Source organism: Varroa destructor, unplaced genomic scaffold (assembly GCF_002443255.2).
Source record: "Varroa destructor unplaced genomic scaffold, Vdes_3.0 BEIS01000006.1, whole genome shotgun sequence".
NCBI lineage: Eukaryota > Metazoa > Arthropoda > Arachnida > Mesostigmata > Varroidae > Varroa > Varroa destructor.
The window spans coordinates 30298012-30442190 of record NW_019211459.1 but is presented as its reverse complement, the minus strand read 5'-3'; the positions used below and the strand labels follow the sequence as shown (position 1 = coordinate 30442190).

The 144179-nt window shown below is 37.5% G+C and overlaps 3 protein-coding genes and 3 long non-coding RNA genes across 32 annotated transcripts in view; 3 read left to right on the top strand and 3 right to left on the bottom strand.

Annotated features, from left to right (window-relative positions):
- The window catches only part of LOC111252572 (acetylcholine receptor subunit alpha-like 1), a 71350-nt gene extending 54347 nt beyond the window's left edge, over nt 1-17003 (top strand). For all 6 annotated transcript variants that reach the window (XM_086973800.1, XM_022810722.2, XM_086973802.1 and 3 more), the window contains 3 exons: nt 6328-6578; nt 11148-11469; nt 15288-17003. In XM_086973800.1, the coding sequence (XP_086829926.1) occupies nt 6328-6578; nt 11148-11469; nt 15288-15506 (792 nt within the window). In that variant the 3' untranslated portion in view covers nt 15507-17003. The remainder of the gene's footprint in view (nt 1-6327; nt 6579-11147; nt 11470-15287) is intronic.
- An 18501-nt stretch (nt 17004-35504) lies between these two features.
- LOC111252494 (uncharacterized) lies at nt 35505-84694 on the top strand. Of its 13 annotated transcripts, none has more exons than XR_015329638.1 (11): nt 40086-40126; nt 52827-52923; nt 55198-55475; nt 55624-55956; nt 64596-64714; nt 71359-71463; nt 71834-71908; nt 75154-75218; nt 82103-82147; nt 82732-82878; nt 83434-84694. XR_015329638.1 is itself a non-coding variant. In XM_086992064.1 (10 exons), the coding sequence occupies exons 4-10, from the start codon at nt 55728-55730 to the stop codon at nt 83449-83451; spliced, it is 738 nt and encodes a 245-aa protein (XP_086848190.1). In that variant the 5' UTR covers nt 40086-40126; nt 52827-52923; nt 55198-55475; nt 55624-55727; the 3' UTR covers nt 83452-84694. The 13 variants fall into 13 exon arrangements, 11 of the variants coding, with proteins under 11 accessions (XP_022666239.1, XP_086848196.1, XP_086848190.1 ...); XR_015329637.1 differs by lacking the exon at nt 83434-84694 and adding an exon at nt 83060-83274; XM_086992064.1 differs by lacking the exon at nt 75154-75218.
- Nucleotides 46726-72029, bottom strand: LOC147755107 (uncharacterized). Its single transcript, XR_015329640.1, has 2 exons — nt 71968-72029; nt 46726-47267 (listed from the first exon to the last, which is right to left on the bottom strand). It is a non-coding gene; the product is annotated as an uncharacterized LOC147755107 (long non-coding RNA).
- Nucleotides 84695-85062: 368 nt separating the features above from the next.
- On the bottom strand, nt 85063-132493 carry LOC111253282 (uncharacterized). 9 transcript variants are annotated; one of them, XR_015329634.1, is made up of 9 exons: nt 131948-132493; nt 127689-127805; nt 109911-110052; nt 106909-107130; nt 104270-104454; nt 96728-96834; nt 94342-94578; nt 92641-92833; nt 85398-85536 (listed from the first exon to the last, which is right to left on the bottom strand). XR_015329634.1 is itself a non-coding variant. In XM_022812457.2 (7 exons), the coding sequence occupies exons 1-7, from the start codon at nt 132365-132367 to the stop codon at nt 85344-85346; spliced, it is 1386 nt and encodes a 461-aa protein (XP_022668192.1). In that variant the 5' UTR covers nt 132368-132493; the 3' UTR covers nt 85063-85343. The 9 variants fall into 9 exon arrangements, 4 of the variants coding, with proteins under 4 accessions (XP_022668192.1, XP_086848187.1, XP_086848185.1 ...); XR_002674552.2 differs by lacking the exon at nt 92641-92833; XR_015329635.1 differs by lacking the exon at nt 92641-92833 and having other exon boundaries at nt 94406-94578.
- On the top strand, nt 120894-124921 carry LOC147755106 (uncharacterized). The gene is made up of 2 exons (XR_015329639.1): nt 120894-120992; nt 121306-124921. It is a non-coding gene; the product is annotated as an uncharacterized LOC147755106 (long non-coding RNA).
- Nucleotides 132494-139503: 7010 nt separating the features above from the next.
- The window catches only part of LOC147755105 (uncharacterized), a 17537-nt gene continuing 12861 nt past the window's right edge, over nt 139504-144179 (bottom strand). The window contains exons 4-6 of one of the 2 annotated variants that reach the window (XR_015329598.1): nt 144145-144179; nt 141503-142248; nt 139504-140836 (exon numbers count right to left, since the gene is read on the bottom strand). The exon at nt 144145-144179 is cut by the window's right edge and continues 116 nt beyond it. This is a non-coding gene — a long non-coding RNA (uncharacterized LOC147755105). The remainder of the gene's footprint in view (nt 140837-141502; nt 142249-144144) is intronic. The other variant, XR_015329597.1, reaches the window with a different exon arrangement.

Sequence of the window (144179 nt, the reverse complement as noted above, 5' to 3'; positions counted from 1 at the left end):
CAAAGCGTTCTATTTTAGCCTTGAGTAAAGGCATTTCAACACTCTTAGTACATCTACCACTACTGAAATACAGTTTTCAATTTACATTACGCCGACCAGACTGGACTCGTATTACCTGAGATATGTGACTTTAAAGCCATTTAATTATAAAAATAGTTAATACCTTTTCAGAAATTATACATTGATATATATATATATATATATATATATATATATATATATATAGTAACTTTAGTAAACAAATCAGATATTACATTTTGTATTGTGTCAAGCATGTAATTCTGATTTTCATCAACTCTTTGATATAAGATTTTGGGTCCCTATTTTATCTGAAAGCTCTAAACTGCCATAATAATTGCATGAGACAGCCATCAAGAGAGTTCATTGAATTCTAGTAACCGCAATTATCCTTGATTCATGAATAAATTTTCCAACTAATTTGCGGAACGTTTGTGAGGATACACCTCTGATCAGCCGAAAATGGAATCAATGAAACCTCTTTGGGGTTTGCGGATTTCTATTTCTTTGTTTTGCTATTTTTTTTCCACTCTCTCGACGGTTGGGCAAATAGTCATGAAAATTCGTTGTTTGTGTCTAACTGTACCAGAGCTGGACCTAAGACTAAGTTATTTATAGAAGCTTGGCTAGTAGTAGAATAATTATAGTAATTAAAATGTATTTTTCTTTAAAAAAGGTTATCGGCAATTATCGGATTATTGTATTAATACAAACTGGGGCATAAAACTAACTACTTTGTAGTATCGAAACGTCTGGCACAGCTTTGTATTGCATGTATTGTACTCTGTGTTGTATTACATGCACGACACATCTGCAAGCGTAATTAGGTGTATTTATTAGAATAATAGGTTCCATTCTATATATAATGATAACTATTGTCGTTCTATGTTTTATTGTTGTATCGATAACTTCAAAAGCGTGCTAATGACATCAGTTTTTCCAGATGGCTCGTCCAGATAACTGAAAAATTATGCCTTAGAAAACCAATTTTCACCCACAAAATTTTTAATAAGTATCCTGCAGAGTTGACTTACATACCTTTACAGGTAATGTTACCATGTTGGGCGTCAATTTTCGCGCTACGTGAGGGTATGTTGAACCTAGCCATGAAACGTTAACCATAACAATACAAAAAAGCATTGAGGGACAATCCTAGGGCGGGAGTGATTAGTGAGACTGGGCAACGGGTAGTTGCAAGTAAATGATTGAGGCAGAAAACAGCCAGCGGCTTAGAAAAAACATATTCGTTTGTTAATGAATTCGTTAATACACGTGCCGTATGATGACATTGCTCTAGTATCAGCAGTAGATCGCCACAGGAATTGCTAGTATGACTACCCCTACAAGTTTGGCAATTAATTTTTGTTACAGTGGTGCACGTAAGCATGTTAGCTATTGTTTTATGATTGCTTGAGCAGCGCACGGGAGACTTTTTATGTGAACAGATCATTTATACACAGCTTTTGTGACTACACATTTTGGTAAAATGTTGTTTTCAGAGCTAATATTTATCTCGACTGTGTCGAATATTAGTGTTTTCAAACTTGGGACATGCTTGTTGATACGTTTGAACACGTGCGTGTGAATAACGTCTGTCGAAGATTATTCGTATTTTATTTCTATCCTCACATTTGAAGGCACCATGTTTTGTACATGCATACCCAAGCATCTTAAGCTTTTCTGTGTTTTTTTTTCAAACTTAAATATTATATGGAAGCCGCTTATGTCATGAATGGCTATGTATACATCTTGAATAACCTGATATACAAGGTTGGATACCAAGAAACGGAAGATGCAGTTGGAGCGACGCCTCGCGCAGAGAACTATATCGGTCACTTGTTATGTGTATTTTAAAGTAACTATCGTGGCATTATAGTAAATTAGCATTATAGTAGCCTAAATTATGAATAGTTCTTTCTGTTTGCTGGCTAATAGAGTATGCATATTGATATTTTCGCTCTTAAAGTGTAAAGCGGTACATTTTTAACCCATAGTTACAAATTCAACATATTGGTCCACCCAAGAAAACCTGACTGGAGCACCTTGCAATAGCAAGCTGTCATTGTCTACATTTACTCTTCCATTTATTTCTAATTTTTACAAATACCTATAGAAGTAGTAGAAGGACAAACCATGGTAGCTCTGACTTTATTTAAGCACTAACCAGTTACGGTCGTTGGAAAACTGTAGACCCATTTGACCAATCGATCACTGTTGCCGCAGTCAAAAAGCATTTGGAGAAGCTTAGAATGAATGACTCTTTTAAATGTTGACCTGAAGCCCAAGCGTGCTGCGTCAAAACAGTGAGTGATGAACCTTGCCCATTTGAATCCTGGATCGGTGCTGCAGATCAGTGTTTCGTCTCGATCTGTGGATAAACTGACTACATTTGTGTAATTCTAAGGGCTTGTCTACACAGGTGGACTGCTTTAAGTCAGCCCGAAATCATACCGGCAGAACCTAATTTTACATTTTTTTATTCTTGTTAAATAAATACCTAAAGCCACTTGGGGGCCTGGTACCTGTTCTTTTAATGGATTACCTTTTTCAGGATAGAAGGCCATAATTTTCCAAGGGGCAGCAGCTTTGCGAACTTCACAATTCGTATATGAGGTTCATTTTGGAATGCCTTGACTTCCTTCGATTTTTACGGTTTGGAAAGGCCCTATGGACCCTTATATTGTTTGTTAACCTTTTTCAAACCATTTGCTGCTCCTTGGGATGTAACCATCGACACCTAGAGGAAGCCTCTGCTGTTGAAATGTCTCCGCCCCGCATCAATTAGAGTATATAATGCAATCAAACATTTAATCGGGTCGCTGTACCGAGAATTGCAATGATGTTATGCAGAACCGAGGGTATATTTTGTATGCATGTTGGATTTTCGATCTTTTAAAGAAGTTTTTGAAGTACAGAACCGCACTAAATGGTACGAGCATCTTCTTTGGTGTGCCGTAATTCTCTAGTGCTTTTATGAGGATATATAAGACTTAGTAAATGACGCGGTTTTAATCGTTGTAGCTCTTTTTTTCTAAGTCGAGTGGTTGTGGTAAGCCTAAAGATCTTGGAAAAATTCAGAAAACTAAATCCAGGTTCTCGATATTTTTGTCTTCAACATTTTAAAGTCTATATGTTCTTCCACCCAATTAAACTTAACTCCTTTCAACGTAAGTTCGATGAGTAATCTTTGAAGAGCCGATAACGGGACCGCAACGAATAATCGCAGTACTGGGCGTAAACGCCTAAGCATTTATAGCGACATGCAAAAATAGGTGAATAAAAGTTGTACTCGTTTTACATTCGACGATTTTTTGATGTAAAAATCCTCTCGACAGATTCTTGGTCGATCGCGTATTATCATTGATTGGTGTCTCAAAAATGCGATCTATCTCTGGGATTAATATTTTAAAATTTGCATTGCTAGGACTCATGCAAATACTACCTAAGTATCCTTGATAATCCACTTCATATCTTGAAAAGACATTACTATGAATGCACCCATATGTCCAATGGGAACGCATCGTGCATTTGATCTTTTGCAAGTACAAAGAGTTTTGTACATCAAATGAAGTTACATTGTATACAAATGTTTTACATAGTGGAAAGCCTTTTCTATTGTACGATCAGTTATAATTCTTGAGGAAGATTGAGTGTGGAAAACACTTCGCAGCCTTTTATATTTTTAAGGATTCAATATACGTTTGGTAAAGCCCAACCTAGTTGACATAAACTCGCTAGATTTAGTTGGATTTTAACATAAGGACTGCTAGAGAATTAAGCTTTAGGTTGGACAAGGTTCTGTCTCATACTTTACTCCGCAAGGTTCCTACCATATACCAGCATCATTCGCAGATCATATCGTTTCATAGCAAAGCATGGGTTTTAAATTTGCTCAGATCCAACCGTCAATTCTCGTTTTTGGAAAGTTTTTAGGAAGTATGGTATTGGTGGCTAATGCATATCTGTCACTGCGTTGCCATGGTAGCTATAACTAACAACCATAGCACCGCGTTGGTTCAAACCTTAGCATTACCAAAAATTATTACCAGATATTGATAATTTGGATAAGAGGGAATCAATAAAAATTAGAGTATTAAGGAAAATATGAAACTAAAGAAAGGAAGGTATTATAAAGATTAAAGGTAACGTGTATAGTTACCATACCGTTTCATAAGTCTGTTGGTGAAGTCCTAATTAAATACAGCTACATCAACTTTGGTTAGACTCTTCTTATTCAAATCTATTCAAACACTTATCGCTTCAAGACAAGTTGGTAGGGAACCTATTCTCGCGCAAATTGGCAAGATTGAATTTTCTGTTTTAAAAATCTGAATACAGTTTGAGCCAAGATCACCCATGTTATTCCGATAATCAATATGTAATTTCAAACGAAGTATCGTCAATAGACATTCTCTTATTCCAACATTCTATAAGCATATATACGAAACGGAACCCGCCTCCTAAGTTTTCTGGACATTTGACTTTATCATGCCCGAGCTACAAATTTTCTAGCTTCCACCCATCTTTAAATAGCAAAAACTCAGGAGTATTTGATCCGGACTTATAAATAAAAACTCAACCGGCAAAAAATATGCATATTCCTGAAGTCCAACACCAAATATTAATGATCGACGAGGCTTCTTTAGGCAACCCCATCCGTGCCGAAGTCAGTGTTTTCCAATGTTCTTCGCAGAAAAGTATTTTACAGGACTCGTATATCAATCTCCTTCACTTTCACTTCTAGTTTTTTTAAGGAGCATCCTCTATGTGCATATTCAAAACTTTTACCAAACAAAACGAGTGTACATATAGAGAGAAACCCTGAACTTAAGGGGATTAAAACTATCAGTCAGATAGCCAGATCTACGTTCGTATAAAACGAAGAAGATCGAGTACGTTCATATAAAACCGTGTCTGTGACGTGGTGGGATCTGTACATGGCATATCGTGAAGTTATTATAATATTGAGGTCAAAGCTTGGGACAAGTGAATACGTAGTAGTTTCGCTTTCCAGTTCACTAAATCGATAAGTACCTGTTGTCTTTAGGATGAATTAACGTTAGAGATCTTTAGTGAAACGTGACATATTAACGGTAAGGTAAACTACCCTTTTGAAATGTGTATCATAAACCAACTTAAGTGAGTGCCGTAGGTAGCTGTGGATTCGGTTTTTCGATTAAAATGCAAATAGCTGTGGCAGGTGAATCATTTTAAGGGTCTCCACTCTAGCCGTTTATAATCAAAGTTTTTCGAACCTGTTTATTTGCTTACATTTGCAACAAATTTTAGGTTCAGGTAAAGCTGACAACTCACAAATTTTATTATTGTCTTTTGCAGTTTTATTCCCTTTAATCTAGCATTACCAACATTGGCTCCAAACATCGTTCCCAGCATTTTTATCTCTAGATTCGATTCATAATGAGTCAAAGCTGATAATGCTTGTTGCAGTACAAAACGGCTCATTGGACACGTGAATAAATACTTCCATACGCAAAAATGCCTTGCTTGTAAAGATGTCCTGCTTAAAAATTTTTTGATATGCTGCTCACGCCCACATAAAAAAAAATGGGATTAAGATTATCTGCTCAAACAACCCTAGTTGTTGGGCGGAACTGAAGACTCTCAACTACCCATTGTCCTTCAAGGGACGCAATTCACCGACAAAATTGACATTAAAATATTGGAGGAAATTCAGCTATTTCATTTAATTTCCAGTACACATAATTAAACTAAAAGTAAAAAGCCGTTTTCCTCAGCAAGAATTTGGCCGTCGTCAGCAAAGTACTGGTACTGCAATCACGACTGCTCTCTTCCAGCGCTGTCATACCTCATAGCTACTGTTGCGCGGGCTATCTCTTATGAAAATGCTGCGTTGAAGCTTAATATAATTGCTCACACCAACTGAAGGGGCATATACGAAGGATGACTGGCAAGCGTGCGTACCTGATATCTCCTGTAATAGTTTTCTAAGAGTAACAATACTTGAGTCACTCTTGTCTGGAAGTTGGCGAAGGGTACCACATTTCTACTTAGATATGGGCTATTCCAGCGTCAGTGTTGTCGCTTGGCACAAACTGACTGTGTATTCCTCTCTTCTGACTGAATAGCAAGAAAAGGTCAATTATGTATTTCCATGTAATATGTAAAAATCGAAAGCAATAGGCAAACAAATACTACAATTATAGTAATAATGATTCTTTGGTGTGAAGATTAAAAACTTGAATATACGCTGAATTTCTCTAACCAATACTGACTAAACGAGTTTACCTTGCAAAAAATAACACAATCCATTCACTGAACTATGTGCAGGTGTTTACGATGATCTTAGTGACGGTGAGCGTCCTTGTTGCGATTGCTGTGCTGAACGTGCATTTCCGATCACCATCAACACACAAGATGTCACCATGGGTACGACGTGTATTTATTCGTGTCCTCCCAAGACTACTTCTCATGCGATCTCCACAGTATAAAATTGAGATCGAGGATGAAACTACTCAGCATCCATCGAATGTGCCTGCCAGCGTGTCACAAATTTGTCGTGATAACTTTCATCTGCCCAGGTGCTTACATTTCCTCTCATTATAAGCTGGGCTCTGTCATTATTCCTTTCACACAGTACGTATTAAGTAATAATTATACACTTCAGCAGGGAACAGAACCCAGATCTAAAATCCATAATTGAGGACATGAAAGCAGAATTGAATAGACATAAATAAAGCGATTACATCTTTGAAGTATTAAAGTTTTATATAAAAAAGAGCGATAAACGTAACAGAATGTGAAAACTATACGAGAATAACAAAATAGTATGTTGATTGATCGAAGCAAGAAATACATTGAAAAACGCTGAGAAATGGGTAGGCTGATCTGCAACGCGGGCGCTCGGGTGACGATCCGGTAAAGCGGACGAAACAGTTTTACATAAGCCACAAATGGTTAAGCGTTAAAGATCGGAATTGTGGGCTAATGATAATGTACAGGTTACGAATAAAATAGCCTCAGAGTTAAAGATAACAGTAAAAACGTTTATGCAACAGACAGTGTCAAATTTATTGTAAATATTTTTGTTATACAATATGCACAAATAATACAAATAATATGAAAAAGTCTAAATATCTTGGAGAGTTAGGGTCGCGTAACGCAGTAGATAGTACGCAGGAGCAGTGGCGGTCTTGTAATGTTGTAATGTTTAAACGGTTCTCGATGAACGGTTACGAACGAACTGATGGAGTCTAAAGCCGTTGTTGAATGATCGGTTGTCAAAAAAACTGAGCTTCTTATTTAAAGACAAAGCACACGTAGAAGTCAACAGAGGATATTTACTACATCGTTAATTATTGGCTTCCAGTACTAAAGTTTGATTAGTTTTATACACATTGCTCATCTTACATTAACCTTATACATTGGGATATAGACAAGTTTCATTTCGTGTTGAGGGGCAACCATCTAAAGTTATGCTTAACCAGACGTAAATTTTTAAATATATATATATATATATAAAGAGTATCAGCTTATGTCCGAATCTACTTAACGGTACCGCGGAAGTTACTATTTTCATTCTATGCAGTTGCTTTGTCTCATGCTTCCTTAGTGGGCGACACAAACCGGTCCGTATTTCGTATATAAACATGGTGTTCCTAACCGGGTTTCTTAACCGAGTAATAGTTAAGCAAACTGTCTTTAGAGTAAACCAGACGTGCTTTACCTCTACTGAGCATATTGCGTAAGCAATTATTTTTTTTTCATTGTCTGCATTTTTTTTTACAATTTTATACGACGTGCTTCAAAGAATCCCATTTTAAGCCAAAAGGAAGCGCATTTCCCATGCTATATTTTGCTTAAAGGTTTTGATAATAGCAACTCTTCCGTTTGAAATCCTGGGGTGTAATTGTAATCCTCTGTCGTGAATCTTCAATTTCTGTTCTTAAGAGTTATTTACAGTAACAAATTATTATTTCGCTGAAGGCCTCTTCATCCGTGTTTTCACCAATCTTTGGTCCATTTCATGTGCATTCTCACCTTCGAAGTAAAAACCTGAACCACCAAGTGTTAATTTTCAGCATTAAACAATATCTTTCGCATTAGCTCATTATTTTCGAAAAACTTTGTCAGCTATTGATGGTAAAGGGCCAAGAACTTGGCATAAATATTTACCAAACGTTACCTGCTAATAGTCGGTAGTTTCAATGCTATTCAAAATGTCTGATCTGCTATTAACTCTAAATAAGCTAATATATTCAACGGATTTGTGAAGTTTAAGATAACACTAGACACGGATAAATTATAGGAAATTGTAGGCCTAAAATTTATTAATATTGGAGTACAAATACAGGAGCAAATTGGAACAATTTAAAGTCAATTCCGGCATTTCACTAACCATAAATGTATACTATGTATAGAAATTAGATTATATGCAAAAATAAATTTACATTTATTAATGTGGAGAAGTATCAAGTTTGTGGTAAGACGAACTGCAGTAACCTATTTTTAGAACACGTGTTTTACGCTTTCCGATTTAAGCAACAGATTCATACGACTGAATTATAAAAAATACAAACAAAGCGTGAAGTTCCCCTACGATATGGTGAACATCAAGATATTTCAGGGAAAAATATCAAATTGGAAATCGACGAATAATGTAGTTTATACAAGACGAAGAGACTAAATAGAGACTATTGTTCGTGTTTGTTTCTAGCATTGTACTTGAACGAAAATAGTATCATTCCTAATGGTCATGTTTAGACAATGTAACCGCCATTCAGTACGATTAGAATATTAACTCGGACCCTAAACGGTTTACACATTCGTTTCGAATGTGTGAATATGCGCGTGTTACTTAACATCATCAGCGAAACACTTTATGTTGTCGGATCAAGATCTCGCTGAATAACTGAATAACTGCAGCCATACGTACTTATTCAAAATCATGCTAGCACTCCCTTGCAACTCTACGCCAATCTACTACTATGAGCCAGTACACCATCTGGTTAGAAGACGTAAGGCTTTCTTCTAGACACTTTAGCCGTCAATAATTTTACAGTTTCTTGTAGAACAGGCAAATAAACTCCTCTGATAGTAGGTTAGCCTTCCTGGAAGAAGTATGGTTGAATGAAATCTTCATTAGACACGACACTCCGAACATGCACATTGGCCTTTATTCATAATGGCCGCATCCTCAGGATGCTGAGCACGCAACCGATCATTACTTTGGTTAAAGTTTGCATCCGGAATAGGGGTTCTATCATCAATGAAGAATCGAGGACAACCTGCTACCTCGTTTTTAAAAGTACTAAGGGGCAAACGACACCGCTCTTTGTTTGTTATAAATTTTGGAACCTGCTTCATCTGTAACCGCACGCTCATTTGCAATATCGCACACGATCAATTTGGCACAAACTGAGAAGCTTATAATGTTGGTGGAAGTTTGTTCACGGGTGAGGGTTGGATAATACCCAATCATCCCTCAAATCCGGAAAACGACCCACTGTCTTTTGTTATGGAAGGAAATTTGCTTATATCTTCTTCAGAACGACTTTTTATCTAGTAATACCAATTTCAGATAAACATATCCGCGAAACGGCAAGAAATCACTTGGAAAGACCCGAGTTTAGTAAATTTATGTTCGTCCTAATTGATTCGCGGCGCCTAACTGTTATAGGACAAATTTCTAAGCTGTGACATTAGGGCATAGAACAGATACATACCGAATCGCACCCGTGTCTCGATTAGACAACACAATTTTTTCCCTACCGAAATGTACAAATTAGGTCTTCGCTTAACCATTGGGGAGGCACCAGCGAGGCGTATTAATACGGTGTCATTACCTGCAATGTAGTCTACCAACTAACGCATCGCAACGCGCTTCACCTTCACTTTGTTAGTACAGGATTTTAATTAAGGAGTCAACAACAGTGTACAGGAATGGGATGCTTTTGTTTCAGGAAAGGCAAGACAGGGTGATGTTTCTATATCATTTATATTAAATGTTCTTCATATAGGGTGTACAAAAAACAGTCTTACATCTTTTCTGACGAGGTCCCTAGTCGTTTTCTCATGTTTTCTATCGTGCTGTCTTTCAAGCTCACTATAATTGCGTAGTAGTAAATCGTAGTAACTGTGGTGGCACCGGTAATATAAGAACAAGGCGAATCGTAACCTCATTGTCAATATGTGGTGACCACAGTCACGAGAGTATCAAACTGTTTAAAGATGGTAGATACTGGCAGATATTTAGCACGTTATTCACAATCCTATCGCCATGATGACACAGTGGGTAACGTGCTTGCTAAGCATAAAAACACGAGATGGTCTATGTTTGAATGCAGTCGTAGACATACTTCTTTACGTTCTGAGAGCCAGCCGTTTGAAGTAATGCTTTATTAAGTATTAGGCGTAAAAAAAGGAAAAACTTTTCTTAGATCTCTGCGAATATTATTATATTTAGTGAGAATTTAATAAGTATGATTAGATTATCGCCATATGGGTGAATATTGAAAATCTTATAATAACTTCAAGGTAATTATAAGACGTATTATGAAAAACTGCTAATTTTTATGAAAACAAAAACATAAACCATGCACACACATATAGATAAACTGAGTTATTTGTACAAAAACTTGCTACTAGTTTATCGCGGAACTGGTGTATTAGGACGTTACAAGCCAAATAGCATATAAAAAGATTATTTGTACCAGATTTATGTTAGCATATAAGACTTGCTGTTTGGTGGACACTTTGGTGCTCGATAAGAAATGTTGAAAAATGAACCTTCAGTTATAAAGCTATTTATACATAGGACACTTTGGTGGAGCGTGCCAATAAACAACTATATATAACTGCTATGTAGTGAAACGAACTCTGCATACTTTTAGGAAGCCATTTTTGCTTTTTAAGTGAAATGTACACCAACCAATATACTGTCAGAATAATATAACGCAATAAGTGAGTAGTAGAATTTAACTCGAATTACACAATAAAGGAGAAGCAGTGTACTAGGGTAATAAAAGTAAGACATTCTAAGTCGGGCGAAAAATTGCCTATATTGAGTTTGAATGTGACATGAAAATACACTTGGCATCATCTGGAGAGATATAATGACTTCAAATGTGCGAGACGTAATGCGTTTTCAGGTGTCGCAACAATAACTCAGCGGCTGCGCAATTTGATATGGTGGCTCCTCCTCTACCCGCTCATCTTTACAGTAGCAGTGATAAACGTAGCCAACAGTATGGTGCTGGGGTCCCAGAGGGGATAGCGGGCTCTCCACCTCTATCGCCACTGAGAACGGTGGGCGAGCCAATCGGCATGCCATTGGCTGAAGAGCTTTTACTCGCAGAACTGGATACTTCGCCAAATCTCGACCGACAGCATTTTCCGCGAGAGCTCGAAAAAGCAATTCATTATGCTATGTTTATCGCTCAGCACATCGACAACAATGATGACTTTGAAAGCGTAAGACAGAATTTTTAACTTACTTCAGACAATGATTGTAGTTGATTTCAACTAGATGTGGGTAACTATAGAGTCTTATCACTTTTCAACCTTGATTTTTGCTTTGCAACGGCCTCTTTTTTAAATGTGTACGTTATTATAATTCCAATTTTTAAAGTAAACTAGAAATTCAAAGAAGCCCTGGTACTTTTTTGGCCTTTTTCTCTGTAGCCTGAGCGCATACAAAAATAAGATCTAAACATAATATTTTTGACCTTATGCTTGTTGAATATATTGGTGTGAATTAAGATTCTAAATTTAAAAGTTAATGTAGTGAAAGAGGTGATGTAGAGAGATAATTTTTACTATATCTGTTTCATTGTCTGAGCCACCAAGATTGATCTGAATTCGACATAGGCCCGATTGTAGGCTCAAGTTGTTTATTACACACTATTGCGAAAGTGGTCAAACTCTACTACCATTTGAATATTCCGATAAACGTCCAATTTACGAACAACTATGAAACAAAGGCTGACTAACAAATTTAATTTGATGACCAATAAACAGTTCAGTGATGAGTGGAGCCGAGAGAGCTCCTGCCTTTCTATTCTTTCCATCCTGTTTACCAGTCCTCTATCTTTCATTCGAAATATTTTACCAGACACCAGTCGACTACATGGTATAGTTAAAGACTTGCTTATAAAATGCTTCCTGAAGAGCTTTGTTTCTCACTGGCTGATTAAGGGCTGGCCTCTGCTGATACTGCCCTCAACTCGGTCCTTTCACCTACACGGTGCACACTCTAAAAAACTGTTTCACATTTTACTTCCTGTACTGCTGTTAAGCATTGTATTAAACGGCTGGTTCCTAGCACAAAACGAAGTGTGCCTACGCCGTGTTTCAAATACAGACCGCAACGAAGCTTAGTTCGCAAATGTGTTACGCATGACCCATCATGAGCAATGCCCAGTCTGGCCTATGCTTGATTAGTACAGTTTCATCGTTAAATGAGCGGCTTAGATATATTTTATCTGCAATATGTAACCAGTAAATAATTGTTTGCATGGGGTTAGAAATTGCACTTTATGATTTCGGCATGAGTAGCTGTAATAGATAGCTATATAAAGAATAACCGTTAACGTATAAACTTGAGACACATGTATGTGATGGGGTTGTTAGATTTGTCAAATCACATGCATAGTTTCAACACGAGCATTTATCGTGGGGACTTACAGAGTTGATTCATTCGTACTCATTTATCAGGCAGAGTTTTGCAGTTATGCGAACGGCTCATTATTTAAAAACAGCTGTTGTATAATACAGAGCGATTTCATAAAAATAATGAAAGTCTGTAATGGGTTGATTCTTATCGATTTTCTCTATCCAAATGCAATTGTTATGTTTCAGCATTCAGAAGATATTAAATGGAAGGAGAGTAGAAGTCAACAATTAATTAAAGGGGTTAAAAAACTAGTTATATACAGAGATAAAACGTATTAAAGTAGGTTGCATATAATCAAGGTTTCGCAACAAATATTTACCGGGAAACATAGTTAATTACCGGTAAAACATGGAGGCGAGGTTGATCGCCAGTACCTAGTTGGCATAAATCTGTATTTATATTGAAATCCGAAGGTGTAGTAAAACTCAAAACGCTTAGTAGATACTCTGTGGGTATCATTTATACTCATAGAACTAAGACGTACTACGCAAGTTGGCAATCAAATAAAATATGCTTCTCATCGAATCCAGGGGCAAGACAGCGTCGCCTTGCAAGAGAACACAAACTAGTTTAATGAAGATTGTTCATGTAATGATAGTTATTAAAAATCAATGTGATGAAACATCTTTAGCTACAAATAAGGAACGAAGAGGTGTTGTTAGTTACTGTTTATCGTAATCATATCTCTGGGAAGACTAAAGTTTATTCCAGTTATATGGTTCCGTTAATTGTACAAAGACTGGTTGTAAGGTAATTTGTTCACAGTATTAAATATCTTCCTGAACTTTCCGACTAAAGAAGACATAATTCAATTATTTTAAAATCTATGAATGTGTGCTTCGCATTTTGTAAGCGCTTTAGAGTAAGTGATATTCGGCCGTTGGATTTTTATATATATGCTGAACGCTTTTGGTGACTAGGCTGTAAGTCAGTGTCGAGTTAATGAGTAACACCAGTGATTTCGAGACAAACGAAAAAGCTTTGTGACGATTCTGCTCTACAGAATTTTCTCGCACGATAACAACGTGAAAAAAAGTAAGGAGATTGTACTAAATCATGGCGCAGTAACCCTCAGAAAACCCGTGGGTTTTTTAACACGAGAATACATAGGCTCAAACGGGTTTGAAATCGGTTTTTTTTTACTAATTACCGCAAGGAAGTGGAGCATATTCAAAACGAGTAAACAGCAACACATGCTGCGTATTAGCCTCTTTGTTTAGTTACACAAGTTTCCAGGTAAACGTCGATGGTGCGTACAGTATCTGAAAACGTTGTCTGACGATTATGACAGGGTAAGAGCTTGAAATGCGACGGCCATTCCCGAATCATAACTGCTTGTGTCCCAGATTTCGAAAAAAAACATTAGTTACTAAATTAAAGTAGATGTTCAGGTCATATGCTCTTATCAGTAGTACGTTTTTAAGATATTGGCAGTGTTGAATTTTTTCTGTCTTTGGATGCTTCTTCCACTGATGTATCTTCGCCGAAGGTATCTCCCTGGAGTTGTGGTAGTTCTTTCCATACGGCTTGGTACGGTGGGACCCCGTCGGGTGACAATGGCTGCATTGCTAACAAAATATGTCACTATTATTCGTAAAAAAACTTTTAATTGTCGGTAAGTCCTAGTATCCCTCGACCGTCTCGTTAGCTTAACCTCTGTTCGCGACTTAAATAATAGCCAAAATTGCTAAGATACACATACAATACAGAGTTTCGTTTCGTGAGAGCCTGCGTGGATAGGATTATTTGTCTTTCAAATTTGGAGGTTGCGATTGAATTTGCCTATTATGGTGGTAGTACTGTATTGATCAATTGAACAGGCATAAAGAGAAAACCACTCAGACGCACTTCTTGGAATACCAAAAGGTTAACCTCTATGCTTATTATCCTAAAATATCCAATGTTATGTTTATAGAAAAAGACACTGCAACCTAGTCGCCCACTGATAGCTTGTTGTTGTAAGTAAATGAGCGCCATGGAATCGAGGCAGTTCTAATATTCAAGTTCTCACGCCTTTGTTAACATCAGCAAGTTAAGTTCCAGTGTTCACATCAACATCAGTAGGCCAACTGAGCTAAGCATAAGAGAACGGGCGGTCCCAGTGCAGAAATTTTAGAAAAAAAATGAAGGAATTGAAGAAAGTGAGACACCGTAGGTAACAGACTAGTTGTGTAGGTCACTGAAGGCATGTTTTAAAGTATACATAGTTTTCGCTACGTAACTGGAAATATCGTGGCGCCCACCGGGCTCACCTTAAATGATATGATTCGCTGAGATCAAGCAATTTCTTTTAAAGGATCATCAAATATACTGTACATGGTTTTGGACTCGACTTTGAGCGGTAGGCGGCGCTTTCTCCTAAAATATTTTGTACTAGTAACGTCGTAATAGAAGTCGACTTGCAAAATAAATAACATTTTTATACAATAACTAGCTCTCATCTTCGCTGGTTTAATTCGTTACTTTAAAATTTATATGTGCATGCAGTCTCCAAAACTTTGACATTTGTAATATTTATGCCTTCCTAAAAACTTCGCGAACGTGTCAAACTGGTAATTAGCTTCAATACGCTAAAAATATCCCGCTGTTTCTAATCGTTCGTGGATTGGTTTCACAGATTCGTGAAGATTGGAAGTATGTTGCAATGGTCCTTGATAGATTATTCCTATGGATATTCACGATCGCGTGTATCGTCGGGACTGCAGGCATCTTCCTCCAGGCGCCATCGTTGTACGACCAGACGGTACCGATCGATGTTAAGCACTCCCGTGTTGCTCGTCGCATGCTGCATGCAGCTCAACTCATCGACGACGACGAGTTAGACGTTGACCTGTAGACAGATATCTCAAGGCTTGTATTCTGGAATCGCCTAACGCGTAGCAAACTATTTTTGTTAAAACCAAAAAACCTCAGGCTGCTGTTTTTTAGCTTGTCAAAACATATTCTAGGGATCTCCAAAGGGCCCATATGAGCGGCCACATATGGATTTATGCACTTGTTAGCTTATTTTACGGCTAAATCTAGGCCCGCAGTAACAAAACACAAACATGTCGTCAGGCTTTTTTAGCCACAGAGATAATAAAGCTCAGTAATACCACTCATCCGAGTACGGCAGATGGTGTAAATTTGCTTCATAACCCCAAGAGTAACTAGATTTCTGTATTCGTGTGATGAAAACGTTGTTTTTGAGGAACTGTCTGTCGATTTATTAGGGCAAGAACAAAGCAGATTCTGGAAGTATTATGTACAAGGTGAATGAAGAGTTGCTGCGCAATGCGAAAATGGTAGTTTGACAATTATAACGTTCCTGACCAGCACCGTAGTAGGGTGAGTAAGTGTGGGGAATACAAGTATGACGTCACGAATTTAATCCTTTTAACAGAAGCTCAATTATTTTTTCAAGTTAAGTGCACTTTTATAGCTGCCTCTTCCTAACATTATGTATTCAAAATTGATCTTTATCGCTTGCTATATGAATATTGTTGGGATATTGATACTGAGAGACCTCGACCCTTATAACACAAATTTTGCCATATTTAACTGTTAAGGTGCTCTTTCACGACTGCACAGCGATTTTTAATAAACCTGTACATAGTAAATTCGGGATGCTATACATTATTCCTCATTTTTGGCCGAGTCATAATAGTGACGTGCCAAACCTTTCAATCTTCACATGCTTGATGGGGACGCCGATAGCTACGCGTACATTTGATAAAGACAAGACCAAACTATAATTTAAGAAATGCCTATCAACGCATCACATCATAATGCAAGCGCTTCACCTAATGTAATAGGAGTTGATGCTGAAAACTGTCTGTTAGTCTCACGAATACTGTACCGCAAGATGTAGCATAAAATTGTGTAATACGAAACACTCAACAATAGTTGAACTAGAAAGCTATTCAAGTGTGTCTCAGCCGAAATGAAGTGGTAAAAACAACTTTTTAAATATTTGCTGAAATTGTTTTTCTAATGCAGCTATTCCAAGATCAAAAATGTTCATTCACAAATACCAATCGATACACACCCCTTCAAAATGCTTGTAACTTTTTGCCAAAGATATCAACTAAATCATCCTGATATATTGACTTTTCTTGTCTAGAGGATACCGTTGACTTTATTTAAACGGTTAATGTGCAGCACGCAGAAACACGGTGTTATATGTTACCAAATATACTTGCATTTTCAGCTAGTTCTTCGAGCATAGTGAATAGGCAGCTTCTAGATGCAGTAAAATAAATGCATTTGAAAAAAAACAGCGGTTATGATAGTAGTATGGTTACTGAATAAAATGACAAAGTATCGTTTATCGTAAGATTATCTATGACTTAAACTTGTCTTCTTCTTGTTTAATATATACTGATATTTATCAGAATAAACATGCTCAGTTAGTCAATGTTTTTGTATAACAAAGGAAGCTATGGCAAAACATTGGCACGTCTACGTGCAATAAAATTGCATTATCTAATATATATTATTATTATTATATATTAATATTCCAATACAAATCCGGTCAACTACTAACGTATAGAGAAATGGCCGCAATCTACGTAAATATTAATAAACACATAAAAAACTTTATTCATGGGTGCTATTAGTGGTACTATTGCTTACTATTTTTACTAAATATATGTATTTGCATGTCCTAATGCGGAGAATTCGCTCTAACAGATAGCCATAAAAAAGGGGCTGCGACCGATTATAGCAATATTGCACGATGTACTCCTAGGCCACCGTTTACATTTGACCCACATTTATCTTTTTGTGACTCACATTTAAGATAGATCTTGCGCCTGATGTTGTTATATCTAGGAACTACCACTGTATTTAGCTCCTAGGAGCGGGTCTTCTACAGCAAAACTATTTATTATTAAAACAAAATATAATGCATAGGATTGAACCAGCAATCATGTTAGCACGCACGCCTAGTTGATAATTTTTATACTAATCTGTTCATGTGAAATACTTTTGGTAGGACATGTAAATTAGCACAACAGCTACTAACAAACTAGGACTAGTTAAGCAACGTTAGCCAACATTTTTAAAGGTATTAAAATCCACCGACTATAGCGTAAATTTCCAAGTGAAGTAAATCGTATAAGTTTTTCCATTAACCTTTATTTATTCTATTACAGTTCGATTACAGTAGGTACCGTTGATGTGTTAAGGAGATCTTAGACGTTATGCGCGGGCTTAGCTAGTGGGCAGATTTGACTTAGCGCAGGTGGGAAACAACTCAAAAATTTGTCAGCTTTTCAGCCTTGTGTCACAAGTTTCCGGACTTTCTCGAAACGACTCTCACGTTTTAATAACGTCAATCAGTTGGTTATATCTTTTTATACAAAGCGCTGTTGTTACATCACGTACAAATTACCGTTCAATTAAATCTCTCTTTTCCACCGTTGCTGCTACGCTGATCTATGCTTGTGTGCGTCTGTAGATCCGAGCTGGCCTTTGGACTAAACTAACTAGCGTCCTGCATGACCGTGCACATCAAGGTGACCTTTCTCCTATCGGATAAATAAATATCAATTCTTGAGAATTTTGAGCCAAAATTTAGGGCAGGGAAAGCAAAATTTTAAAGTTGAAGTCAAAATAATTTGTTTTACAAACAATAGCACTGATCGATTCTACGTACTCGATTCAAAAGATATTCATGCTAAAACAAGATTGTAGAAAAAGTATTAATACTCGTTTTTAGTACAAGTATTTCCTTGATAGACTATAAGCTCTACCGCCTTTTTCCTGCAGTAACAGAGTAATATTTTGAAGTTAGTAACATGTATTTGTATGGCATTGTATCAATAGTTTGATTAAACATGTATAATTCACTTCAGGTATTAAGAATTGAAAAGCGTTGTTCCTAGTTTCGCTAAGTACATAAAAAACTGTACTCCAGCACCATGAGTTTAAAGGAAGTATACTCTACTGGAAAAGTCCTATAGTAATTTGTAAAATTAAGAAATTATATACTGCAGTCCCATGCTTATATAGTTATTCTAAATTATTAAGTGATCGAGTAAATTCAAGTAGTGGCATACTGAATTTGAAAAAGGATCTACGTTCTTCTCATGTGTGAGTTCTTCTTTGAAAGACAAAATTTGAAATAGCAATGTATTCTTTAATTATTCCTCTATATAATGTAAATAAACATTCAGTGCTAGCAGAGAGAAGCATAAAAATTATTTGATACAACATTATCTCGGCTGGAGTGGCCGACTTTAGTTACACCGTACGGTTTACAGAAGACAATGTCTACAAATCTTTAAGTAGACATACCATTTTATTCCAATTCCTTATATTTCATTGAGTTGCTACACTGGAGGCTCCTTATGGCGTACATTTTTCGCTTCGTCGCAGACAGTCAAAGCTTCCGTAGTAGCTTCATTTCAATATATGAAATCCTGTTCCCGTAATTACTAAAGCCTTCCAACTTATCTGAAACATGCCATTTCCCATAAACCACCAGACCTGCGAAAGCCAGCTGCATCTATCTGTAAAAGCTGGACTTACGTTTGACATTGGTAAAATGGAGGTGTCTTTTAGGCCAGTACTTAAAAAACAACGCTCCTCTAAACGAGATACGTCCGCTTCCTCAATATATAGCAATTGGGTTGAGATTCTGAGAAATTACCATATTGTAGCTTCCATCCGGCCTCTTTTATGTTGTCCAAAAACCTTAAGAAGTCGCCACGGCTAGCTATACAATCATGTTTCCGTTGAAAAAATTCTAACGGAGATGGATTTAAACCGTCCAATAGGACGCCGTTCTAGCGATAATTATAGCCATTTTCACTTGCTGGGTGTGCTGTGGGGCCCTAAATCTTCTTTACTCCCTGCAGTTCTTCAAGGAACTAACTCAGTTTAACAACTATTTTCAAAATATCTGTGTGGAGGATCTTCTCACGTACCACTCTTATGTGTGGGTTCTAATGTATGCATTTTCCAGGTACTTTACCTTAATCAGAGAGGCTATGTACTACTTACAAGTATTTTCTTTATTTGTGTTTCTAGATCTAGGATATGTTTACGTAAAGTTTTTCTCTCAGTGATTATCTTGCGGTACCGACTACGGAACACTGTCGCCTGTTCTGCTTTACTTTCCACTTCTTTTCCTGTTGACTCTGCGTTTGCGTATTATTTCATCAGGGTACCGACCATCTTTATAATGTTTTCTACTGTTCCCTTCATATCCTTCATTGGGTGTTTGGGACCTATTTCGTAGCGTGGTAGGTGTGAACCGTCACGACTACTTTGCAGAGGTTTTCTCAGATCATGATCAACTTTGCAGAGTCTTTTACATTCTTTCTGTTCTTTAAAGAAATGATTCAAAGGTATTTCTTTTATGTTTAGTGTCCCAGACCAGCGATGTGTGGTAAATATCGATATATGTGAGCAACTCTTTTTACTATCGCCAGGCATCTAGGACTAACCTGGCGTAGCAGAACTTCTATATTTTTCCCAAATCACAGACCAGTGAGAAATAATCTCACACTTCTACTAATCCCGACTTTTTTGAAGGATCTATTAAGGACTAAGGGCTTCGAAACCTTGCAAAGATAGCTTTGTAAACTAAAGACCTAATGATCTATGGAGGCAGTCGTGAGTTGCCTTGCATATAGTTGCAATAGATCTAAATTTAATGATGTTTCTGACGAAGACGGTGGCGACGAAGTATAGGAAAGAAGGACGCGCTGCTCCTTAAAACGTGCTTTCTATCAAAGGACCGCTCTTAAATATAAATAATATAATATTTTTTATAACAATAAATTTCTTCTTTTTCGGGCTTCTTTTGTGCAACAATAGAATTTTTTGTCGCACGTCACGAAAAAGCTCAGAAAAGCAATGGGACCGATGTCTATTACTAGGAATCCCCGTTTCCTCTCGCCATCTCCCTATGCTTAAATAGCCCCAGTGACTGCCCACGACATTTAGACTATATAGGAACATTTCCTCCTTGCAAACTTGTTTCTATTGCATTGCCTTAAAACTTCAATCCGTTCTCGGATTCCACCGCATGACACAAAATCGACTATTTTACTTCTTCGCTGGAACACCTCTGTTCATCGAGGACTCGTAATTAATGTCTAGTATAGATTTAATACATTAAATATTTTAGTAGATTTTTTCAATCTTAGAGGGGTAAATTTGCAGAAATAAACCCAGGGTTCCACGAAAATGGAGTTATGTAAAATGCATGAATGGCACTTAACCGCTTAAATCGCCATGCTATAACTAGGTATGTGGTGCATGATTTTAATCGTAAGCTATGGGAAAGTCGCTTGATACGAAAGCTAGAACTAAAATAGCCTCGCAGTTATTGCTACCTTCTTCACATGGTGGCTCCAGTCATAACACTTGACTCTATGAGTTACTAATATAATCATCAAAAAACTGGTTTGATAACTATAATGGCTATGCGTCTGAGTCATTTTCATCATTAATATCTGCTAAGGATAGTATGCTAATAACAGAATTAATAATGCTACATCAGAAGAAACATGTTTACATTTCATAAAGGAATCAATAATTTTTGAGTGGTATAAGAAGTGCCTGTCCCGGAAAGTACGCAAAACCTTACGGTGTGAAAAAAGAAGCCCGAAGGGAGAATCTTAAATCAATTACAGTATCGAAATGGAACAATAGATGGAATGGAGACGATTAAGACAGTTGTAACCAAACCAAGAGCATAAGGCGAAACCAAAAACACAGCCCACCTAAGAGAAAAGATTAAAAGGAAATAAACAAGCTAGCTGAGAAGCCGAGAACAAATAACAAGGAAGCATTTGAAGGGGACAGGAACATATAAAAGCAAATGCTGGGTCACTCCGGCAACTTATCGGCTTGCTCGAAACAGTTCGGAATTCGTTAAGTATTCGCCGAAAATACGGGTAAGGATTCAATGCAGGGAGTCCTAAGGTACCAAAGTGAACAAAAGTTGTAAGCTCCAAGGAATTTTAGCAGTTGGTCCTAGTGGAGGTGTGGGTAACTAACACAAGGATATTCTTTTTGAAAATCCTGAACCATTTCAACCACACGCTTCTATCAGGAACCTGATCACATGTGTGGTGCACTAACTGACCAGGTGATTTTACGATCAACTGAAACGGTTTAGATTAGTTTACATTTAACGTACACGTAAACCGAATTAATTTATTTAGCCGCACGTTTAAATTTTTTTCTTTTTATTGCTATCAATGCGATTGCTTAAATTTGCGTTCAGCGCGCTTTGCAGTTGGGAAAAGCTGAATTTGTCACTACTTAATACAATATATTCAATGCGAAAAGTAATAATAAGTGATGTTATGTAAATAACACACTACCGTAACCTAGATATTTAATTATATAATTAACGTAATATAATAATTAAATAATATAATAATTTGTGTAACTTGTTAATCCATAGGAAAGTAATTGAGTATTTCTGGTTAAAAATTTACCTTAAGACGGAAAACATAAGGAATTCCACTTCTGCCAGTTGCATCTGAAATCGAGTATTGAAGCGATTAGCTTCTTTTACTTACAAGAAGCCTTTTGATTTTACAATCTGACAAGACAAACATATCTTGTATACTATAAAGCATTACTTAGGAGGTACATCAGTGAAACTTTTACGTAAGTAATCGCCCTTAGTAACTTGAGAAGTAATCAGAAAAATAGGTTGAAGGTATGCCCTTATGTGTCTGGAGTGCCACGTAAGACAATTCAACAATTAATTCTCTTCCGCTTGTTCTTTAATGCCTTAGCCGATGCTGCTAAAAAAATACTTTTAGGCGACGCTGCTCGAATTGAATATCCTTTTGTTAGATTACATTGGTTCTTCTAGTCACAAGTCTAATGTCAGAATCTTTAGGAAAAGAAAGCCTATTGAACTGAATGTTGGACTGAAGTAATACCAATCCTCTGCGTGAAAAAACGATTAGATTTTCGAAATTTTATATATATCCTGCCGAATCTTAGCTGATATACTGGCTCCAATAAGAGTTAACTAATGGCGGAATCTGTGTTAGCTCTTACTACCAAAATTTCAGAATTGTATATAGAAACATATATAGTCAAAGCCCTTGTTCTGAATATTTACTTAGAACGTAGTTTTGGGTAAAAGAGATTAGCAATAGAAGCGTGTTAGTACCGAGGGAGTTTACAGGGTAATCGACAATCAGTTTTTCAAAAGTAACACATACACACACAACTTTTTCAAAACAGAGAGAACGACAGCTAAACGAAAACGATCAGGCACCTAGTCTCATTACTGGTACGATTATATTTAAACATTTGTGTCCTTCAAGGCCTATACAATTAAAAAATATCAATGTTTCAAAAACTATGGAAGTACTATTAGTTATACTAAATTCCGTTTTAGCTTGTATAAAGTTCGAGTATGTTTTCGATCTCATGCTTGATCTGCGCGGATGTTGAATTATGTTGTAATTTATTATGTTATGATGTGAATGTGATGTTGTGATTATGTGACTGATATTATTATTATTATGGTTACTAGGAACATATACAAAGAACAAAAGTTACGATGAATATTTTCTTTGCATGAGTTGAATGAATTACTTCACCGTTAACTTTTAAAGGTCCATTTAATTCTTTCCAAGCCTGTCATTAGTGTACCGGTAAAAACCCTTTGCATCTAGGGCATGGTTCTAATTATACAAGCTTGTTCATGGCATACATATAAAGCTGCGTATCCTCCAATCCTTTAGGCCAGTTTTATCAATTACTTTTCTATTCGTTTGGATAGGTAATGCAAATATAATAGCACGTGTCATAGAAATTGTCAAAAAGCAAGCGTGAGATCATCCTTGGCTTAGATATCGAGTGTTGGTAACAAAATAGTACTACGGAGGATTTTGAAAACAAAGGTTGTGATACGAAGAACAACATGTGCTCCTCATATAGTCATCATGCCTGAATTGATTTGTAAATATGATGCAGATAAAGCCAAAAAGACCCACCCCGGTTGGAGGCCTAGCAGGAACATTTCCTTAATGCTCTCCCTTGATGTTATATTGAAAAGGCGATTCCGAAGGCTTATCTATACAGGGAGAATAGCTGAAAATGAAATTATGCTATTAAATAGTTAATAGACAGGTATTTCAGCTCACCTCAATGACGTTACTGCTGGCGGAAAAAACATTGAAAAACTATAGAGAAACATAATCAGAGAACCAAGAAACAGCTAACTAAAATAGAAATTAGTAATACGAAAGCCCGTTTTTCTGCACACTAAGGCGAGGTAACCAGGCTCACTAGTTAGAGTATGAAGGAAATAATTGGACTTAAAAAGATCGAAGCCATTATTCATAAATTTGTGCTAATGTCACAGAACTTCAGAGTTTACCGGAAATGCTATATTACAATATAGTTTACGTACTCATAATGTGAATTTTAAAGCCCTTTGGATGAACTCTTGAGAAAAACTTGGACTTTTTACAGAAGAGGTTAGATTATATGAATAGAATTATTCTATTCCCATTTTTACTCTCATTACGGTACTCGATTGTGCACAAGTGGCCAAATGGTGTCAAGAAAGTTTCTCCTTTACTTTTGCAAAAAAAAACTACTCTTAGATTGAAAAGGAGTGTTATTAGTTACTGGCCATACGTCTCTATTAAGTACCTTTAAAGGTAAAAAAAAAAAAGGCATATGAGCTCGCTTGGTAAATGCAGCAAAAAAACCTGTGAAGAAACTTTTACAAGTTTGGTCGACCTCCATTTCTCGATAGGGTATGTGTCGATTTTTCTGGACCGTTTATAAACATCAATAACATAAACATAAGAATAATCACGATAACCATATGTGTTGTTCATCCGATTCAGTACCTGCAATGATAAACGACGATGGACTCCCGTTGACAGCTAGTGCGTATTTTGAGGGGATGCTTTCATCATTTGGTGACTGGGTAGGTAGCTAGATTGACAGCATAACTGAATGACTTTGTTTGGTGATGCGACAGCTTATTTATTTTGGGTTCCTTCAGTTTAACTAACACAGTGACCATTTGCGTGCCATTATTGTGTTCATTGATTCGAGAACTACAGATCGCGTTAATCTCAGCAAAGATTCTCTAGCTTATGCATGAAACGCACATCACAACTCTTTCTGCTTGTTATCAGGTGCCGAAACATATGTTGTAGAGTTAAACTGTGCTTAGTCCAATATGAAGTTGTTGTAAGTACGAATCAGGCATAAACTAGGATTATTGTGACTGTTCGATTCAATAGTCCGCTCTCGAACGGAAGCCATCGTAGCAACACAAATATTATGATTTACTGTTTTGAAGAGAAATCTTTCAATAATCACTCCCGGTATACCTCGAACGGATGTAGCAATTGTATACGGCATTGGGGGACGTTATAATTGGTAAATCGTATGTTGTAAGTCCGAACTACTCCACTTCAGCCAGACCTTGTTCCGAAAAACCTTATCTTTTTTAACCTTATCTTCTTGAATACGGTTGAAATTGTCCCTTTTTGTTTAAATTGGCAGGAAGTAGTTGTAAAATATACTCTGTGTACCAGCTCGACGATAACGTCTTGAAATAGCTTGTTTTTCCTGTAACTTTTGATTAATGGAACATTTCCTTGAATGTCTTTATTTGGGTTGAGCTTGTTTATAAAAAAGAACAAACAGAATGACAATATCAGTAGATCACGACGCAGAAATTGGGTTCGCTCAGTTGATTTTCGACGTATGACAGTAGTTACTCATTGATGACGGCAACAAGCTCACATGTGAATATTCGTAGCTTCTCGAAGCTAAATGAACTTCAATTCAAGGTTTTCGTGAGCCTTATCTTCGTAGTGCTTATCCACTCAATTAATTCAGTACTCTAAGCCATGCGAGGGCCAGTAAATGTCCGCCTAACGTAACGTTTAGCGAGCAGCTCGTGGGTAACTAAATCCCCTACAACACTAAAGGCTCGCCTAAAATCTGTAGCGGCCTTAATGAAGGAACGGCCGTTATTAGTCGATTTGGGTACCAGCTGGGTATACATCGGACAAATGCCGGAGGGCAAAAGTGAGTCTGTAGTGTGTGACATGCTGGGAATTAGTTTAATGAACCGCTTTCGCGCTTGCGTAATCGAATCATGCTATATAGGTTTTAGAATCTCGTTTGCGGGTACGAAAAATACTGGCCAACCACTGCAAAAGGGGTGACTCCATTTATTGGAAGAGGTGCCTACAGCTGGCCTGCTGCGGAGCCATGGAACTTGCAGCACGCCATAGACTAGCGAAGCGGAGTTTTGATGGATTGCAACCCACGCGCAATTCATAAATGCATAAACTACTTTGATATGGCGATAATTAAAAATAAGCAGGATTGCCAGATGAGACTTACTGGGAACGACTGTTTCGTTTTTCTTATCACAACTAAAATGCGGCCTTTGCGTGAGTCTTAATACATAGAAGACTCTCGTTATCAATGAACAATGAAAATGAGGCTTTTTGAATCCTTAAGATAATAGATTACAAACCGTAATCACCATAATTTTTCGACCAGGCATGTTGATTGCATAAACTTTATGATACGCGTCTTAGCAGCCCATAGGAGATCAGCATCGGCAGTTATTGGCAAACGTCTGCAATAATATAATATAAACTGCAAATATTTGCTATGGAACACACGGTTGTTTCCCAGATAATATTGTGATGCGAATCGAGCAAAGCACCTATTGAAACAATAGAGGTAACACGAAGATTGTTATTCACTAAGTCTTGGAATGACGTGGCTTACTTGCGGGACGATTCTCTTTGCGCAAAGCCAGTCACGAAAGGCCTGACCACCATTGCATATGTGTGTCGAGTTAAACGAATGATGCGCCGCGTGTGGCCAAATCCGCAATGTTGAGTGGATTCGTAGGCCCGCAAATTGCTGCTTGGTTTCTTTTACGCCGTTACAGATAAACATCTTCGGTCGCGATAGCTGACAGTACGCAACAGTTCGGTCTACATACAGCGTCACGCGCTTGAGCTTGACTTTTTCTTTTTAATTGTTTTTCAATTTCTTTTCAATTGTGAAGTCTGATGACGAGAAAGACTGTCAAGAGCTTCAGGCAGGGCACAGAGAGAATGCTACGGATAGCTAGTAGTGACTATCCTATTGACAAAGCAGCATCGAGTGCTACCCCTGTGGTTGCATTGAGCCGCACCATAAGCCTACCAAAAAGTGTCGTTAAAAATATGCAATTGACACGTAAAAATCGTTTTTTAGCAGACTCGTGTTTTTAAATGAGTAAAACGTCAAATTCTTTCGCCTCTGTTATCCACTTATGGAAACCCTCCAACAGTCTGGGATCCGATTGTCCCACCGCAGTGTTTGGCACCAAAGTTGTTGAGTAAGTGATTCTTCATACAATATAAAACGAAATTAATTATTCGATAATATTAAAAAGTGAAGCTACAGTACTCAGCACGACTGTCTTGTAGACACGTCCGCAGTTACTCATATTGTTAACAAATAGGGCCAGTTGAAAGCAAAAACAATCTTGGGTCAGTGACTATAATAGGCCGACTATTTTGAGAATGTTGCTATCAAAAAAACAGACTGGCGCTTTTTTGGCCCCCCTTTGATCCAAATGGGCTGCCGCAGCCGACAAATTTGTTTTCCACTTAGCTAGGCTCATTCTCGCAGCTCCAAGTCAAGCGATGATGAATTAGTTGGTAAATCGGATGGCTTCATCTTCCAACTTCAGACTATGCAAAAAAGCATCCTGCTAAAGAGGTTCGCCTACACGGCAAAGCCGATTCGGCGTTAATGCGCTTCACGATATCTCGAGAGATCGTTGCTAGCAAAAAGCCATCGGGCACAGTTCTCCAAGTTACCTTCTTCGTTTAACAGTAACAGACTTCAGTATCTTTGAGCCTTTGCTAAAAGAAGGGACGATCATTCTCGGCCCGATTCAACCGCATACAATGTAGAGCAATTTTTACACGATAATGTGATACGCGCTTAAACATGCCAGTTGTAAGTCTTGCCTATCTTCGTGATAACTTGATGATATGGCATGTACTACGAGAGGTCTGCAACGTCTGGCAGAATAAGGAACGGAACAACCACCTGCTTCACATGCCTTTTTTAATAAAAGCTATAATCTCCTTTTGATATCGGGCGTATTTCTGAGGGTCATGTAGTAAATTCCAATGCTTAAATATCAACCAATTATATGCTACTTTCCGGCTATTAACCAGAAAGGCAATGGGTGTTTATGTAGACGTCAAAACTGTATATGCTTTTTGTCGTAGCGGAAGGTCTCTCAAAACTAATTTAACGCGTTTTTTTTTTCATCCATAGCGAGTGATAATGCTTTTGGTTAATGAACATCCAAAGCCTCAAGCGTACATTCCTTGCCGGACTTTCGCACATCTTTTGTTAACATGGGAAAACCTATCATCCAGTTCAGCGTCGTTTCCTTAGTAGTCAGTCCATGGACCACAATATTTATTTGAGACCGAAAAATGTAGTGTAATCTTGTAGTGTCGATCGAAGCCAGTGAGCATTGCTGGAGCGGAATCTAGAAAAGCCTTATTGAGAACGATTAGCAAGCGAATAACGTACGCCTAATTGTCTCAGAGAGTTGAAGATTCGTTGAAAACAGTCAATAGCCGGGTTGACAGAAATATCACATACGTATGTCACAATATCTACCTTTGTCAGCACGTTAACAATGCTAGGCTTAACACTGAAATCTACTTTATAAAGCTGTCGAATGCCAACTAGCTAAGCGATAATTTACGGAGAGTAAAACGCAAGCACGCTACCGTAATCGGAAAAGATGTGGATAGGTAGTGACGGTTTTCCCTGCACGAGATATACGAATGCCGTAAGCAACAAAGTTTTCTTTGAAACGACCCAACTTACTGCCTTATTAGTAGCGGCCACGGCTGGCGAATCATAACTCGATTATACTTTCGGCGGGTGCATTGCGTGTAAGAATCGTGCGCCTTACATTGCCAAAAGCAACATTCGGTCCTGGACATACCTCTCTACCTTCTCCTATGAAAGCAGAGCCGATATCTATCTATATCTATATTTTGTGTATATCAGTCGATTGCCTGCATTTGATATGATAGACTTCTCGAGTAATGCCAAGACAAATGTTATGAACATTCCCAGAATAAACACGGGCGAAGTTTGTTCTGATATGTTTGTTTATTGCTGGTGGTTTCTGATGGCTTGTGGTAAGGTGCCAATTTGTACCGATTTTCGTTGCGCTGCTGCTGTCGCTGTGATCGTTGTTCCTACAGTGGCCAGTGAACTCGGTTAAATGAAGCCCTGTATGTTCATTTATTCGTTAGCCACCTTTTTTCCCGCCATGTCACCGCTTACTTTTTGACAGGTGCTGTCTATGGTTCCTGAAAAATATTACTACAGGAAGTTCGGTCACATGCTGGTTTTCAGCATGGTCAAATAACATTTGTTTTTTTATAATTAAATAAATAAAATTTTAGTGGAGTAGCAACACAGACGGTAGCTTCGTATGTTAAAACGTACTGTTTAAGTGATGTACCGAGGGCATTCATGTAGAGAACAAGGCTTTTCACGTGATTGGTAAATTAGCGTAGTCCCGACATACTATTCGATAACCGCATCTTAGGCTGCACGTTTCACATTTGTCTGTTCGGGTTTCTCGTTTAAAAAGCTCACAGGAGCTTCGTAGTTGTCGTTATTAATTGCTAGCTTTTCGATTATTGTCTTAAGTAGACCACGAGGCAGCTTGAGCGACGCCGCTAGCCGATATATGCCTGTCGCAGTAGTCTGACTGTCAATCCAGTTTTTGGATATATGTTGGACATTTTATACAGCACCGGGATTTACAACTAAATGCTGATTATCTGAACCGTACCAAACTCTGAAGTGTACCCAGTACTACTTTTGCTGCTTGATTGTACATTTGACTGAACTGCCGTCGGAGCCACCTGTGTCTTTTTGTATACACAATGCACCATAACGAATACTGATATTGATTTTTATTCTCTTTCAACTCCGTATCAAAATTGCACCTTTACATATTGCCAGGGTTAGGAATTTACTTATCGAGCACTTGAATAACCGCCATTCATTGTTGAAAGCTGTTCCAATTCTTTATAGCTGTCCTAGTGGAAGCGTGCAAACATACCTATAGCCTTAATAATTACAATTAGTAATTAATAATTATTATTAATAATTATTATAACAATATAGAACGCATTCGAAAATTCTGAGCAACCCTTGGGTACGACGCCACAACATATATTGTAGTAGGTCAAATAGGATTGCGTCGTATGCTTTAATGGTGTACCTTAGTCGCTCGTGATTATGTAGGCGGCTAGACGGACAACACAACCGGATAACCTTGTTTGGTAAGTGTCACACTTCGACTGTTCATTTGCTTTTCCGTCAATTCAGTTACACCGACATAGTAATTATCCACATGCTAGCCTACTGATTCAATAACTAACAACCAGATTAACACCAGCAGACATTCTCCCCACGGATGCAACGCACATCAGCTATGAAGACCATCACTAGTCACATCACAAAGTTCACGGCGATTGTTAGTAGGCACCAAAACGTATGTTTTAGAATCAGGCTGGCTTAGTCCAGTATGAAGCTAATATTGAAATCATTATAAGTACGGATAAAGCGTAATTAGGATTATGATTCCAACCGTATTGATTGCCAGATTATTGTGGCGTAGATACTTGAACTAGTTGTGGGGTAGAGTGAACCCCAACAATTTTCCATAATTTTAAACCGATTTGATGCGAAGCGATTTGTCCAGTACCATGACTCGTGCCGTTCACCTAAAGGCGTTGAAAATGCGTTTGGAAACCACCTAATGGACTGCACGAAACTTGAACAGAGCAAAACATATGTCACTAAATATATGCGAAAATTTCAAGAGAAAAATGTGTAGAAATATTGCATAGCAGATAATTTCATAAATGATATTTCAAGAGTGACCTTGTTCAAAACATAGTGAAGTTCTTTTTAGGCCACTACAATTTAAGACCATAAATATCTCCGTAATCATTTATTACTCAAAACGCAGTACAAGTTCTGGGTTCCACTGTAGATCGAACATATAGAGATACACAGCTTACACGAAATGGTTTAGATTTATAGAAAAAATAAAACATGTAGTTTGCATATCGTATCGAGTAGTATATAACTATGTAGTTTGGTGTTACGAGGTAGTGTAAGCGATTTGAGAAAATAGGAAAATCTTTGGAGATGTGGCCCTTAAACAAAGCCATGCTTAAGACAAAAGATCAATACTTGCGGTAGAAAAATAACAGTCAGCAGATAGAGATATGTTGGAAGTTCGAAAAGTACAGCAAAACAATTATCGCTCTGAAATTTCTTGAGTATACCTGATACCCAACCTTATATAAGTACAGTATGACACTAAGAACAGTGACGTAATGTAAACACCGACACACGCTTTCAGATGCTCTGTCAGACTAAAACAAACAGCTAGTCATCCGATCTAATTGACTAACATAAATTGCGAGTATCATTAGGTGGTAGCTTGCCTCGCGGGCTACATAAGGACATACATGTCAATTATTAATTATTATTGAGTACATAGAACAAAAGTTATCAATGTCTTATGCTTTTGGCATCACAAACGTCATCAAGTATAAAAAAGGTTCTTTGAACAAATTTTTTCCCGATCTTGCACCAAATCTTGCAACGAGTATAAAGGGTAGTCTGCGCTCGAGTGGGAAGGCCTGAGAAGTAAGATACTAAATTACCCTTGAAGTCTTGCTTTTTGACTAACAACCAGCTCAACGGAGCAAAGGGCTTATTTTCAGCGAAGCCTGAACTCGAACGTCTCAATGCTGGCCGTTCAGTCCAGGATTACATACGAGAGTTATCGTGGAAATCTATTTTTAAGTTTGAGCGGAATTCCACACTTCTAGAACTACTCTACCCATAGCAACAACTGATCCGCTATACATAAATGACCAATCCGCAAGGACGAAAAATGATTCGGATAGAGAAAGGCCGGCACCCCTACCTATTAATACAGCAGCCAGAAGCAGCATTCAGCCAACCCGATGCATCCGAGGACACCGACGAGGCATGTACCTAGTCAGATAACGACCGTCAACCAACACAGTACTTCAGTAGGAACCACAGCGACAGTAAGGCAACAGAGAGCGATCAAGGTAAGGCCAAGGACAACACGACTCCAAGTACTATTACCATCTTTGAGGATACAGACGCCAACAAAGACATTATCGCAGCTATTGTCTGTGGCATAATGGGCGCTTCGTGAATCAATTCTACAGCAGATCAACGAATTGAGTCTACAACAATTGAGTAAAACGAAACTCCTTCTCCTCCCCGATACAGCCAGCGGTGCTTACAAACGCCAACTGAAATTGCTATTTGAACCGGCCTTAAAGCTAAAGGCTTTAATTGCAGCTGTAAGAAACATAAAAAAAGACATTAAGGCTAACGTCGTTTCACTCAGAAAATCAATAAAATAGCTTATCGAGAGACCGGCATATATGGACTTCCATTTAAGAATAACCAGGCACGGGTCAACCCAATACGATGAACACGGCGAGTAGAAGGCGTACAGAGAGTATATGTTACGTTCTCAAGGACTCAAACCTTACAGAAGAATAGTACTTCTCGCTGCTGGGATGGCCAGTTCGTACCTTTAGGCAAATGAAGCAGTTCGATACGAGCATCTTATCAAATCAGTTAGCACACGTGGTTAGCTCTCGGTAACAAACAAAAAAGGCAGCCGGTGTTTTCAACACCTCATTATATTCACTGTACTGGAAAATCCACAAACCCAATTCGACCACTAAGAAACTGTGGTTGCCTAAACCAAGGTGCGCTTGAAGACATAAAGAAACTCAGACAGACATTTTCAGTGCACTGTCCTCTAGCGGCGTGACGGTCACTGACATCGGGACTAACCTATGTAAGCAAACGCGCTGTAGAAATAGCTTCTGCATCGTCAAGCTACCTACTAAAACAATGCAACCGTTTATCGGATAAGGATACATTAAGGTAGGATGGACCGTGTGCAGAGTAGACGAAAAAAGCTGCCACAAACGTCTGCATAAAACCACGTCTTGAGAAACTGATAGGATAAGGGTGCGATAAGAGAGGCCACTCGAGCACAGAATAAACGAAGTCTGCTTGCTGAAAACAAGCGGAGACTATGTAACATTAACAAAATGTTCCACCTTCCATGCTTATATGAAGACCCTGCAACAGGAAGCATACCGCAAACATATGCAGTTAAGTTCTTCAAATAAACCTAAATCGCTCCCTGCCAGGCCTACCTAATGAACGTATTATTATAAACTGCATTAGCCACCTCTTAATTTTAGAACGGCCTGCGGCCCGAGGAAAAACATCTTCATCTGCAGCCTAAATATGACCAATTATGAAAAATAGGTCTACATAAACTCTTTAACGAGTTATCCTCCATTTCAGTAGCAGGACTGAATTACTTGTACACCTAAGATATAAGCCATGGATGACAAAACAATAAGACGTGTCAATAAAGGAATACCATAACATTGAAATAGGGTAACAACACGCGAACATTGCGCCTTTTGTGTATGCTGTAAGGCTACACAAGTTTGGGAAAAATACTACGTAGGTTTTCAAAGAAATATGCAGGCAGAACAGGATTCAAAGTAAAAGGCAAAGTAACCATGTTACTGCTCCTTTTTGCAGTTGAAGAAAGTAATGCTTATTAGATAAGCATTACTTTCTTCAACAGATGTACGCCAAACAGCCAAGAAAATTAAGCTTTTGATCGGCGTATCTGCATCGATTACTGCAAGTAATCGATTACTAGAACCTAACAAACAAATACAAAAGGTCGTGGTATGCGTTTGTTTATAAACAACTGATACGAAGTAACTCTTGAATCTTCATATCTATTTTGAGTCATCTATTTTGAGAACTTGAAAGTGAGTAGGCTATTTATTCCTATATCATGTTTATTGTCTATTTGCCTCCGATAAAAATTTCCCATACCACACGCTTTCGCAGAAAAATATTTTTACGCATGTAAATATTTTTTATCAAAGAACGTATTTCCGTAACTAGGAGTTGTAATGTGGAGAGTAAGACTAATGCCGGAGGAAAATGCACTTAGGGTTGCGTGGCTATGAGGCCAAACGCGCGCATTTCACGACTTCCATGGTAGTCTTCGAAGAGACGCCAGACCCGAAAGTTTTAAAGCAGCACGTGTTAGGTCAACATCTTCTATCCGTTTCAAAAAAGTGTTGAAAATACCTTGAAATAGCTATCAGCCCCCTTCTGTATCAATTAAAGTAAAAGGTTTTATGCTGTCTTCGTTCAACTAACGGCAGTAATAAATAGACATCGATGTACGTAATATTAGCTGGCTTGAAGGGTAACGGCAGTTTTTAGTTTAACCGAAACTTTTTACGACCTGTTTCCATTTTCCAACAGATATTTGTATTCTGTTTCGCCGCAAATTTTTAGGTTCCATGCTAAGAAATTTGTTCAACTAATTTTTGAAACTTTCTAGTTGATCAGCAGACTAGTGACCCGAAAAAGCTATGGTACGTCGGCGCGATGGCCGGAGTATATATTAACTGCACTTAAGCTCTTACTAACTTTCCCATGTGTAGTTTGGCATTGTCATGGATTTTTGCCTTGTTTATAGGATCTTTTATAATCGTTTACTTGATGCAACTGAACTATATACAGATGTTTGTCGGCTTTTTTTTAGAGGTATTTGTTATTGCATTGCGCATTGTTTGATGGTGGGCTATGTTGGGTAGTGTTGAGAAACAATAAGAAACTTATTTCCTTGTGGGTTCTATGGGCTGTTTAGACTATGCAGTTATTATAGGATTCTATAGACTTAAGATACTTGGCAGTAGTCGAGCATTTACAGTTTGCCTTGACGGCTTATTTGTAAGTTGTTTGCTATCCAAGATTTTTATCGACCTTGGACAGCTGACCTTGATAAAGTGTGTACTCCATATGTCAAATCTCATCTTAGATTCTTGCAAAAAAAATTTTACAAAAAAAAAAAGTTTTTCAATTTAAAATGACGACACACAATGAGATTAAAACGGGCCATTACAAAAGAAGGAAGAAAGCACTTTTTAATGGTATTTTAAAGGAGAGAAACGACAGTGAGCTAAAGGGAAAGTAAACATTTAAAATATCTTACTGTTAGAAACGCACTTAAGTGCTGACGTAATGTTGCGGTACACAACATCAGATCGTCATGATATCCTGGCTAGTACCCTGGCAAACTAGGCAACTGATGTCGGTCCTTACTTTTTGGCATTCTCAAATCGCTTTACATTATGACACGAGCTTTGCATAAGTTTTACGGTACGATAGAAATATATCTTTAAGATTCAGTTCGCTGATCGACCACGACGTACCATCCGTGCATAGGTCGAGTTGTAGGATAACATGAATAAGCTTAAAAACTCAGATTACTAATGCTAATCAGATAAAATTTCTAAGGAATGTTCTTCACGATATTCAAGTTGTTTAAATGGTCAGATATTACATTCGCGGAACTCCTGGCTTTATTGTTAAAATCCTATTATTAATGTGTACAAACGTATTTTTATTTTATAAAAATTCGCATGTATAAATAACTGAATTCTATGGTCAATCTGAGCATACAAGGACATTGCCGCGGATCTTCATTGAGCTTTTCGTGCTTTCTTTTTTGTGTGAATTCTGTGGCTTTGTCAAAGCCGTATTATACTGCGAAAGGGTCCTAAAATTGGCGCGATACTGGGGTTTGCATTTACGTGGACCAGAGGGCGCCTCAAATACTCGCTGTTGTCACCCTTCGCCTCACCCTCACAAGTGAGCTGGTACTCACAGACTACAGAGGTAGTGTTATTGCTGAAAATAGTCCTAATTTTCGTTGTTATAAATAGTCGGTAATTGATGAGACACTTTGTGCGACAGTGTAGGAGGAGTGTCTAGTTGATTCAAAACATCAAACCACGCCAAGGAGGGGCTGTTCCGGAGAATTCCAGTCAGAAAGTACATTCGGAGGGTGGACATTGGTTGCACCATAAGCCCTGATTTTCGTCAAGTTGCATTAAGTGCCCTCTTTTGGGGTGGTACGTTGCATCGGTCGACGTTGTGGTATCGAGATCCTAGTCTGAGTATAACGCTCTTGATATAGAAGTGTCGCATCTTATACCCTGCTTCTGGTGGATAATACTATGAGTAATAACGAAAGTGGAAAACAACGTCCGGTAAAACTGGGTAAGGTGTCGATAAATTTTATTTACTTATATATTTAAATTAAAATTTGCATTCTTACATAATCTTTTTTCTTCACGTTATTTACGTCTAGAAATTTTACTGAATATCATAAAGTGCTTATAGTGGAAACCGTTTGCGTAAGTGGTTTAACGTGAATTCACGTAACATTTATATTAAAAGAACTGTGACTGAAGAGAGGCTGATCATTTTCTGGCCGTTTTACTCACGGGGATCCTTTTTTGTATGCGATGAGGGTAATACTCCAACGAAGATAGTAGCTTAAAAGAGCTTAGTCATGCACTAAGTTTTTACAAATCGCTGTTCTACTAGAAAAACAGTGATGCGTCGTAAGCGAAGTTTAACCGCTGCTAGGTGGCGGCACCGGATAATTGCGATGCCAGTCGTAGCTCCAGTTCCAGCCCAGTGAATGCAGTGCCGGAAGCTGTGCTATATTTAAAATTTAACTTGCTTGAATATAGCTTACCCACGAAACAGCATTTCGTTTATGTGGCAATTTCGAAAAATTCAATTTCAGTTAAATGCTCCAAGATCCATTAACTAATGTCTCTATAATGATACCTGGTTGATACCACGATTCGACCAGTTTTGAATTTGAGGCATGAGATGAACTATAAACGATTCTATTTACGCTCGAGGGTGTTTTAGGTTCATTAAAGGACTTTAATTTGCATTGAATATTCCATTTTGAGCAACTATTTTATAGAAATAATAAACTAATAATAATCAGTGTTCGAAGAAGAATTATTCACTATATATCGATTTAGCACTCCATACTGTTCTGGCTCAAAGTTCAGAAATGCTGTACCACGTGATATCTTGCCTTCTATATTTCTCCTTAAGCTTGTTGGCTTTTTAGTGCATAGTTTTTCTAAACATACTAATGACTGGAATTAATCCCCGTATGGCTCAAGAATTGCAACTATTATTATAAAGCTATTACTAGCGGAGCTATTTGTGATCCGCAAGCTTTCAACAGCACATTTCTCATATGCAAGCGCCCTGTTTTACGAATCTTTACTCGTTTTCTTCTCGAGCCTTTGTTCGATTCTCCATAACAAAATGCAACACGATGACACCTTAAATAATATCCAACGGGTTTATATCTTTTACAGTAGATGTAATAGGCATCATAAAAACAGTCGGCTAGTGTGCTTGGTTGACCGATGTTGAACATGGATTTATCGCTACGCTGGTCGTGTTTTTCTAAATTCAGATCGAAATAAGCATCATTAAGATCACTCAGAGCTATGAATACGCATACTTCTCTGGTTTCATTTATGTATGCATAATTTTTCCTTCCATCATACTTCATTTTTTACTACACATAGCTTTAGATTTTCAGGTTGGTATTCTTCTTAATTTACTAAGTTTTTTTTTCTCTAATTTTGCATCTTAGTATTACAATGACGTAGTTACTATTCGTCTGTGGGTATTCTCCGAGCCGGTTACTTTTGTTTATAAAATGCTGTATTCTCTTCGAACTGCCGTACTGAATAACAAGCTTTAGTGAGTTAGCTTAATTCAGCTTAACTGGTATCTTTCTAGCCTTCAATATTGTCTTCAACTTTCGACAAAACATCGCCGTCGTTTTTGCTATCGCCAGCGGATACAAAGAAAACAGCAAGTTAGCTCGGAAAAATAAGCCAACGCCACCTTCGTAAGGTCAGCAACTATGCCTTGTACAATGCTACCTACAAGGCTTACAACGTGCCTTCAATTACGACGTGCAATCAAATAACTGCACCAAAGTCCTGTTTAACGGCCTATTAAAATGTGTGCACTTTCTGGGTTTTCTACTTCGGGTGGCTGCATACGGTGACAGCAGTTTTTATCATCCGTAGGATGATCCAAACTATAACGGATCTCTTTATAATAGACATCGCATGCTCTATAGTTCAGTGAGCCGTTTGCCATGATAACCACGTCCGAATTTTAACCGTCTTCAAAAGCTCCGACTTCTTTTCGTGCTCATGCATTTCTTTGTTATATACAGGAGGAGAAGATTTTCATAAAGCTCATATTTTAAACATATTAAAACATGACACCACTTCGTTCAAGAACTGCTCTATCTCTTCACTTGGGTAATTTGAATCGATACCTCTCTACTGGTGTTCCGGGGTGCAGCCCGTAACAACAGCTAAGCAATTAAACTAATACTTTAGGAATATCCCTTTTCTACGCAATCTAATTGTAGATTATGGGAGGCAAGACAATGAACGCGGACTCTAGTCAGAGTGTCACGTATCACCACATCGTTGTGGGAGGTCAGATCACTGACAGGAATACACCGTCGTAGGCCAGATCCGTTCATAGAAGTTGGCCCGGGTCCAACCATTAGTATCGTTCCCAATTTGTGACAGTGGCCGATATTGCGGAAAAGAGAGTTTGGCCGCGAAAAACCACTTCCTGCAGAGGAATATTTAACAAAAAAGGGGAGCAAGACGAATGCCACATAGGTGAGCTACAGAGGAAAAGACCATTAAAAAATTTCTTCCTATTCGAAAACGGGAGTGCTGAATAATATGCGAGCAAGCAATATAAAATATTTAAGGGGTGTTCTTGGCTTAAGGGTAGAAAAAGCTGCAGATGCCATGGAGAAATTGCTCAGGACCGCAAAAAACCTTTAGAAAATATATCCAGTGTAGTACAAAAGCAGTCAATAAGTTTTTTTTATAATTATTTGGTTGCATAACGGGTCAAAAAATAAAAGAGACAAACAGGTTTCACTATATCATCATGGGGACGACCTTATCTCGTCTTCGACCGCTCTAAATTTGTCGAGTACTGGTCTAACCTCTCTCAGCTCAATATGTGACCTAAGCACTGTGACTCGATCGCTATAAAGTTGCATTTGTTTAGTTTCAATCTTATATAATGCTGACACATTCGGCGTAGGACCTCTTAGGGTTGACTAAGATGATCTTAGAAGTCGCTCGAACTTGCGCGGAATATGTCACCACTGCTACTAGATTAGTCTCATATCAATGCTACGCGGAAGGCATGCTGCAGTTTAATTTACACAGTTCAGATATATTAAAACAGACCTTTGTGCTGCAGTTGTTATTAAGTACCTTAACCCTGGATGCAGTTCAAATTAGTTGTGCGCTCGCTTTTGAGGTCTAATTTCAGAAAAACCTCTGCAATCGTATATTCTAATCAGAGAATAACCCTTTGTTCAGGATGAATAAGTCATTATATTCTCGCGCTACTGGAACACTGCATGTAAGCAAAAAGAGCAGGCCTTCTACACCCAAGTGAAATTTCATAAGAATCTAGCGAAATCTTGAGTTTTTCAGTAAAATTGAGTAAGTCTAGGTGTTGGGCATTTTGCGATTTTTCCAAAAATCCATTGCACAGACACTCTGCGGATGTTTCAGAATATGCTCGGAAACTAGATAGTCAGTAAAGCGTAAGTAAACAGGTTCAAGCGTTTCGAAGATAGAAGCCCATTGAGAACGATTCTCATCCTGGAGCGCTTTTGGCAGCGATCACGGACAAAAACATGGGAAATCGTGTCACCATAGGGAAGCAAGCAGAAGAAACAGACATCCCAACTGGCTGATGTCAGACCAGTTTGAGTGACCGTTTAAATGCCAAAATGTTTGTGCCGGAAAAGTTTGTGCCGCAACAGCTGAATGACTAGCAAGTAAATGCTTGGCAACGAATTGCATTTAATGCTAATATTTTCCTCACGATTTCCTTCGGTTTTCGTGCTACTGTTTATTATGAGTCTATACCTCCCAACTTCACGGTCAACAAAGAATACTAGTAAAAGAAGAAAAGAAGAAAGTTAAGAAAATCGCGAGATTCTGCCCAACACAAGAGAGCAATAAGTTTTACATCACAATAACGAACTGCCACACTTTTCACTACTCGAGTGGCGTAAAAAAATGTTGCAAAAAGAGTCAATGTTGTGTTATCCCATGCCCCGTATTCACCGAACTTAGTCTTCTGTGACTTTTACTTATTCCCAAACCTGAAGAAAAATCTAGAAGCGAAGCGTTTCAACACGAATAGAATAAAAATAATAATTATCTCAACTGTGTAGATTACCAATGTTGAAAAAGAAAGCATCGTGGGCTTTACTAAAGCTTTTATTTTGTTGGCCGGTAGCTATTGTTAACGCCGGATTCCTTTTCAGGCACACTACAAAAACCTGAAAACCATGTACTGCAAACAAAGGTATGTTGGAACTTTTAATTAACTGTTTCTGCATAACTTAAGTTTCCTTTTCTATACCAATGCCGATGATGACCGGTATAAGTAAATGGAGCTAAATACCAGCGCATTAGGTTTTAAATCACAAAAATATTCGATACCTTAAAGGGATCGGCTTATTATAATTAGCCTCTGGAAGCATCTAAAACAAACTTATTAAGTTTCAAAGTCACTTTTGAAACTGAGATAAATCGAGAAGGGTCTCGTCTGAGCTTTGTGATTGAACTATAATAGAAGGTTTTTGGTTATAGTGTTTGAAGATCCCATAGCCTTAAAATATAAATTTGGCAGCGGCCCCACTGTAGTTATACCCATTGTGTTAAGAAACTTATTCAGTGATAAGAGCATTTATGCCAAACGTAGTACTGCACTTACGAGACTACAACCAAATATAAGAGGCGTATATAGAGTTTCCAGATCCGGCTTCAGGATCGATGATAAAGAGCGGGTAGAGGTGTGGTAGAGTTTATTGTAAGTTTCACTTATATTATTGTTTATTAATGCTGTTGGTCCTTATTTCGCTCATCTGGCTAAATGATTAAATACATGAGTAGATTTTAATAGATCCACCTTACAGTTCGATAAGACAGCATCATTATACTGCGGGAGGAGCTAGCAGAACACCATTGCGGCCAGAATCCTTAGCGTGTCTACTGAGAAGCATAGATACCTGGTGTTGCTGTAGTAACCAACGATAAGTGTCATAGCCACAGAGGATGATGACATATTTGCTATATATTTATAATATCTGTTTTATGGGCTAATACAGGTGTTATCCATCATAGTTTCATAAAAGCTGGTTCATCAATTAAAGCTGAAGTACCTTGTTATTATATTAGATGATGAAAAAACTTCCCATCATGAACAGGAATCAACCACTCCCGTTGTACGACAAGGCTTGATCATATACTACAAGAATCACGGTGGCAAACATGTCTCTGTACATGATGTAGGAACTGCCTTTCGAGACTTAATAAATTTTTTTGATACATTAGACCTCTCTATATATAACTCTGAAAACTATATTCGCGACGATTATGGGTTCGTTTTCTGCTTATCCCTCTCATTCATCCTAAGAACAGTGAAATTTGTCAGGCCGAAATATGGGAATATAATTTCTCGATAAACTCAAGGTGACTATACTGGTTTAATAAAGTTATTTCAACTGCTCCTATTTTTGCTAAAGACACGCAGTTATTTTATGCTGTTCATTTATTAAATGCAGCTTATTTGATAAACTTCTTGATTAAAAGCAAAAAAATACATTTTATTCTCTATCCCTGTGATAGTGCCTTGGGTAATGTGAATGCCAGATAAAGTTATGGAATCGTGGTGATTCAGGTTTAAGTCCGGTTGATGAAACGCCTCGTTTCGTGCTGAAAGCCAGTCGTCTGAAGTAACGTGTAAGGGCTTAAATACAGGACGTAAAACATGAGAAATTCTGATTTTTCTCAACTTGACATTTGTTTATTAATTGAAATTTTTGAGTGTAATTGGCAAGCGTTATACCTTACTTATCTTAAAACGTACTGTTTGTGTAATTTCCACGGTGGCTGCCCGTGATAGCTCCTCCTATGTTTTGGCTGGATGACTTAACGAAATGATCTTACATCTATGATATTGCATATTCCAAGCGTATGTATGTGATCATAATGTGTCTTACATGTATCACACAGGCGGTTTGCCTTATTACAGGGTATTATTTACAAGTCGTTGTTTATATCTTTATCGATGGTTTGTAATTAGCATTCTTTAAAAACCGTTTACATTAATTTTCCGTATGTAAAAACTTTTGCCACATTTAGTTGCTGTCACTCTTGAGCCATATATTATTTTAGTAGTCTCCCACTTACTTGTATGCTTATTTTACCGAGTATCTAGTTTTGTAAATAAATGACTATGCCGTTCTTGATTCTAACCGTTGTGCTTCAGCTGTTGTTTGAGCAGTATACAGTTGTCCCTGTTTGTGTCATGCCCAAAAATCATTTGTGAAATAGACCGAGTTATCCCTACTAGCATATTTCCATGGGCCACACTCTGCGAACGTTTCAAGAGCCGTGATGTTCTGGTCCCTCTTCCTCGCGATTCCAGGCAACGCCGTCCTTACCGCGAGGAGTAACATCCATCGTAGGTGGATCAGAGACTTGCAACTACTCACCGCCATTTACTTTGACGCTTTCACTGTAGCTGAATTTTACCTCTTGTCTAGCACAACTCGGATAACAGAATGCTTGCGTCTAAGTAGTCGGTCAAGAAACCTCATTACCAAAACAGTTTACAGACTCCGGCTGCCACTATACAGCATCGATTAAGGACGAAGTTAGTGCACGTTATTTTGATATAAACAAATTTATTTATTGACCATTGTTTGTAGTAGCAAAAAAAAATTCATATATTACAGATCGACGACACAATATCCCAATGCTGAATTTTGAATCATTTAAAGAATTCAAGACACTCCGCATCATATGGGTTAAACGAGTCTTGTTGAGTTTATAAAACTACTTTAAAAAATTCGCTAAGCATTCTAGGGATAGAACCAGGCGGCAATAAACGGCATAAGATCCATCAAAATTTACAAACTTATCGAAATGTGGTTTTTTGCAGAATCTATGCTGAAATCTATACGCAGCGAAGCAAGTAACATTTCCGTCTATCCGGTTCGTCTGCTTCCATTTGTTGTTCGATATTCGAAGCAAATAAATCATCATGAATTTTCGCTTCCAGTATCTAAGTTGGTCTTGAAGACTTGCTTCGTAGAGCGGTCACGTAGGTTTTCAAACAGCAGTAGCGAGTCAACTAAAATGTGCGAGGCGATTTGGGGTCACTATTTGTAATCCCAGTGCTCTTTCAAGAAAACAGGCTTCAACACAATTATCCGAAGCTCTCCGTTATAAGCTCTTCCTAAATGACGCGTATCCCACACGTTGTAATCAAACCTATCTTGATCTTGATCTGTGAGAGCGATTGCGAGGAATGTGATGAAACAATGTGATCGGCTATGCGACCAAAGCTGCCTTCCCGCATTTTCAGTGATCTGAGTAGTGAAACTTTGTCGTTTGCACAGAAGAGCAACCCAAGGTACCAAAGCCATTATACGTGGGTAAAAAGCGACTCGGCATGGTAGGCGTCAGTATCCGCCATCTAAAGTTTATCGCATTCGATCAAGTTTACCATCGGTCCCAATCTGACTGCCGCAAAGAGCCAGGTTGAAGCTTGCTTGACCCACGTTCACTAAATTATCTGCCTACAGGGTGATTTCGACTGATATGCCTGGCCCTCTTATTTACCAGTTGGAAACTAAAGGACGGCTTAGGTTGTCCTTCTGAGTCAGGCCAGTTGTCTGTATGAAATGCAGAAGTGCGCGCGCTTCGTCGTTGATACTTATTCTGTAGAATCGCAACGAGAAGTTTGAGCACATATACAGGGACAATCACCTTGCCCGGCATGAGCTTAACCTTGTTTTTACGTGTCGAGTCGAAGGTTGCCTCAAAGTTTACAGCCACCGCGTATAGCGGACTGCACGGCGCGAATGGGTTTGCCTTTTCTTTTCGGGACCTTTAGCAGGGAAGCACCTTTTTACTGAGTTAGGAGTATACCAGTATGTAAACGTATCTCAAAAACTGTCGTTCAGCACGGTGCCAGAACTAGTGTGTATATAAAATGTTTAATGCAGGCCCTATTAGGACCAGCGGCTTTCTCTTTTTGCGTAGGCTCTCTGGACTTTGTTTTAGTTACTGCACTGTGAATGCAGTTACCCTTGTTAAATGACATCTCTTTGTATTGAGACCTATTTTTTTCCCAAGCTGCGATTAAAAAGCACCGCGCTTTTTAGGACGCAAACATTTCATAGAGGGCCAAGAAGCTAATCGGGAAAACCGCCGAGCTGCTGTGGTATATTAGATTTTCTGCATCGGTGACCAAGCAATGCTTAACCGTTCAAGGTATTGTTACCATTGGGACGCACACGTCGTTTAGCAGATCATCTCAAACACAAAGACTAAAATATAAAGTTCGGGCCGTACCTCAGCAGAACCTGAAAATAATTTAGGGGTTCCGGGTAAGGCTGTAAGTATAGTTGAACGACGACCTATGCATTCGGGGGAATAGAGAGGCTGCAGACTGGAGAATTTCAATAAAATGTCGCGTATAAGTTTCAGTATTCGCCACGTAAGTTACAAAACTTCGTGAGTGCGTCCTAGGAGCTTATGTGCATCTAGGCGTTACGGGGAAGTTTGTTGTTGATAACCAACGCGAATGCAACTTGGACAGTGAGGTTTATTGCCATTTGTATGTGAGAATGGAGAAATGCTTATACTCACTAAGAGAAAATGATTCTTATCCTAAAGATTTATCTTTGGTTACATTCGTCACAAATATATCGAAAAGCAAACTCCCTGCATACTCAGCAATCAAGTCTGCAAGCGTGTTTTGCAGCGTTTTTATAATGTGGCTTGAGTTCAGTTGGTCGCAAAGAACGTCGAAGTGGCCGGTAATGACTAAAGAAAACGCAAATTAAGAGAATAGCGTTTTTAGTCCACTGACGAATTTCTCTCTTAGTACGTCATTGATTCTGAATGAGCCGGCCGAACATGGGGTGTGATGAGGTTCAGTCGCTAGTCGCTCAAAGTAATGGCGTTGTTTTCCACTAGACGCGGCGTAGAGTCGCCTATATTATAATTGAAGGGAACGGGGATGCCTCTACTAAGGCGGCTGGGTCCAATGCGTTTCATTGCAGGACAACGCACAGAATGGAAACGCGGTAAGTTAAAAAGGGTAGTTGTGCCAGTCTCCGTTATCACGAAGATGTCTATACTGCCTAGGGCTTTCAGGGAGAGGGACGCCAAAGTTGCCGCCCCTTACAGTTTTACCGTCTAATTATTAACTTCTCTTCGAGGTCCGACCCTCCTGCAAACTCCTATCCTTACCGAGCAGCTACGGTAATTCAAAGTACTGGAGCTGGCCAATCCAGTCGTCAATACTACTACAGCCTAGTTTACGAACTTCTCGACTGTTAGGGCGGGTGAAGTCCGTTGGCCGTAGCCCAGCTGTTCAGCTTGAAGCTGAAGATTGAAAGGCTTCATCCTCCTGGCCACGTTGTAGGCAATGTTCCCGGCCGCTTCATTTTTATAAATGCATCGTCGGCTTTCGACGATTGGGCGCTGTGATATATGGAGCGGAAGAGCCGAGAGTTTTGCATCTTCTTGACCGGTTTTCTTCGCAGTAATATAATTTGCCGCTTTGGAATTTTGCCCGAAGAAAAGAACAGAGAGTACATGCCCTTCTGATCTGGGTCGCGAGGTAATTAACGTCTTCCACCTTACTGATATGAATGACCTTTTGTAATTCCGCGCATTTGCGATAACCAACCTGTAAAAACTCTAATACGTAGTCGACTTTAGAGCAAATCCACCAAGGCGTTTGTTATAGTCGAATGGTTTCATAGAGCAGTATGTCCCTACATAGTAGACAACTATGAGGTCATACCTGTTCTTAACGTAGGCTTAGTTGTGAGATCGAAAACGCTGTCATATGTACAAAGTTGTTTATACGCAAATATATCATATGTTAGAATGCGTCCAGTGCATTTAGTTGTAACCTGAGAAGTGTTCTTTCAAGGATTTCGCGTGCGTATAAAGTGTTTCGGTGGTACGGTGCGACATTAAGTCTGTCGCAAGCAAGTTCAAGAATGGGCCACTCTGAATAAAATTCCGCTCATTCGAGAATTCATTACAATACGATATGAATCCTTTCTTATTCACAGAACTGTGACTTTGTCAATACTTAAATTCAAACAGGAATAGTAATAAAAAGTGATACATTGCACGAGACGTTTTACATCATAACAATTATGTATACCGCGTGCATTATGTTCCTACGGGTACATCCAAACGGAAACTCTAACCGTTGATTGTCGTATTACTATAACATTGTCACAATCAGTAGTTACAGCAAACATTTTTACGTAATTATAAGTTCACCTTTTATAAATATTGTCCAATTTGCATCCTATATACATGTTCTAAAATTTCTCTCATATAATCTTTTACTGAGCTGAGTGATTGAATCTCGCAAGGGAGGAAATCCCAGGTTGACAGTAAATAGCGAGCAAAACCATGTTTACTAAATAAATTAAGAATAAAAAATTGTACGCGGCAAGACGATGGTGGGAACTACTTAAAAGGACGGTAAGCGGCAAAGAGATCTACGACAGAATCACACTCTTGGCGTTCTGAGAGCAAATAGAGCAGGGAATGTGCAGTATATTTTATCCACATAGAGTAGTCCGTTCGACATAAGGAAGTCGTCTGTAGCGGTTCCTGCCAAACATTGGTTTCAGAGCATCATTTTGGATCATCTGAGCCGTATGATATATATTCGAATAGCCAGCTTCCTCTATTTGAAGTGCAAACACAGCATTGGCATCAACAGCGCCTTATAGAAAAATTGAGACTTTCGTTCAGTGTCTAGCAGCTGTCAAGCACGACTGTCATTTCATCGTTCTCTAAAAATACACTTGCAACTATTTAGTAGTATGTGACAATAGAAAATGAGCCCATCAATGGAACAGTACGACCCCCATTTTATTAGCATTAACTGCAATACTAAGCGTTTACCAAATTTCGGCAGCCTTTTCGACATGCATAAGAGCCATAGATGACTAAGAATTTTACTAGGCTTAATTTAGAAAAGCAGGAAGTGTCAGTTCTTTGAGTGATGGTCTTACGCATGCTCTCCATATCACCAGACACCAACAAGAAATATGTCATTTTAAGAAATATGGCTTTAATCAATAGTATGCGCCTTAAATAGTCAATGACTTAGATCACTAGTATGCCTCAGATATTCTAGCATTTGATAGCAACCGTGTAATATCCAGAAACAAACTAATTTAAACGTGTTCATATTCAATTGCATTTATGGCCTGTTTAAACGTGTTATTTATTTTTTGTGGTAGCGTTACCCCTCTGATTCGTAACAGCGAGCTCAGCTGTTCGCTGAGCAGGTCATCTGGTCGAGCAGCACTAACCGGATTGCAGCTCTTCTTCCACAAGCTGCTGCTGCTGCGTGAAGAAACACGACACTGTTGACTTGTATTCATTCCCTAATAACACAACAGTATCAAGGTTATCTCTGCTCACGTCTGATTCACATATTTTATATATCTCACCTTAATACCGTAAGGGCTGATTCAATTGAACTACTTAGAACTCTTCCTTTGCATTTGAAATCCATTTCTTCGCACTAGCGAAAGACGTTTTATTGATATTGCTAATGCACGTTCTATTCTAATTTTTTAGTCAAACAGTTGCGTATTTCACCATTTCTATTTTTTTCAGCTCTAAGCTGACATAATCTTCAAAGAGTCTCAGGTTCATCTACCAGATGCGTAGCTATTTAGCGTTGTATTTATTATAACAATAAGGATACAGTTATTCATGGCTGTGAATCGAAGTCTATCTAGTTTTTCTGTCAATACCTTTCGCTTATCCATGTCTTTCTATGCTGAGTGTTTAAGATGTCCATTATCAATAGTCTGAGTAACCTCAAGTCGTTTGAGCGCTTATTTACATCCACGTCTTTGCTTGGCGATACACACAGAGGTACAATACATTAGTAACTCCCGTCGCACAGGTACTTCTTTTTTAAAGTGAGCTGCGCTTGTTAAGTGATGCAGAATGTTACGGCCTTTGCAAATCCCTTCAATTAATGGCGAATTTTTCCTTTCTAGGCCTGGCCGTAAATCCAGTGCATTTTAAGGCTAGACATGTTAGCTAGGTTTAAACGAAATCGCTTTAAATTATTCAGCTCGGTAACGTTTTCGAGACAATCAATGAGCCAGCCAACCTCATGGTTCGCTTCCGATCAAGGCCTGATAAAAAATTTGAGACCTTTCTATAGAGTTGCCGAATTTCCTTCAGATACATTTAACTAAACGGTGGTTTGCCTACTAACATTGTTTTATTTTACGTTCTTCTGTTATTTCTGTTTTTTTCAAAACATTCTTCAGTGGAGTTAAAGTGAGAGCTCTTCACACGTTGTCTGCTTCTGTCCGTTTGGAAACCTAAAGCAGCTGTGGTCTAATAAGCCTCCCATAGTGGTCGGTCCTGAATTGGCCACCATTTTAGTATGGGGCATCTCTATGATTTGTACGACCTTAGAGTATTACTTTGAGCTCACTCAAACGTGTTTTATTCGCTGTGAATTTGATAATATTTGAGAAATCGAGCAGGTTTGACCGCTGGCTAGGTGAAACTGATGGCAGTTTGCGGTAGGCATTGGTGCATTTAACAATCAAGTGACCCTGAACGCTTGCGAGACATGCATCCTTGGTTGCCACGCTATACAGCATAACTCCCTGACTAGCTAATGCCAGCGACTTCATCTCAAGTAAATTATAGGTACACCTCGAAATTCTCTTTCAGAGCCGAAAACCCGTTTCGCAGCCGCTTGATTTCGTTGGTATATTAGCTAAGATACATATTTCTTACCTAATAGAATTTCGTTACTGAGTTCACCCAAAACTTAGTGAGTTCCTTGCTATTTTGAAGTGCATTCGTTATCTTCATATAGATTGGCAAAAAGAACATTGATTTGAAACGCTAGATAATTCGGATTTTGGGTATTAACGTTTAGCTCAACGCTGTGCCTTTCTCATAATTTTGTTGACTGTTACACAAACTGTGCTTTAGACAATCGCTGTGATTGGTTCATCATTTGCTTTCCTTTGCTTCAAATAATTCCTGTTTAGTTGACATATGGCTTGTTTAATTACCCTAGCTATCAACATTATGCGTATCGTGTATATTATTGAGACGGCAGTTGAATTGTTATCCAATATTAAATACTTTTGTGGCTGAGCAGTCCTTGGTGGGGGCACTTGAGAGCTAGGTGCCATATCAGTCCCGTGTGACTGGGGGTTTACTCACTCAGTTTTACATCTAGAGGGTAGGATTTCAGAGAGGGCTTTTCATACAATGATTCTCTATCTCTTCTAATCTTAAAATTACTTTCTGCCTCTGAGTCTTGTTTCAAGGGACTAACTGTTAGCTGCAATTAATAAGCTAGTGTAATCATACTCGTCGCTAGGAGATAAGGCAACCATAATAGCAATGCAAATTGACTTATTTCCTTGTTTCGTTATGCTTATTGACTTTAATGTCAATAAATTTTGAAGTAATTAAAAATGTCAATTTTAGAAAAAGTGTTAGGCTATTGAAATTTCGAAATCTCTTAAATGGATGTGTGAGCAAAAAATTAGCGCTAAGGGTTTGAAAATACTAACGGCTGAAACTAATCATGTTCTGTACCGTAAATGTACTCTAAACGTTGCTCATAAAACAAATAAGAAAAATCACGTAAGTATACAAAATAACAATTTACGCATAACATCGCCCAGTTCCGATCCGTAGCTTTATCTCACTTTTATCTTTGCTTCAACTCATCTTCAAATACATACTTTGTCTCCACTTTTATTTGCACGAACGTTATTATATAATTATTTTTTTTATATTATATAATTATAATTTATGGTATTTAGTGATCCAGTAAATTTTTTGCAACCTGCCTTAATAGTAAGATTTGAAACTTTAAAACAGAGCTGCGATTCTTTAAGAACTCGGAGACATTTGGCTGGCTTTGTAATCCATTGTCTAGATTCGGTTGTGGGTCTTCTTGTATGGAGTCATTCAACTTTCTGATACACATAAAATTCTTATGACTTTGCTTGACAATTGATTAGTAATACTATTGCCGTGGTACAAAGACGGGATTTTTTAAAAAGCTCCTGGCAAAATACGCTAAATCCAAAATCTAAAGGGCAAATTTCAGGGAGCTGCTAGCGCTCCCGATGTAAAGACCGAATAAGCGTAACTAAACAAGCATGAATGTAGCCAGTGCTGGCTAAAGAACAACAGAACAGTAGATCAGTCACGAAACGGACCACTATTCAATCCGACGTAAGTAAACAAACTATTGTAGGGTTGTTGACTAGTGAGACAAGTTCTATATATACCAGCGCTGAAGATACCGCGTTGAGGGTAACATGGGAAAATGTCAGCCTAAAAACGTAAGTTCTCAAATTTCCCTAAAACAGTTAGTTTTTTTGTCATGTTGGTGATTAAGCAAAATTTCAAATCACAGATAGCAGAGCCAGACGGCTCTCGTTTTAGGTAGACGATAAAGGGGTCGAACTTCCTCATATATAGGTCGTATAGAATGAGATTTTAGTCAAAACGGTTGTTTGCAATTAAAAACAAACAAAGAGTAATTCTAGGGCCAAATCAAGTCAAAGCAATTTTCGGACTGGTCGGCTTCATAAGGATTACCAAAAAAGGTGGCCGCTTCCGTATCACTGAGGTCACTTGAAGACGGAGGAAGAATCTCAGTGATAAACATGATCGGTGAGCTCACTGACACTTGAAAGAAGGAACACGAACTACGGAAGCAGTTAAATGAACCACTGCAATAAATCCGAAAAGCTACGGCTAATGGCAAACGAGGGGACAGCCAGCAAGATCTTAAGGGGTTCAAAAAAGAAAAAAGTGCGAAAAGTTTCGGCAAGATTTTCAAGGTATGATAGGCATTGAGGAAGTGAAGACACTAATGAAAAATAATTAGCCATGTAAAACTGTTAAAGAAACATGGGCCGTGAAAACTTGTGTCATACAAAATAGGGAGGTCAGAACAGTGCTGACACAGGACAAAAACGTCGAAGACTGCGACCTTATCAGCTCCTTCACCAAAGTCTTCTCACCAGTTACAAAATTAGAAAAAATTCAGATTGCGTCGATTTGCTAGAGGTCTCAGAAAATCTGGATATGGGTTATACATAGACAGTCAGATCCCAACACAGATTAGTAAAACCTCACTTGTGAGAGAAATAGGAAAAATGGAGGTATAGCATCAATTATCGGTGTGCTAAAAATAATAGCAAATAATATTGTATAAAAAAAATCCGGATCTAAAAAGACAAAGAGCGGCAAAGCAAAGCGGGAGTTCATTAACACAGAAGCGTAAGCCACGGCGGAAAGAAAAAACCCCCGGCAAATGGGAGAAAGAGAAACGAGTTTGATAGGCCCGCGCACACCAACCCTTTCAGAACCCATTGACAGCAGGTACACAAAAGATTGACACGCGTTTGAGCTGTACAAAAAATCGTGAGCGCGAGAGAGGCTAACGAAACAAGGTATAAAAGAGTATTCACCTCAGCGATACCTAGGGCATCGGAATTCATCTGATTCAAATTAACTAAAACTCTTCGTCCAAAGTCCCCAATGCACTAAAAGTTAGAACAAAAAAGAGGGTATATATATATATATATCTCAGTTATGTTCAAGAATGTGTAAGTCGCTTGAGTTTTAGCGTTGTCGGATGATGCTTGTAATTCACGTTTGTCTAGGATAAAATACCAGTATATCTGCTACACACAAGTGAAATTTTATAATAATCTGATGCTATCTCGAGTTACGGCAAGGTTGAGTAAGTCTATGTATCATTTTCACTAAATAACGCAACGGTTTTCCCTTAGATATTCCTACGCAAAAAATAAAAGCAATCGCACAAACACTGCGTGGATCTATCGGGAGTCGCAGAATAACTACGGAAACCAAACACTGATTGATACTCAAGTAAATAGGTGGCTAAATTGTTTTAAAGACACAGACGAGTCCACTGAAGATGACTCTCACATTAGAAAACTTCTGACAGCAGTCACAAAAGTGAACGCGGTGCCCCTCTTTGTTCTCTTTGGCCATCAAAGGATAGTTTTTTATGAGTTTACGCCGTCTGGCCTCTCAACCACCAAGAAACTATCAAGACGTTTTAAGATGATTATGCTAATCTTAATCTGTTCGACACCATAAATCAAAAGTATGGCACAACAAGTCCTGAGTTCTTTATCACGGCAACGCATCGGCTTAGCCCTTTTGAAACTTGTTCCTGTTCCCAAAACCGAAAAAGAATCTGAAAGAACGTTTCGACACAATATAAAAGATGACAGAAAAACTGCTTATTGTGCTGAAGGCTATCCCGAAAACTGGGTCTGAATAGTGTTTTGAGAATTAGAAAAAATAACGGAATAAGTATGTATCGTCCACTGAAGATTACTTAGACGGGGACCACTGATATTAATTAAAGGAATACTATAAATAATAAATTTCATATATATATATATATAGATATATATATATATATATAGATAAAATTAACGATTTATACATTTTTAAACAAAGGGTGATGTTCATGGATATATGCTTTTTTATAGACACATCTGACACTTACTCATTAGGCATAGTAATTATCTGTTCTGGCTTGTATTCTTCGAAAGGTAGACACCGCAATTTAAAATAAACAGGCGAACAGGTATTGGCCGCGATTGTCGCCATGTCGCCATTATGTTCAAGAACCATTGCATTTCAGACATAAATCGGCATCGCTAATTATATACAAAAAAAATAGGTTGCGTTGTTTGCTTATCCGGGAACTGTGTATGTTATATGTTTTACTTTTAGATTTATTAGACATGCAGGTACCTAAATGTATTAATATTTGTTCTAACTTTAATTCGCTTGGAGTCAGAACTCAAACGTTGTTCATTTAGCTCCAATTAAAATTTTCTCTTATTCACACAGTTCCAGTGATATTCATTTTCTTTCAATTACAGTCATCGAGAAGCGCATCGCTATCACCAAAGCGTGTTGTCAATGGGGTTGGCTTTACTCTTGCATCTAAGCCGAAAATGCGATCCGCTTCACAAGTCCGTGAGTACATATTATATATACAAATAGTTTAATCGTTTACACAATATAAAAAATATTTTTGACTCCTAAATACTTTTCATTACTTATATAGTGTAAATATGCCATAAGGTCTACCAAAGTGTTAGTCTTATAAGAGAAAATTAGCTCGGTTTAGTTTAAAATAGGAATTTCATATTATCACACACAAACCCTAAAATTCTTTGATAAAAATGAAACGAATAGAATATACATATCTTTGAAAATCTATAGTTTTTAAGGACGTAGGCTAAAGAGGCCAGAAAAGTGAGCCTATAGAGGCTGTTTGAGAATCCCTTTACATCAAAATGTTCTAATTCCCATAAATTCTAACTTTCATAAAATCTGTTTTTTGTCATTATACAGAACATGATATTATAATTGAAGAAGCTTTCAAACATCTGATATCTCCGTTAGATAATTATATTAAACTTCAGTCATGTTGTCTTACACCTCATGGATATGAATATCCTTCATGCCTTGCTCCATCGATTGGTAAATTATTCATTGCGCTAGTGGAGCCTGTAAAGTTGTGGAGTGTAATTTCTTTTCTACTATCTAGTTTATGTTGTATACATATATATCGTCTGCTTTTACTCATCGTTAATTCAATATGAAAAAGTACATCCATGGCAAATAACTGTTACCCTTAACTTATTCCGAATTACAATACAAACTTCAGTATCTCTCTTCGTATTTGTGTATGGAAACCAGTAATTTTGGTATCAAAATATAGCTAGGTTAATTCGAAAAGAATAAATACACTTGGAATACTTCAACAAAGGCATTACTCGAATCGTACAAAGCAGATAGTCAGAAAAAAGTATTAAGCAGTCCAAAGGAAATATTTGAATGAGAAGGGTAAGAGTAAATACAAAGAAAGCTATCGTATCCTGACCATGAGAAAAGAAGTTCGTCATACAAATTTTTGTAAAATTAAAACTTTAACGAGCTAAGCCTGAGATATGCTGAAGTGAGAATTTGTCCTGGTTCCGGTGAGCCCTTTTTCGGTTTATTTATTAGGCTGCCTGCACATTGATTCACATTACACTGGTAGTTGCAATATTTATTCCATGCGTAGTATCAACCGGAGGGATGGTGGATGTTGAACCAAGCAATAAAGAAGTGAAGATAGATAATGATGTCAGTGTGTTTGGTGATAACGAGAGAAGTGGAAATATTTATTATATAAAGTTGAATGGATAAATACGAAGAAACCCATGTTCAGTCACCTTTGTGTACGATTAATGTGTCTTTAAAACTGCATAAATTTATAAATAAATAAGTTGGTATACTATGTTTCTCGCGTTAACCAGCTGTGCTGTATCTCAAGTTATTCAGGCACAAAATCGTGCGGGCAACTAAAAGTATCCGAATAAATTCTACAAGCGAATTCTGATCTGATGTACTAGAGTTTTCACATGATGCCATGTTCTTTAGAGTTGCTAAGATTTTGTGAAGATCTTGATACAGATAACTTGGTCCTTGTACAATGGTTAGCCGCTTTAATATGTATAACTAAAGTATCAGTAATTAAAGAAATTAGTATAGGAATAGTTGATATGAGGAATAGTTGTTAGAATTTTACTGCTAATTTCTTGTAGAGGATGAGAAAAGAGAAAGCGTCTATTACCTGGAGACTTCACTAGACTTCCATGCGCGGGAACAGCATCTTATCTCAAATAGGCCGCATCACAGACCAGCTCAATGTGCAAAAATGTTGTGAAATAATAGCCATTGTCAGTCAAACTCAACTTTATATCTAAACTTGTGGCAGACACTATGATTTATTGATGATTACACTCCTGTGTGTAATCACCAATAAATCGATGAAGTCAGCACCTGGATGACGTACGTGTCAATTCCGAACATGTCTAACAGAAATTTTTATGAAGTTAACCATAACATTTTTTGGCAACTCATTATTTCTATTAGCGTTCAGTAAAAGTAGAAAATGGCTTCATATGAGCGCCAGGTTTTACCTCCAGCATGGTGCGTTATGCGTACAATTGTTTCAAAAATAAGATATATGAGTTTTGCACTGCATAGGTAGCAAATTAGCAATTATGGTTTATCGAAAGGGATATAAACCTCACGGTCCAAATAGTGGGGTCTTCGAAGGCCGATTCGAAGGTTTAAACATTTGCTACGATAAGATTGGTTGAGGAGCGAAACTTTGAGATGTTTGATGTTGAGAATATGGATATAATTAATTGTCGCAAATATACTGTGATATTGATATTGTGTGTGTATGGATAGAAGCTTACAAGAGGCTTTACGAAAGTAGAGCTTACAGCAGCCATGGACAACAACAAGCCCTTGCTGGAGGCGTTAAAAGACACTCCTCAGCGACGGAGTGATCGCGAAAGGCCAGAGCGAGATGACGACAAAGCCAGACCACGAAGCAGTGACAGGGTCAGTCGCACGGTAAAGGGAATCGCGGCAACGGAAAAGATATACCCGAAGCCGTTCAAGCTGAATTATCATGATTGTCCCGGATGAGTGATGAAAGGGGACTGAAGTTAATATAAGACAAGGTAAACAATCTGGTGGTTATGTTACAAATAATTTTTTTTTATAAAACTCATATAAAACTCCAGTACACTCTGCTATGGGTTACGCCTGATAAATTACATGTCAAGTCTACTGCTACAATTCGATCTAAATCAGAGCTCTTTTTCCTAGCCTTGTCAGTTAATACAGAAATCGCCAAAATATTTGTTCATCGTTCCCGACAACTATCTCGTTTGCGGGAGCGAGATAGCTATTTTGGACTGGCAACAAAGTCAATGCCCGTGGAGAGATACGCCATGCGCGCTGGACGCTTAAACCCTAAAGTGCACAGCAGTCCGTTGCATACCTGTAGATCGTTGACGGCGGCACAGTCAACAGCAATAAAAGCCACAGGGCCGATAATGAAGACAACAGTGCCGGTTGCGGTAACATCGGGGCAGCTGCAATGGAACAATGGAAACGACCGGAATAATGATAACATCCGAGCGTCGATGAGTATTTGCGGTAAGGGTGTTCATCTACTTCAGGAATGCACGGGTGCTAGGTCTATCAGTGATAACAACAGATAGTTAGGCGAAGCATTTGTGCGGCAAATGATTGGGGGAGGTTGTGTATGTAACTGATTGCACATGAAGATTGCCAGCCGACTCATCATAAAACTGTATGTGTCACAACTAATATGTTAAGTAGTGATAATCGATGCTGACAGTAAAGAACCGTTGCCAATGAAACATGCAGGATTGTGTAATTATAGAGATGCTAAAACTCAAGTTTGTATCCTTTTGGCCAGTGGCAAAAAAAACTGTTCCCACTAGATTACCCAGTGTTTTAAATTTACAGGTCCTACGCCATAAATGTTTCTATGTGCGTATTTTCGGCGGAAAAAAGGTTCGTGTTGCCACAGCTGGCAGCCAGCAGAGTTCAGCTACTTACTAAATATCGTTACTTTTTGACGCTGGTTGTAGATACCATCGCGAGCACATTACAGTTTTATCCATTCCGTGAACACGTACAGCCTACAGGAACCGATCTAACAGAGAGGTGCTAAACGCCGCTGATAAGTTTCATGGGATTATCTATGAGCTTTAGTAGGTCGGTTACATTACTTGCAAAACTCCGGTTTGATCAGCTGATCATTAGCGAAAGCGATCCACAGCAGAAAATAGTGCTACAAACTACAAATCTTAAGCATTCACATGGTTATTTCTCGATGTCCACAAGCGGCGAATTTCTTACCATTTTGTAAGTAGGTTGAAGCTTGTTATCGCACGGCTGCCTGAGGGACAAAAAATAAGCCTAACATAAAATATCAACAGGTAGAACCGAAGACAGCGACTGCGACGAGATAGCTCCGGGCTCTGGCTAGACGCCTCTCTGGCGATGTGAACTTAATAGAAACAAGGTGAAAAGGATCGAAGCTTCCTCAATTGAAGTTTCGCCGACCGAATATCAGTTGAAAAAGGGTCAAGGCTGTGATGCCATCTTTTCCTCTTTTCTAGCCTAGTAAGGGATTTTATCACATGTGGCCAATACTCAAGGCACTGCTAACAACCAAGGGCAATGTGTCGTTAAACGATTGCATAACTGATATTACCAACCCATTTCCGTGTATATTATGGGTACTCTCAAACTGCTATAGGAATGACACGGTATGGACAAATGGTATTGGGTAAAGTTAATTTATGGTAAGTGTACATTTCTGCCAGTAAAACCATATGAGTTTTCTGTGGTTCGTGGACAAAATCGGCTTGGCGGGTAAGGCTGTGCACCGTTCAGCGTTGAAGTGAAGAAGAGCTAGCACAGTACAGTAATTCAGGAGAACGCCGTCTTTTGAATTGACTTTTCCCGACGTCAGTAGCAATTCATGTACCGGATTTTTTAAGTTAAGTTATGTACTTATATGGACCAGGTTTCGAAAAAAGAGCTGTGCTAAATGGGTTACACGGTTGATATTAGATCGCCCTGACTAAGTCTACGTTTCTTAAGTGCAGTAAATGTCGACTTGATGTAGTTCAAACCGCCAGCGCTCATGTGGAAGCACTACTGGCAGTGGACTAAATCGAAATGCCGTTTCAGTTTTTGAAGATGACCAGTTTGGAGTATCTGAGTCTGCTGAAGATGCAGGCAGAGCGCGGTGCGAAGAGGGTACGAGTCGCATTGTTTACTATGTCGTGTCGGTACAGTGCCTCTGAAAATTATCGAAAACTTAACAGCTGAAAGCCGTTCGCTTTATCATGCTGCATGGCATATTTCATGAGTTGATGTCAGACAATGTATCGAGAGCTACAGAAACCAGCAAGTGTTTAGCTAAACTGAAGAATAATTGAAGAGCAGGGAAACTTATAATTATTTGGGACTATCGAGCATTGCCTGGTCGTTGTATGCAAAGCGCTTTCTTAGCGGTGAAGTGGTCATTTCAATCAATTCATCGAAGTTACCTAAGCCTATTTGCGTCAGGTAATATGGAAGTTTTGCTGATAAGTGTGCTCAACGACTGACCGGTGTTGTTGTGTACACGTGGACTCTTGCATTTGTATACATTTACGACAATCCAACAGTGCTCCTAGACGTGCTGGGTGCCATTTGAGTCGTCTTCATCTCATGCACCGAAAATATCCGGTGCTTGCTGGGGGTTATAAGAGGCCTTTTCTCCCTTTTCAGATATGCTAGTTAAGCCTGCGAGAGCGCTTACGCCCTTTTACCTTGAGCCCCCTCAATTAAATAGAATCCACTTATTAGCATGCACTTGGACAATGTTGGGTACGCCTTATACGACGGTAAAGCGGGAACTCATTGGCCCAGGTGCAAAATTAACAGAACCGACAACAAACGCAAGCCAGCTATGCAAGTGTTCTATTGAACTCAGAAATAACAACAGTAACAAGCGATGTATAGTCTACGCCCTTTGGGCTATCACAAACGTTCAAAAGCGGCCGCATTTCCTATCACAATCATCGAGTCCGAAGGAATCGCAATTAGGTAGTGTGAATATTTATACAAGTTGTAACGGGTGTACGCAAGACAATGTTCATATATGTTGTTTGAGGTGTAGTAGAACAATACAATTGCCTATCTAACCAGCAAGCCCTGACAATCGACACACCACACAAATGGCGTTGCAGGATATCCACAGTTTCAGCATCGGAGTAGTTAATAAAACAGTTTATGAAATGTTTGAACGTGTGCACGCCGAAGAATGAATCAACGTTCCTATTTCATCAAGTGCTGGAACTGAAAGGGTAAGCGTTTCACTTATTAGGCGCACATAGCACTGGTGACGGTGGCTCAAAAGGAAATGCTTAAGATCTTTGGGCGACTCTCGGATGCTTCCTCCGCTACGAAAAACAATAATCATGAACGATAGCATCATGTAGCTCCTCGGTCCCGCACTGAGAGAGACCAATGGCTGTCTGTAGGACGTCGGAAATATGTATCGACCATGTCGTGTGTGGCCCTTAGAGGTATGTCGACAGAACCAACAAATCACTTCTGGTGCTTCTACAAACCGGTTAATCACCGACACATAAAATTCGAACGGAAAAATACATCAGCAAAGTAAGAAGTTTTTCCAAGAAGTTAATTACTTCACAAAGCAACAAATGATACTCTCAAAAAAAAGCGAAATTCTCGGTTCTTCCGTTTTGCATATCAGAGCGCCCAGTCATCAAAAGTGAGCAATATTTACTAACAAGGTTAGATAACTGCGAGTATTGGCAAAAGTATAAAACCTCAGGTATAAAAATTATGACAACCGGACTGGCAGGGGTCAGGAGGTGTTAAGCCAAAAACTGAAGATGATAGCAGTACCAAAGGGTTTAAACAGCAAACCCAGTCAGCTCAATTGAACTCCCAGCTTCATAAGAACGAACCACCGCCAAGCAAAGCTATCGCCAAAGTACAGCTGATCTGATAGGTAGCATTACGCCGAGCAGAACACTACAGCCGACAGGCCCCACCGGCTCCCACGGTCATAGATTTCGTGATCTTGGCAGCATTGATGGCAGAAGAAGCGGCCCTAGCAGGCGACATCTGCAAGCACCGCAACCGTTCGCGAAGGGTATTAAACGAGCATGTAGCGAAAGCGGATATCAAGGAGACATTATAAATTGCATGCTTCGAACTACGAAAGCGCAGCATGTCTGGGCGCTTTTCATTGCAGAAGACCTAGATAGTATAGAGATTTTCTAATGAAAACTTGTACAATTAGCCCAGTTAACCCACCGCGTTTCTTCTCTGTGCATTGCCTCGCATTAAAGAGCAATAGATCAGACCACTCCAGTGGAAGTATCTCTGTGGCCTTCAAATATAAGATAGGCGATCTTACGCAACATGTTATAGAAAATAATGTCATCTCTTAATAGGCTCGTAACTAAGCTTGTAGCAGCTTAGATTCGGCTGGCTGACTCAGAATTAGCATAATTACCGATGGAGAAACTCGTCAGTGAGCTGAAAGCAGTTTCCTTCATTCTATTTCCTCTTCAGTCACTGCTGGTAACTTCCAAGAGAGGCTCCATCAGCTGAACTCAAGCTGCAATACGGCCTTTTAAGAATGGCTTGCGGACTACAATTACCGACGTCGGAATCGACTTTCTTGAGATACCCAGAATGGTTCATATCGATATATTTACAACAAATATAACCACAGATAAAGTAAAGTTGCAGTGTGAGGATCATTCATTTTCAAAAGGCACAGGTATTCAAGCTCACATTATTATGGCAGTAGATTTCACTACGTTATTCCTTCACAGACTGTCAAATGTGAAGCTTTGCAAATAAGTTCTTCAAATGCGCCCTCGAAGTTCTCAAAGTATCCGACGTGGTGAGTACCCAAACTTATGCACAATATCTAGTCTTAATTCTTTAATCTACTGTATAGCCACTCTGTCCCCGCGGAGAAACAAGTTGTGCTTTAAGAAATACCTGCGACCTTGCTCGGAGGGCTGAGATGACCTTTAAATTTGTGATTGAGATACAGTCTGAGTTTTACATTTTAGCTCCTATTTATAAGGCGATCTATCAAAAAACATAGGCATTGTAACGGTAAATGTACCCTAAACAGCTAAAGGCTCGTCTATACTTCGACATAGAAAATCAATTACGCAAATTGATAACGCAACACGCAGTTTAACCGCTGGCCAGTTAAACTCCATATTGCGCGCTCCTCAGTTCTTCACACGTGTCTTTCGGATACCTTTGCGTCTTAGCATACGATACGTTACGCGGTTCTTTTCGCCGCGGTGTAAGGAGGAACGATGTCAATCCAACGCGATATATAAACTTAGCAAGAGTTTGCAACGCAATACGTTGCATCAAAGCGTTGGTTGTTCACATAATAAGAAAGTCGCTGGTCCATGCAAGGTTTGCAATGGGAAAAAAGAATTATAATAAGCTGATTTCAGCTTGCTTTACCTACTCTTGCTGACTGCCAAGAGGCTAAACATTTACTTGAAAATCATACACGCCATCCCAGCGGAGCAATATGGATTCCGGAGAGAACACTTCATAGAAACGTCATGCAAGATACTCATGGTTGATGTCGCGTCGTGACACTGGTCACGCTATATACGCACTATACGCGGTGTTCGTCAACTTCAAGGTAATTTTCGATTCGGAGAAAAGGGACAAGGTTATGTCGATGCTAGCCGAGGTGAAAGTCTCTACAAATATGCTCAACTTACTAACTGCGATTTCGTAAGATAATAGGATATCCAGCTAGAATGGAGTAGCCGAGATTTTGCCTTTCCCACGGACAGGTAGTCTGGCTAAGGGGTATAACTTAAGTCTGTTCTTACTCTCCATTTTGCGGAAGGGTCTTTTTAATAAGATATTAGGGCCAAGAAATCAGCTGTAGTCATTCCATGCATAGACGGATTAGTGAAACACGATTTAGTGAACGGGAGGCAGGATAGCAACCACTGACACCTTCTACCGTGCCGGGTTACCTGTTGCTGATGTTAACTAGTCCCCGTACTTGAGGTTGCGCGCTTCCGTCAGCACACATTTTCGAAAGATACAGAAACACAGCTTTCTGTCGTGTGGTGATTCCATCGCCTCATCGTTTGTCACCAACAACGGTTTTCATTATATTGGACTTTGAGATAGCTAAGATTACAATGTTACATTTGGGACATGCGCCTGATCTGAGATGAGCTCACAGCAGAGAAACCTACACAATTGAATCGCATCAAAACTTCCTTAGTCGAGAGAACACTGTAATTACACATAACAACTCGGAATTGCCTCGCGTATCTCCTGACTGACTCGCCTGAGGATCTGTGTTGTTGCTTTGAGCTCCCGGCAACTAAAGCTTTTACTAACCTATAATTCTATATACAATTCAAAACTAACCTTAGGAACTAAGAGCAAGAATTAACGAAGATCGACACAGACTTCCTCGATTCGGGTATGACAAAAAGCAGTTATTGAAAAGCGAGGAATCGGCTAGCACGGCATGTTGTGACTCGCTTTGCCGTACATGGGTTCCACCATAAACCCTGTAAAGAACATGAATTCCGCAAGTCTGACAGGTCATCTAAATGAAGAGAAAATTATAATCAATATCACGACAATTGTTGTAATCTAGTACAAACTCTAACAAAGGACAATATACTTGTACAAAGACAAAGCTTTTTAAACTTTTCAATTTCAAAAATAAAAATTAGAACTAAAATACTTTTAGTTTTTAAATTTACTAGATTCGTATAATCCATGTTACACAAAATGTTTTAATAATCATATTTCCATTTTGATCCTCTGATATTGTGCTGATAACTGTAAGTAAGATAAAGTGTCTAACTATTATTAGCAAAAGTGAATTAATAAAATCCGATTGGTAATTTTGCTACATGAAGTTTCAGCCATCATTACTCAAGGTCCACTCGCAAGAAAACTCCGCAGCGCCCACTAACCGAGAGCGCTCTCAACAGACGTTTCTCGCACTGATAGTTGTTAGTGCGTTTGCAAGCGCAGAGAGGCACTGCTAAACTTTAACCTCAAAGAGAGCAGATCTTGACCGTTTTCCGGAAACGTTAGTATAGCGAGTACTTTCGCATTTGATGGAGCGCTCTCTCACAAGGGCATTGGCATTTGGCGACACAGTGTTGATAGAGATAAATAGGGCTCCGCGCTCCCTTTAACGACCTCGAATGTCAACTTTTGTCTAGATAATGTGTTCAATGCTTGTTATAATTATCCCGTTTACTCTCAGCTAACGATGTGTTCAAGTAAGTGGTTATTGGAGTACGATTATATTGTGACTATATATTCTATGCTGCGAGTGGTTATAGTTGACTAAGCTTTTCAGGTTTTGTATGGGCAATGATTAATTGACGTTTGCGCATACAGAACTTTTAGGAGGATAGAACGAGTGGGTCTAATCAAGTGCATTGGATTGTTTTAGTTTAGATTCGCTGCGTTAGGGTAAATGATGTCGTCTGTCTTGAAAGGTCTGGTGACCGATAAAAGTTGGGAGAAGATCATCGACAACCCGATCGCCATACAGGTGGCGGGCTCTAGTGATGACTGGGGTATATATATATATATATTCAGCTTTGCATAGGTCGCGTGTTCATGTCTCTTTTACAGAATTTACAAGACATTTTTACAGAGATCTTTTTGAAAAATAAGATCTTCTACAGTAAAAAATACATCTGCAATTCGTACATCTGTTGACATGTGGCCCATTGGAAGTAGGAAAAGGGCGAAAAAATATGACAGCGGAACAGTAATCTAAAGCTTAATAAATGATTGATAACCCTTACGTGCTGTAACTCTTGTAGCTTTTGCTTAAGTAAGCCTGCATTCGTACGTGGCGTCGGTAAGCCTACTTTCCAGACATAAACATTGTTTTATCATTCCCGCAGAGAATGTTTTTCCGCCAAAATAATTCCTCCATTGCAGGAAGAAGTTCTTTGCACTAAATCTTAACCAGAAACAAAGAATAATAATAACTTTTAGCACAGAAAAATGTGATTAAACACGGAAAAACCATGTTTCCTTAAGGTAACATATACTCTTTAGCAAAATCTAAAAAGGATGTTTTCCGTAAATTTCTGAAAGGCAAAAAACTGATAAACGCATACTGTTGCTTGACTTGATTGGTCGAACAAATCCAAAAAATTTGCGATATAAAGGAATAAGAAAGATAAGATATAGCATAAGATTTTGGTGCATAATAAAGTTTAACTCGATGTGACCTTGTCGACCTGAAACGTCTCACATACTTTACATAGAAATTTACTTTAGTCCAGATCGTGGCTCAAATTCTGCCGTTTTATATTGCAATCGTTCCTATCCATAAAGTATGTTTTGAAGAACAAGCCATTCAAAATAAGAGGCAGAAGGCCGAAGGTAGGTCTATCAATATGTCTCGCCATTTGTTAAGGGCGTTGTCGGTTTTTTTGAAAGACATAAAAAAGCCATGGAAAGCCGAAATAAATTACTCTGTATCGTAAAGTACCTCAGTCGTCAACATATTTCTTTAAAATTTTGTACTCAAAAGAATTGATTCATGGACAAAATATACACACGCATTGAATCCATATTATTCAGTGGATGAGAATGCGAGAGGCTAACTTGTAATAAATACACATCGAAGGCATAACAGTTAACTGTAACGGAAAAACTGCAAGCAAAAAACAAAATAGTTCAGTATGTGTTAAAAACAAGATCGACAATTTTAATTATATATAAGAAACTAAAGGAATGCGCCGGGTGTTGACATCTCAAGCTTATCTCAAGTAATTTGATTGTTTATGGATGAGCAATTTAATCTCACAAATTTTCGCTTTTCTAATACCCGGTATTAAATCCACTCCTCTTGAGTGGCAAATAGCCATGTTTTCTACGTCGACTCCAAGGGATTGATAAAGTTGTACGTGAAGATCTTGATATTAGGAAGATATTTATGAAAGACCTGATTATTAGACGCTACGTTTTTCTCAATAAATGGAGATGTACTAAATACGCGTACGAAAGCTACTAAACATAAAGACTGTAGATTTTTCAGCTTCATAAGGATCGTATAACCTTTTCAGTTCTATGACAAATTTTTGGTTTCGAACTAAGTCCACTACGAGGCATATCCATTGTTCTACATAATGTGTTTAGATAAAGAAAGTTTTTACATGTTCTCTATATTGCAGGCGTCCCGCCTAAAAAGGTCGAAATTGGCATTGCTCCGCCTCCCAACATCGCCGAGGTTAAGTCACGCATTGGATCCATGGACAATGTCAAACATAAACCCCAAGGAGGCAACGTTAAGGTTTGTATAAATATAGATGTATATATATATATATATATATATATATATGCACCACGTACAGACTGCCAGTTAATATATAAGATACCTAATATAATACTGAAGTTATATTACTAATAGAAAGCAATTATTTTACTGAAAATTTGTTTCGGAAGGTGAAAAGCAGCTGTTCTTGTCAGTAACAAGCGACCATCTTTACTTGTATTATTATGGTGTAAAACTGAGCCGATCATTGGTAAGAAGATGCCATATGACAGACTAGATTTTGTAACGATGTAATTATCGATTATGTAGCTTTCGAAACACTTAATATTATAGCATGTTGCGGTGCCTTCTAGATCGACCTGCAGTACTATTGGAAGCGCCTATTAAGCTAAATGACTCATTTTAAAAAAGACCTCAATAAATAAATACTATACAACGTTTGGGTGTGCTCCTTAATACTTTCCTTGAAAGTTTTCGCCTAGGTTAGACCTCATAGGTGTTCCGACTTTTCTTTTATTTTGTACAATTATTTGGGAGTAGCTTCCAAGTATGGCGTGTAATTGACGTCATATACGTGTCAGGTTTGGCTGACATGGAAGAAGTCTTTTTTCACATGAGTCAAGATGCATCTTTTTCTGTTAGGTTAGCTGAACGTCATTTATATTTAGCATTCTGTTCTATCAATGACTGTTGCAAATTATTTAAAAAAATAGTTTTGTATTGAAAAAGCTCAAGGACTTAGTCAATATAGAAAGCATGGCGAATATTTGGCATTGACCCAATGTACAAACATCGTATTATCGCCTATTTCGAGAGTTTTTTATACATTTAGATTTATTTCTTCATTTAGATTTATTCAGTCTTTATCTAATATTGAAAGTTAAACATGTCAAGCAGTCAAAAATTTTTCTAGCTGTATATTCAAGAATATAGTGTCCCTGTTTTATGGGATATTTGCGGAAAGTGAATGTTTTGTCCGATATATGTTTCGGGCAAAACATTCACTTTCCAACAGCGAAGTATTAAATGAAATTATTTTATAAATCCTTAAGAGTCGTGATTTATATGTTCATCCTACTCAGGCCCCGAAACCTAGTTGATTAAGGGTCTTATTTTTCCGTATATCGTACGAAATCTGATGTCTTATGCTATCCTTGAAATCACATCAGAATGCAAAGATGAAGAGATTTCATAGAAAAAGAGAAAAAAACCTTTTGATTTTATGCTAGTATCTGTCATTGAGAGGGTTACCTTTCCTTAGAAGTGCTTCAAACTAGGTTCTACTTTGCATAACGTTCCTTTGCAAAGATTTGCTGAATGTAATTCTAGAGGTGCTTCATGCGTTCCGCACAGCAAAAGTACTCGAGACATACACAATGAAAGTGAAGTAATCCGCATTGACCAGAAATACTCATATTACGATGGCTGCAGAATTGTAAGATGTTTTTGCGTGGTACAAATGTCAGTATGGAACTTCGGGCCTGTTTTCAGAATTTTAGACGTAGATTCTGAATCTTGTTCTATTCCATCTTATTTTATTGCATCTTTTATGTTTTCCGACACTGGGCTTGCAGCCAGTTTGTGAGTTTGGCATACTGACCGTTTGCTACAGTTGACGTTTAGCAGTTCTGTTAGATAATGTCTACATTGAGATTGGTTTAACTTTGGAATTGCATTAGCGTCCGACTCGTTCCTAGATTATTTGAAATCATGTGTTCTTTGGTCCATGAACCTTCCAGTGGACTCCCTTTGTAGTTTACGACCTAACACAGAGCCCTAATTCTTACGTTTAAGTTTGAACGTACGTTTGGAATATTTTTAGACTCAAACCAGCTATAACAGAGCTCTGAGCACGTTACAGGTCAACAGTGCAAGAACCTAGGTGGGATAGCACGCCGAACTAGTAAAATGACCATACTCTCGTTTCTAAAAGACCTACTAAGTGCTGTAATTGAAGAAATTGATGAAATAAATGATACTCCCTAGATCGACTATTGAGAAATTCGTAGTGTTTAGTTTAGAAAAGGCATTCAGATTTTTCCACGATACATGTATAGCTTTATGAGAAAATTATGCCGTCATAGAATTAGTGTAAGCACTTAGAGCATCAAAACGTTAAGAGTAGAGCCACCTTACACCTTCGCCCCGTCCTGTTGTTTATACTACAAGCTTTACATTCAACCAGGTCTTTTGACGATGATGTTTGATTTAAGTCTTCAAGCTTGGACATACGAGATAACAACTGAAAGAACAAAGGATATCAATCAAAAACAAGAAGCAAGTTTTTGAGGTATTTAACAAAAATCGGTGCAAGGTACGCTAGCGGTGAAATCAACGTACCCGAGTCACCCGCAAAGCAAAAGCAAGGAATTAGTTCTTGCGTAAAATACCGCAAGCAGTAGGTTTCAAAGAAATTATTGCCCACTCCAAGATAATCAAGGTTAGCGGTACACCGGGCTTTAGATCCATACGAATCGAACCGGGAAAATCGTCTGAAAAGGCTACCATGGTGCGGTAGAGAAATAACGTTGGGCTCAACGGCCAGAACTTGCCGCGTGAACCAAACCGGTAGCAATACTTGTGGCAAAAAATTATAAATGGGCTCTTAACGGTGTGTTAAGGCACCTGGACGTGTCATCGAGGAAAGTACACAACTCGCTGGAAACCATCGTTCAACTAAGAAAATACAAAAGTCGCCTAACTAGCCTAGTATCTCCTTCAAGTTATATATACACTACTTCAATTGGTTCGCCGCATCGTTAAAAATTAAACAATTTTATGGTTTAGGTTGACTAAGTCGTCAAAAATACCGTTGCTAATACCCTCTTAGCGCAGCCTCGGATATTGGTACTAATTTTACGATCTCATAGATCCAAATAGTTCCCTTAAGCTTGGCGATGTTTCACACACTTTTACAACAGAATGTCTTTGGAATAGCGTGACTAACCTATCATTAACGTGAGCTATCTATTTTAATATTATACTTACGAAAATATGGCATACATGGTACAAAATTGCCATATGAACTTTTCGAAGGAATTTTCGCTCTATTTTTCAAGTTAATCTAAGTCCCCGAAGGTAAACGGATCCTGAATTACTGATACATAAAGAAGTAGGCATACGACATAGTTTTATATGAACGGATTGAAATTCCAAATGTCTTAAAAACCCGACAATATACATAAAGGGACATACTCGCACGATAAATCTACTCATCAATATATGAGCGGCTAAAAACCGGATGTTTAGGCGGGTAGCAACTTCAATCAGAACCAACTGGGTTCACGTTAGTATCAAATTGAAATTTAATTATTAAAATTTGTACTGCCAAGATGAAACACACCGCATTTGTTCGCTGATCACACGAATCAAAGCAGGCCACTTGTTAGGTTAGAAGGAATTTTGCAGGATGACATGGTGCCCTGGCTTTTTTAAAAATATTATTATTTTGATATCATACACAAAACGCATTTTGGTAGACAGGTTTTTCCATTTACTTCAAAAACAAGCGAGTAGTCCTTAGCGCCCCTTCTCGTTCTGTCGTCTTATGGCGATATGCGCTCCGTCGCTTGATGTTGGAGATACTAGTCTTGTGAATCATTCTTTTTAGAGTTTAGACCATAGGTAAAATAATTCACTTAATAAGTGGACCAATACACTTTCCTTACATGAGGCGAGTCAATATCTATCATAAAAACACTTCTTCTATATATATATATATATGTATAGAGAGAGAGAGAGGGGGGGAGAGGGAGAAGAATATAGCTTAAAAGTTTAGTAAGGCCAGCCTTAGCCACATTAAATGAATAGTGCTAGCACCTGTTTAGAATTTAAAATTTTCTATTTCTGTACGTATTGTCGAAATGATCGCATAGCAGCTTGGCTTTTTATGGTCGATTAAAATCCACGAAGTCACTTTTAATAATCGTAAACGCAAACAAGCGTGAACGATCTCCGAAATGTACCTTGCTTTTCTCGGATATGCTGTTGTCGCAGCCAAGCTTTTTCAAGTTTTCTATACAACTTTACAGGATCATCCTAGCGACCAGGCGAACAGTTTGTGACCATCCTATGAATCCGGCAAACTTGTTCATGTATTGCCTTCGTCCTCTTCAGCAGCTGCAGTAGATAATGAAATGGGCAGAACTGAATCGCGAATAATTATGTATGACGGTAGACCTGCTCTATGCAAACAATTGCCTTCCCTTAAGAGCCATGACCATGCTATCATAATCTACATACCTCCAGTCAGTTTCGGGCATTTTCCTTTGCCGTACGTCATTACAGAGGAGATGTACAGTACTGAGATGCTGGTTGATCTAATAATTGCGTGCACACACGAGCTTTTTTTAGCATCAAATAGACTTGGATGTCTTACCTTTACTTTCGTATCTACATGACCAGAACTTGATAACAAATCAGGACAACAAACAGATATAGTGGTACTTCTGACTCTTTATGATGCAGTTTCGATCCCCTATTCGCCTTTAAAAAATTCGACAATGGGTGCTGTGTAAATTGACGCTTGCTATTTCATTGATTCGAAGATGCTTTCAAGAACTTGGTTAATTATTTGGAATCAATTTTGGTAGCCTTGTATTTATTAGCGATAAGAATTCCGAGCGCCATGGTCATGATAATGGAATGGCAGTGGTAACGTGTTGGCCAACCACTAAACTTGAAACATTTGAGGTAACGTAATCGAAGTTCAAAAACGGGCTTAGATATACTTTATTTTGTGCTGAGAATGACTAGCCGCCTAAAGCGTTTAGCACGCAAAGCTTCAAGTATTTTAGCTATAGGGAAACTCAAATTCGGCGCATCCAGCAAGATGGAAGATGATCGAATAGTTCATTTTACTATAAATGTACTCTTTAATTTGAATATATTCGTACATAACAATAATTTTTTAACCAAATAAGTGAACAAAAAATATTCGTGCTTGTTTTATTTGCCCTGCGGATCCAGCATTACAGAAGCTTTTTACTGGCTGCTTATTCGCACCCTACTTTACCACTCTAATTTGTCACTCATTGTTTTTTTTTAAGAAACTGACATTAACATGGTGCACATCGCCTATTGTCCTCTACGATGCAAACACTTTAAATTATATACGCTTGAGCTTGAGGAACAGAAAATTATTCCGTCTCCTATCGTGACTCTTAATCTTGATCTTAACTCTTTGATAAGATTTTCACTTGTCATAAAAAAATGCGCACTATCCTACTTTACAACACCCATCCACGAGTTTCCTCAGGCTAATATCTCGTAATAATATAATAATTGTCGCTTTGGTACAGGTGGAATTTTTAATACGTCTTTTTTAATAATTTTAATAATAATGAATTTAAAATCTGTTCTATTTTCAAACATATTTGGCCCTGAGATGTCTGATTGACATTTTATATACCACAGTTCGGGAAGATCGTTTTTAAAGGATGGATCCTTTACCTGCACCAAAAACAGCATGGTGTATTCACTTACTGCCGACGTGTCTATTTATTTCACCATCTGTAGAAGAAGTCCGCTAATGAAGTGGCTTAGATTAAAAAATGATTCGAAAAATCGATTAGATATTATAGTTATGTTATTGAAAATAAAGTTAAAAATAGTTCGCTCATAAAAGCCCAGTGTTTGCAATAAGTATCCAGACTGAGACAGAAAACGAATACATATCTAAAGTATATCCTTGTCTACCGCATTAATTTTAAAGGCTGAACGATGGGCTGTCATTCTGCTAGTACTAACTATTACAGACTTGTGATTCAATTCTGCATGATTGTGTAGAAAGTAGAAGACTTCATCTGTACGTTTCACCTAGCATTTAGCCGAGTTCGACTTATTGAAATAAACGTAGTTCTTCTTCGCCTGTACCTATATGAATTTATGGCACGCCCATATCTTTTTGAAAATTATACTATGCAGCAGGCGTGTGTTTATTTTCGAGGCATGCCGAATTCTCATACAAACGAAGCCCACCACAAACGGTGGTTAGAATACACAGTTCATCACTACTTTCCATGCCATCCATTATGGCACATTACTTGTAAATGCTTACCGTAAGAAAAAGACAATTCTAAAGGTGTTTAAAAAAGAGAACATCGTACATGGTTTGGCCTAAGATCACTAAAATTATATCCGATTAGTTTACTGAGTTCCCTAAAATGGTGATAGATTTTTTTACGAATTATTACTTAAAAATAGAATTTCCATGTCCAGGCCGTTCTCCGCCAAGTTCTGATAGTCAAGATCTAGCTAATTATAACGGTCCAAAATAAACGGTCCAGGATTCTACGAAAAAAAAATCAAGTTGGTCTTCCATTTTATGATCCCGAAAGCAGCTTGCCGAGAAAATACCTGTGCATATCAAGATGGTAGAGAAATTCATAGCAAAGGCGTCTGACCATTTAGTCTCATTCGTAAAAGATCCTGATTTTGAAATTTCAAGTGTTTTTGTGTAGACTCTGTTAGTAATCAACAAGACGACCTAAATAAAAAAAAAACTCAAACGCCGCGAAAAAAATTTGCCGTATTCCGTTTTGAAGCTTAAACAATATACAACTAATCATGTTCACTTTCAGTTTTATCGATCAATGTGACCAACACTAAATACCTTTCAAAAAAAAAAAAACTTTGTTTCTCACTTAACCGGCCTTTTGTAGGTGGAGACTCAAAAATTGGACTGGTCTGCCAATTCGCGTGTAGGTTCAATGCAAAACGCAAACTATCGGCCTGGAGGCGGGGAAAAGAAAATAATGACACAGAAGGTATGATACTGCATACACACTTTAATAGTCTATAAGTAACCCGTTCTTTGAAATTGCTTTTTGATTTAAACAAAAGAGATGCAACACAGAAAACAGTCGCTTTAAAGTTGAAATATCAATACCCAGCACTTCACATCTATAGAAACTCAAGTGCCGGCTAAAGGAATTGTGTATGGCACTACTGTAAGTAAAATAAGGTGATCAATTATTCGTTCTATATATATATATATATATATATATATAATAGTTTCATTGTGCATGCACCGCGATTTTTCTGCAGAATCAATAAGCGGACGGTATTCAAAAAAAAAAATTGCTTCCAAAGATAACTTCTGTCTCTCCTCATACTAAATATATAATTTTTATACAGGTCCTTATAAGCGCTCAAAGCAAGATTGGATCTTTGGACAATGCGACGCATAAGCCCGGTGGTGGCAACGTCAAAGTAAGAAAAACGGAGAATTTTTATCTGCTTAGCCGTATGATATAAAAAAGCGCACTTACAGTTTGGTTAAGGTCACTACCTCGTCAGGTTCCACAAAGGTTTGGTCAAAATTAAGCTGAACTTATGGTCGCGTTAACTATGAAGCGTCTGAAAGTATGACTAAAGCAATATGACATAGAAGAGTTACATAACGGAACGTTGATCTTCTTAATAGATTATCTGACAAAACATGTATATAGTTCTTTAATGAATTCATCGTAAACTTGTTTATTTTATTTCTCACAAATATTTTTCGAGACAAAGCTCATTGGTTGGTTCGCATTCAACTTAAGGTTTCAGTTATGTTTACAAGAAAAGTTAATATTAGAATGAGAAGTTTTGACATATAATGTTTTTTATTTCCGGATTTAAGTGAAGGAAAACATCGACAAGATATGTGTTCCAAACGTAGTTAGCAAACGCATTATTCGAGGGTGGCATTTATCTTTTAAAGACCAATCAGAGGCAGACGAGTCGCGAATGTAAATAGTTCTACCTAACAGTGCCCGCAAACAGAAACCTTTAGAAAATAAATTCACTGTAAATGTAAAATCTATGCTTTGTATGACCGTCGTAACAAAGAAGTTGACGATTTAGAAGAGTAAAGTTTCCAAACAAAAATATTTTCATGTAGAAATTATTGTAACCTGGCGAGTTAAATATATGTCAACAAAAATCCCTAAATTTTGGTGAGGTATTCTGACCTAATTTCAACCTTGTAATAAGTATGTCTTACTTTCTGCCAACCTTACTCAATGAAAAAATATCGGGTCGTTTAGATACTACACACGTGCGGATAAGCCAATATATCGTGTGGTTTTCCTTTGAGTAAAGGTGACAGAAGATAATAAACAGAACATCAATCGATAAACGGGTCCTGTGAAAAACTTTAACATCCAAGATAGAAATAATAACTTTCTAGGCATTTCGAGCAGTGTCAAAATTTAAGGGCGCAGTTGCTCTAAAATAGAGAGAAGACTTATATATATATATACGGGATCATCTCAAACATTTGAGTTACATTTAAGCCGTGGGCCCACCGTGAACTCTATCAGAAGGCTGAAGTCATGAAGTTTTTTAATAGGAATTTTATAAGTCAATGGCCGTGTTGTGCCATGTACGGGAGACAAACTTCGCTTTGTAGGATATTTTTACGCAGTATTGTGTTAGGGCCTCCGCACAGAAGAAGCTTTTAATGCAGTGGCTGAGGACAAGCTAAAGAATGCAAGTATTTCAGTCCTTCGTCGATCGAAACGGTTGTCCTTGTTGCACAGTAGTGTCTGGTGTTATGTTACACGGAAGTCTCGCTGTTCGGTCCTATAAGGGTTAGTTAGCCTAAAAGCTCGAACCCACAGACTATACGAAGCATCGTATGTATATTGCATGGGACGAAGTGTAGCTGCAACGCGATCTTAATATTGTATTGAAAATGATCTTTTCAGTTGATTTGCGTTTCTATTTGGCTAAACCGGTTAACAAACAAAATTTCTGCATATGGATGTACTAGAACTCTTACGCCATTTACTAACAACCGTTTCATGGAATAAAAAAACGTATGATGTTGACTCGGGGGTGTAATCGGAGCATTTTCTTAACTTGTTAACGTCTTAACGTATTCATAGTTCTCGTTACAGATTTACATTAAGATTTTCTGTAGCTGAATTTAAATGAGTTTGACCTGGAAAAATTGCGGTTACAACAAGACGGAGCCACCTGTCATTGTGCACGCCAGACGTCGAAAAGAAAACTTTAATGAACGCACAGGGAGCTCGTGCCACCTCGTTAATATGGCCTATCGCCGCTGGACTGTTCCTATGGGATTTTTTGAAAAGCAAATTTATATACTAAGCTTTCCACATTTGAAAGCAGAAAAATTTGCCCGATGTGAAATTTTCACAGCCACACCCTTTAGAGTATTTATGCAGAATATTTTTGCCGTTTTTGATATAATCTAGACATCGCTTATGGTTGACACTGATGTCATTCCTCATAGTTCAAAACTAATAAGTTACGTATTCCTTCTTTTTGTAATTAACAATACAATCGCTAGTTCTTGCTAGCACCATAGAATTCTTATATATCGATATAATTTAAGCAGTCTATTTCCCGAATCTGCCATGACATTTGGCCTTTTTGTCCTTGGCCAACATGCGATATACACTGTTTAATCCTTGAACGCCGCGCCACCCGTTTAGGGACACCCGGCAATTCCTAAGTACGAAATTGCATAGAAATCCGCATACTTGCTGCGTAGTTTTTTGCATGCTTAAATAATCAGCAGTTCTTGTGGCATGACACGTCGCTACGGCAGCTTCGATTTAAAATATTCTAACACGGAGTAGAGCTTTGTTTCCTATAATACCGTCTAAGAAAAGGGAACCTAGAACGTCAGTTTGAAACGGTTGAACTACGCCATTATCATGTTGAGATCTGCTACCCCAAGGCTACTCCATTTTTAGAACTAGCATCAGAGTGTTCCACCACAAGCACAAACCTACGCAAGCTGCGATTTCCAGCTGGTTCCATCCTGTACATGAGGTTTCCGGATTCATCCGTTTATGGTTGGCTAGACTCACCTCTTCGACTAATCACTTGCTGCCGCAAATGAAAAAAAACAATTACTATATGCAAGACTGGATCGCATCCGTATATCGATCGAAGTGTATGTTGCATAACATTTCAGCCAATCCTCGTCCTACAGTCAAGCTTGCTTTTTTGCGCCATTTCACGATTGGTTGTGATTGTTGGTGATTCGTTATTGACGTGAATTTTTGGCGTCATGGTCTGGCCTCTTGCATTCACGCTGTTGACGAGGCACAGAGTGTATAGGCCTGTGATTCCGTAAGATAGTTTTACTCACATTATTGGCAGGCCACGGCATCTAGTACTACGCTATTTTATTGCGAACATCGCTTTCAAACAACAACAAAAGCTCTCACAAAAGCTCAAATTGCTGTGTCAGGAAATTCCATCTCATGCATTGACTCACGGTCTTCGCATTTTAATGTTTTTTCTGGCATGTGTAGAATACTAGTTTTCAGCTTACCGCAGGTAAACTTGCCAGTCGGAGTTCCTTTAAGACGCCATCAGTATTCTCCCTTGACTTATGCTCTATTGAAACAGTGGTTACGGATTTTAGATTCATTACAGGTGTCCCTAAGAAACAAGTTCCTCAGTTGTTTTACTTCTGTTTTTAATCTCCGCAGAGTCGCTCCGATAAACCGGCCCTGTCCAATGCAAATCGAATGAAGAGTTTCACCTCGAAAATTTCGTAAGTGAAATCTCTTACAATTCTAGTCTGTTATAATAGCAATTGACAGACTTCTCAAGGCAAATTTCATAGTCTATGCCTTCATTGGCATAAACCAGCTAACGCATAACACTTTCACATGTCCGACGCCGATGGCGGGACCTTGTCTCTGCATATCAGAAATACTTCAAACTAAGCCTTTCGCTTTTGACATGAGATGCTACAGCTTTTGCCAAGTATGTTTACTTGGTTTGTTGTTAAGCTTGACGTCATCGGCAAATAGGAACAACACGCCTTCCACGGCCACTCGCTGCCAGAAGTGCGAAATATTATTCAGAACTTTTAGGAGGTCTTAGTTACCGAATAATGGCTAAGTGCTCTCTGAAAATGAAAACTTGATCTTTAAGCAAACATTTATAGAGACTGGCCTAAATGATGAAAGGTATTTATTGGAGATCGAAGGTCAGATGCGTAGGTAATTTCTCGTCATAAACAAACATTCCTACAAGAAGCCCAGCATATCTCTAAACTTTCTATTATATATCCGAAAATCGGAATCCACGGTCATCTCGATAATCGTTGATTACATTGACAGCGAAGTTAGCATGCTATACGCTCCAGTTCCTGATGGCATCCAAGTTTCTTGCACAGATTGGGCAAAGAACCTTTATCTACATGCATATACTGTAGCAGCGGTGTTGGAAACGATGCCAAACATACGTTGGTAAGTTGCTTTGTACCGAAAGTGGCAGGAATTTGACCGTTGAACGGAATTTCACAGAAACAAAGGGCGCCTCCCTCCGTGGTTTCGCTTGATTCATTTACAAAACGGTTTAATAACAGCACCGAAGACAACAATTGGCCAGAAATGTATTACTTGGGAAAGAAGCGTTTGAGAGAAGAAGAGTGTTATATGCATGTGGTTTTGTAGAACTTGAAGTTAAGTATGAATCGACGACTCGGCTTTAAGCATTCCGCTTCATTTTGCAACCCCCGTAAAGATAAAAAATATGCCTCTGTCCCTCAGTAGATATCATTTACATGGATTATAAAGAAAACCTTCGAAACAATGCCACACAACCAAACATTTTTAGTTCTTCCAAGTGTACCTGAAAATCGCTGCATTGTAGTCAAGGCAAATAGTCGATTTTAAAGGACAGACTACTCTTAAGAAACAGTCTTTGGTAATTTCCATTGCATGTTTTTTGAAAACTTGGTAAAATATTCAAGCTACCCTGTAGCTATACTTCCACATCTGCCTGCAATACAAAAGTGATAATGAACGCGGGTAATGAGCAATAGCTCTATCTCCTATAACAAGCAGTTGGCGATTTTTACACATGGTCAGTTAATACGGGACTTATTTCTCTGCTAACAAGTGTACTGTTGCTTATCTTTACTGTCCACTGTCCTACATGCCTCCATACTATATGCATCATAACTGAAGTTTTTCTTGAGAGATTGGATATCGTATAAATTCTCGGCGTGAGATTCTTTGTTAAACAGGCCGGATATGTTGCTAATAAATGGTCATTTATCTATAGGTCTCTTTCAAGCTTTGTTGTTTAAAATATCATAGGGAGTAGAGAGTGCAAGGCATACTCCGAAAGTTATCTCACTGAATTATTTTATGATTTAATACACGATTCTATCACTAATCTATATATCTATCTATTATATATTTATCTATACTAATTTCATCTATACTTAAAGTCTAAGTTTGCGAGTTTGGCTGGCCCAAAACGGCGCTTTGAAGTTAGTTTGTTACAGTCTGTGTAATTCCACCCTAGGAAGAGCAGTGCGGAAGGTAGTGCTGACTGGATAACCACTTTTTGGCGTTATTGATTTTTTCTTATGGAACGTGAGGCTTACTCAGTCCGTGGTGAACCAACCACAGCAGTTTTTTTGTTTTCCACGTGTGAAAGCGGCACCGCAATACCATTTAGAAACACTGCGGCGGCCATTAGCGTCACCTGCGCCAATACATGACCAAATACATAACTTCACCACCATTCACCTCATAATTTTGTTCCTAAAAGGAAAAGTCGTTTTTTCATCTATACATAGGGTGACATTCATCCGTTGGATAAGGCGCCCGTCGATCGTAGCCTAACGTATGTAGAATACAAAATTGTGTCAAAACACACGGACAAGAAAAACGTGCTGTGTTTGAACGCCGTAAACACTTTGCTTGTGCCCAGTAAATCGCCCGCGCCGTTTCAGTTGATACCGGAAGATCACTGTCGCGAATGGCTGCCTATAAGTCGCAATACTTGAAAAGCCTGCATCGCAATACGGAGGCATCACAGATCGAACCGTAGGGACGGAAAGGCGAAACAAGCACAAAAGCCGCCTAGCAAAAATCCGAGCTTTCCCCATGGCCTGTCTAGGCTTTTTCTGAGATAAGGGCTTACTACAACCACCTGGTGGTGAAGGGCTAGATCACCACGACCAATATGTCGTTACCTCCAACTCCAACCTACAATGAAAGTCGGACACCTTTTCGAGCCGTACCGAGTGAGACGGCCTTCATAATTTACGAGATACGCAGCCTCCTGACACGCGTCCCGATAATCGCCGACCACAATCTAACCACAATGACAAAATTACAGAGTGTTTACAGAGAAGTGCTCTGAGGCAGTCAATCGCCCATTAACTCATTAAGATGCACAGACAACGCTCACCCAGCGGTAACTGATGTACTCCCGATTGGTACTCAACAGTCTTCCCAGCAAAGCGGGAACCAAAACAACCTTCTACGGGGAAACGTAGGCTCAATGAACAAGGTGTGCCATCACGGTAAAATCCCATTTTTAAAGGTAACAAAACAAGTCTTTGCTGCATGAAAGGTTAAGTAAGATGAAACCCCACAGGGCTCGATGCGCTATATAAGGACAACAAGCCTGTCATTAGAGCCTTTCGTGTAACCTGCAGATAATACAATAAATTTTTTCAGGTGATATCGCTCGGCATGAGCGGCCAGGTGCATCTGGTTGGGTGTACGCAAGATTTTGCTTCAATTATACAAGGTGTTTTTATTACCAAATAGCTCACAAACGTCAGCATGCAATGAGCCACGTCAATTTATTTAATTCTATTTCCTAGATTTTTAAGCTACCATTGAACGTTAGCTGCACATTATGTATCGTCTCGAATTCCGCGATATATTTGAAATGTATAAAGTTGTATACCGGCAAACAAATGCCTATAGTAGAGAGCATTCGTGACGAAAGCAAAGCTCACATCATTACTTATTCACTAAGTTCGCACGGCCACATGTTAGATGCGCAAATAGCCGATGAGGTAATAATTTTTGTTTAGGACAGCCGCCGCCCCTCCATAACACCCAAGCACTTCTTCACTACCAAGACAATCTCAGCGACCAGCCTGTGCCCAATTCACGTACTTAAAATAATTTTGGAATCACACTGATCCTCCAACAGTTTTAAATAGGTTTTTTTGTTCTCGCTTGATGACCATGGCTGGCGCCTTCAGCTACAGACAACTCACAACAGAAGCCTAACCGCACCCCACTGTTACGCGTACCGCGTGAATCGGGCTAGCGTATTTAATCATCTACACTGAACCTATATTAACAATACCCCCTTGACATGAAGGTGAAGATCGAATCAATATGTTCAATGACAGCTTCGCCGAGAAACGGCATATAGACACCTCATTAATGCAATCCATAATGATGAAGACCTATCTCTCTTGGGAAAGCGATGCATCCTTTCATAACATCTTAGAACGGTTACATGGCAAAGCCAAGGCCAAAAGCTATGATGTTCATTCGCTCTGTCGACAATACTTCGCTGTGTCTAACCACGACGTGCAACGCGCAATCCCCAGACCTTGTTCGCAACCTCCGAGTGCCAACTCTCTGAGGATCAACTACATTTAATTAAACAATATTCCAGTTAAAACATCTGTACGCTGATATATGCAGCATAGACGACCCATTCGGTAGAATCTCAACAATGTGCTGCAATGACTTTTGCTGCTATCTGACGTCAAACGCAGTACCAACACCGAGATTCAAGATACATACATCCAATACTATTATCCGTGGATGCATTTTACGATATGCAAGTTGACCGCCGATATGCACCTCACTGCCGCTGACGCCCAGTACTCTCAGTTCTTGTTAGACGTTGCGGACTCATACATCTGTTTCATTCAAAACTGCAATGGACACTTCCTTAACAACATGCATAATAATATTTAGTAGTGGAGTGACCCTAGGTATTAATCATTCCTGCATTGATTTCTCCCCTGGCGATGCCACGATGTACCACGCGTTCAATCAGATGATGTCGACCGAACTCATTCTGCAACCGAATTCCGTTAAGGTATCTGGACTCCTGCCACATAATCTGCTACTTCACAAAGGTGCCTCGATTGTTCTCATGAGGAAGCTTGATTTTCCAAAACAATGTCACAAGGATGGTCATGTATGATTTATCCACATTTTACTGCAACCAAAAATTACCAAGGACCAAGTCAAAGACGAGATCATGCACCTCCATGAGTTACTCTCACCCTTTCCCAAGACTCTGACATACAACTTAGTCGTGGCCAATAGTGGATACAGCTTTGCTTTGCAATCATACCATAAAACAGAAGGTCAAATCACGTTTTTTGGAGAACCTGTTTTCAATTACGACCCATTCTATATTACTCCAGTGATTGCACTGAAACGCCTCACGCGTATTGTTTGACGGCCGTCTTTGCAATACTCTCGACAACGTACAGCTGCAACTATCTCCTCGAAATGCAAATTACGAAAACTACTCCGGCAGTCGGCAATGCAAGCGTCAACTACTTACTTATGTCTATGTATTATTAAAATACCGTTGCAAATTTCTGATCATATTTTTGGGTTTCATTTTCCATTTCTTAAAACTGACTTGCGGGAGATTTGCCGCACATTACTGTACTTTTTTTTACTTTAGTATTCTGGTTACTAGATACCAGCAGGTGACCACTCCCGGAAAAACGATCAAAGATTCACTGCACCAAGAGGAACGGTACGGGGCGAAGTTCGTCAGGCCTTCAGCAGACGGCTTCAAGTGTATTGCATAAAAAACTAAATACGCTAGATTCTGAAAACATCTCTTAAGCTAGGTGTCGACCAATATTGTAATCTTAATAACAAGCTGCTACCTGCTCAACATTGCCTCTGACGTATGTATGATTAGCCTTTTACTCCGGTAAAAATGTGCTCAATGTGTTGAAAGCCAGCGCAAGAAAGAGCTCGCGGGGCTTTTTCTAGTTTACTAACTACTAGAAAGCTCTGGCTGTCTATCCGATCCGAATCGAATTCTTAAAGTTAACTAATTTTAGTAGAATTAGTAAAGCTTCATGCTAGAAAGAGCTGCATCTAAAATGGAGCCCATCAAACGAGTACCTTCTTCTTTGGAGGGTGAACTTCGTTTTCTCCATGAAGTATGCTTCTAATATAGCCAAACTGACCATGTTTGGCAATTTGCTTGGTAACTGTTGAAAATTTTTTAAAGATTTATATTAGAAACGTTGAGTTTGAGGAATTTTTTTATTTCCGAAATTTTGAAACGTTTTAATGATTTTTTACGATTTTTAACAAGGTAACTTCTTCTTAAATAGATAGTTGTTGATAAAATATAAATCACATTAATCTGATAATTAATTGACCGTGTTAGTACGTTTGGGGGGAAGGGGGTAGCTTCCTTCCCTTACAGGAAGCGCAATAATTTGTCTAATTTACAAAACGGTTAATGAAATATGAGCCATGTGGGCATATGGTTTATATTTTTTTATTAGAAAGGTACCTGTTTTGAAGCAACGCGTTTGTTTTCTTACAGCGTGCGTGATGTTACCAGGCTGACTTTTTTACGGTTTGCTCGACAACCGTTTAGAAGTTGTGAAATATTTTTATTAAAAGGCTGATTGTTTTTTAGACTTAACAAAATGTGTACAACATCGTTTTTTTTAATTTTTCTAATTTCTACTACTGAAGTGCAAACTTGTAATTTTTGGTAAACTGGTTCATAATTCTGAAACGTAAACCATTATTTTGTCGTGTAAATCATAGTCCTTGACGTGGAAGTTTCTTACTCTTAAAAGTGGGCGAAATAGATAATGAAATATGAACCCTTAGTTATATATATAAGTAATATTTGTGCAGGTTTTGTAAAAACAAGCCCAGTTATTGCTTTAAACAACACGATGTATACACGATGAAGAAGTGCCATAAAGTAATGAGGTCAACAGGGTAATACTATAACTGGACCAGGGTAACTAGATCACTGACACATCGACTAACGAAGGGAATACGATCACCGTAACCGGATAAATACAATAGGATAGCAGAATTAGGACAGCAGCCGGGCCCGTATAAAGGCGCAAGTCTGCGCTCAAATATGTTGTGTGAAACCAAATATTAGAACGGGCTAATGGCAACGGATTAATGGCAAGAAAAACGAGAAGAAATAATAAATTTCACCAACAGAGGCGTAATTAATGTTAGATGGGACCTATTATTCGAATAGGATAACAAAATAACTGCACTGAGATTGTGAGGTTATCGAAGCAAGGTAACGGATTGACGGTCTGCTTCTTAGAAATGGCGCCACAGAATACTTAAGATAATTACGATGGTTTAACTTAAAGGCGTATGCCTGCAACCGAATTATAATCTATGTTTGGATAGGTGTAACGCAAATCAGATCCATTTATAAGATAAAATAACTTCAAAACAATATCAAAGACCCAAACTAAATGAATCAATAGTTAAACAGGCGCGAAGCGAATCTCGCCGATTCGTGTGCTATATTCTTAAAATTTATGTAATATAGTATAGCAGTCGAACGTATATTATGTAGATTTGAGGGATCTACGGAACTAATCTGTGTATAATTTGTTAGGTCGAAAGCCGAAAACTGGATTTTAAGGAAAAAGCACGGTCTAAGGTAAGTGTACGTAAAAGCAGGTAATGTGTTCATCATGCTATTTTCAAAATAGTTTAGACTACAGAGTGGTCAAAGGTTCGTATATTTCATGAGCCTTATACATAATCTGTGTATACTTTCGCTACATACAATTGGTAAAAAGTTACTATTCACGTATAACGTAACAAAAATATTGGAGAAATTTAAGCGGTACGAAATAGTTCCGGAATTAAATAGATTTTACCGAGATATTATTATAAAAGCAATATAATGACGAAATGATTGCAGTTGGCCCCAGTGATGAATTGAGAATTGTCTGTATAAGCATAACTAGTAAATTTAAATCAGTTTCTATAGGAAATCATACATCGATAAAACACTCCGTCCCGTACAAATGACCAGTGGTTTATTTCGTTCTCGTATGCCATTTTATTTTATGGATTTAATAATTTTATAGATTTCAATTGTAGTATTCTGATCGGTGTGAGAAGTTCTCACTTGGTAACACCACTCTGGCATAATCTGCATTATATCAAACCCAGCTGTGCCATGCTGTCGGTTTTATTAGAGTCTTGTTGTATGTTTTGTGCATATTATATCCATAGGTCGGCTCCATGGACAATGTAAAACACGTGCCTGGTGGAGGCAATATACAAATTTTCGATCAGAAGTACGCTACTTCCTGTACCAAAACTAAACGAATCTCTTCTCCATGCTCGGATACGTCAAACGAGAAACGTTCACTACCACAGGTTGGTATGTTAACTGATTGTTGTACATTAATCTAAAAGTCTCCTTGCCACCAATTTCGAGGTTGTGCATAGGTTCGAAGTTACACGAATTCACACTAAATTTGTCAGGCTGTGCCCAGGATTGCACCTGTATTGCTAGACTATATAATTATCTAAAACACTTTGCTTCTGTTAATTTCAGACTCCGACAACACAAACAGAGCAATAAGATGCACCATTATGTGTACCATATATCCTTACATCACCTACGGCTTATTTCAACGTATATACATGGTCAATAGTACACACCTAAATTTAAGTTTAGCCACAGGGTCAGCCAACTTCTACGATCTTTGTGGCTACTGATTTTTGGCGTCACGCCTAGTAGAATAAAACGTCTCACGTTACTGTCGCGAATCGTGTTTCTTTTTTATATAGATAATCCGACTGATGAATGTTCTTTGACTACAATAGACTTTAAACTAACCGAGAATCGAGTTAGTTTTTTCTCGATACTGTTAGGGTTATACATAACAACGGCAGTTTTTTTTATTGCGTTCTTTTTTTGGTTTTCAGCTATCTACCGGCTGTTAGAAACCCCTTTCTGCTTGGCACGCTTGCGATAATTATTTCGTCCATGACTCAAAATTTTACATCTTGCTTGGACTTTAAGATAGATGTACATTGTTTTAAAATCTCACAATTTTAATATTCGATTATCTCATACATAAAGAGACAAAGTAAAAGAATAAGATAATATAAAAAAAAACAATCAAAACCTCTTTAAAAGTTAAATAAGACCGAAAATAGACGACCCTTTTGTAACGTGATTTCGCTGGTGTCCTTAAAATCATTTTGTAGTTCGGTTTTTAGCTTTATAGTTTTTCAGCTGGTTTCGATTTGTTGTCGTATCTGCATCTATTAGCTCAAATATACTCTCTATTCTTGTCAGCGAAAAGTGCTATCACTTTCTAGCCTAATAGCGTCGGTTAGTCACGCATACGTATTCAAACAAATTCTAAAATGACATCGATAATGATATTCTTCTTTAACTTTATTTCTAAAGTCACGGTAAGTTTCTATATTTCACTATTTCTAATAAGTACGTACATTTTGTCCCATATGTTAAAAGCAATGTTGTCTAGCTATAGAGACAATTTGCTAGTAATTCATTCAATCCATTTAAGAACTCAGTGTTTACATAACCAGATTATGCATATTCGTCAATATGAACTTCGTTTTTCTTTAAAAAAAAGCACTCAAATTCAAACAAGTTTCAGTCTCCTCGTGGCTTGATGCGTGCAGTATCCTAGTTCGAATTAATGATATATTGTTAATGGCGGAATGGTCCATTATTACAAAGTACTAAGATGAAAGGTTTAAATAATAACAAGATGTCAAACACTCAAAAAATGTAGACGCAAGGAACCAGATTTTGTACTACCGAATTTGCCGACCAAAATATACGTGACGTATGTATATAATATACGTGCTCTCTTTGATTGACATTTCATGCTGATAACTTGCGTAACATTATTTATTATTATATTATACTTAGTCTGAGTTAAGAGAATTGAACAACCGGAAAACCCATTTGCGTCCCTACTTTATGAATAGAGCACAATCAATTTATTACGTTTCTACCTAGAAACAAAGCGTATTTAAAGAAAGATGGAGCTCCTGTTTCGTCTAAGACAGCATTACAAGGTACAAATAATATTTTTTACTGTGTTAATGCTCATCTTGGAAACAAATATGATCGCTCTACTTCACATTTGAGGAAAGTATGTTATAGTTTTGACTGAAAACGTATTTTAATAAATTTATTATACTTGGCACATATTAATTTTCTAATTTAGAGAAGCTTATTTACTATACATACACATAATTAGCTCACATTCGATGGTTGTCCATTTCTGATATTCAATGATAATCTGGCATACAGCAGTTAAAGACCTCTATCAAAGGAATACAATTGAATAAGCTGTAATTGTTATCCTTTAATGGTATAAGTTTAACATATCATACGATCATATCATATAATAATTAATATAAGAGCCATAGTCAATTTCGTTTTAATGTCTTTGTTTGATGCATATCATACAACCTAGAATTTAAAAAATCTTTGGATATGTGTCCCACTCACAGGATTTGTAGTAAGTTCAGAAAGAATAAGTATCTATCTTAAAAAAGTGCGAAAGAAAGTTGAGTACTAGATTGTTTTTTATTACTAAATTCAGCTGGCCATGCTCCCGAAAAGTTTCATTTCGGTACAGTGCGTTTCTTGTAAACTTTTATCATACGTCTATAAACACGCGGGTTAGGCCTTTAGAGCGGCTTTTAAAGTAAAAGCACAGACACTTATGAGCTAGGGCGTATAGGTGCAGGTAGGTCGCAACCGTCGCAAAAGGTATACTTATCAACTCAAATATCGTTATAAGATTACTTCAAAAAAGTATGTACCGAAGTATGTAACTTCGTGCGAACTATAAAACGGAGTTTGCATCAATGCTATTCTTACTGTTCATTTTAAAGTTGACGTTACTATTTTGATTGACTACGGATAGAGTAGCAAACGACTCATTATTATTGGTGCAGTTGAGTTTTTTGCACTTTCCAGTTACTACGGCCTTCACAAGCGGGTTAAGTCCCAACGGCTTTGCCCAGGAGGAGTCATAACTGAAAATTTGAAAATTCCGGTATTAGTTTGTATCGGTTTGCTCTGCAGTTAATTTTATAAATCCAAGCTCAAATAACTAGGAGTTGCTTTTGATATATGCCAATGGATTGTTAAATGAAAAAGAAACCACCAGTACTGTACGCAAATGCCCACCAAGGACCATGAAACAAAAAAACATTTTTAAAAAACTTCTCTGGCGTGTTTCTCAAACAATCAATGCCACCAAAGGTCTTTGTAGGCTTATTTTGATATAACTTGATATAACAAAGCAAAATAACTAACAATAATAATAATGTGTAATGATTCCGTTACTTCATTTATTCATTTATAATGGTAAATATACAGTAACACAATTTGACGATTTTACTTACATATATGTTACGATTAAAAATATGACAATCAAGTATAACATATTACAGGATCGTTAATGAGCTGCTACTGTGTTTCCTGAAGATCTCACAATAAGCATCAACATTTTGTAGTTTTAAGTGCGAGCTCGCAAAGCTAAACAGCTAGCTAGGATTTCTAGGAAGGATACTATGAGATTGCTGGATACAAGGTATTTATCGTAATTCTCCTACATCGGCTGTGAAAACATTCCTCGCTAGCCTCATAAGAGTGTGCATCTATACACGATTTGTGGTCGATAAACCGTAAATTGCAAAACAAGTAACAACGACCCTGTTTATTCGGTTCAGTGTTGAAAAGGCGTGCGCTTGTGGGAACCTAAAACAGAATTTCTAATCTCCAATGGCCCACAGGGAATTAGCAAGGAGTGACATTACTCGATTTCTTGCTTTGCGATGAGAGCCTAGTGTAAGCTTCAGAAAGGTGACCTTTACTCGATTGAGACACCCAAGATTCGCTACAATAAAGCCTTTCCGGATTACTTTGTTCTGTGAGACGCAACCGGTAACGTTTTCGTCATAAGTTGATTCCTGTATGACGTTATCAGGGCTTTGTAATGTTCCGCTGTAATATGCGAAGTAAAACTGTAACTGTAAAGAAGGTGAGTAGCCTGCAATATGGGAATTTGTTGATGTATTGAAGGCATGATCGGTCTAGGAACAGTGCATCAACAACAGAGGTTTTGTCTCTTACTCCAAATTTTCCAGCCTCCATATTAACCAGGTGGATTATTAGTCTTCGTTCAGTTATTACCATATAGAGGCTAACGAAGGTCTGCTGCATTTGAGATAAATTGGATTTATATATGACCAAGTCGTCCACGTAGTTTTTATTCGTATCCTTTCGCCGTGTGTTCTATTGGCAATGCAGAGAACTGAAAGAGATCCAGGACTTTAAGATTTTTACCTTGGGCCTGGCTCATTGTTTGGGAAAATAGGGAGCAGCTCTGTCAGATTGTCACAGATATTGTTTCCGTCAAAAACTTCCTTTGACAGTGCCGTTCCTTCAGGATACCTTCCCTGTGCTCTAAGATGCGAAAAACTCTTTAGTCTACAGACCGGCTAACTACCGGCTGTACGCGCTTTTCTTAGCTTTGCCGTGCCATCACAAGGATTAAATCCGCCACATTTCCCTTTGGGAATCAGCGATAGAACTGCATTTTTCTGTTAAAGACACAAAGTTCCAGTGCATAGATAATAAATAAAAAGTGCAGCCTAGAAAGAAGTCAGAACGAGGTGTAAAATGAGTGCTAATTGCGGATCCTGTCGGAGTTGTTTTATTGTTCTACAGGTTTTCTTAGTAGAATCTCTTCCATGGTGAGCTTTCACTTTAAGCGGTTGCACTCTTTCGAAAACTTTTGTCACAGACTGCAACAAACAATAGCACCATATGGCGTATCGTATCACCTGTCATGATCATATTAGGAAAATGTTTAGTCAAAGAACTAAAGCTGATTGTGTACGCAGTCGAGCCACAGTATTAATTATTTGTGCGGCTGCCACCCCGCCTTCGATATTAGCTGACTCCCCGACATCGTCAAATACATATATCTTTTTAACTGGCGTACTTTCTTCAGCAAAATTGTCTTAAACTCTGCAGCCAAAAAATACGTTGCGAGCATATCTTTAGTAACAGTCTGAAGGTTTATTCCGCTTTTTTGCGAGGCAATAGAGATTCATCGCAGCAGGGCCTGTGGTTCTTGGTAGGATGGATGACTGGTAAATTTGGATGAATTGTCGTGCATAGTCCTTCATCTTGAGTATATTGGCTACTGGGATGACTGCGTAAGCGTACTCCAGAAGATTCTTCACATTTGGGCGTTAGTGGTTGGTTTTTAGCAGTTCTGGAAGGTACCATTTTCACCATGAGAGCTGTGGCAATTGAGATATGTGTCAGCCTTTTTTCGTCGATTAATTTTTTCTAAGAAAACGAACTTTATTTTGAGCTACGTTGACCTCGAAACGTCAATAATCCCACTGAGCTTTCGGCATGTCCTTGGACTGGTACCGAACTCGAGTTAGTGATACAGAAACTGAAATCCGCATGAGCCTTTCGAAATGCGGACATACTGTGACAAACCTACCACCCAGTATTGCTAGACTGTGCTATCTAATAAATAATAGCACTTTCTGATACACTTTTGCATTGATTAGCTCTGGTCATTACAATGAGGTTAATGGTTGCTAATCTGAGATCTATACCTGCGATAGGATCTGTCTCATTGATATCAGATTGCTACATATGCCACGCTCATCTTTTTTGTCGTATTTTGCCACATAGTCGAAATAATCGGAATGTCGTTCTTATTCAACATACTTTTACATGTAAACAATAAGCGTTAATTTTCCTTTAGATTAAATTTATATCTATTTAGAACTATAGTTATCGGGTAGCCTCACGCACGCAATTCATATGTGAATTGCGTGCGGTATCTCTCTCTCGATATATATATATATATAATCTCGGTATATATATATATATATATATAATCTCGGTGGATATATGTATCTATCGAAATTCCGGTAACATGTTTTAATTAGTCTGTTAAATGTGCGATTTAAGTCGCGTCGGTTTAAACTACCGTTAGGACCACCAGCTGCGACTGGACAATGGGATCAATGTTGGGTGAAGGGCAGTATCTGCAGATTGTTAATATGCTTCTTTATCCATACGTATGTCATGGGAAAATAGCGGAAATAGGCACAATAATGTTATTTTCAGCTAAACAGGGAAAGGGCACATGCTTTATGATTATAACGCACGGACAGAACTCTAGTGGGATGCCCTGGATCACATCTGTTCCGAAGCGGGTAGTTCATAACGTGCAGATCGGAGAGATTGAGTGAGCTAGTCGCCCAGGTTTCTATTAGCACCAGGATCTCGACGCCTTTCTAAACTATCGGTCCGGAAAGTATTAGAGTTGATGTGCCCTCACAATTTCTTCGGGCCACTCCTCTGGTTTGGCGGCGTCGAGTACCCCGCGAACGACCTTGGATATGATTACAATGGCGTTCACGTTAGACCCTACGTCCTGTAGAAGTCATCTGCGCGAAGTGATGTATAATATATCTGCTCTTCTATGGGTAGCTTCGTTTACTGGGACGTTTGGTTAATATGCATTAAAGTTAAGGCGATGCATGTGTGTATATATGTGTATATGCAACGTTTAGAATACATCTATACATACAGAGCAGCGCGCCTGAACTGAGAATTTTTTATGCTCTATTAATAAAACTGTAGCTAAACAGAACTAGGCAGTTTAGATGTTCTGCGTGCGCGAAAAGTGCATTTCTGACGGTTATGATCACGATCGCAAATTCAATTCCAAACGAGACCCAAGCCTGTTATTTCCAAGATATTCGTTTATTAATGGGCAAATAATGCTTTAATAGTAACTTTGTGTCAAGTTATATTGATATGTGTAAACTCGTGTGCAGCGTAAATGCGTTACATAAACAAATTCCAATGAAATAAAATTTTGGGCTGATAGCAGAATATAAATCTCAAAAATGGAGCAGCTTAAAACGAAGGAAACGGCGAAAATTTCAGAAGGCGCAAACAAAATCTTACTAACCGTTAAAACTCGGACGATCCAAGTTTAGAACAGATATTCTCTCCGCTAAGACGGCCGTTAAAAAAATGCCTTTTAATGGATTCTTAAATCGTTTAAATCTGAATTCAATTGATGATCTTAGTTTGCCTTCTGGAATCTTTTTTTTTAGGTTCTCAGAAACTACATAAACGTTGGCAACAATATAGTCCGTTTATTTCAGACTAAGATCAACATTTTTAATTTTGGTGGCGATTGGTCCAATACGTAAAGCTTCAATATTAACTGATCTTCGCCCAAAAAAAAAGACGCACGAGCTTGTTATTTTGTTTTAAAAAAATGCTTTCTGTCTTGTACTAGGAGCAGTCGGTGAATGCACATTTGTTACTAGAAGGAGCCCGTCCAAGTTTTTTCCTATATGAAAGCATCATTTTGTCAAAGCTTTATCGTTGGGTGGCAAGAATGAACGCTTTAGAGCTATTCGCTTTGCGATTATATAGCCGTGGTCGTATATTTATACATATATTTAAACCACAATAATGTATTCATTACAACTCGCCCATGGTTACCGGAAGAATGTTCTCACCCCAGTCTTTTAGCGCCCAGTGGGTCCAACGTCATGCTGCATTATCCAAACCTTCTCGAAATATCCTTTTGCGCGTGTTGGACATAATTCCAGAGTTTTTACGACCGACTATCAGATGGCATAGCTTCCGGTTTTGGGCGCAATCGAGAATGTCTTGTACGTGCTTGCGACACCAGATTTACCCAAGGAGACTCTCATAATTTTAACACAGATCCTGTTTTCGCGATAGGAAACTCATTTCATATCAGTAATTTCGGCTATTCTCTTTGCAACATAAAGTTCATGCTTACCTATATCCAGAAATATCCGTTGATAGGCTAGAAAGGAACGTACTTCCAATCGCAAGCCGGCACGTGTCGCAGCTGGGTACGTACGCACGTAGCCTAGCCCAAATTCTTCAGTCCGAAAAATAGCATGCCACTAAGCCTCAAACAGTTTTCTATGCGTTTGGGTCGTACCTGACGACACTTGAAGCGACACTAGTTTTTTCAGAAGTACGTACTACATAATTTAAGTCAAAGCGATACGCAATGTTTTGCCTGATTAAAAAACGCTTTATTTTCCTACCTTCTCGTAATGCAACAGTCAGTGCTGCCCATTGATGGCTCGCTGGTTGCTGTGCCACGAGGTTGGCATCGTTGTAGAGGTTCGAGGTGATCGAACTGGTGGGTTGACCCGTGGTCCGAGCCGCACTCTCGTTAACGGAACAAATAGTGCTCATAAAACGCAGAATGAACACAGTTCGCTGCGGTCGATCCTATTACCAAATGCCAGATTCCTCTCACATACAGTCTTGCATGACCAGAACTAACATAGCATAAAACGCTACCTTAGCCGCAGTGAGAAAATCAATGAAAGACGCTCTATCGCCGTCCTTCAAATGCTACTCCAGAACATACTAAACTCGACTTTTACACCCAGTTTATCTTGCTGAATCCACTTGGCATTCGCGAATTCGCTGAACGTTTCGCTTGTTCCCTGCAACGACGAAGGAGCTCTTTCAGCGAACCGGCTTTCTTTGAGAGAAACCGCCCATCGAGCCTTTTTTAAAGATTTTCCATGCGCCTTTTGCACCAATCCTCAAATCGTGGATCTAAGCATGGACCATTCACCTTAGCCTGTATATAACGAATTTTTTCGCAAGGAACGATTCCCGGAGGAATAGTCCTGATTCTGAAACCGGAGGGAACAGGCACAATAATATACAGACCCACTGCCTCCTCAGTACGGTTTCCAGGATTATGGAGTTCATTATGATAGGTAGGTTTGAGCACGAAATAAAGGCTAAGCAAGTTTTGTTAGACTCACAATACGGTTTTGGTTGGATCAAGTCAACCTTCATTGCTATTTAGAAAATAGTAGACAGGGCGTATGAGTGAACTGGATAAAGAAGCAGTTCCTTCAAGTGGCGCCGGGGAAAAGCGATGTAATCTATTTGATGAAAGTAAAAGAATTGCATTTCGTTGGCTTTCAGAAACCAGCACCTCAAAGAGTGCTTATTCGATAAGTATTTGTATGTGCTTCTAGCAAATCAAATAATAGCTAAAAATCCTATATGGGCAAGTAGTTATATGAGAACCACCAACTCAAAAAAGCTTTACGAAATATGTATACATGCATGTTGAACAAATTTTTGGCGGGCTGCTGGTTGTAGCAGATGCGCACCTACTCGCTATTCTTGCTACTAGTGGAAACTCACTTTTTTCTAGTAACTAGAATACTTTGTATATTGCGTATTCGAGCGACACTTTAGCGATTTCACACTTAACAATCTCGCTTGACGTGGCCTTACTACAAAAAAGTCACTTACGCATTAAAGAAGGAGTAATTTAACAATTCCTAATAAGTAGTTTATGTACTGAGTAAAAAATGTAGTCGCGGTAAATAATACTCTGTAGTATAGACATAACTGTCAGAAGTGATACTTCTAGCACATGTCCCAATTTAAATACCCCATTCTGTATATGTATTTCCAAGGTGTTAAGATACCCCTTTTCCAACTAGTGGGCTTAGAACAGTGTTCTAGTATAGACTGTAAAACGCTTCCGGTATTCATGAAAATGAGCAGGTACAACTTAGACTGGTAGGCAAAACCCAGTCGAAGATGCCCCTGCAGTAATTCAGCGAACTGCTGTTAAAAGCAAAAGTTCTCAGGATATTTGTAAGTCACATTTTTCGGCGAAAAATTGCAGCCATGCTTCTTTGATACACGCTATGGCCTTTGCCAGGGTGCCCAAGAGGCAATTACGTTAGTAGCGGCCTACCCTTCGAAATAAAGACAACGTTTTCTATTGCCATTCTGTTAGAGAAAAGAACATGCTACTTACCCTCTTCTTCCTAAAAAAATCATTGCTAGGATAATATTTTTAATACAAATATATATTATTTTATTAGAAGATCATTATATAGAGGTAGTTTGAACTTTATTACTCGCTTTATTACTAATATTGATTTTTGTCGCTATTCTTAGGTTATGTTATTATTATATTTGACGCCTTAATACTTTGACATTACTCTTGCATTAACGAAGGTAGTACAACAATCAGTGGAAACAATTACCCTAAGAAAGTTTCGTAAACAATGGTTTAATGGCAGTAGAAGAAATTCCATTCAAAGTGTCAATGAAACTCTTTGATGGCCCGCGTTTTTTGCTTCACGATAATATCAGAGCCGCTCCGAAACGATAAAACTGCCTATCTTGCGGGCCTATGCTATCGCGTAAATCATTCACTCTAGGGTTATCAGAGTATCACTGAAATAGAATGCAATAAGAAAAAAGAAACAACATACTGCAATCGTTTGAATTAACTCAAGATTAAAAATTTTTTTAGAATTCTGTAAGTAATGATCGCTTACGAGCCTCACTGACAATCTTGTCGTTTTGCGTATACTACGGAGTAAATACTTTTGAACTTCTTTCCATTAAAATAGTTTTATATATTAGAAAAATCAGCGAAATATATTCTTAGGTGCTTTAACTTAGGATATTCCACACGATTTAACGTTTGCTGCAAACTATTATTATACCATTACTTCCGTTCTATATTGAATTTTTTGTATTATATGAAGATGTTCCGCACATATTTTTGGCAATCGTACTTTCATGATTTAAAAAATGCGCACTGCTCGTGGGCTATACTAAGAGAGGCAGATTACATAAAAAGTCGTTTTTCAAGCTGACATCAACGTCAATCTTAGTGAAAAAGGTAGCACAGATTCCGTTTTTTTGACAGACTAAAGTCTGTCAAGTTTAAAACCTCCCATTGCCTATTTGCCCATAAGTCTACGGACCTATTTTCAATTCAATAAATATAGCGACATAATAATGTTTGCGTCAAACATCAGCTCAAACTAGACACTCAAGTAATTTAAAAAAGTCATTGAGTTACAACTTCGGCTCCAACCTGGAGTTTCATCTATTAGCTTATTTACTCCAGCGGCACCACAGAAAAATTAGAAACTCGTTATCTAAAATCAACGGATTATTGCACAGCTCTTGTTTCAAAAAAGCCAGCTGGTCCCTGGGAGTTATTGATAACTGGTAAAGACTGCACCATCCTTTTTGCTGTCAGTGCTTTGAATAAGAAAAGGTTGATACTCGGAAGCGTTGAAAAATGTAATTTAATCTATATGTTATAAATATCCTGGTGTACTGCTTAACACATTAGGGTACTTATCGCAAAAACTTGAGTTCAAAATTTACCCGACTCTGCAAGTCATTCACAACTGATTAACAAAGACTGGACTTTCATTGGCACCTGAAAAAGCATAGCCATTTTGTTTTATAACAAAAGGTTAGTTTGGTTTGTTGAATTGAACTTCACTGGCGGCCAAATCAAAATGGTTGAAATTCCAGATACGTTGGAGTACACCCAAATAGGGGACTCCAAGAGACGCGGCACAGATACGTAACAACCACTAGAGTTAAAAGGCAGCAAATGACATACCGAAGATATTTTCCGAACATTACAACCCGAGGCGTACTGAGCGATACAGACTTACTATGTATGTCGTACAGTCAATAGCTTTCTTCAGCGATCCAGTGTGGTTCAACCTCTCTACATACACTAAGACAAAGACCGTCTTTGAGGAAGACCCAAAGATTCCCGACGCTGCGAACCGTTTAAACTAATGAAACGGCTGCCGCGCCATTCACTTTCGTTTTGACAGGTACACTCTTCTGGGACTCGAAAGCTGAGGGGAGGCGCAGGATTAGAAAAAAAGCTTAGATAGGTTAAAGGAAGCCGAACAAGAGGTTACCAAAAGGATTGACATGCTTAGGTCAGGCGCCCGCATTTGTTCGATTCCGAAGACCACGCCATACACTTTCTATTGGTCTGGCAAAGTCTGATAGGGGCCAGACCAGAGGCGCTGGAAAAGTGCTGAAAAGTTGTAGATACTGTAGCGGCCAACTGGAAGGAATGTCCTTGCACTACTTAGAAGCGTAATGGAGGAGTTCGTCGACTTCCTCTGCAGCACAGCGAGCGGATGATAGATCTGTGGAAGTACATAGAAAGAAGAAACACGTCGGCCGGCTTAAAAGAGTGGGGGGTTTCAACCTTAAAAAACGTGGGGAGATGCTGGTCTGAACGCGGATAGGGAACAGGCACATCTGGAGAATGACTCTGGGCATAAGAGTCATTAGGCACTGGCCACATCTGCTATTGTTAAGACCCGAACCTATTTCCGCTTAAGTCTCGGAAGTTTGAATTATCATGATTATGTCTATATTAAAAAAAGCGTACAGAACATATCAAATTAACTATTCATTACATAAAGAATTTGAAACGTAAGTGTTTTCGAGAGATTAGATAATAAACAGAAATGAAACTCAGTATGGTGTAATAGTTTTTGGAATGGGATCAAAATTGAATTGCGCGTACTTCCGCAAGGCGTGTGGGAAAGCTACTTCCAGAGTACAGTTTAACCGAATGAATCGTTTAGATACTCGAGGCGAGCGAGATTTAGCGTCAGAACTGTGGCAATTTCTTTAGCCTAATGAATTTGATATTTATTATATGCGTTACTGGTTTCTTGACAATTTAACAGAGCAAAGTTTGAACCTTAAGGCCCTAGACTAAGTCCAGCTTTACAACAAGAACGGTACTCTTATCTATTGGCTTAGGTTGTATAGCTTATCATCGTGTGTTATCCTTTCGGCAAGAATATGGTTGGTGTTTATGGCTCTTTATGCATTCTTCATCGACGGAATCAGAAGTAGAAATCTCAAAAAAAGGCTAATCAAAATCATCATTGCTAAATAATGGTCACCTAGGGCGGCGGTCAACGACGTTCACGCAGCAACCTTTACTAAGCCTCATCGTAAGACATGCCAGTTAGTGGCCTTGATTGTGCGACAAGTGTAGACAAGACACAACAGACCTGCATTTCCGTTTCGTATAAATGTTAGTGCAAAATAATGTTGTGATTTACTATAAGTATATAATACGAAGCCTTAGTATATGGAGTAATTGAAAACTTGGCGAGATAAACGTCTTCAATTTGATACAAACACTATTTAATAAGTGATTTACAATTATGGTTGGTTATTGCTTTTCGCGAAGTTTAGTTTATTAGTTCAGTTTCGTATTTTTTTCATTTTGTGAGTTCGACGCGTCATCGAAACTAATCGTAGCGTTGTTAAGCGACATATACAACTTAAGATATCGGTGGTACATAAAATGCTTAAAACATATTATAAGGAATAAATATGAGAAGGCAGAAGCGTTGGAACCCAATAACCAAATTCGATATGCAATATGAGAGATCCACATCGGGCGATAAATTGAATGATTTCATATCGATATATTGTTGAGACATCGGAACCTTAGAGGCACTGACACCTAATTACAACACTATCAGTTACATGAACCCCCTTGATGCTGGAGCGTCTACGGCTTGAAAACTCAGCTTATTTATAGAGTTACAAAGAAATAGCAATTAGAGTCCGACAACTCGAAACCGAAACCTTTAATAAAAGTTTCAAAGTAAAGAGCTTAAAACTGGGAAATGTGCTAATCAATCTATTAGATAAGTTAACATGCATCATACTTTAATTTTCATTGTTACCTATTTCAAATTTAATAACAACTGCCAAAAGCGAAAACTTGAATATAATATTAGCATGTAGACACCGAATAGAGAATACGCAGTGTATATTATCCAAGGTAACGCCTCATCAATCGATCATCCTCACACTTTTTACAAAAAGGCATCTTAGCTTAAAAGTCTCTGCAAAGTGCAAAAACATTATTGCTAGACGAGATCAACTAAATGCTTGCTTCCATTGTGTAAGAAGAACCACTGTAGTAGCCATCAAACGAAGCGATGGTAAGCATTATTTAGTAATATACGCAAAACCAGTAAAGAACGCAAACAATATGGACCATGTAGCTTTATGTAGTCAACCTTATTGTCGTAATTATTAATAATAATATGAGTAACTTTACACTTATTGAGGTAATAAGGTTTATATGCACATCTCGTCCATCCTTTGCTATGAAAGGCAACTGTTTTATCTACGATAAACTGCCACAAGTCGCGTAATGGCGTATCTCTAATGAAAAACCCCTATTGCGAAGACCAATTTACTAAAAAAAAGGCTCTGGTTTGGTTTTTTATAGCATATTAATTAATTTGTAATTACCTTTTTGCAAAAGTTTGCATCCAGGGTTGGGTCAACAGAATTTCGCAGGTGAGGCGTTGGATACAGGAGGGACTATTGAGACCGTGTAGCCTGTATTCTTGAAGAACCTATATACATGTCAAAATAATCAGTATCGCGGTAGGTTAATAACAGTATGTGATGTTCACTCATCTGTTTGTTGTGGTTTTTTAAGTAAGCGTTATACATTTGTCAGATAATTATTAAGTACCAAGCGGCACGAATGTGGACCTCAATGCTCCAGTACAAAGGGAACCAAGAAGGTGTTAGATCTAAACATGTCTAGAAACAATAAATCGATGTAATTAACTTATTCTTCATATGAACAGGGTTTTACTACTACCACAATGAAGATACATGTATATTGACTGCAGTGATATCATTGTCGTTATAGCTAGTTATAATTTATTCCGATGAGATTAAAGTGTTTCAGTCCAGTGGGGACGAAATATCCGCAGATTTAACATGACGCTATCGCATAAGGTTGTTTTGTTTAAACTCTTTCCTTGCCTTTCAGCTCGTTATCATCCTTTTGTATATATCTCAAAACATTAAATTAAGTAATTAGGATTAAATTAAGGATCTGAAGTAGAGTTTTTTTCACATGCTTCAAAATGTGACTATTTTGAAGTTCCGTTAAATATAAACAATATTTTAAGCTGAAAAACATAATAGCATCATATCGAGTCCGATAAGAAGGTAATAAAGGTTAAGCCACAGACTCTAGATGACTTAAATGTAACGTTAAAGGATTTAAATTTCTCGTGTTCATCGTCGAGTTATCTTTTGCATTTCTCATTTAATTTTGGTGGTGTTCTTACTATTGAGTCCTAGTCCGTTTTCGTAGCTTCTAAAGTCTTGAAAGACTTACTTTTGCAGAATGTTATAGACGCCAGTTGGCCAAGTTGACTTGTTTAATTTAAGAGAAATACCGTTTAAATATCAATAAATATTTTAAGCGCGATAATATTGCCTTTGACTACACAAAGGAGATAAAAAAATTAAGAAATAAACATTCAGTTGCCAAAGTATCGAAATACATATCCTGCTAGTGCTGGCGAAGTAACTTTTGTCTATTAGGCTACTACTCCAATTTAGAAACTCAACTGATGTCAAAAGAAAATCTCGATAGTTTTAACGATATATAACACGTATGAGATTCTGCTAGGTCTTCTGAGATTTAAAGACATGCATACAATAGCTCGTAGATGGAAACTATGTGTTCACATTTTTTGTCCTAAATAGATCGCAACCTTGTTTTAGCACCTCCGTTGAAACAAGCGTAAGGGAATACAACACATATAACTTTTTCTAAGACAAGCTGGATCCGGAAAGAAAAGGTTTTACGGCGAACAAAAAATTACGATTTTGCAGACCTCTTAGCATCTAATCTGGAGGGAGCCAACACATTTGGTTATAGAAATATACAAGCAACTGCTTTTTCAGCATACATGACAATAATATTATACGGTGTAGTAAACTTATAGTATAGCATTATAGGAACTACAGAAATGGCATTAGGTTTCTCCTCTTACCAGTGGGCTGCGCAGTTAATCGTCTCTTTACTGGAATGGTTTACTATCTCCGGTCTTTATTAACAGATGATAAAAAAGATTCTCTAACTGTAATCAATTTCTTTTAAAATTGTCGAGATAAATAAAAAATTAATTTTATGTTGTTAACCTCTAGATGAGGCCAACCTTATTACCTAAAGTAATTAATTTCAGTTTTTCCTGTTTGAACAACAGAACGACGGAACACAACAGAATAGTGAAGACGATACTTTCGGATTCTCGTTTTGTTTCATAATCGCTTATCTTTCATATGGTGTTGTTTGGAACAAATGGAATAATTGTCAGTCGAAAGTAAAATAATGACCGCCCAAGGCTTATTAGAATTTTTTTCTCAAAACTTCATAAGGTCAAATATTGCCTTACTTTGCACGGTCATTTGTTTTTCTAACACCTTTACATTTACCATGTTTTGACTCAGTCCGACAAACTGAATTAATTATCGTCATTATACTCATCATTTTAATGTGTTCCCAACGCTTATGAGTTGAAAATCCCATTTCGGATTCCGCCACATTCTGTGAGCTCTCCTTGCTAAGGCTCGTACGGCTTAATCTTTCTTAAGCCAAAGGGAGTTGGACGTTGAATAGAAATAATAGCACTTTAGCTAAGCTTATGTGCGACCCGCCTTTCCACTGTACTTGCAGACAATTCATGACAATTGTGCAACTAATTTCTATCTTCCCGGAGATCTATTGGGGTGACTAGACACCTGCAAGACCTCGTCATCCACTTCTTGGGTGCGTTTCCTTTGGGGAAGTTTCTTTTGGTTCATTCCTCTTATTGTCATTTTTTGGCGCACGTTTTAATTATCGATTTCTGCTAACCGTTTTCGTTACATTGTCGTGTACTCCTTGGGGTTATAGTAAGCCTTAATTTATTATTTCGTTATTTATTATTAAACTTTCAGATTTTACCACATAGTAGAGTTTTAACTTCATGCATTCAAATAGGTACGGTATCGAATTGGCTACCCACGGTATTTCTTCAATGGGTTTTTTAATGCGTGCTTATGTTGAGTGTGGTGCTGGCAGCATATAAATAAAAAAAAAAAAAGCTGTTGATTTTAATAAAGTTGTCTTGACCGTTATGCTATTTCTTTCAAAATTTCAGTCTTCAAAACTGAAAAAATGCAAGATACGTGTTGAAACTTCTCAATAATCTCCTTTGAGTATTGTAGGCCATATCGGTTTAATCAGTGAAAGCGACTATTGTAGGATGGTAGTTTGGTGTGATTATTTCAACTAAACCTCTTGGTAAGTTGAGACTGTATACATTTATATTACTATCTACACATCAGCCATTTAAACCAACTATCGTATTTACTACTGGGTTAAATCTGTGGTAGCCAACATGAAAACAAAGTTAGTGGTCCCAAGTTTTAAACTCTCTACTTCTGTAATGTTAACTAGGTTAATAATATTCGACGTTAACTAATAATCAAGTATTTTGCGGGGATTCATGTAAGTATGAAAATAGTCTACTGTACTGTGCTTGAGCATAGGATAAATATTAAGTTAGATAAAATTAAGAAATAAACTTCGCTTCTTAGTAGCTTAATAACAATTTTTAGTGCCGAGCAAAAACGTTACACATTTTCAGAAACCGAAGGAGCAATATATACTAGTGAAGTACATATATATATATACAGTATACTGTATTTTGCATTAGATACCTCACAAAATGTTCTATGACGTGTTAGGAACTGTTTTTTTTTGGATTTTCTCCCGTATATGAACGCTTATAAAAGTTTAAGCACCTCAATAGAAATACAAACCACTAAAGAATATGTAACATTTGGTTGTCAAGTTTATGCGAATATGTTCTCTACGCTTTCTTTATCAATGGGACCTTTAATCGTGAATCGTAATTCAAATTTGGTTACCCCGAGAGCAGTCCATCTGGATAGAAGTTTTTAAGCGCAATACCTAATTTCTAAAGAAAAAGGACCGTTTCCATTTCAGCTAAATGTCACACAGGTAATGTAATATCTGGCCTTATGTTCTATAGAACCCGATAGGTCATTGTAAAAAATAACTTTACACCAAAAGGCGTTTCAAAATTTCATCGAATGAAAGGTAAATGAGAAACATTTTGGGACATCGACTTATCTTCTAAACGTTACATAATTTTCGGTTTTTTAAGTGTTTATGAACCGTCGTTTTTAAAATCTTTATAAGCATACAAAATAACACGGAGTCAATTTAGGGGAACCACAGTCATATTTCATTTAAAAATCTAGATTTTCAACAAAGTTGAGTCCTGCTAGAAATGGCAAATTAAGTAACTTGAAAACAAGATGTGAGTTGATATTTGCATCATTGCGCCCCAAAAGCTAGTTAACTAAAGGCGTTTCTCCGGCATCTGGGGCCGACTGAATTTAATCGCGCAGTTTATTTTGTATTTCAAAATATTAGGAAATAGTATATTATATATGTGTAGGTTCCAAGAATTCTGGTAATACATGTTTTGCACCAACTTGAAACCTTACAACATCAATACAATACTTCAATTAAAAGCCGATTGCCTACGGTGCGATGACTGTCATTTCTGATACAACAATTAAAAACTCGACAAAATGTCTATGACTCGGACTCGAAATTTACATAAAACCGTATGTGTAAAACCGAATTGAAGTATATATATAAAACCGAACTTATAAATAACAAGTTCGGTTCACTACCAACTCAGCCATCACATCAATGAACTTCAATAGTGGGATTATGTATATTATGTTCTTTTTAAAACTACCACCTTTTAAAGCAGATTGAGCATTTTTTTTATGTTTAGAGGCCTTTTGAAGGACCAGTTACGTTATTCCTTTCGCATAATATTGCCCCAGTAAAATATCTTGCCACACAGCGTAATGTGGCTAATTCTTTAAATTTTCATGTTGCTTTCTATATCCCAGTAATCTTCGATTTAAATTCAATGTCTCCGTGTTGGCTATTACAAAAAGTGCGATTAAATTTGAAGTATTCACTGAGAAATTAAAATGACAAAGATAGCCTGAATTTTGCTCGGTTATAGCGTAGTAATCGCTGGTGGCAAGCAGCGGCGCTTCCTACCATTGTAAAAAAATAAAGATACCAAAATATGGTTTGCAGAGTTTCGAGATAGTATAATAGTATATAAAAATAGTACGGCAGCAAAACAAAGACCGTAAATCAAGGGCACAAATATCATATGCCGATTTTTAGATAGTTGTCTAATTAATTCGAAGGTGGAACTCGTACTTATCATTTTATGGTAAAGTGGACCTTTTAATGCCTAAAGTCATAGAATATTTGAATATGAACATCAAAACATGGCTACAAATGTTTCGACGTTCAAATAAATAATCTTTGATATTAGATCGGCCAATAACATATTTAAAAAAATTTGCATCAAGGACTAAGTCAGATTTTATATTAAACTTTTTCAATGTTATAAATTCCATTTGTTTTCCACTGTTAAGTGATCTGTTCGATTTTTTGTTGCTCTGTTATTATAGAAGTAGACTCTTATGTGGCAATATATATTAAAATAATAGTCTAATTGTGTTCAAATAGGCACGATGTTTGCGAAAAAAATTACGTACCTCACTTAAAACTAGATATCAATGGTGATTTTTTATGCAATTATTTCTCGTCATTTTGTATATACATAGTAATGAAACAGAACAGCAGCCACTTACACCTTGTACCTTGCCAGGCCACCTTTTGACTATATCAACCGGTTGCCGAACCTGTGGTTATTCTTCTCCGCGAACGAAAAAAGTTTTACTGAGCATGTCACCGAAAGATACAAAAATGCAGTATTAATTGCATGGGCTATCACATTGCTTTATTATTTGCCCCTCGCTACTGCCAAACAGTGAGTCGCGTTAAAGCTTTCTTTCTCAAAAGTGCATTGGAACCACACAAAGTTACCGGAAATTGCCTCACGTAGCTTCCAACCGTGAAGATGCCAATTTTAGGAACTGGGAACAGAAATTATCGGAGGTTGATGGGCATATGCTTGCTCAATAATCAGGTGCAATAAGGAGCAAGGGCGTTGAAAGGCATGAACGGCTAAACAGAAATGTCGTTATTCGCTTTGCGATGCATGATTTCCACCATAGACTTTTTCGGAAACCAGGTTTCCACGAGCCTGACAATATATGAAAATGCTCTGGATGCAAGCATGCTTAAGGCATCTGGCAAATCTCTTAAGTTAGTACTATGAACTCACTAAAGTTCGTGTTACCTATATGACGCAAAATGTTTTAATTTGTTCTGTATACTCTTTCTGATATTGAAATGCTGTGTTGTTGCCCTTTATATGCAAATTTTTTTATTACTAGCAGCAAAAATTTGAAAATAAACAGGCTCCTATATAATTGTCATAAAAACAAAACAGAGGTGGGTGTCGAGAGTACTATTTTTTAGTTGGTCTTTTATACAGTTGTGGAATTTCGCAAAAACTCTGTACATTTTGCTCCGTAATAAGACTTCCCCATCTGGAAAACTCATTAATGCTTTCAATATAATTGAGTAAATATTTAATTAATATTAATTAACTAATTAATAAGTTTAGGGTCACAAAAGAAATCATTTTGGTTACGTTCAAGTAGTAACTTCGTGACACCGCGGATTCTATAATGCTCTACTGGCTTTAAGAAAGCTACCATAACGTCGGCAATGTTTTCAAATGCATAAGCAGCGTCGTGGGAGTTCAAATTATCGGTAAAAATTAGCCGTTTACTCCATCAGTTTCGTCATTAACCTTTCCAATAATTGAAAATATCGCGTAGGTCACTAATGGTAGTTGGTAGTGGCGTATATAAATAACAATGAGAAAAACAACCGCAGTAGTTGTACAAGAATGAGTGTAATTGCTGAAATCGTGATTACTCTAAAAAATTTTGCAGTAGGTAAGCAGTAGACGTGGCGGGTATTATAAGAGATATAAAGGTTGTATTATTAAGGGACTCGTCTAATCTGCAAGCTGCGGTGATAAACAGAAATTGAATAAATAGCTGAATTGGCCAGAAAATGTTGAATGATGAATATTTATAATAATAATTATTTCAATCGTGCTTGTTAGTTATGTACTTACTGAACTGTATCATCGCTAATGCGATGTCACTATCCAGTGACAGTTCAATTAATACTTTTCCCATAAAAAAGACCTTAAAGTCAAGCTGCACAGTAATCTTACCAAAATGCTTTTTGGGGTGTTTTTTTAAATTTGAAAGCGTTAATACTCGAAATGACAGATGATTTCAACCCTAGAAATGACGAATAAGCGTAAATACAGGATCGCAGATGTGTAAAAATGACTTGTACAGTCCAAAAGCAGAATTAATACGCAAAGCACGAATTATAAGTTAACGAATAAATAAAACTCGGTTTTTGTACATACACTTAGGGTATTAGTATTTAGGATAGTTAAGGGATTCTTTGTCTAAAAATCAAGATGACAGCAGGTCATGGAGATATTTTGCACTACGTAAGAATGAGTAGCGCAGCATGCTGTATTGGCGAAATCGATGCGTGCTTAAAACACAGTATAAAGAATATTTCTTTATTATGGAGTTCTGGGAAATTTACGAGATACTGGGCAATGCGTACCAGGAGAGTTGGAAAGGCATTGAGATAATATACGTGCATTCTTTAAGGTAGTACTAATGTAGAAATTATTATCTGTCTTCTGTCTATAGGTCAAAGAGCATTTGTATTATATTCTATGATATTGTCGAATAATAACGTGAAATCGATGTGAAATCGTGAAACCATATTTTTATTTAAAAATTAATATAGAAAACTGGTTGCATGAATTTTGTATTAGGATAGTTTTCTCGTGTTTACTTATCTTTAATATCTTTTTAGGTTAAAAACGCAATCGTGTTCGACATACATGGATAATAGGCCTCTGCGAGAATCGCGAAATTGAGCTGCACAGACTGCAACAAACTGATCTAAGTAATTACCTTAATGACGGGGTTAGATTCAATCACTGAAGTAAGCGTGGTCTGGAGCGAGGACATTGCCGTTAACGAGCGTGGTTTTACATCGTTATTTTTGGGTGCGTCGTCCACGTGGATGTCACGGCGACGGCGCCCGGCCACTGGAGGGGCAGCAATATTTTGCACTGCGATGCCAGCTGGTGGAATTGCTACAAGGCAATGAAAAGTTTGAAACAAGTCATCGCAGTCTATAAATATGATAACCGTTAAGAGTTGAGCGGCGCGTTAGGGTCAGAAGCGATATCTTGGTTCTATCAGTTAAGACATTTCTAGTGATGCTATTAGTTAGGAAGTTTATTTTTATCATGATTATATGACAGATACGGTAAAGTATTTAGCACCTAATTCATCAGTGTCAGTTTCTGGGCGGTATCCACCGCAAATTGCAAAAGTAACCCGCAAGGTAGAGAGTTTTGCACTGGCTTTTCTTAATCGAGCATAAAGCTAAGTATATCTAATCATTCATCAATGTATACTGGGTTCTGTCCCTGCTATTCGTCTATCCCCATGCAACAACAAAACTTTCTTTCCGGAAAGTAAAGTCACGCAAGCAGCATATATTATATATGTACTGTATATATGCGTACAAGCTGCTGTTTAGCTTACAAGTCGGTAAGGCAATAGCTATATCACAGTATCTCACCTACATATCCAAACGTCTATTAGCTGCTCAAGATATCTATCTTCCTACTACTTCCTTCTATAGTTCCTACTAAATAATTGTGCGTGTATTTCTTCGATTGTCTCCTTCAGCCTGGCGTAAGCCTTTTTCTAATCATTTCATGCCTTCCTTCATATAACGCAATTATAAGGTGGAACAAAAAGTTACTTGCTGTATGTAGAAAGCAAGTGTCTGCAGGTGGCTTCACGTTTTAAGCCGGCCGGGCATATATAAGCAATTTTTATAAATTAAAGATTTTTGTTTAACTTAGAAAGTTAAATAGTATCAGTTAAGTAGGGTAGTCGTTAGTAATATTTCCCTTGTGTATCTTAAATCCATAGTCATTACCATCAACCACTAAAACTATAGAGGTTGAAATAAATAAGGTAAAAAATAGACACACTAATATATATGCTTGCACGAGGCACATAAGAGTACAATAAAACAAAATATATTGTTTCAACTTTAATATCGGTCTTCCAATGTCAGATTAAAAAACCCAGTTGTTACTGATTTAATCCCCAACGAAAATGTATTACATGACATAGACAATCGCAGTAAACAGGATGTATTTCTATTACGACAAAAGCACAATTTTGTTGATCTATTTCGGTTAGCCGGTTTGGAAGCCATCAAAGGAATAAACTTCTCACCAACGGTCACATAATATTTAAGATGCTTTAGGCTGTTTCATTTGGAGTCAAACAGGTTTAATTGCCGTTTTTTTGAAAATACGCTCAGCTAGCAAATTAAATTCAGAGAGGAGGTAGTTTGAGCAGTTGGCTTTTAACATAACTTTTAATTTAGCTAAATCGCTAACATCAGTTTCACAAGAACATTCCATAATTATCGTTTAAAATTTATGCATTATTGTGAAACTTTTATCTCCTTAAAGCTAGAGTTTTACTAAAATTTCTTATGAATTGGTAATACTATTAAGCTTTTTTCTTAGCTTATTTGGCTCAACTACACGCACGGTAAAACTTCTATGCCACGAAGTTAAGTAGACAGATTATTGACTTTACAAACCCCATGAAGGGGACTTTACATTGAACCCTACAATTGACGAACCAATCTGCAAAAGCTTCTACTTAAAGTAAAATGTAGATCCCCGGCTAATCGGCCGTTAAAGCTGGCATTTGTGTTGTTTACTAAAAACTACGTACAAAGAATTTTAACCAGAATAGCACGTCTTCCTTCTAGACCTAATTTGAGGGCAGCGCGTGTAATCATTTTTATATACAATAAGCAGAAGTATAGTTGATAAACAAGTCTAACAAATTCCATTAGTAATAACGGTTACTCTGTGTAGACTTCTGGGGAAGGACATGACTAAGAAGGAGTCTCTACAAAACGATATTTTTTGTGTTACGTTATTGCTACGCAAGGTCGGATCTAAGGTAAATATTATTATTACATATCGAAGTTAACTCTATTGGAAGATGTTAGTCGATAAAAAAATTATGTTTCTGTATTTAAATTTGCTGAAGGCACCCATGGAAAATGCGATATAAATGGTGCAGCAACCAACAGGACTATGTTATTGCTTTATGAAAATTGCGAAACCATATCGAGTTGTGATAATTCGTTCCTGAACAGGGCGTCTAGATATTAAACGATGAATTCCATTCTCGTACTCCATTTACTTAAATCCATACAATTTGAACTGTTTTTCTGTACTAATAAGACCAATTGCTGGTGTATGCAAACGTTTATTTGAACCAAAGTGATGAAACTAAATATGGTAGTTTAAATTATATGTATATATCTATTGAAGGGCTTTTAGAGCACTAGGTTCAATCTGCAAATAACAATGGGGAAGAAAACATTGTTTGCATTCACTAAATTCAGTAGTCATAAAAGCCGCGTAACTTTGAATGAAACGCCGCATTTTTGTTACGTGTTAAGTCTATATTAAAATAAAACTAAGGGTGATACCAACCGGCAAAGGGAACATTGTAGAAGGATGGCATCAGACTGGCGAAAAGAAGACCCAGAGGTAGCAAACCTAGTAAAAGAGCGAGCGGCCCTTTCGAACTCCGGTGATGAGACGGTCGGTAAGGTACTTGGTGGTAGCTACCTCCGCCGTAAGCATGGTGGAAATCATCGTAGCCGCCGCCGTAACCATTTCCATAGCCTCCGTAGTATTCAGATGCTGAAGCCTCTAGAAGAAACGATTCAACAGATCGATCATTTTATTCAATTAAAATCTAATTTGCAATCAAGTATTTTTTCTTTCGCATCTATGGCACGTCCCGAATTTGCAACTCTAAAGACATTATAGATGGAAAAAAATGTTGTTACCATGCAAAGTTGATACCATGTAGACTGTCAGGTAGAGCATGTGTATCTTTTTTAAACAAAAACCTTTATTTCAATATCATCAGATCAATAGATAAATCGTATCTCTCATGATAATACACTAGCACTTTGGTGCTTGTGTATTATCATGAGCGTGTTTTTATTTTGGAGCGTGTGTGTGGCTGCTTATTTGTTTATAAGTGAAAAGCACAGGACGATTTTATCTCCTGTGTGGTATGTAGGATATTTGCATTACAATAAACATCAGGCGGTACGTAAAGTATCTATGCGTAGTGTTTTTTGTTATTATTTGAAATCTTTGCATGTATTGTGATATGGTTTTTCCTGTATTTGCTATCATGTTGTGTAAGTAATTTGATTTTGTTAGAGTTGTATTGCGTTTCATAAGTATTTAGTTTTCAGCTGCTTACTGGAGCTATGCTACTCTGAATGTTTGAATTGTTTTTTTGCGAGCTTCAGTAGCCTCATTGTTCCCTACATTGCTATGCAGAGAATTGTACGCCTGTAAACACACAAGTTTGTGCTCCCTCTGTCCTCTCTCGGAACATCCTCTGAGAGATCTAATTTGATGGGCTGTACTTTACTAGTTGTGTAGGTGTATTGTAGATTTTGGTATTCCCGTAACAATTTACTTTCTCAAGCACTAAAATTCTTGCGTAACTTTTACAGATTGTCTTTAAACACTAGTATTTCTGTTCTGCTGAGGTGCTCCTGTATGTCGTGGGTTTAACAGTGTAATTTTTTTTTTATTTTGTATTCGTTTCCAGTGGGTCTAAAATGCTCGGTAAAATGGTTCTGTAGAGCACTAAACATTATGTTAAACGTCATTAAAATATGGCTCTGTATATAGTAGTCGAAAAAGTCAGCTTTTGCATTCTTTACCAAATATGTAATTGTTGTTTGCAACTTTTTTTAACGCGTTCACATAGCCTGCCAGGCTAATTTCTTAACTAGTATTTTATGCCACTGTTAAGTATTTTAAGAAGACTAATGACTGTGAAGCATTCGTGTGTATTTATTGACTAGGTACTGTCACGTGAACTCCAAATACTTTTCGAAACTTGTGAATTTCGTAACCGAAAGTAGTACATGAAGATTTTTTAGATGTAGCGTTTAGCTTGCAGGTCCGTCATTAAGCATTTAGGAGAGAATTTTTTATAAACTCTTTGTTGCTTAACTGCATAATGCATGTGTCCTCGGCATATCCTATGTGGCTTTTGTATATGTAATAAGTCATAAACCGGTTTCTTATGCATGCCGTGAATTGAATGTTTAAAGACCTTCAGTTCTGTCCCTCAAATCCCAGTTCTTTTGAGCTTGTTTCGAAACCATTTTTCTGCAAATGCACATAAAAAAAAATTAAGAACTGATACTTGAACTTCACTTTTCTATAGAGCTTCCTGAATTTGTGATTGTGGGCAAATAATGCTTTCCGTATGCAAAACTGTTTTTTTGGTAAAATTCCATTTGTTTCAAAATCATGTGCTATCTGTTATACTGTCATATACTCGATAACTTATTGATAACACATAGAATTTACATAGGTCTGTACTGTGAGAAATTCTCAAGGTTGCCCATTTGTGCATTAGAATTACTACGTTTGTTTTTAGTGAATTTTTAATAGTTCTAAGTATATGCCGGTAATGATAATGAGTTTTCCCAGGTGCTGTATGGAATGCGACGATTATGGATAGCTAGTAATCTTGTCCAGGCGCTTTTTCGTTTTATAAATGTTTGATAGTTTATTCAACCTTTTCTATGTTTAAAATAGCAAATTATGTTTTAGCAGTCTTTGGCCGATAACTTGATACTCTACCTTTTCCTGCAATTTCATCTTTTCCTTTGCCAGTTTTTCCGGACATTGAGAAAGAGCCATTAGCTTTGTCCATATCGCTTTGGTTGTGACTTTCAGTGTTGAAATATTATGGCAGAGTTTGTCTTTCTTTGCTTGTCTTTTAACGATGCCTTTATCACATGCCGTACTTCTTTTGAAGAATATGTTTTATTTATTTTAATCTTATATATGAACCTGTTGCCTTATGTATAGTTTTTTTAATCTTAGAAACTTTTCTTAACTTAGGTGTAGGATGTTAAGTGTATCATGAATATTGGCCTGCTCTTAAATTAAGCATGCTATTTTCAACACCGAACGGTCAATCGAACACGGATTAACACAGATAATTACACGGATATTAGTAATATCGGATAATGGTCATACTGTTTATTGTAATTTTAACAGAGAAAATGGGACTTATTATTAAGCGGTGCGAAAGATGTATTATGCTTTCAAGTCGTATTGCGCTTTATATGGATGATAAGCGGGACGAAGAATGCCTTAACCAGCTGCTATCACAAAGTCACAAAGAAAATGCAGGGCTATTTTCGATGAAAACTAGATAACAACGATAATAAAAAATGAGCCCTACGATACTAAATATGTAAAAAGAAATTCCTATGTAGGGTACAAATTTAGAGTTTACTTGGCATCTAAAAAAGCAAGGATATGACAGGGTATTGAAGTTCCTGTCCTTACAGAATGTATATGTAACTGTACAAATTTATTTCATAATCATGGAATGATGTCTCTAGTTTCTAAGGGTTTAAAACAATAAATGAACTCACTAATTTGATCGATTTCGTGGGCTGAATTGACGATTTTTCCCCTGTGACCTGCATGTGAGGGCCGTACCTTAGACGAAGGTCCGGACCCCGCTCCTTCTGGAGGCTGTTCCGCAGTTTGCTGTTGTATGCCGCTAGCTTCTGCCTGTTTAGATTTAGATATATATATTTTTTTTCAATTAGCTGATAACTTGGTAAACCTAAAGTTATTTCGCTTGTATGGAGCACAAAGGAGTAAGACATTTTCTGTAGTTTAGCGTATAAGGGACAAGGGAATTAATGTGTCTTTAAGCACAATCGAACGGAGTTTGATAAAAGTACTACAGTGTCCACGAGACAGTAGTTCACGTAAGAAATATAAATTGTGTATCGTGTTATTGAGAAAACATAAAAGCGTAACTTAAGGCGTCAGAATGAAATGGAGCTAAAAAGAGAGTAAAATTCAAATGTTGACAAGCTTGAAATTATCATAGAGAAACACTAATGGATTATTATAGGTATATTTCTGTATGTACGAAATAGTTTATTAAACTGTATGTAACTGTTTGTATACATTTTTTTAATTGTAGCCCAAAGGTAAATATGGCGGGTTCAAGGTTTTCACTGTAGCTTTTTATTAGGTTCTTGTTTCAAGCGCTCTCGAGCAGACTAACATTCCGTTACTAAGTTTTATTGCCTTACTTAAGTGTCGTATCGAGTCCACTTCTGGTGGCTATGAAAATTGAACAAAGAAATTGCACTATGACTGGATTCGCAGTCGCAAAAAGCAAGCTATTAAACGCACACTCTTTAGCTTATTAGAAAAATAATGGGTAAATCACGTTCCAACTCTTTATTGCTGGTGAAATAGTATGGAAAATCGAACCTTTTGCCCGTCGCAAGATCGCGAATACCACCTGTACCTTTAGCATGAAAAAATTTGGCGGCGTTGGTGAATGCTATAAAATGTAAAGAAAAGCACAATATAAAATGCCCGAACTGTCTATTCGTTAGGCGGAATCTCTGCGCCTTGCAATGCTTTAGTTATTTTTAGAAACGTAATTAAGATCACTAACCCTGAAATGCTTGTAAAATATAAAGCATACGTTTTACTTATTTATCGGCAGCAAGTAAGCAGGCGAGTGTGGTGCAAGAAGTCTGATCATATGCAGCAAGGACTTGGTGTTCCATTGATATTTTTTAGAGTCAATAATACACTTGTCCCATTTAACTCAAAGGATATTTTACCGCAGAGTTGGAAAGCCAGCTCTTAACTGGAACTCAGCGTTAACAGAAGGATCTTCCTTACTTTCTTCTTTGCGCGAGATATCATCATTATACAAAATTTTGCAACTCGAACGAACCCGACTATATCCCTAAAGGCAGCGCGAATTTAAATAGAAACACGTGTCGTGTTGTTGCCGAATCTGAACTTAAAGAAGAAAATATGCGCATTTTCTCGTTAAATATTTTGGATGCTCGCGATATGCTTTAACCAACAAATTAAATCACTCTTTTGGTAGATCTTTCTTTACGAATGATTCAATGCAACACATAACAGTTGTTGTTTCTGATACTTGGTGTTGCCAATTTTTGCATCTTATCAAATTTTGAATGATGAAAATGAAATATTTTAAAAGGCGGCCTAAACAAGTTACATTTTATGAGAACCATTATATTGGAAGCTATATGGGTCACGGTATTTCAAGCATATATGTTGTTCTTACAAAAATTTTAAATCTGATGAAGCATGATCTGACAGTACAACCTAGGTTTGTATGCACATATCAAGTTAAATTAAATCATCCTATTCTTACACGTCGCTGCTGTCAGTTATGGTTGCTTTTGAAATATCGAATTAGTATTGAAAAAATTTACGATAAATTATTATTCATTGGTGATTAAATTTACTTTGGTTACAGCACAATGAAATGCAACATGAAACACCCAAAGCTTCACACTATGTAACTAAACTTCATATCGTAAACCCTTTTATATGTCTAATCTGACAGTAAATAATCGTAAAGCGTTGTCCTTTCTAGCCCTAACCACAGCTCTTTCTAGGAAGAAGCGTCCCTTTTTGTATTTCCGTTTCGACTCCTTCGCGCGAACTTATTAGTGGCCCATCTAACTCTACCTCGTGGACCTATATGGACTATTTACATAGGTCTTCAACTGATATTTTCGTGGAAACGGGACGACTTGTAGTTCTTTTATATAGTTCGTTTCTTTACCTTAGGGACGTAATGCTTATATGTGCAGCCTTACCTTTTTTGGCAATTTATTGAGGATCTCTGTAAGTTTGGTGTTAAGCAGTTGTTTGTTTTTCAAACTCTACAAATTAGGTTACCCAGTTCTTTTCGCAACTTAAAAATGTTTACCGAAATGGCTGAGAATTGCTAGCGGGGAAGCTAAGGGACGCACTCATTGAAATGGTGAAACGCGTTAAGAGCAACAAGATATAAAGACCACAAAGGCGTTATGATGGAAGGTAGGAAAACCGTATAAAAGTGCATGTTTGGAGACTGTTGTTTGGGCTTATATTGACTATTGTAAATCAAAATGAGTTATGTATTTAGGTAGCAAGTAATACAATGTGGTAACAAATTAATGGTAATGGCCATGGGAATAAAGTATGCAGTTGTAGGTTGTGTTGAATGTGAACAAGCACCCGATTAAATAGTGATAGAATTGCTGTACGAATGAAACGGGATCACTGTCTCAAAGAAACGGAATTATTGCAACAGGATGACTGTAACTGAGTATCGACAAGGAGTTTGTTTGCAATTGAACTATAGTCTCTGTTTGCCTATACGTAACGTCAATCAAATTCGTTTGATTGATGAAAACGGTTTAGGAAGAACAGGGTTCCTGCGGTGGTACAATTGTTGAACTATAATTTACATTTTTATAAGTGTAACATCAACAAATCAAGTTAGTTAAATCTATGGTAGAACGTAGCCCGCGAGTTAAATAAGGTTTATTTGTCTGTCCGATCTAAATCGAGCCCATAAAGCGGTCGTTTAAACCAATTTTTGGACCTTGCTCAAACCTCGTCCTAGGATAATAAAATATTTTTTTCAAGTTCAGTTTTTTATTTTCATATAGCGTAATGTCAATTTAGGCAAGTTAACGACTTTTAGCAATTTCCTCGACAACGGTTGACAATTTGTCCAAAATATATGTTGAGAAATCATTTGTTCTTTCACGAGTCAAATGGCGAAATACGATATTATAATTCAACAAACAGTTCCAATTTTCACATTTAGCTGTAAAATTGCGATCTTTAATTGATGAACATCTTTTTTCGGGGATAGCTTCTTCTTCCCTAGGGGAAACCGTAATGGTAATTTCTTTAATTTGCATAATAATATAACCAGCTCGACATATGGTCCATACTCTTCGATTAAACAAATACTTTTTTAAGTGGTATTTTTGGCCGCCATGGATAGTAATGCTAATTTGCATATGTTGAAGTTTTTGGCGATTTGCTGAACAACCGTTAGGATTTTCTAAAAGATCTATATTGAAAAGTTGAATGTTTCTTCAAAGATCAGAGTGGGCGCAACAGTTCTACAGAGTAAGCGCAATATTGAGTTTGAAAAGAACTTCCAAACTTTTCACTTTTTTAACAAAACTGTTGCGTATTTATAAAAAAAAGCACATACAGAAAAAAACGATTACTTCTGTTTATTGTGCTTCTTTCCAGTGTATGTTGTGTATTAAGGCTTCTTAGTTCAGTATGATTTACTGAACCAAGAAGTCTTTATGCATTTGTAGATGTGAATGCCACATATTCACTGATGATTCAGTATGACAATAGACCGGCTAAGACAGTGATACCGATTAAAAAGACGATGTTGAAAGCTGCTGGATGTATACTTTTTCTGCATAGCTTAAAAAGAAAAGACAGTTGGAAAAACTGTTAGAACATGTACAGCAACAGACCTTTTTACAGATTTTATACTGGCGTGCTTTGCTGGAATCTGTGTGATGGAATCATTAGCAATTTTAGCTTCGAAGAGAAATCGAATCAATACAGGCGAGTTCCATAATGCCATATGAATGACCACTTACTACACATCTTTCACGTTCAGTTCTACTGCATTATACTTCCATTATTTAATTGTGTAGAAAATGCATTATGGCAACCCTCTTTAAACCATTGGAAATGCCTTATTCAGTCCAACTGAGTTGAAACTGTATTGCGGAAAGCACTGTGCCAATTTTGAGCATTTTAACTGCTTGTTTAAAAACTTATATTATAGTATTGTTATTTAGAAACAGCTGTAATATAACATGACAGATTAAATTAGAGGTATATCATTGGGCTACCGAAACGTATGGACCGTCTTTCTAGGTAAATGGCTTTAATGTCACATATCTCAGCTCATGTGAATTGTGTCTAGTTGGCGTTAGTTACTTGAAAGCCGAGATTTGGCAGTAGTAGATGTGCTTGCTGGAACCTAAAGATAAGCAAAATATCTGAAAAAACTGACGATATTTTACAATTATATAATGATAAAAGCACAAGTGCTGCCCAGACCCGTGGAAAAGTTTGTGCTGTTTTTAATCAACATGCATTATTGGGAGATCGCTCAAAGGTGGTTTTATCTTTATCGTTCAGGAAATTTCGATATGAAAGATGTAGCTCGTGGTGGTCTACCAATTACGGAAAAAATTGGTCAACTTATCGTGGAACTTGAGCAAGACCGACATATGAGTAGCCATAATATCGCCAAGGAGCTAAGTATCTATTACGGAATAGGTTCAGACAGTTTGAAGTAAGCTGGCTATAAAAAAAAAAGCTCTAGTTTGGGTGCCATAGGAATTGGTGCAAGCGAGTTTACTCGATTGTACTTTTATTTATGAAATTGTTAAAAAATGTAACGGAATACAGCCATTTATAAAGCTGCTGACCGCGGCAGATGAAAAGTGGATCAAATGTGAAATACAAATACAAAAAAAAAACATACGCTTTATAGTCCGTGGCAAAACCCATGCTGATGTTAAAAATGGTGATGCCATGTGTGGTGAAATTACAGTGGAATCGTGCGTTATGAATCACTACCCCTTAGTAGAACGACTGGTTTGGATCATCACTATTAACAACTAACAATGTTACAACAAATTACTGAAAAAAAAATCGACCAAGACTAATGACAAGAAAAAGCGTCGTCTTCCACTGTGGCAATGTCAGACCACATTCATCTTAGGTTACCCAGCAGAAATTGTGAGAAGTTGGATGGAAAATTTAAATGCATCCGTCGTGAAAGCAAATCTTGAACTATCAAACTACGCAAAAACGTCTGATTTAGTTGTGTTAATTTAGTTTCAATTGAGGTATGCAAAAATCACTGTTTTTCGGCCAAAAACTACAGAAGTTTTAAAGTAATAGAATTATAATGGTACTAGAAAAAAGTTAGAAGGTCACTGATCAAAGTGGCGCATATCTAATTAACTAATGTTATTATAAAATGCAAAAAAATATATGCTTCAAAGGCGGTCAATACTTTTTTACAACCCAGTATAATAAAAGAACTGCACAGTAAGACGTTATTTCATAAGAAAATTACGATAACTACACGTGTTATATATATCAAAACCTATATTATAGTTGTATCTAATAAAAATTTGTATCAAAATAGTACTGATAATGCAAAAACGATAATGCCATGCTTTAAATAATGAACATCTGGATTACTGGAGCAACAGATTGCTGGATCTATTATTTTACTTTATAAAATTCTGTATTGTTCTATAGTCGATTTACATGTATATGTGAATAAATAATGGTGATATATACTGTATGTACCTTCAAATCGTGTTTTTAATTAATATGTAAAGAAATGTGTTCAGTATATACTAAGAGAAAATTGCTGGGAAAAAAGTGATGTATAAAAAAGCTACCGTGCTGAATTACCGTATCACCAGGTTACTAGATGAATTACCGTAGAACAGTGGACTGAAATAGAATTCAATAAATAAAATACTGGTAACTTCGAAATCGGTTAATCCTTTCGCTAAGATGCAACATGCATATACCTGCAATTAAAAAACAGGCACAGTCTGTTATTCGAGAACTTTGTACATTAACGTCGAACGGTTTCGAATTTGGTAGTGGTATCTCTGGTTCCAGATGCATCTGGAAAGGGAAATTCTTCACGACGGTAGTGGAGTCAGTTGTCTTCTGTGTGGCCTCAGTCTAGACAAGGCCGACAACGACAAGAACTTGGTTAAAAGACCCCTTTAAATCGCGGGATGTACCTCAGTTTTGGGAGAATATCAGACATGTAGGACAGTTAGCACACCAGCAGCCCTTTTCCTGGCAGGGATATTTTTTGGAATTTTGAAATTAAGGAGCGACAGTAAAACTGTGCTGTACCAAAGATAGATACAAAAGTAGATCATTAGATCCTTAGGAGTAGCATTGTCTGTTCCTACGAATCTATGGTGACTGGTTAGACCCGTAGGCAGAGCGGAAGAAACAACCCTTTCCACCAGGGAGCCGGCTCGTCTGGTATAATGGAAATGCTGACTGACTAACATCCATCTATCGATCTAGTGGCATCCGTAATTGTCTTTTTCTAGAAGTAAATAAGGCTGTGTCTTCCCTTCAGTTACTATAGCTCGAAGTGAAGCACAACAGAGGAATCCATCATTAGTGAATTCTGTCCGCGTGAGAACCAAATCCAGTCGTCGGGGTTAAACCCTACATTCAACATACATATGCACTTTTGCTGTCGTAGTATTCAGTTGGCTACACAAAACTTCTGAATTCAATGGGGTTAAAAAAGTTAACACTTCCTTTGCGTATCGATTGTGAATTCTTTACAAAGAAAAGCATGACGGCGCAAAATGCACAGATTTATCATCGTTAGTTGAGAAAAAGCTATGTGTAATCAAGGAAAATGCCTGTTGCTGTTGTTAGAGAAGAAGCCACATAGTCAATAAATATTTAGCCATCAGTCAGACTGTCCTAGATAAAGAAGCGGGATTTAATTATGAGCGCATAATGAGCAAATAATGCAGAAAATGCCGAAAGTGTAGCTTTATGTGCTCATGTATCTCCAGTTAATTTACACAGGCTAATTTATCGATGATCTTACGTACAGATTTGGTATGAACTATAACTAATGGGACACACAAAATATGTATGAAGAAATTAAAATAACGAGGAACGCACACTACTTGCTGCTGTATGATTATAATGTAAAAATCTCCTGTTAGAATTGAGAAAAGAGACATGCAGGGGAGCATGAACCCCGTGTATTATTTCATCAACTTTTTCTAATATGAATGGATTTGATTAACATTTACATCTACCCAAACATACCGCAAAATAAAATCACTTTCCTTCACCACCCTGATCCATTTCTGACTGGCTGTGTTGGGGCTGTCTCCCCAGCTCGCCAAGTCTTAGACATTTTTAGTAATTTTGGATATAGAATAGGTTTTCAGACTTCGTCTTTGCAATCATATTGCTACTGCTGTTGCAACTATTGTTGAAAGAAAGGCCCTACTCAAAGGAGGTGATTAAGATGATTTCCCCGGTTTATGATTTGATATGTGTAACATCGCACTACGGTTAGTTTTTTGTTTTGCATTATGCCTAGCCCATAGCCCATGGTAGGAACCACCTTTACCTAACAAAACCAATACTACGGATTACAGGCAGTTATAGGGTCGATGTAATTCGGAAGAATTTGCTAATTGTTTTCTTGGGTCGTTTGCGCACATCGCCTAAGACGATGTGTTGCGGTGTAATACCTGCCCTGCTGCATTTTGATAGGCTTGAATTACTTGCAGCTTCAATAGCAACTCACTTAATTAGAGAGTGTTTGTTTATTAATCAACACGACTTGATTTTGGTGTAATAGTGATGCAACGCGAGATGGGTTAAGAAAACGAAAACAACGAAAGTCTATCTTTTCAAAAGTAAAATTCAAGCTGAGTGGACTGATGTCAGTCTGTCAAATAATGCGGCAGGTGCTGAAGAAGCAACCAGACTGTAGAAAAGCCGGTATAGAGATTTCAAAAAGCCATGACCAAAGCACGCGTTAGATTAAAGTGAATTGGCAGTCTTCACAAGGATTGAGCGTAAAGCTAAAAAATGTGTTTATTAACATTTGCGTATAGGCCATTGTGCGAAAAATGTTGTTTCAATGATATAGAATAAATTCTAAAGCGGACAATGATAATAAATTAAATGTATTTTTTTGAAGTTGAGACAATGCTAGCGAAATAACATCCAATAAGAGCATTTTACAAACCAATTCATTTTAGGATATAACGATATACCGAAACGCAGCAGATTGCTCGTTTCGAAACTGTTCTTGGCGATAAAAGATAGATGCTTATAAAATCAAAGCTACAAAGGTCGGAGCAATTTCCGTACGATGCTAGTAGTTTGATGACTCTACCAAACTAAAACGGCTCTGTCAAATATTGGTAAATTGAATCCACGCTGGCAAATATCTTTATGCTTGTGGTACTGCATCCACATTACTTACAATTCCATTGAAATGTCTACTTTAAACACTCGAAAAATCACCAAGAAAATAATTAAACTTAAATTAAAGATATGCATGAAATTTAGGACACTTCTAGCTTAGGTGCAATGTTTAAAGTGCCAAGATTTAAGAAAAGCCCTCCGTTTGCTCATACCCGTGCGAGTCTCGTTCGTCTGAATTATATAAGATATGATAATAACGTTACTGGTAAAAGTTATGTTCTATTTTGTAGCTGCATCCTTACGAGAGATGTTCATTTGGAATTAATTGCAGACCCTTTACCCTACGAATTTATGGCTGTACCAAAAAGATTCCTTAACAGATTTTTTTAAATGTCTAAAGAATACTCTACTAATGCCACTACGTTTAAAAGAAAGAACTTCAGTTAATTTTTCAGTAAACAAAAAAAAGAAGTGCAAAATTAACTGGTCAAAAACATGATTGGTTGGAATTTTATTACCGAAAAGGCACCGTGGATCTATGAGCAAGTACGGTAAAAACTCGTGCAAGAAACCAATATAGAATACTGAGTTAACGCGTTGCCGTTTAATTAACTAGCAGTTATCCTTATTGTGTTTAATAAAAGTTAGTCATTAACTTTTATCGAGAGTCACTTTACAACCAGATCATGTTAGGGCAGTTTGTTTTCCGGACTGATTACCGCTATAAGACAACTATACCCGCAGTAAAAGAGATCCAAAATTTTCTTGTCGAAGAAAGGACTAATATTTTCCCAAAATGCTGGAAATTTCACCATTCCATATTCGATTCCTTTTGGACGCGTTTTAAACAAGAATATTAGGGGCATTTGCACTCTGGTCAAAAGAAGAATACTGCGAATCACTAAAATTTATATCTTTCAGGATGTTAGTGACGTTCCTCAGCAGACGAGCTTTTTGAGCGTTATGCAAACCTTTTGATTTTTAGCAGATCACTTAAAGAGAGCTGCATTAATTGAATTTGGTTTGGATTTAATATTCATTTGTCTAATTAGACTGCCACATAAATTGGAAGTATGAATAATATCAACTTATTTATTAATCAAAATAAATAAAGATAGCATAAACACGTGCGTTTCATGCAAACAAACACGGATTGGCCTTAAAGCTATGGTAGATTACGCCAACAGTTATTTTGGTTTTTGATGCCCTACCCTGATGTTCATTCTATGATTAAAAAATTGTGCTAAAATATACGAAGTATTAAATTTACGAAAGAAAGAATATAGTACACCAAAATAAAATAAGGTAATGTAATCAATATGCTAATCGCAATTTGCGGGATTCTTGTATGAGTCTATACAAATCATGTATTAAGTAGCATAAGCTATAAATGAAAGCCTATTATTGAAATACTTAGAGCGATTTATTGAACTCACTGTTGTTGTTGAAAAACAATTTTTACAGTTATTTCCTCGAATGTACAGCACATGTTCACTCAAGCATTTTACAGAGCAATTACAAACGGATGACTGGTTATTCATAATGTATTCTCTCTTCCAATATATGATATTGGGTTGATGTTAGCTCAGGGTTGTAAGATCTTGTAAGAACCAGTTTTGGTGGGTAAGATAATCGATGGCTCTGCGCCCAAACACATTAATTGAATTTTATTGTACATAAGTGCTAACGTCACGATACGTTTCGGGCGAAATCCTGTTACCACTGTTCATAGGTTTGAATTTCCATTTATGATTAATTCCGCGTTTATAATAGAAACAAAAGATGTTGAAATGGCTAACCATTACGAAAGCTCGAAATAGTATATCTGACAAACTAGAGAGTAAATTAGAATGAAATACAATAAAAAAAAAATTAGGAAGGGTTCATCATTTGGCAAAAAATCTTTATTTAGCTTTCATACATGTAACATGCAATATGGCTGAATCAAAAGGCAGACGGAGTTAGTCCCTTATACAAAACTCAAACACCGCAGAAGTTATACTTCCACAAAGCACGTAGAACAGCCACTGCCATATAACCATCTAAAGAAACGTATATCATGTAATTACTCGTACCTACAAAGACTGCCGTATGTGACGTGAGAATCTGTTTTATAGTTTAGATACGATTTATTGTAGAAGAAATTATTAGATTTTATGTAAATCAAAATAAATGAATAGCTGCATCATACCGAAACGATCAAGGTCAAAAACAATCGCCAAAAGAATCGCGACGCTAAGAAACTAAAACAAGCACCTGAGTTTAACCAGCAAATATGTCAGAAGAAGGATGCCTATATGACGACGAAAGTACATAACAAGGTGTTTCGTTTGATACAAATACGGACTCACGATCGAGACGACGTGCAAATAACGAAAGTCACCGAACTTCCAAACAGAATGAAGTAGTACAAAAAACCAATAATCGATATGGAGCAGATTTTGGAAAATAACAATTTCATCATAGAGTGAAACAACAGGAGAAACAGATGATCGACGTGCAGCAGACTGCAAGAAACAACACATTCTCCGACAAAACAACACACCACAAATAAACATATCAGCGACATCACGCCGATAATAACAGATGTATCTAACAAGTCAAAACCAATATGGAGCCATTTCAACAGATGTCTTTCGATATGGCAGCAGGTATATCAAATTTATCCTTACAATTAAGCACCCCTTTTTAAAAATGAAACAGTTCTTTTTTATTTTATGCAGAGAAAAAATAAATTAAATGACATATAACTGCTTGCAGAACTATACAGATTATAGCAAACAATACACTACTGAAGAATAATGGTCTGTGGTACTTTTAAAAAATATCAAACTATATACTTGTTAATTAGAAGGACCCTGTAATTTTTCTTTGATTATAAATGGTGCTGTTTATCACAGAATCGGATCAATGATGCCACCAAATAACAAGTAATCTCAATTTTGTCTAATATACCTGGTGAAGATATGAGACAGCGTTTAGTGCCGCTTGCAAATTCTGAATGGTCCAGAATTTCGTGTTCGATTCGAATTCAAGACATGGAAGGAACAACTGTTATACTCAGTATCAGTTAAAAACGGGAAGTGCATATTGGCCTCGGTCGATGACCAGTACGAGAGAATGTATGAAACTCAAGCAGCGGATGGTGCGGGAATTATTTTATAAAATGTAGCAGAGTCAAGTATTACACGGCGACACATTGGATTGTTAGAATACTCGACCAAAGAATAATTTTAAAAGTGTAAGCGACAGGTAGAATAGGGTAGCTGCTACGAGATCATTATTAATGTTTGTATATACTATGGTGTTCGTGAATTTGGATTTGATAAATAGTCTATGAAACCAATTAATTTCCTTTGTCCATGAAAGCAATAAAATTTCCTCTTCTGCAGCTACAATGCGTTTTGCATTGTCAAAAAAAAGTTCACTTTCATTTGAGGAAAACATTCACCACCGTATGTTCAATCAAGATAATGGACTTGTGAATCTGGAATTACTAGCTCGAATGAAAAATTTCGAAAAAACGAAGAAAATAATGGGAGGACGAACGAAAGGAGAAGAACCTAACAAAGGATTACGTCATCGCCCTTTTTTAGTTTAGTGTACAATATCATTATAAAAGTTGAACAACCGCCCCGACACAGTGACATCATATACGAAAAGGTAAGGTTATACGGGACAAGGGCTATATAAGTTACTCCCTTTTTCTAACCAGGAAACGTTGATTTAATTCTAATATATTAGAAGCTTCAAGTTTTTTTTTTTAGATATGCATGAATAAGAAATGCGTGCAAATCACGTTGTTAATTGTTTTTCTTTAACCAGATTTCAAAAGATGGGGCTATATGGAACAGATTTTTTTGCATTTCATCGAATTTTGCCTGAACAATAAAGAAGCAAAAAAATCACGGCATTTTTCTACGAAAGTTTTGCTTAGCTCAAAGTTACGTTTTTAATGCCGATCTGAAAGCAACTTATATTTTATGAACCTTATTGATTTAAGTTATATTGCATAGTCACCTGGAAGCTAAATGGGCTAAATGGGAGGTGGAGTTGAATGTATGAATATTTTTTGAGACAAATGTTGTCGATTAATTACTACACAGAGAACCTAAGATATCCTACTATGCTAACATATCGTACTTTCGTGCCTAAAAGTTATACTGCTAAGTTATCCTTGAAAGGAACTATGATGTCCATATTTTCAGAGAGCACCATCAAAGACAAATGCTATCATCAACATGATTCAAACGCTTCATCTAGTTAATCAGCGTTTATTTAGAAGTAAGGAACGATTCTCAGTCCGCTAAGGATTCAAGAGTTCAGCAAATTTATCTAACAAGACAATGAAATATATAAAGCATCGCTGGAATCATTTTCTCAATGACAGATTTTGCTAAATTTGGTTCAGATCCACCCTTTCCTTTATTTTATCTTCATCGCTTTATATATTTGAATTACCGTTATCAGAAGTTAATAAAGGCAAATTATATTATATTCAAACGCCGCCTGTCATAATTGCATTCAACATTCAAGCTATTGCTCTTGAATATTTTATCGCTGATAGGTATACGTCAACGACAACGGTGGTGATAGCTCAATACGTACTGAAAGAATTACAACCTTCTCAAAATGATTCAATCTACATGTAGTAGAACTAGTAGTCACTTGTGAGAGCTTTTACTTCTTAAGAGTAGACCAAATTTCTTTAAGAATCGCTTTAATACCGGCCTTAGTAACTTCTCTAAGGCCGAGAAAAAGGTGATATGAAAGCAATTTCCGATCTCGTCCTTTCATTGGTTCGCTCTCTCATTAATAGCTTGCACATCTGTAGGTAAGGCCTTTTCAATATTTTTATAAATTCAACAGAGTCAGGCCATACCGAGCAAAATATATTTTTTTATCCGGCTTTGCAGCTAAAGGTTGCTTCATAGATTCTAATCTGTCCTTTATCAGCTAGTTCAGTTTACTTGTACATCACAAGCTAAAAAGGTAAATACATAGTCGCACCAATGCAACTAGACAAACAGCTCATCTCCAATTACATTTGAAAAACATCTTCGGGTCGATCTTTCTTTCTTAAACCGCTTCTGGAAAAAAAGTAATTTTATTATGATAGATTTTGAATATTCACGCCTTATGGTTTCCGAAGACATCCTGAGACTGACTGAACCTCGTTGGTTTTGATTAGCCTTTAATATCTTGCCAATTTTCTATTTAAATCTCGCATATTTATTTGGAAAACTACTACACATAACTATGACTAAATCGTACAAAAGTCTAATACCCCAGCTCTCCCTTTTTAAGCACTGGGATGATGAATTACATTTTAAAAAACTTATTAGCGAGTCTTATATCGATAATCGTCGGCTTATATCTCAGAAATGATGTGTTTTTTTTAATTCAAATAAAATATAGATTGATTTCATTGTGGCTAGAGTAACACTGTGCCAACCTCTTAATTTTGTCGGTGACGGCTGAGACGGTAGCCAGACTAGTGTCGCAACGTCATTTGGCAGACATCGCTCGGCCGAACCTGAACATCCGCGGAACCTCTTTTTGGATGGAAGCTTTTATGGATGAATGGAGGAATGAAAAAGAGGAAACTGTTACCAACAGCACTGAATGGACATATGGAGGCTGCGAGGCCCCGCTTTCCTGACACTGCCCAAAAGGCTCCATGCCCGAAAAGCTACAAGACACTGCTTAAAAATTGATAAGGGAAAGATTTTACAACTTCTTGGTCCGAACTAGCATAAACCTACGAACAGTAAACTGACGAATATTAAGCTTGCTACGACATTACATTACTGGGTTATATTCCAACTAGACGTAGTGAATTTCAATACATATACGTCTGTTCAAAGAAGCCTAACCGGGTGCACCATCATCTCTCGTTCGGAATTCTGATAAGGCTTGGGATTAATTTCCGCACAGTCAAAAGTAGTTTGTAAAATCCCAAATCCTTTTTAAGTTGACAACAATAGAGAGATTCTTGACTTTTACGCACCTCCTAATTCTTTTTTTAGCATTACCTTGGCGTAAGAGATTGTTGGAGTGCAACAAAGCTTCATGTGGACAATCTAAAATTATATTGTACATTACATAAAGAAAATGGTCGTTTTTTACTTGAAGAATGTCGTGAATACTGTATGTTATGTAGTGCATAGCTATTGGTATAATTTAATTCGTTACGCTCATTGTAAATCGAATATGTAACTTCTAAATCTCAACTGCCTAGCCCAACTAAGCGTGAAATAATTATTACCCTAAAGTTACTTCTTGATTTCACTACCAATTAGTTAGTGTGTCGCAATTTTGAAAACCCTTTTGATTCTATTCGAAGAAATATATAGACATTATCGAACCGATGCGAAAGTGATTTATTGATAAAGTAATATTTGTGCTATGAAATCCCATAATAGATAGATGGTAACGACTCGACTGAGCTACCGAATAATTTATCTCATGGGGGGTTGCTATTAAGTTCTGCTATGTAGAGTGTCGATTAATATGAATCCCAAAGACGAACGATGATTGTTAATGTAAAGTTGTACATTCAATAAACTGTTAAGTTTAATTTTGTCACTTTTCTTTGGTGCAATAAAGGCAACCACGGAAGTTAAAAGATCGTCGTTTCGGAGAAATCGAATGCTCTTAAAAAAAGGTTGGTAAAAAAAGATACCATATTTTTGAACTGAGTAAGTTGATTGAAAATTATCTTTTTACGACTGCACAGGCTAAGTATGAAAAAAAGGTCTACGAGACTTAAACTTCTGGAAAGGTATATTTCTTCTCCCGAAACCCAAAGAAGATTCTGAAGCACGAAAACAAACGAATTCGTGGTATTGAAGATACTAATGCTAAAATTATGCTGAAGACAATGAACTTGTAAAGACCTTGGCTCTTGGTGACGGCTTTCATTGTTGTCATACTAGCTCTGAAGTGAATACACATAGTATCTTATTGTTCACTGGTGAACATAACCGATGAATCAATAAAAGCAGATTAGTTCTATCTGGATATAATTAAGCGCATGAGGGTTTTCTACAAAGAATTAACGAAAGCTGGTCTTCGTTTTCATTAAGACGAGGTCCTTTCTATATGACTTGTTATCGCAGTTACACTTTTCACATCTGCTTACAAAAAAACCCACGTTGATAGTTATAGGACTATCGCATAAATGCTAATTGAGTTCACCCTTTTTGAAAGTTTGTAGTTTCATATTTAGAAAAAGTTTAGTTTCATAAATAAAATGAATTCTAAAAAAAACTGCTAGATGATGAACGAATCAGCTAAAAATAAAATTCATTAGAACGCGATGAATATGATATAGGACATGACGATACATTACTTCGATTTCTCTACGGTGTTCAGTAAAGTCACCTACCCGCAGCCAATCTCAAAACTATATAACCTTAAAATATATAATAAAATCATCGTTTGGCTGCCTGACTGACAAAGTTAGCTAAACGAGGATTTGAGTTACTGTTCGCAAAGATATCGCGTAAAAGCCCATTTGCCCCATACTTGATCTCAAAGATGTGTTTCCAAAGTGTATACTTTAGTTAGGCACTAAATTTCAAACTGTATACTATTTGCGACACTTCTGCAATCCTCAACTATCTTAGCTGCGAACGACCAGAACCTAACGAAGATCGATATTTCTTCCGACGATCATGAGATTTACATTTTAATTGTAACTATCCCCAGAGCTGAGTCTGTTCAGGATTCAGGAGTTTCTGTTAGTCCTCTTTTAAGCCTTGATTCTCATATTATTGAAATTGTGCAAATTCGATATGCAGTGTTCCTGTGTTTCGAAACCGATTTTCACAATAATCTTGTGGTTCTTAAGTGCATGAACTACTTGGACATATGGCGCCCCTAATGACAGAAAGGCATTTCACAAGATCCAAAGGAAATTTATACGTAAAATCGGTGCAAGAGGTGGCTTTTCTAGAAAATCCGTTGTCTTACGGTTCAGAAACAAACCGTGAGGCTTCCACTATTAAGACGTTGATAGCCTTGTCAATAAATCAATTCGCAGTAAAAAATATTCTGTGCAATAGCCGAACTATGGATGCTCCTAAAGTTGCTCGAACCGAACATATTAATAACGTTGTTGCTTAAAAACGATCCTACTATAGTAGTAAATTGAAAACGATACTTAGCTACAGCAAAACGTGTTTCATGCCGTTTTGTGATAGTTTATTATTATACACGACTATTATAAGTGTGTTTATAACGATAGCTCCAAACATGAATGTCGAAAACTACCGTCAGCCATGAGAGATGGACATGCATGATAATAAAAGGTGCTTCCTATTGTTCTTCAAAACCATAGGAAATGTGGCCATTTAACGTTGGGTCAAAAAATGCTTTTTAGCTTAATAATAAAATATTTCTTTTGGATGAATTGTCAAAGTACGAAAGCGCCCTTTATCCATCTATGGATCAGGCCCGTGCTTCGGATGTTCGTAGAGTAAGACGCTTCTCCAAGCAAAAAAGCGTAACATGTTTAGCTGCACAAAATATTATATGCAGCATGCGAATCACTTATGTTGTACCAGTGTAATTATGGCTGATCAGTTCCATAGCTAATCAATACATTTTCCTGCCGTCATTTGAACTACCCATATTTATCAACACAGTGTTTCCTGTGAAAACTTAGGCAAAATAATGAGCCATTTAAGATTTGTTTCAACTAGGATATCATATAGTTCAATACTTTAAGTAATCGGATAGCTATTAGGAATTTTCTTCTCCGTACTTTACCCACTTCTACAGTATCCATACATTAAATTACGTCTATGCATTTCAAATTGTGTTAGAGGGAAGATTTCTTAGAAACATCTTTTTCCTTCGTATGTACACCGCATTCTCATCGCCGATACATTCATACTATTTGTATGCATTTTTTTACAAATAATAGTTTTTATAAATAATTTTCATAAATTACTTAGATGTGGAAGACCCGACAAGGAACTTAGTAATGTCTTTGTTATACCATTCCTGTACATATTTAGCGCCTTCATATACGTTAATGCGTAATGGCCGCACTAATTTACTTAGCTCATACCAACCGGTTTAGGAATCACCTATGGAGTTCTAGATTCAAAATGTATATACACGTTAAAGGTAAATAATCCAGAATTAGTTTATTAATCAATCATGTTTGCTTAATCAAACTAATTCGGTCCTTGTGTTTGTGTGCCTGAATAAGGTTTGAATTTTATGAACTTGAATTTTAATAGACGAGAAAAGATACCTAAACAAAAAAGGTAGTATTATAAAGAGTTTTTAGAATCCAGACCGCATTAAGCTCATTTAAATGAAACTCAACCAACCTGGTAATATCCATCATCGTAATCGATCGGCTCATAATACGATGATTCGTAGGGTCTTCTGTCTCTATTTGTGGAAGAACCAGGTGTTGCGTAATATCCATGCGTGCCGCTTACTTCCTGAATAATCATTAATTGCATTAATTATTAATAATTGCAATAACTACAGCAGAAAATTGATATTATACTACTATGAATGCCAAAGTTGTTGATACATGATGGAAAAGAAACAAACACTAAACAGAGATACACGGTAATTTATAACTTCGTTATACTGATTTTATTTATTGCTTAACAATAGCAATTATTACGATCTCCGGTGGAACGCGGCTCGACTTGTGCTGACAAACGCAAACCGCTTTTCTTGCGCGATTAAATAGATCAGTCTTTTTGGCCCTGGTTTATTGATAAGTATACAAGCACCGTGCGCGTAAATTTTTAGTAAAGCTATGTGGGCGCACGGAAAAAATAAATTGCTATGAAGTAAATGTACTATGGCTTGATAGTTACTAGTATTCCTCTAAATCTAAAAGGAATTGGACATGTCGTTTGAATGAAGCATAATATTTGCTGTAGATCAGTTTTTTGAGAGATATTACACTCATTTTATGGGGTAGAATGCTTTGAGAGAGGCACTTTTTCGATGTAGGTAAATGTCTTTGCCCTGCAGAAGTTTACTCTCTGAACACATACGCTGATATGGCGACCTTAAACATCCTAGATATTTTTCGTTGAATCATGTTTCAAAAAGCGTTGAAGGTGGACTCTTGGCACGTCCACCAGTTATAAAGAAGAATAGCTTCACCGTTGGACTTAGCCAGCCGAACATTTCTGATATCAGGAATTGAACATTTGGCTTCATAGACATAAAGCTTACTAAGCTAGGACTCGGAGTCCCATTTACGTCAAATACGGCTGTAGTATGTAGCCATAATTGAAAGAGCAACTCCAACTGGGTTTCCGGTCGCGATACTTCCATGCAGTTGGACATCAGATAAACCTGCAAGTTATTCTTAAATAATCCTCATGCGGTACCGCCCCAGAGCGTTTATCCCTCTTGTACATTTACAATGGCCTACAATGACCTTTCCTCTGTGGAACGTGTTAAGTTTTCGACAGCTCATTTGGTCACTTCGGCCCATTATAATATTTATCCGATACGCCTGTGCTCTCTGAAACGTTCACTAAACTACAATTTGAATAAATCAAACACGGATTATATGGTGATTCGGGTCTCTGTCAAGTCACATAGAATGAGCTTCAAAATCGACAGGCTGCAGGCTATGGCAGCAGCAGTAAAACTCAGCTATCAGTTAAGTATTTCCTACAACTAACGTCATCATAAAAAAATAAATTCTACAACAACTCGACAAAGCAAATATACTCTAATTCGTGTTTTTCTGTAAATTCAACTGTAACATCGGTCCTTTCTATCGCAAAACGGTAACTCTGGTCGGTTTTTCCTGCTAACCGAAATCTCACGCAAGAAATGCCATGAAACATTCATTCGAAGGAGTATTTCTATGAGCGCGACCGGCGCAAATAACTTATATGTGACCGAAATAAAAAAAGTAATTAAAAAACAATCCGCAGTTATCTAACAGATGATGAACATCGTCATGCGATTTAAGGAAAACTAATTAGATCTGATGTAAATTACAAAGAGAAATTGGCTCCTATCTCCGAATTAGAAGCGCGACTTAACCTAAACAAGGCTGCGATACCGAAATAGCTATCGAAACCGCAATCCCTGCTAGAAGACAACCTTTAAAACGTACAAATGCACTTTCTGCCTCTCTGGACGGCATCAAAATTGATTGACATATACAAGTAAGCCCCCCGCTAATAGAAGCAGGGTTTAATCCCCAAATAATGAGAAGAAGCTGCTTTATCATTCAGATAATAACGGCATTTTTTCAACGTGCTTAACAGCTGCTCTCTGGAGGGGAACCGCAGGCGGGGGTATGCATGCGCTATTTTTGTCTAGTTATCTCTGCTTATCTCTGCCTAAACGTCACCTGGCAAATACATCAACGTTCAAATAATGTGAAGAGCCACTCATATAAGTAAACGAGATTTGGAGAGTTATTTGCTAGGCGTCTTCAGTAGCAGCGCCAATCACGGAGATACACCTTGATCTACAAGAAGATGAATTTCCAGCGAGAAGGTTTCGACCTAGAAGATCTTGACACTAATATAAACCTTCAGAAAAAGCCAAGAAGGTGCTTAGGCCATATTATAGTGGCACACTATGGGTCTTTCCTCGCTGTTCAGCCAATGGTTCGTGATTACATTTTCTGACACAAAAAAGTTTTTAATGGGATTACAACCCATTAGTGTGTGTCAGTGTTAAGTTTATCAAAGCCATGTAGAACACAAAAGAATAATGTTAATAGGACGTACAATCACAAGCTGAGCCAAAAAATAAAATAAGTACTTCTCAAAAATTAGCCACACATTATGGTTGACACTTTTGCTCATATCACTGCTTTTTCATGAATGCAACGTCCTTTTATATACACATGACTACTTTTGTCTCGTGTCCTTTGTTGTTGTTTGTTTCGGAATGTGTTAAAGAGTATTTAATGATTTAGTGAGAAATGCACTTCGTGATTTTCGGTTTCTTTACCTCTATGTTCGAGTTCCACATTCGATATCGCATTCTATTAGACGGCTGGCTTCCAGCATGAGACTAAGTCTGTCTATGCCCGGATGTGAGTTTAGACCACAATGTGTCTTTAAGATTAGCAGACAAATACGTTAACTATGAAGCATGACGAGGACGCGGTTCCCTTACCTAACTCTACTCACCAATTTCAACAAACAGGACTGGCCAAGTGTCGCTTGCAACAGAAGGTTGTAGGCGTGACTAAATATGCTGAGTTATTTCTGCTAGCGCCAATGCTTTAAACGCCTTCAATTTTCTATGCCACGAGTAACAGGACTCTTCATACTATAATATGGCAGATTCAACTAGATATTAATTCCGGGCATATCTCGTGGTCCATAGGCAGATGATAAGGATGCAGTTTCGATCTTCCCGTCAGGAAACGTCACTTGAGGACCCCCTAAGCTTTTATATTGAACCCTATCATATTCAGGACGATTATGAAGTTTAATATATGAAAGGTGAAATTATTCGTCAGAATTTACCGTAAAGTATAAAAAATCTGGACTAGAGAACTGTCGAAACCTAACTAGCTGAAAAAAGAGAAGAATGCACTCCACTGGGTTAAGTAGTACCTCCTCGAATTGTTTGAACTCAGTACCGTTAGCGACAAGCACATTATTTATGAGTTTATTATGATGCATGCACATGCCGTAGCCCTTTCCGTCAGAAATGTAGAACTAATAAAACAATTTAAGTGTGAGCATGAATATTATTCATTAAAAGCATATCCTAGGCTACCCTTCTGTTCCAGCCAAGTAGGCCACAGCTAGCAGTCCTATCGAGATCTCTCGGGCAATGATTATACACTCGAATCCATTGGTCAAAGTTTGAATTTCTAGGTGCGACCGCTGCTAAGCATCCTTATATTAATCATTTCGGCTATTCAATTAAACATTTTAAGAACCACTAAAAAGAATAAACTAAAAAATATGTTTGCTTTTACATACAGCTGTTTTGAATTAATACTTTATCCCGGCGGTAATGCCACACTTAGCGCTAGAGTAATCTATAATACACTGCATACATATATTAGCTTTCTCAATACCTTATCAAAAGGACAGGGGACGATTTTGGCATACGATATGCAGTCTTTACACAAGTTCGTGATATATCAGTTAAACGGTGTCAAATACTTTATTCTACGATACTTATTGCAAAGATGCTCTATAAGAGCACTTGATTCTTTATGGCACGTAAGTAAGATCTCCTGGTGGAATCGATTTGAGTTGCTTATTTCAAAAATTCATTTATTAGATAAACTTCAAGCCATCTAGTCAGGAAGCATCAAAAGCAGCTAACTCCTTAAGTCTTCGCTGAGGACTATTAAAGGATTCAATTATCGGTGTAGTCTACAGATCGACTTGAAATATCTTCGATATTGGATGTCATATTGTATTGGCAAGGTTATTAATTCTAATTTTTGTCGTCAGTTGTGGACTTCGTAGCGCAACAATTAGTAAATAAAGTTTAATTATGTTAGAGACTTTATATTCAGTAGAACGATATAGCTCGATGTAACTTCTGTACGCATAAATCATCTTTGTATATTGTATGCTTCGACATTCTTAAACTATTTTTTGACTAAACCTACCTTGTTATCTCTGAACGAGTTTTTTTGTTTTCCGCTGGTGGTATAAATATTCTTTCCTTGTGCTGTCTCGACATCATCAGGATATCCATAATCGTATAGAACAGGCCCAGGCGTTGTAGGCCTTTTTTTTGATTTCCTCTTAATGTTCACTGTAGACGGTGCTATGGATATATCAGAAACGCCATAATTTCCTTCGAACTTCGGCAACGAAGTGGATCCGCTTATCGTTTCCTTATCTTTTCTCGTTCGGGCAATTTGTGTGAGGTAGTCATGATAAAGAGCTTCCTGCGTCCGCGACCCTGTATACACTGGTGCAGGTCCAGGATCAGGTGCATGATTATGAAGAAGGTCACTAGAGTTCGCTGGAGAACCAAATGTCATCGCAGCTGCCATGCTTAGAATTAACAGTTCACACCACATAGATAAGTTAAGTTTTGCGGATACTTGCGTTACTTTAACTCGACGATTGCCACGACTGACAAAAAATTACTAGCAATAGATATTTGAGTCTGCTGGACGACAGCAGGTATCTGGTGCGTGAGTGGCTTAAGAGCTTCCAATGAGTGAGGGTCTTCTTAGAGAGATACGTTATTTCATGCGAAAAAAAATAGCCTTTGATGCTGATGATGATTGATAACAACAGCAATAAGTGCATTAGAACTAAGAAAAGCGTCAAGCGAAAGGGTGCGAAAGAAAGCACGCAAGCTGGCGCGCTGGCCTATAACTCCCTTACGGCATTACACGTTGGGCGTTAGTTTGGACGACGTTATTAGCTACTATTGGCTAAATACCAATCCTCTATGGGCATCTCAAAATAGAAGACAGGTTGAATTTTAGTCACAATCGATACATTGCAAACACATTCAATGAATAAAGCTAGCTGTTATCTTAATATGGTATTTGAAAAGAATGTGGGGAAGTCAGCCCGACAACGCTGACGACGACCCCACCCGCGTCTTCCTATTAAAGATGCTGCTAGACTGCGAGTTACTGAAGCAGTCAGCTACCAGGATATGTTTATGTTGAATTAATTTGTTACTACATCTACTTTGCAACTCCAAAGCTTGCTCGCATTACCACTAGGAATATAACCATAAGTCACATAGAGAAATATAATTATGATCGCAATAATGGTTAGAGTTAGGTGAAAGGATCTTGACCGCATTATTTAGTAAAAATACAGTTATGCCTATTGTTGGCTAGATTAAAATTAATCCGCTTGTATAACTTTCATCTTTATTGATTCGTTTCACTGAAATATTTGAAAGTAGAACTTGTAGTATAGTTGGCTGTTTCATTTCGCTCAAGGGTATCATAAGTCAGAAAAACCCTGGTTGGAAATGCTCTACTCATTTCTTGTTTTATGAAGAGCAGGGGACTACCTTGAGATCTTCCTAGTAGCAAGAGGGATAAGCAGCATTGTCGCGAGCTATTCTGACTCAAGTAACGGCTGCACGGTCTTGTTCATTTATATATAGTGCCATCACTGCTAAACACAAATAAAAGCATTCTTACGAAGAGTGCTTCTTCTAACTATTCGTTATTCGCTTCTCCAATAAAAATGGCGGAATGCCCGTTAAGCAGGTTGCTTATAGATGGAGGTGAATTCCTTTTTTTACGTCAGCGCAAGTTTTTTGACGAATTACTTTGAACCTCCTGCCTTTTCACTAAAAATATCATTTATTGACTTCGCGTTACGCAAATGTGTACACCCTATTTTACATCTGCGGCTGTGTAACGGTTGTTACCATTGCACAGCAGCAGATGTCATAAAACAGCTAATAAATTTGGCCATCGTGTGTTCACTCCATAAAAGTATGCGATTTTCCGTCTGAGTCACTATTTCCAACTAATTATTGGCACAGCATCGCCTCCTAGTTCTCATTCTATAAATCGTAGCTGTGATTCTGTCCGAGCAAAAAGCATTCAATTCCACCTCTATTCAGATGTTCTAACTGTAAACAATGGCATTCTTTATATAGTCTCGCAAGTACTGATGTCAATTTATTGGGAAAGGGTAAGGAGTATTGTGCCAGTTTGCGAATTTATACAGACTCAATCAATTCGATAAAAATTGTTAAGAGTCAAATCTATAATTTGCAACTAGACTCTTAGGGATGTGGTCGTTTCAGTGGACAGGTTCAAGATGCACTTATGTCAGTCATGTTCACTTGAGGAGACTACTTGTTCGAAGCTTCCATTAGTAAAATAACCAATGTTTGATCTACGCTATGTTATTTTATTTGTTATATTATTATATATTTATTTATTATACTAATAAATGCATGAGAGTTTCCGAGTGGTTTTCTTTACTCTTGTGGGGTGACAAACACTTTTGCAGTACATCAAATCCATTCTTAACGAAACTCTTAACAACAACTGAATTCTACAGTAAGTGTCTTATGAACTATCTGTGCGTTAAATGCACGAAGCTTAATCTAAACGTTTCCGGTTTTACGTCCTTATTCGGCATTAGATATGTTTTTAGACAAATTCATTCGTTGTAGTGGCCACAGGTTGTCGTTTGACACTGTACTTTACATTCGCGTATAGTTAGCACTCAGTATGTTTAGCGTTGGTTCCTGCTCTTGTTTCGATTACTGTAATTATTTTGTGAATTTTCATTATTATCACTGTCCTAATTTATATTCGAACATTTATTGACCCTATCTAGTGCTCTTACTGATGCTAACATACGTATTAAAAATTTGACTCAGCTTCTTTTTTCATTGTCAGTATTTCAAATTTACACGAATTTGGTCGAAGAGCCAGCGGTCGCTGGTTTAAGCTCCAACGATGACGTATCCGACACATCAGGTGCGATCAAACAGAAATAAATATTTAATTGTCGGTATTACATGCGTCGAAGTCCGCTTTCCACTTGAGTCGACACCGCGGAAGGTTGCCTCTTTTTACTGTTAATGCCCAGTTTTCTTCTTGTCGTTTCTTTGTTACCTTTAGTTTTTGCTCCATGTGAAATCTGGTACCCTAAATTACATGTGCGCAGACTGGGTTATGACCTATTGTTACAGTGCATTGTAAACCTTTAACTGGGCGTTCTAGTCTATAAAACTATTATCACATTTACATATATTATATTGCATAAAAATGCATCTCTTCACAGTCTTATTGTCACTATGAATCTCTAAAAACTTCATGTACCTTTCATGCATACTAATTACAGTCCTTTTTATATTTTCTAATTTCCCTTTTTTTGTTATGTATGTGATTTGTGTTTACAGAGTCAACTACTCACTGCGCTTTCTTTTTTGTGTCATTAATTCTGCCTCTTCTGCCATGTCTTCTGGGAACATTATATTTGCTTACTTTTTTCGTTAAGGGCTCTCGGGTTTCTTTAGTTAACAGCAAACACATTGCTGCTATACCACGATGGGAACAGCAGAGTACGTCTTAAGCGTTTATTAACGATTCTAATGCAATACTGAGCTTGCATGATATCGAGTAACCTGTACCAGTATCAAAGAATTAAGGAGTACGCAATGGTAGATAAAGTTTGGTGACATTCGTTTAATAACCTATGTCTCGCATTTTTAAAATGATTTAATTAACCGTTTTCATATTTTTTTTGCTTTTCCAGTTGTTTCTAATGGAATGTTAATAAATAATTATATTTAACGTCAAAATCAACTGTTAATCGTCCTAACTTTGAATTTAATAATATATTCACAGCTACGCATGTATGTGACTGCCCCAGTAATGCTGGAAATTTCAGCTCCAAATAAGAAAATAATCTGGCTAAATCGAAGTTTTTAGGTAGGCAGGCTCTCCTAGAAAGTGTAAACTTGTATCTGCACTTACATATCTGTGTAATCGTGTATGCTTCAGTGATAAAGATTTCCTGCCACTTTTATGACGTATCATTTTTGACAGCTTATGGTTTGCTGGAAAATCAATAGACAGACCCAACGGCCTTATAACCATTCTTCGCCCCTAGTATATATACATAGGCGAAGGACTAGTGTCAACGGGAGGCGGTTCGACTGATGATTGCCGAATGAAAACCAAGCCGGCTATATAACGTACAAAGTTACCATGCTCGCACGGTAAAGACTAGGAAGGGAAATCGCACCAGAAGTATCATGAAAATTTATCAGAAATTAGTATGGTGCGATATTTAAAGCAAAAAACTAATTAGACCTTTTACTTTGACAGTAGAGTTACTGATGCAAGTTAAGATTCAATGTGACTGCAAAAATATAAGTTACGTAAGTGCAATAACCTATTTTATTGTTTTCATTTTTTTTTTTACGTATTTTATGTTAATGCACTTTCTGCAAGAACCTACAGTACTACGCATTCGGAATGGCTTTTGCTACGCCCTTGGGGGTTACGTTTCCGGGATGCTTAAAAGGCTAAACTGATCACTCTGGATTATTTATAAACGGCAACTGAACATCAATGTAAAAAGTGATGTGAAATAGAACGTGTAATAGACGGATTGGACATAAAGTTCTCATAGAATGCTTTGCCCGATTTCGAATTTTACTAGCATTTGGGATAACTTGCACTACACATTAAGATAAGTTTTACACACGACGAGATACGAAGATATCTGAGTAAAAAAGTGTTACTCTGTGTCTTTTTGTGCACTCAGCTAATAGTTTTGACAGAAACAGTTTTCACATATTGTCCAGACTTCTTGCCTAGAGGAGTCCTGCCGACACTGTAACGTATTTAAAGACATTGTTTGCCCACTATTTGTCTATTAGCTCTTAACCCTATATTTTCTTTAAAGCGACCTCATTATTAAAGATATAAAAAAAAATAATAAAATTATTCTCACATTTGATGAAGGTGAATATACGTCTAAGGTCAATCCGCTTTGCCGCTAGAGGACTTATTGATTACGACGATGGAGCATTATAGTGTTTTATTTCTATGATCTATGATTTATGGAAACTGGAATATAAGGTATGTAGCCTTAAAATATCTAGATAAGTTGTTAACTGTCACCGTACATGTGCACATGTAGAACAATTTAAGACACACATTTAAGACACTCCCTTAAAGGTTAGTTACGCTTCTAAAATACCACCAGTGTTTGTGCATAAAATAAACACCAAGACTCAAACCAAACTAGAAAAATTATCATTGACAAAGATACCCGAAAAAAGCAAGAAAGCTTTACACTTACAACTGGCAGATATTAAACAGCTAATATACAAGAACTACTTGGGGTCTTTTACCCTTGATTTTCAACTAAAGTGAAGAATGCCATGTAAATACTACGTTGTTGAGCACGATATATTTTTACTAAAAAATCGTTGGATGAGAAATTAGATAAGCTATGGTGCAGGATAGCGGAAAATGTAGGCGAAAGTGGAGATTAATCGATTTTCAAAAACATTAGAGGAAAAGTAACATATAACCTCAAAGTAATATACAAAAGTTTTCTCCTCTAGTTTAGGAACAATGCATTCAAGCAATAGCTGTTTGGCTTGAGCCAGGAGGACAATAAATCTTTAAAAACCACTCCAATTTCTAATCTCTTCTTAAAACTTGAAAACGAAATACGAAACAGAATAACTTTGCAAAATTGGAATTTGTAAAATTATTATGACACATTATACGAGATTTTTTGCTACCTTAAATGGTGAAATACGTATTTCAATCGTAGGATTTGCCGAAGCTTATAACAGATGTGAAATAAGTCCATAATAGTGTTCGCAATAAATATCCTGTATTGCATTCGGAAACAAAATTGTTACTATTGTTTCCCAAGAAGGTGGACAAACTTCATACCTATTCAAATGAGCTCATAGTTGTTGGTTTTACGATAAAAAACATAGTAAGCTTAAAAAGCTGTTTCAACGAATGTAAGATTTTCATTTCAAAGTTAGGTTAGAAAAACGGACATCTTCCTAGACAGTCGATCATTTATGTAGCTTTAATCATTACTGCAATTCAATATACGCCAGGCCCAAACAAAACTGGAGTTATACCAAATACGTTTTCACCCAGGAATGTTTCAGATGTTTCAGGATTTAGGTTATTAAGGATGACTATACTACACGTTCGTAAGAAAGCTAAATATAGCAGGCCCTTTGTATAGACTGCTTTAAAAAAAGGCAAATTTCAATGACCCAAAAAGGATAAAAACGTAGTTTATTACTTGAAAAAATACTTCAATCAAGTTTACTTTCAAACCCTTTTTGACCACTATCCTCCCATAGTTGTAGCCGCTAATGTCAACCAATATGGTGTTGGAACTGTAATTTTATGTCTAGATGGTTCAGCAATCCATTACAGCATTCGATCATTGCGCAAATACCTGTAATAAGGCTAAATATGGATACACACAAATAGAGAAAGAAAAAGACCTCCCAATCGTATTTGCGTGTTAACGATTCCTATTATCCACAAAATAGAATTAATTTTACAAATGGATCAAGAGCTGCTCTTGACCATAATATATTTTGCAATAAAACGGGTATTCCGATTTGTACTATGATTTGTATTATTAAAATATTGAGAGAGATAAGAAAAACACTGAGGAATTTGCCCATGCTGACGCTTTATCGCATCTTATGTCTTAGGATACCGAAGAACAAAATCACTAGGAAGATTGAACAAAACCTTGATATTCCATTCCTAAAAACAATTTATTGCCTATCGGCAACATAATAGGATATATATTCTAGCAATATTGACACGCAAACGAGCTGACCTTTCAAAACATATAATAACGATAAAACTTGATCGAGGAAAATAACTTTGATAGGGGGAACAAAATAGCAACGAAATTGAAAAGAATAATCATCCAGCTTTTATAATCGCATAAACATTATTTCTTATTAATTCTGAGGAGGTGCGAAATATCAAATAATAGCATTGTCACACGGAAATCCGTACAAGCAAAAGTCTTAAATGAACATATTTGACATTTGGGAGTACTAGGTCCGAGCAAATAGCGAAATGATGCATGTATTGGCCATGAGTAAATTCTGATATTGAAAACGTAATCAAACAACATGATTGAACTACAACACGACTATATATTAAACAACAAATAAATACGGTCTTACATCTCCAGATGTTACAACAAATAAAAGCAAGAAAATATTGAGTAAGGCTTTTACAGCAATACTATCAAAGATTATTTAAGACGAAAGAAATATTATAATAGTAAAAACGTTTCGAAGAGGTATTTCAAAAAAACGTGGCCATTCTAATTGGACGCTTAATAAAATGCAAAGAAAATCAGGAAAGTTATTTATGAAAGGTAAGTAAAAAAAACACCTTTAGATTTGTCAGTCTAATTAACTGAAGCGGAAAAATAAGCTTTTCTATGTTATATTGTCTCTGACAAAAAATTAAGTTACCCCTTCAAAAATTACCTCAGAAAAACCAATTTCTTCTTATAAAAAAATACGAAGAACAAGAAAAGCATTGGCAAAATTATTTTTTATTAGTCATCGGAAAATGCCATCAAAGCAACGGAAAACATCTTTAAAGCGAAAAAAAAAAAAAAAAAATATATATATATATATATATATATTTTTTTTTTTTTTTTATATATATATATAAGAACCCAAACTGGTATCTTTCAACCAAACAGATAGGAAATCACTACTATGGTCTGTCAACGGCAAACACGATATACTCTACTTGAATAGAGAACCCAATGAGAACTTTTTTAAATATATCAAGTAAAGTGTGAAATTTAGCCCAATCGTGCCCGTTATCTACAAAATTCTCTCTCGACTCTTAAATTACGGTCTAGCAGCCTGTGTCGACTCTTGTCGAGACTGACGGAACCTGAAGTAATCAAAATTCATAGAGGCAACTGAAACTTAATATATCAATAAGGTAAGCGTCTATCCAGAACAAGGAGAAAAAAAAATGAAATTTTGTGTGCAATTGCATTTGCCTTCATATTAATCGAGGAAACTTTGGATTATAGAAATGGACTACCAATACACTTTCCAACAGATACTATCGTATTTAGTGAACCTTTTTCCAAAAACAATTAGCACATGCACACATTTATATTTTTGTTAACAATATTCTATCTTACAACATATTTGACTTACTAGGACGTATTTTCTTTCGGCGAAAAGATTGATTACACGCAAACGCTGATTTGGACAGCAAATAATTCAAGCAAACTTATGTTATAATGGGCTACAGCGTATAATTTTTTGGTACAATTGAGTGTGTTGCTGAATTCAAGAATTTATTGGTAATTATCGATCCCAAGGAAAGCTTGAAATAGAAATAAATGACTGAAAGTTGCTGTCATGATAGTAACGATAAGATAAGTGATATACATTTCAAAACATGTTAACAGTTCTCAAATTATAACATTCGGGTTTTCCATAAGTTCACAGCAGATCTCAATTTTTGATGCGCCACAGTTGATGGAAGTCAAAAAATGACTGTTCATTGTATTCTTAAAGTTATCTTCCAGTTTTCCTCTGTGTTCTGTTCGATTATACGTTTAAGTCCCCCAAAACCTTAAACATGAATATATCAAAAGTGTGTTTAAGATTAGTTTTGAAAAATATTCCTGAGAAGGACGATGTGCAACTCGAGCTGGTGAAGAAATTTCTGGGGTGCACACATCCAATACTATAGCCGATCGCACGGTTAGAAAGTAGTTCGTTTGTCTTTGAGCAGGTAAGTTCAACTTTAAAGACAAGATGCATATAGGTCAACCCTCTGATTAAAAAGCCCATAAAATTCTCATTTTATTCGTATAAAACCCGCATATAAATCTTCACTACATAATTAAAAATATAGAGGTATTCAAATAGATCATTTCGAGACATAACCACTAACGGTGACGTCAATATGGCAAACGTCTGGGTTCCTCGTGATTTGATCGATCATCAACTAGTGCACCACGTGTGCGCATCCGATCATCTTCTGAAATTGAAAGAGAAAAAACCCGCTTCTTGCAAGATGGTAACAAGTAGATGGATAATCTACAATAATGTCAGCCAGAGCAGGCCACAGTCGAAATGTAATAGTGCTTTTCAAAGGATAACTAAAGCCTAGGTTTTTCTAAAGAAGGTAATGCTGTGCTTTAGCTAAATTGTAGGCGAGAGTTCGTCTATGAGTTTTTCTCAAAAAACAAAAGTGTTACCTTGACTGAGTAAGGTAAATAGCTCAAGCATTTAAAGCAGTCCATATGAAAGCGCCTTGTAGGAGGAAGGCCAATAGGAGAGGAATCCTATTTCATTACAACGTGACTGGCCTTATACAAACCGTACGAACTTGATTTGGGTGTTTTGCCTCACCTAGCTTATAATCCTGACTTCGCTCCTTTCGATTATTATCTTTTACGATCCCCGCAATGATGAAGCGGATTTGGTATCTTTAGAAGATATAAAGAACCATATTGAGCATTTTATTGCAAATGAAGGACGTTTCGGCATTGTCGCGCAATGAAATCTTTTTTCATAAGTAAACAGAAAAATCAGAACTAGTGAAGCTGTAATAAAAACTATTGCGTCATTGCTATGGGAAAGCAGGAGTGTAAGTAGAGCAAAAATTCAACTTAATATATTACATTATAATAACTTGACCTACCGCATACCGCTGCCACTGTAACCAAGCTGACCGTAGAAGACCTTGTGGACTATTTGACGGACGTGTAGTGATCGCTCTCCTAGCATACAAAGCCATTACCCATCAGCGTTGGACCCCTTTTCCGTGCACCAAGTACGGGGCACCGCGCAATTTTTTTACTGCTTGAGAATGGTACACCATTATTTATGGTGCTAACCATTTATATACAATGAATCATGCTAGGACATTTCTTTGCAGAAAAAAAAAGCACGGTTGTTGTTAAGACCTCTTCCTAGTGTCTGCCACGGTAAATTCGCGTCTACTTGAGATGATTAGACGAGTGAGCATTTATTCCGGCGGTTCGCTATTCGAGATGGTTGCCTTCGATCGATAGCTTGCGCCCTGGTCTTGTGGTGCATCTCTTTGGTTTTCGTTCTTTTGTATTAAACTGTGTCTTTGAAATAAAGGGTATCCGTTTATCATATCAACGTAGAGAAGCCAGCATGCCTTTTAACTGTCTCTTGACTTCTTCTCTATGTTTTAATGATCGACCGTGAGAGGTGTCGCCGTGAATCCCGAAGCCCACTTGCCTCAAAATGCGCTACAGAATTGCTGCCTACAGTTTAATTCCGAACAAAAAAGTAGTTTGATTTCAAGACCAGGTGATGTTAGGAGCACGGCTTGTGTATGATTCACCAAGCGTTAAAGACGTCTGTAGTAGTCTGTTTCCTAAGGTCATACCATTCGCACTGGTTTTCCCAACATGCCTTAAAGGTCGCAATTCAACACGACAGGTTCACATTAGAAGCATGAATAGGTTGATTTGCCTCGTCTCGAGGATTAGTGTGAAATATTTTCGTTACCTAGGCAACTATGGGGCGTCGACAACAGCTCAGCGTAATGTGAGTTTTTTCTGCATAAGGTAACTCGGTCGATAGAACTTACACGCGCACAGATAATATTAAATGTGGTCGAGCCTCACCGTCGACTCTTTCAGTTAAAGATCGACGGCTGACGGTGTTCATTGCTTCCAGATGAACTGGGTTGCATGGTGAACGGCGTCGAATAGGTTCCTGTCAAAGGCGTCCAAACATGAAATCTTCAAGCGTATTGGCTCCTCAATTACACATGAATTAGGTGAAACCGTTTTATTATGCCGGCATGCTAACGAAGACATAGTTTTAAAATATCGTCCCACGATTGTGTTGGGTTAATACAATTAGTCAGATGGAAGACAAGGAGTCGTCGACCATCTCGTTGATTACGGTATCACATCATTCATACAGTGCCAGCCCGGTCTTTAACGTATTGGTGGCCCTGTGGTCGTCGCCAAGCGACAAATTCCACATGAAATTTCGTTCTCTTGCTGATGATGCTGCCGAACGCGACAAAGCATCAACTGTTACGTTATATGGCGTCGGTGTTCAATTACGGCCTATTATTTCTATGTGTTTGCTTATGGCTTAATTGCCATTGGTTTACGGCAAACATTCCCTCCTTATTACCAAGTTACGATTTTTTATAATGAAAGTCAACGATGTAGATTTCAGCCAAGCGGTCGTAGCATCCCTTTCTGCCGACTGGGTCAAAAGAGCATAATTGTGAACTTATGAAAGCACTGTTTCCGCCAATGAAATCGGCAGCCTAGAGTATGCATTCTTCGAAAAAAAGCATCGAATACAAAAGGGAGTACGATTTGGTAAGCGGCAATCTCACATAGAGATTTTTATTGCTAATCTATATTCTGGAATAAGTACGTAAAGGATATATTAAAATATCAAAGATAAAAAAAAAGCCTTAAAAACAGTGTGTTGAACAAGCCAAGGCTTTATACGATTTGTATTCCATATCCGCAGTCAAAATCGCGTAAGTTTTGTTTAAAATGTGTTAAAAATGTATTACACTCCTACAGGGATGGTACTTTCGTCATTGCTTACGTTCACCGTAGGTTGCCTTCGATATCTCAGAAATTTCAAAGGCTTATGATTAACTAAGTGCACTAACTAAGTGTTATTCGAAATAATTACAAAGGCTAACGAATCTTTCAATTTCATCTGCTGAAATGGTGGTAATGCTCTTAACTACAGTATAATTTGTCTTCTGGATTCATAGATCATCGTTCAGAGAAGCTTACGTTGCGCTCTTCAAGAAAGTATGACTAAGTGAGGCCACCTATGGTAAACTAGTTAACATTTATATCTGTAAACTCGCTACGAAGCTTTGAGTCGTGCGCTAAGCTACTCTGATAACTGTAGTACTATTCCTCCACCGTATTCATTTTCCAGTATTGGCTACTGCTTGGTATATGGCATACGTAGATTCCTTCAACTCATTCCTTCAGATTATTGGAAACAGACATGGAAATAGTGTCTTAAAAACACATTAACAGAAACGACGGGCGTCGTTGTTGTTTAAGATTGAGTAACTTGTAAGAATCTGTGCACATGTGGCACACACGTGTATATGTGATGTATCGACTGTTTTGTAAATAGCATTAGAAGTCTCAATACAACTTTTACTGCTCTAGAGGGGAACATAACATGAACGTTAGGGAAATATAGACAAACGAGTCAACATGCGATTTGTTTTGAAATCAGTAAAGTGTAAAATATAATGGATTTTATGTCCGTGTTTGTTGATTTAATTAAATTTATACTACTTACACAGGAAACATGCGTTTCCAGTTAACCTGTCCTTT

Coding starts and splice junctions, on each gene's coding strand:
- LOC111252494 (XM_086992062.1), top strand. CDS start 55,728: ATGCCCGTGGAGAGATACGCCATGCGCGCTGGACGCTTAAACCCTAAA. Junction 64,715..71,358: donor CCCAAGGAGGCAACGTTAAG/GTTTGTATAAAT, acceptor GGCCTTTTGTAG/GTGGAGACTCAAAAATTGGA. Junction 71,909..82,102: donor CCGGTGGTGGCAACGTCAAA/GTAAGAAAAACG, acceptor ATAATTTGTTAG/GTCGAAAGCCGAAAACTGGA.
- LOC111253282 (XM_022812457.2), bottom strand. CDS start 132,367: ATGTGGTGTGAACTGTTAATTCTAAGCATGGCAGCTGCGATGACATTT. Junction 110,053..127,688: donor ACGATGATGGATATTACCAG/GTTGGTTGAGTT, acceptor AAATCTAAACAG/GCAGAAGCTAGCGGCATACA. Junction 104,455..106,908: donor CTACAATGTTCCCTTTGCCG/GTTGGTATCACC, acceptor ATTGCCTTGTAG/CAATTCCACCAGCTGGCATC.